This window comes from Adelges cooleyi, unplaced genomic scaffold (assembly GCF_023614345.1).
Source record: "Adelges cooleyi isolate 19-005CV unplaced genomic scaffold, UGA_ACOO_1.1 ACOO_flye_CR_arks_rails_tigmint_CR_PRNA_247, whole genome shotgun sequence".
NCBI classification, from domain to species: Eukaryota; Metazoa; Arthropoda; class Insecta; order Hemiptera; family Adelgidae; genus Adelges; species Adelges cooleyi.
The window spans coordinates 9427864-9572042 of NW_026095912.1; the positions used below are offsets into that span (position 1 = coordinate 9427864).

The window sequence follows — 144179 nt, forward strand, 5'->3', positions numbered from 1 at the left end:
TCTGCGTTTCGAACGCCTTAATAACTGTAATTATGGTCGTTTCTAAAAAATAATTTAAAAAAAAGAGTATGAATTTTATAAGAAAATGTATTATGATGCTTTAAGAATGTGAAAAAACAAAAAAGAGTGTGCACGGTGCACCTAACGTATAATTTGGATAACCGGATGGATATCTATTATTATTAAAGACTTACTATCTGTTAACGAATCGATATGACGTGTTTAATAATTATTTTCTATTAATTTTTTTTACCTATTAAAAAAAAAGTAGTGTTTTTTACAAGTTGTAAACAACATACATTTATTTTAGTTTCGATGCAAAGCTGAGAAAGTATTAATTTACGTTGAATGATTTTTATATAATTATAATATTTTTAAAGATTAAAATTTTAACATTTCAGCTAAAAATGCTATACTTTGGCTTAATAATATTTTAGTTTGGATTAGTTAATGATGATTTAGTCATGTTCAAATTTGTAGCTATTTCCAAGACAGTGACCTCTTTGACCCCAATTTGATAACTTCTCACGGCCGTATTCATAAATTTTTTTTTTATAATATCTCTTGGGAACTACTAACAACATAAGAATGACATTTAATGGTACTAAAAAGTAAAAATATTAAATTCAAAATGATTGTTTATTGATTTCGCTAATGAGTCAGGTTGTCAGGTCGGTGAACTACTTGCGTCAATGTTTGCTTTCAAAATTATTATTCATTACTTTGCCAATATTTGCAGTGACCAACTTTTATAACTAGTATCCACCGGTGTCCGTCAGTGATTTCATCTCCTTAACTGTCAGATACCGACTTTGTTGAATTATTCTACTTGTTTCGATCGTCTTCTTGTATTTGAATAAACATTGGAGTACATTGAGTGGGGTTAGCTGTGTGTCTAGACATAAAATTTCCAACTGTTTTACACGATTTATTACCCATAGGTGTTGAGCAATAGATACATCAAACATGAATATTTTGAAAAAATACTATTTACATTGTTACAAAACACACACTAATGTAATGCAATCAGCACGTTAGTAAATCTGTCAAAAAGCTCAAGTATTGCAATAAAGAAAATCAGACATTCGAAGGTGAATGAACAAAATTCAAGCTTATTATGGAAATAACGACGATGACAACTGTACATTGTATCTGGAATCGTTTACATCTCTAAGCCTGTAATACATTCTTAAAGTGAGATTAGTTTATGGTCTATGTGATGCGGTTATTTTTGTTAATGATACTAATCATTTTTTTTTAGTTGCCTTGACCTATGCATTTATGAATTCGTTAAAAAAAATGTATAATAGGTAGGTATTATATGTAGTCTGTACACAACGTGTCACGCTATTATTGCTATTAGAATAACGGGTTTTTGTTGCATAAAAGAATATTATATTTAACACAATCTTTGTTGGGATGATATTTAAAGGAAGACTACACAGAAAAATATTGTATTGTTTTGCCGTTAAAACGAAAACGTATTTATTAGCAATATCATTGTTTTAGCGAAATTATTTAAATTAAAACTAAAAAAAGTTTAACTCTTGTCCACAATCTCTGTACAAGAACCGTTTTTTTTCTTCAAACTAGGTGTTTAAATATTCATAAATATATATTTTTTGTTTGATCGTCTCAGTTTTCTATTTTCTGAAAATCAAAGCTGATATATTGTTTCTCCACTTTTTTTTATAAACGCTACCATCATCATTATTATCGACATGTGCCGGCGCACTCGTGGTAAGGCTGTCAAAAGTATTGATTTATTGATACTTATGTTTAGTATTTTGGAATTGATCATTACAGTCAATAGTGACTCCAAGAACAAAAAAACAAATTATGGAAATTACTTAGAACGATAAACCTGTTCGTGAATTCTTTTTTAGTCCCATACGCAACTAGGAGTGAATAAGCAAGCTAAATACAATTGTCTCACCGAATTTCGTAACTTGTCGACCATTATTTTTATCTTCTTAAGATTGTGATCCAACAATCTAACATTTATTCATAGGCATTATTTTCATAGTTCATCATTTAAAATTGACTTTAGCCTTTTGTAAAATAGCTAATTGTGTTAATGGTAGCATACATTTGTTTTTACAATAAGACGACCGTGCTATGCTTTTACTTTAAGTTAAACCAAAAAAGTTTGAGGATGTCTTAAATCTTAAATTTCCAATCTGTTAAAAATACTTCCCTAAATAGCCTCTTTGATACTCGGCGTTTCTTATATTTTTTAGCGCCTTAAGTTAGTCTAAAGCTAAGCAGATTTTACTTAATAAAATACATCAATAGTTAGTTAATAGTTCATTATTAACTAACTAACGCAGTTTCACTAAAAAAAATGGAGAGGCTTAAACACGTAAGCTTCTCGTTCATGTAACTTAATATAATGAATGAAAACAATTTTGTCCACGACAGCTAATAACTAAAACGGTGTTTTAAGGTAAATTTGAGAATTGTGTACAATTCAATTTTAGTTACTAAATATCTTGTATTATAGATTATAATTATACAAAAAAAAAGGACTTTTTCCAAGCATGTTGTCTTATAAATCTAGTATTCAACATACATATTTCGGTGTACCTTCCCTTTCATTTAGAAGGAATTAGTAAAGATGCAGTATGGAGGATCTGTTATTTTATGACTTGGTCGATTGTTCAATTTTTATCATTTTTCTTACGACCAAAATTAAAATATCATCATATTAATATTTCACATCAAGGTTTAAAAAAAATGATTTTTTTTATTCTGGTTTGTTTTTACTATACTATTTAGACGTAGTATTTATAAAATAAAAACAAAGTTTACTCGTGTGGGATTTTTTTTGAAATTTCACTATTCAACGATGACTGGCCGTGATTGTTATATTGATGAGAATAATAATAAATGGCCGTACTAAAAAAATTATGCTAAAGGGCAACGAATAAAGTCTTTTGCCACCCTCCGCCTCTTGTTGATCCGCACCTCGCCGTACCGCCCCAGATCCGGTCAGCGCGTATCTATGCGTTATGACTTATGAGTGCCAGCATAGGTATAGGAAGGTAGGTAATTAATAGGTGTACAATTTTGACGTTTAAGATTTAATACATTATAATAATGAGACAATATCTTCGGCGGTATCTCGATTTATTCGCACGTATCCGATATGGTACACATGCGTTAACGCATTACGACGGCGGATGTTTTAACAACAGGAAGAGGATCTTGGTGTAAAGTAGGCTAACGGTGGTGGAGGACAGGCGGGGCGTTGCGCGGGAAAGTAGGACAGCGGCTATGAACTCCCCTGGAATGTCGGACTACGGTTTAGTCGTACTCTTCGATCTCATCGTGGCAAACTCAGACCGTGTGCGCGTTAGTTTGAGCCTCGTCGCTTCTCCGTCAGGACATCCACTCGCATTCGGTAAGACAACAACATAATATTATAATATATCATAGAAAAAAAAAAATTAAACTAATAATAATATATTATTATAACAATCGTAGCACAAACTATATATGATGACGTTTTCGGTCTCACGGTGCTTAAATTTTTATTAGATATTTTCAAAACATTTTTCTCACACGGTATACTCATAGACATCGGTCGACTTCTTACAAAATATGTATTATTAATTGTACAGACGATGGATATTTTATTCACTTTAGTCTCAAAAAAAAAATGTAATATCATATTCTCATTTTAGGCAAGAATCGTTAAGCTTCAACGCAGTATAAATAATTTTAAGGAATCTGCTACAGTTAATTATTTTTTTTTATCCGTCAGAGAGCCAAAATAAATTTGAAATCATTTAATTAACAATATATTATTATATTTTGGGTATCATTATAGTTTGTTATTACATTTTTTTCATTTTGGCATAAGCTATAAATGCATACCAAAAGAGTACACTTTTTTTTTTAAATTTAACCGCGCGTTTGAACGTATTGACGTCGTTACTATGAAAATATACAGATAGGTGTACAGATAGGTATTTTTTTTTATTGGAAACAATTCTTCGATGAAGCCAGTATTTGGCTTTCTCCTAATGCGTTTAGAAAGTAACTCCCTTCTTCAATCACAAATAGACATAATGAAATAGATTATTGTTATTACAATTATTATTATTTGTAGTTATTATGATTACTATTTACTATTATGACTGTTATTATTATTATTGCTATTACCATCATCATCATCATCATCGTTATACCGTTGTTAATGTTTACTAACGCCGCGAAGCGATTGTTAATTTGTTGTATCTGCTTGTCAGAAAACGAATGAAAAAATAATTGGTATTTAGGCAAAAATGGGGACGAGAGAATGTAGTGCAGACAGAAACAGCGGTCCTTATGATATTATAGTAGGTACATTATGGGATCGTATTGGAGTTTCACCGAGTTTTCCACATTTATGCATTTATAGGCTCACGCATACAAAAAAAAAAAAAATCAAAAGTATTGTTGGATTTGATGTTTTAATTTGACGTCGTTCTCGAAAATTGGTTTGTAACACATTGGTCTCCGCCATGAGAGCCCAGCGGTGGTTCTATAAACGAACCGACAATTCGTTTAGGTCTTACAAGCAATACTCGGCTCTAGACGTGATATTACCTAAAGTTTCGTTGGTCATTATGGGAATGAGCTGATCAGTCGTACTGGGGCTAGTTGAAAATCCTGTTCAGTTAGGCTAAAGTACTTTTTTCCGGTGTATTTAGAGCTAACTGGTACCAATACAGGACGGTTTCTTGTATTGTATAATACTATATGTAGGGTTGCATAAAGAATTAATACATTTAATGATCCATTAAAATTTAATGGACCAATCACGGGCCACTAAATTATGTTTCAGGAACCACTAACATCTATTGGTTCATTAAACGTTTATGCAACCGGCATATGAGTTATTATGGGATCATTACACAAATATAATATTGTATAATATTCGAAAATTAAAATGTCTAATAAAATGTAAGTACAAATCAAACAAAACTGATATAGCAATATTATAAATGAATTACCTTAAATGTATAAAACTAAATTCAATCGACCGTGATATGACAATTTCGGCATACACGTGAAGTTCATTGCACTGAAATCTGTAAACAAATATTATATTTTCCCGCTAATACTTAACTTAACATTATTCTCAAACCGTTTTGACGCTTACAACGATATCAATTTAAAATTAAAAATATTACAGTGTTATTACTTTCTAATTTTTTTTGTGCATAACAATATTGTCCTTGATTGAAATCACGAACAATTTATTAATACCTCAGGCAGTCGGTACTTTTAATTTAGATACATGTCGTAGGTGTTTAACTAGGCTTATAGAATCGTTTGTGTTATTAATTTATTTATTAAACATTTTTATCGTCTTCGGGAAACTATCAAGCGGTAATTTCTAATTATTTTATTTATGGCTTTAAGGATGCTTAAAATAAAGTAGTAATATTTTAAAAATCGTTAAAAAATGTGCTGGAAGGCAATGGAGAAAATCAGCACGGCGCTTCTTTTTAATTTCTTTTCGCAAAATGTGTCCCCTATAAATTCTGTCGATTGGCTTATTCTTTATTGATCGTAGTAGGTATTGGTAGTTGTTTTTATGAAAGTTTTAATCAGTTTTTGCTCATTTTGGTAGTCTAGTGCGTATGGGATTAGTGTTGGTTGGCCAATGTCTGTTCTTGGTTTGGGTAACATCAAGTAATCAATTTAAAGCATAAATTATTCGAACTTTCGTCTCGCACGGGTTATTTAAGAGGGTCGGAGAACAATTTATTGAAAATTAAGGTAAACAATTGCTTCTAAATGCTCTGTATTCTGATGTGTTGTAGAATTTACAAAACAAGGTACTACAAATAACACTGTGATGGTTGATGCCAGTTAGCTATTAGCTTTTACGTGAACGGATATCTACTGTTGAGTCCTACACGATTTGGGCAATTTGTCTATTTTTTTTCTGACAACACAACTATCATAGTTTCCCTCGCAGAGTTGCAATTGGTCTATAACAAAGAGCTGACGACTCCATAATTCACTTATTAATGGCGTTATCTAATGCTTTAGCGGTCGTCAATAGGATGCTAACCGCATTCCGATAATCGATATTTTGCACCTATCAAACACAATAGACAGTTGTAACCGATAACGTGGCTCGCGGTAAGGATAGACACCCGGATGCACACATAACATATAAACAATAGTACGTGATCTACCATTGTTTTCTTTCGGACGAAGAAATCATATTATTGACTTTCCACTATATAAGATATATATAACGTGACCACTCGAAACAATCCATACAGCAATTAGCGTTCAACGTGACAGCCTAAGGTTAAACAAATTATAAAAATGTATACATAAAAAAAAAGAAGAAAATTGGTAACTCACAAAGAAGATGAATATACCCAACGAAACAAAAACACTCTTTGGGCAATTACACGGTTTGACGTTTTCCCAGGCACGTTTGGTTTTTTAGCGTTTATTTGTTTTTAACAGTTTGGCATAGTAAATATGCTTTGTCAGTTTCGGTTAGGCAATAGTGTGATTTCGAGTATTCTGGGGGCACGCATACTTTTGGCTTCATCCGTTTGTCCGGTGTTGGCTGGCAATATTTCAGCGAAATCGTCTAGCGTTTACGGTGTATAAAATAGGTATAAAAAAAACTATGCGTTACCAAAGTGTCCCAAACGAATTAACGGAAAATAACTCTACTAGTAAAAAAAAAAAAAATGTATTAAATTTCCCGTGCCAACATTTTTGACGTGATCAGTAACAAAAACGTCTTAGAAATTTAAGAGAAAATGATAGCGCTGAATAAATGTACGGTCGCGACGGTTTCTAGTTTTGAATCATAATCGCTGGACGACTTCGCAGAATACATATTCACCATACATCCATGTGTATTAAAATAATAATATTATTATGTTAGTTGATGATTTATAGAAGAAGTATAGGTATTGGTTCTCTGACACGGTGTGCCGTTAAACTCGGATCCGGATCAGCTGTTCTCGAGACCAGAAATAAATTAGTAGGAGTGAACGACGTTTAATTGTTGTAGAAAAGTGAAAGTGGCGGAATAAGTAAAAAAAAAAAAAGGATCGCGTGAAAAATAATTTGAAACTAATTGTTCTGGACCTATGAGATGCGATTTCGTAATGAACAATATGGATCTCAAATAAAAAAATTAAAAAAAACTGGTAAAATTCAAAGCGCAAACGGCCGAGTATTATTTATATGGACGAGACGTTTGAATAGAAACCCGCGTTGGCCTGCGGTGCGAAATAATTTAACCTACTATACAGTCTGGGTCAATCTGTCAGGTGTTCGCATGACCCACACTGACACGTTGACACGAGATGTCAACATTATTATTTACTTCTCTGTCATTGAAATGCATAACTGTTTCTTCCAAAATGAGAGTAAGAGAAAAAACAATAAGCATATAATAAATAATCAACTTAATCGATATCTGGCAATGTAATTTTCGAGTGTACATTTTTTCAAATTATTTCGATTAACGGGTTTTTGTCTAATTTGTTATAAACCTATTTGTATTATATTTTATCGAAATGATTTTGTACTAAGAATGGTTTTCTAATGTAAATCTACTATAACATAATTTTACAAGTGAAATGTTTTTTTTATTACAACAATGTGTATGTTTTTTTTAATTTTCAGTCCAACATGTTTCGAAAAATATGTTTGTTCCTTTTTGGAATGACAGTTGTGGCGGCACAGAGGAGATTAGCATTACCCGATCCTCGTAGCTGCTCTAGCAGTAAGTAATGACGCTTTTACATATTTTATTAACTTGCATTATTACCAGAAAAAAACAATTTGGATCATCTCGTCTAGACAGTTTTTGGGTTGTTCCGATTAAAGCTTTCTCCATTTATGTGATATCTTATTGTCGAATTACTAAACGGATTTTAAAATTACACAAAAAAATAGTTCATATTGTAGAAGTCCTTAAACGTTCGTTCCAGGAATCCGACACGCTACTTACCGCGATGCCCGTGGAGTCACACATTCATACTTCTTCAGCTGGGAGCACACGCCAACCAAGAGCTTGGAAGTGGACTGGTTAGACGCCAGAAACATTTGCCGCAGACATTGCATGGATGCTGTTAGTTTGGAAACTCCCCAGGAAAACGAATTCGTCAAACAAAGATTATCAAGAGGTAAACTGAATTTAATGACATCAGGCTCGTTTTAGATATACATTAGGGCAACAATTGTTAGAAACCGAAAAACTAACATTTTCGTAACAGTCCTAATTTAATGTACATATTAAAAAATCATCTACCAAAACGTTTATATTGCTAATAGAAAGTTAAATTTTTCTCGTTAAGCACTTTATGAACGGGAAGACATAATATTATACAACGTGTGCCATAGTTTATAAGTTACAACGATTTATATTAGTATTTTTTTTATATATTTTAGTATATTTAACTACGTTATATTGAACGCAAGCTATTTGCAATTTACTAAAGTCATAATGTTAAAAAAGTAAAACTGTAGTCTGTACGGGTCATATTAGTGAACATTTATGTATGTAAGTCATAGGAAAAGTAAATCATAAATAACACGAGGCTTCTTTGATAAACTCAACAAAATAAGCCAATGCTATAAAAAATCTACACCGTGTTTCAATTTAGACTATAAATGTTCTGCAGGTTATTGTAGGAATACACTAAAATTAAAATGTAATTTCTTTCATTATTCACTACTGAGTGACTTTTAGTTTTCAATAAAAAAAACAAATACAATATTTATCATTTAAAAATAAGTAACTTGCTTAAAAAAATATTTTGTAAGCCTATTAAGCAATTTTTGTTTTAAATATTCGGAATTTTCGCCCAAAGGAAATTGTTGGAGAATTAAACGCTTCGAAAGTCATTGTTAGGGCGTATTGCACAATGCTCTATTTAATAAGGTAATGCAGATTACATTCTGGATGATGATACTATCGCACGTGGGTTGCGCATCCTAAACCTACACGACATCTTAACGTGAGAGCATTCGTATTTTATAGTACCATTATCATTAGTAGTCTGTATTTACTATTTTCCATTTAAAAACTCAGTCGAATAAATTAGTTTAAATATTTCGAATGAAATTCCATTATGATCTCTATTTTTACATAGTACCCCAATGAGAGAGTTACAAAAAATAAATTACTTGAGGGGAGTGGGCTGGTAAAATGAATAATACACAGAGTCGTATGGTGCTTCCCCCTACATCCCCTCTGTATACTTTAAATATTTTTTAAATATATAAATAAACTTACACAGAATTCTAAATTATTTATCCTTTAAAATTATAAATATGATTGTTTAGTACAAAAAATATCTTACATTATGTATTTTTTATTTATAAAACCATAATTTGTAATTAAGGAGCCTCTATACTGGCATTTATTAAAGCACACTGTGTAGGCAATTTTAAAATAAAACATAACATTTAGCTACAATTTGTAAGCTCATACATTAATACATACTTCCTTGTTATTTACCATAGATTACAGTATTTTATTGTATAGATACAGTATTTTTGTATAGATTATTATGTATTTAAGGAGCCTTTACACTAGCAATTATGAAAACGCATTTTATAGAAAATTGTTCAATAAAACTTTGCATTAAGGTAATATTTGTAAACTCGTTAACACACAAAGTGGTATCTGTTTTGATAAATATATTTTTTTAAACTTTTAGAACGCATACAGGCTTTATTTTTGTACAAAAAACATGTTTCTTTCTATATTAAACAAAAATTTGAATTCTTTCTAACAGTTAACAAGGTGAATACCTTGTTAACTGTGGCACAATTTTCAATTATTTTATGCGTTACATACTTAATTCTTTATTAAAGTTAGATTCGTTTAAAACCCTTAGCTTATGATTATTACATTATTTTTTAATTATCCTAACTCTTTATAGACGTTACGGTGCAAACCTTACATATGACAATAAGTCTAGAAATAGTAATCGGCATACCCACTTTGTATTTAATAGTTTTTTTAAAATTTAACCTTGGACAGGAAACGTAAAGTACATTTGGACGTCCGGTAGAAAATGTAACTTCAACGGTTGCGACAGACCCGACTTGGTGCCTGCTAACGTTAACGGTTGGTTCTGGTCAGGATCCGGTGCCAAAATCGGACCGACTACTCAACGCAACTCAGGCGATTGGAGCAGTACCGGCGGTTTCGGACAAGCACAGCCCGACAACAGAGAAGCACCTCAAGTAAGTGTACAGGGGTAGTAAAATGTCTAAGTGTTGCCAAGTATACATTGCAAGTAATAACACGGCAACAAATCTAAATGGAATAAAATGACAAAAACGCCAATTTTATATCTATAAAAAGTACTTACCTACCTTATTATAAATGTATCATTAATCTTTATTACCTCTGATAATGAACATTGATCCGATATTTCTTATAGTATTATATAAAGATAATAATATTAGGTACACATTATAAAAAAAAAGGTTTTTTAAATGTTTAATTTTTAACCAAATATGAGCGATGTAAAACACCATACGTATTTCTTCCATAAATAATAAATACACTGGAAGGGATTTCACCTATAAGTGGCGTAATTGGAAGGAAGGGCTTATAGGTTGAGCGATTATAAAACCTTCCAAAAACGTTTTTTTATAGATATTATAGCCCACTTTTTACAACTTATATATTATAAAAAGGAGGTTGCAACTTTTGCAACTTTTTTGTCATTGGCTCCTATAATTATTATTTAATTAATATCCGGACTTCTCATTGAAATTTACTTTAAACTTATAATCAAACTTGATGGTCGATCAAATGTTTCATTTTTTTTTTTACTTTCCACTTGAAATAAAAAAACACAAAGTTAAAGTAAAAAGGTTTTTTTTAACGCAAACTTTAAGTACATATTTTGATCCCTTTGGTCATCCTTTGTGTTGGAAGATGTATGATATTTAATAGGCGAAAAAGATCTGATTTAATTTAAAATGTAGAGGTACGCTAAATTATCTGAACCCCCAGGACACTCAGTCCTGCCAAGCCAGATTTGTCTACTCTGGATTCCAAACTACACACATTTCGTGTTATTTCGTGGCTATTCTATTTGTATTGTTTTTTGCATAATGTGTAAGCACATCTTTATTTATCGTAACCCTTTGCCCGTAGGGTAATGACGAGTCTTGTCTGGCAGTATTGAACAACTTCTACCAGGACGGAGTAAAATGGCACGACGTCGCTTGTCATCATCTGAAACCGTTCGTTTGCGAGGACAGCGATGAGCTGTTGAACTTTGTCCGCTCCCGCAACCAAGGAATTCGCCTTTAAGGAGTACACATATTTTTTATTTTTGTTGTTTTTTTTTTTTACGAAATTGTCCACGTTATGTTTGTATAACGCGTCCGTCTATCTGGAGAGTTATTCAGTTCCCGCCAAACGAATATATACATATATATTTTATATAATACAATATAATATAGTATAATATTATACATATTATTATTATTATGAAATGAACGTACAATTTTTGTAAAATATGATATTTATAACCCGTATTTATTATGTATAAGTTTAGTTGACGATAAACATTTTTTTTATAAATATAAAAATCAACTGATTTATTTTATCTTATTAGGTACTGTATACTATTTGAGCCCATCAAGAGTAAAACGGTGTAAGTTATTAATTTTTGTTTTCAATTATTTTGTAGCAAGTGTACTACAGAAAAAAAAATACCTGTATCAATGTGTCTACTTTTGATGGGCTCATCTGTATCGATAAGAATAGGCGGTAATCGTAGTGAATGTATATTTTTCGAGAGGGAAATTAAGTTATCTATTAATTTAGAAGATAAATGTTGCCCAATTAAAGTCATTGGACGTCCACGAGATCCGTCATAAGCAGTACTCGTTAATTTATGGTTCTCATGACCTCCATCAATGAAGCGGTTTCTAGTAAAAATAATAAATAATACGCGCTTATCGCGTCTGTGTGCCTTTTACCATCAAATTATACCAAGACCCGTTATATATGGTTGTATTTGAAAGGTGGACTCGTTAAGTTTGCTGCGAATTTATTTTCACACATACACACAAACACGCTGAGTCATCGGATCGTGGCATGTAGTTTGGCTAACCTAACAGTAATCTTGTTCAGCGCCAAGTACGGGGCACTTCCTAGACGTATACGCCTTCGGGGCGAACTGCTAAAGTGGAGGCGTCACACAGACACACACACACAAATTCAAACGTATATAATAATATAACTTCAAGTGTACCAGTACAGCAGAGGGCAAGGCACCGGTTTGGCGAGTAGGCCCCAGTGCGGTGTTTTCTTATGGCCGAAAAACCAGTCGCCGTTGCCGCCGGCCAGACGACCGCGAATCCACAAGTCAAGAAAGTTTACACGCGAAGGCGATGACCCAACAGGCAATACCGTCAACCCACTCTCCAAACTGTTTTTACACTATACTCAATGTAGTCTACATTACCGCCAAGATCAATGTCGGACGCACAAGGTCTCGATGACGACGTGACACTCCCATCTAACATTCTTAATACGCTACCACAAAACGTAAAACGTTCATAACACCTTTGGTGTAAGGGGGAAAAACAAAACAATATTTTTTTAACAAAACGTAGAAAGATTGACAAAAACATAAAGCCCTTTTCAAAGGAGACAAGTAAAATAAGTAAAGACTACGTTTTCATTAATATAACTATTGACAATCGCAACGCATTAGGTCAGAGGGTCTATTAGAAACACCAATACTCGATCTTATTTGGCCTTCCGCTTGAAATATTGACCTTGCGAGTTTAAAGCAGCGTTACTTGTACTACAGTTAATATTTAAGTGTATGATGAATTAAATATAGATAAGGTAAGAGAAAGTCGATTGTTCAACTCCGTAGTGAGGCCAGCGATGATTAATATTAAATAAGAATTATAAAAAAAAAAGAGTACCTGAAATAAAAATATCTAAATGGAGAGTCATGCTGATAGAATATAAGATAATCGAGAATGGATTAAGATGGTTTGCGCGTTTTTAAAAAAGGGAATGAAATTAAGTAGAGTATTGAGTATGCCTCTAGGCATTAGAGACCTAGAGGGAATTAGGTGTAGACCTAAAACCAGCTGTTATTAGGATTAGACTATTTAAAACAAAACACAATATAAAGATAGAGTTGGCAAAAATAATCGATTTTAATCGATCAGACATAAATGTTGCACATAATTCTATTTACAGAAATGTTACTGACATAAGATTGGATAACTTATTATCTAATTGTTATCATAACATACTACAATATTAAATTTCTTTCTGTACTTGATTAACGACAATAAATTATTATTATTATATTTTTAATACTTAATTAACTATGTACCTATGTAAGTAATTATCAATAGTACCTATCTTTTTTTTAAAGATAAAATTTAAGTTTAAATTCGAATATTCCATTAATTATGTATAATAGATTACACAACATATCACGAATTTTTCTTTTAGTTATAAAAAAAAAATTGCGATTTTGTAGTTTTTATTTTTGGAAATAATATATGTAGTTTTTATTTTTAGTTCATATTATTTTATAACATTAGACAATATTTAAATTGTTATCTTTTTATTTTTTTTTCCAAAGCTTTATCGACTTATAAAACTTAAATGGTAAGGTATATATTCAATTAACCATTTAAATTAAGAATAATTTTCTGAAAATGTTGACTGGTCAAGGCCAGTTTTGGATAATTATTTTTAAAGTTATTAAAATTTAAATTTAGGACGGGAGGAAACGCGTGTGTATTATGCCCGCATTACTCTACACATTCCACCCCCGTCCTTAATTTCAACAGTCAACTTAAGTAATTTCAAAAGTAATTATCCAAAATTGGTTATCGACCAGTACAAAGTTTCAACAAATTATTTTTAATTATATATTATTATTTGAGTTTCAATTGTTAATAGAGCTGTGGAAAGTACTAAAAAAGGTAAATGTGTTAGTGTGTAGTTTCGATATTCTTTGGCTTTAAAATGAGAAAATATTTATCTGATGAATTATATACTTTTCTCTTGAGAGGCTGAGAGATAAAACATTGAATTGGTATTTTTCTGTTATTGCGACTACCTAACGATTATTTTGCTAGGACTACTAAGGCTGCACTTAATGGAACTAATAAGCAATAGGGAAAATATGTTTTGCTTAACTTTATACTCTTAGGGTCCCTCGATTTGACTTTGATTTTATTACATTACTTACGTAAATTAATGTTTGGCGGATGAGGTCAGATTATGTAGGTTAATACACTCGTTAGCAATTAAAAAGAGCTGTTCTCTTAATTTCATCGCTTTGGACCAGATTAGATTTCTTGTAGTATTTTAGAGACAATTTTAGTCTTAATATATTTGCATAGAAATCATATAACTTCTAAACGTTGAATAACTTATCTGACTAGTGTAATTTCTGTTAAAAATTACAATTAACGGTATTATAAAAATATTTTTAATATACCTCCTGGACTGTGGGTTCGTTCACACATAACAATGTGGATATTGAATACGGTCAAAGTGTAATTTCCCTCTTTGAACAAAATATGTTTGTTGTAAAAATTATTTTGTATCGAATCAGGGGTTTTCCAGGGTTTTAGCCCTACCTTCCTTCATTTAAAACGCAAATCATTAATTGCGCCCCCCTGTGTAATAGAATACCACCGGTTGTTTTCTTGGCCGAAAATATCGTAGCAACAGCATTTTTGATTTCATTTTCCATTATCGCGGTTGTCGTCAAACAACCGTCAACGGGTAGACATGTGGAAATATTAAAAATTTTGTTTTTAAATTTTAAGTATATTTTTAAAAGTAATTTATTAAAACTAAATTATGGAGCGTCGCAGAAATGTTTTATGTGTATTAGCGCTTTGGTCGGTGGTGGTTCTGGCCGTGTGCAGCATAGCGAGGCAATGCGTCGACCGGCTTTACCCTAACGGAGACGGCGCCGGCGGACACTCGTCGGGCGCGACGTCCTGCGAGGGCTCAGAAACGTCAAGGGCGGTTGGCGGCATAAACACGATGAACAACGGCGCCGTGTACAACTTGCACGGTTACTCGTACGCGGTGATGGTCACGCCTAGGGACATTGGTTACAAGAACGTGAAAAGCGCGTGCGCCGGGACAATGATAGCACCGCTGTTCGCGTTGACGGCCGCCCACTGTACGGTCTCGACAAGTACCGTCAACGACATCGTAGTCCGTTTGAAATCGAAATGGACCTTCTCGCGCGGTGGTGCCTAAAACTAGATTTTTGTATTTTTACCAACGTTTGAAATTCGCGACCTGAAATTATCGCTGAACTCTACGTATGGAACGCTTATTCAGATTGAAAAATCTGGTCCCGGAGGCAGCCATTTTGTGTACCGATTTTATGAAAAGTAAAAATGCTACGTTACTTTTTCATGATACGTATAAAAAAAATTAGGTTAGGGTGATGATAACTCCGTCATATATTTGATAAATCATAGAAAAATTAATATCATGGACCAAACGAAAACTGTTCACAAAATGGCAGTCTCCCACTAGTGAAGTCCTCACTTTCCGCATCACATGTACAAAATCCGGTTAATTCATTTTTTTTGAAAAATTTAGATTTCTGTCTCATTACTACAACCCATCATTTATTTGCAATTGTAAGCAGAATACTTGGTGGGGCTTCGCCTATCATATACTCAATTTCCTTGGCATTCACAGGCTTAAGATTAGTACCCTCGAAATAATCTACTTGTTTACCTTAAGTTATATGGGAGGGGGAGGGCTTTGCAATAGTGTATAAGTTCTAACACACCTACACTTTTTATTTACCAAAATTGTGTCTCTGTCGCCAATTCACTGGTTTTGTTTATTATTTTAAATTAAAATGAACTTTACTTAGTACGTAATCCGTTCAAAATTATCTTTTAAGAGGACGCCACATCGCCCATTTTTAAGGAGTAAAGTATAGGCAATTTTTCGAAAAATCTTACTTTAGAGTTTGAACTGAAATGTATACCTATTAATACAGTAATAAGGATACTTTGTTGATTGCCATTTTTTTGTCAGACTATCACACTCATTTCTATAGGATAAATTACAATTTTTTTCTCATCAAAACAGTTTTAGGCGGATTAATTTTTCTTAGGCTTCATATATAGTTAAGGAAAGAAATTCATACATATTATATATGACAAAATTATCTGTGCTCTAGCATCCGTATTTTTTCGATATACCTACAGTCGACGCTATATCATTTTTAAAAAAGTGAAAAAAGTCTTTTCTTAATTAATTAACTATTCATTACCTGGTTGAAATATTAAAAAAAGGCCATGGTAGAGCACAGACAATATTGTTGTCTATATTATGCGAAGATTTGGTTTCTTAGTTTTTATTACAGTCTTTGTAAAACTATTCCGCAAGGCCGGGTTTTTGAATAAAATAACGGCTGTGTGACGTCCTCTTAATATACAAACGAACTTTTTTAATATAATAGACTTTAAATAGAACTAAGTAGTATCAGTTTAGATCTCCATAAAAAGTTTTAAAGGTTCAATAAATCGCTATGATATATCTATAATTGTAGGCCTTTAAATACCAAAATTAACCGCGAACCCTTTCTACATAGTATGATATTTCAAGCATAAAATTTGTTTAATTAATACTTTTTAGTTGATAATGTATTTTGACATTCACTGGTTTACCTATTTATTAACAGTTTCAACTGTTTCAACGATGCCACTGTACTTGAATAACAAAAATCACTTTAAAACTGTATTTAAAAAAAACTTGACAATTTTTTAGATTTATACAACATGCATAAAATTATATTAACTCAAACGGGGCTATAAAGACACTATACTAAGGGTAAGGTGTTATATTTCTCTTTATTGCATATATTTCAAATTTTTGATAGTTATTAGATAGTATTAAATAAAGTAGATATTAGACAAAAATTAAATCGGATGTAAGAAGTAGTTCAGATAATAATTCTGCATCGGATGTCTTTATAAAACTTCACAAAGAATATTATTCGTTCTTAACCCTTCGTTAATGTGTGGTGCCTAGAAATATTTAGAAATCTCTTGTCACGTGGTTTCCCAACACACTAACAGAAACGTAATCTAAATACGAATCATAAATATATATAAGTATGTCTACTGTCTTGGTAAGACGAACAAGTTATGCTCACACAGGTTCTTAAAGTACTTGGCTGATATACCATTAGATGGCTCGTGTATTTATTTTTGCCTTTATCGACATCTTGCTTTATTTTCAATACATTTTACACTTTTCTATTGCCCACTGAATCAATCCACTAACATAGATATATTTTCCAATAGTAATCACACCAGAAGTGTAGTTTGGGCATCATTGCACTCGCATTATAACTTCATTGCCTTCTACTTGTGTTGTATTTTTCTTACAAACAGGTGATCCACGGTCACTGGACCATGTATAAGATAGACTCTAGAGTGTCGAGAAACGTCGTACAGATTTACCAGCACGCTGGTTACAACAAAACACCCGACGTGGCAGATCTGAGTGTGCTACAAGTATGATAATATCGCGAAGAATAGTATAATTTTAATACATTTTTGATTAATTGGTTATTTTAATCTACACTCACCTGTTTATTATACTTAATATAGAAAAACGGTTCCTGCGGTTGTATGCTACGATAGTAATTTCCGTTTTTGGGAGTCCTCGATGAGTTTACTACCTTTTTAAGTTTTCATCTAATAGATGATATGGGTTTCCTCGCTTCTATTACTATAATAACTATTAATATCCACGCGCTTACCGCAACAGGACAACTTTGATTGTCAGCTTACGATTAATTTACACTGAGGAATGATTTTAGTTCTGTTACTTGGATCTAAAAGGACCAATGTTATTTTTGGCATGAACTCTAACCAGCTAGACATGAAAATTAAAATATACTTGTAGAAAATAGCATTCTCGAGGCAAAAATTAAATAAGTTATGAAGCGTTATGTAAACAAATTAATACCGAGCCTCGTAGTAAATAAAAACTTAAATTTTCCGAAAGTTGCAAGAAGTGAGATTGGCCCTTTTAGACGCAAGATACAGAATTATATGAGTTAATAAGTTATGTTGTTTGCTCGCTGTTTCGCGTTTAGATCAGTTCGCCGTTTCGTGACGTAAGCCATTACATCAGTTTGGGGGGACAACCCTCAGATTTTTATTATAAAAAGCTCAACTGCGAGATCATTGGATTCGGTCGAGTAGATCGTGGAAAGTATCCGCAAGTCTATGGCTATAAGATTAATGTTTCCGTTAATCACGGACCTAATATGTGTATAAAACGAAATATCAAGTATGTAAACTATATAAATACACAATTAGTAAATAATGCATGTATACGGTATTAGTGACTCCAACACATGCGAGACATAAAAGACAGTTGAAAAATGATGCAGAAGCGATGAGAAATCATTGGAGAAGGAAAGTTATTTCTCTTGAGATTACTTAAGCGTAAAAGATGTGTCAGACTCAACCCGTTTACCGTTAGGATGAATAACGGTAAAGATAATACTGGGAGACTGTGTGATTATGAGGACGAGGATTTTAAAGAGTAATATGGTTTGGTGTGGCATAAGGTTTATACGAATAAGAAGTTTAGTAGTTAAATTACACAATGATTGTCAATGCTGTTTTTGTGCAGATATCATATGGATTACTCCAATTGGCAACACATTTTATGCGCAGAATCCAAAAACAGTAGTTTGACTTGTACCGATGAAAGTGGCGGTCCATTGATATGCCATGGAAAACAGTACGGTGTGATGAAAGACATGTACAACTTGTTAGGAGGTAACGAGACGACATGTGATGATCCAAACATGCGAACTAGGCACGTGTTTTTGTACATGTATACCGAGTGGATATCCGAGATCACCGGTGTCTATTATGACAACCTAGCCACATCGACGATAATCCGACGTCGCCACGACGATGTGATTGCTTTTGTGTTTTGCACAAGTTTATACTTCATATTTACGGCGTATAAAATTTAATCCAAATTAAATCGATAATTTAAAATTTCAACAGTTAAAGGTGTATACTTAGTTATGATTTTTCAAGAGCATCGGTCTTTAGGTTAAGAAGTCTAAGTGGTACACAAACACTCCATGTATTTTTATTTTGTTTAAATATTGGTCGGCCTAGGATTTATTATCAATAAGGATTAAACATATCATCTATTCATACAACTATGCATTATAGTCAAAGGAGAGCTGGATTTTAATTCTCCAAAACCAATTAGATTTAAATTCTCAGTCAAACTTTCGTCCATTGATACATCAAACGATTAACTTTGTTAAAACATATTATGAGTTGCTCCTAATTTGTTTCAGGTGTAGGTATATTTACTATTCGTATGTAATAATATATAAATATCGAATTATCAATTAATTATAATAAGTATTTTATAAGACTGAATGCACTATTTATAAATTGTAATATCACAATTATTTTAAATAAAACCAAACGCATATGGACCGAGTAAGCCAATAAGAAAGAGAATCATATACATTAGAGTATATTTGTACATGGGGACCTATCACAATTTCTCCCACTAAAACACGGAAGAAGACGCTTATAAAAATACCGTAAATCGTAATTTTGTTTTTGGGGGGATATTTGTAGTTTATTTAGGTTAAAGTATTTGCAGAGCTCCAAATTACTATTCCATAGGTCTATAGAGATTTAATTAAGAGTTAGTACAAAATTAGTTTTGTATGAAGTGATAGCTTTGATTTATAGTGTAGGAAACGTTTAAGTATTTGCAAGCGGCCGTTCTGTTTTAGTTTGATGAAAAGGATGGAATGAGTCCAAGTAATTTGTTGGTTTAAGTAAACTCCTAGATATCTGATAGTTTTGACTGGCGGTATTATTACTTTGTTAAGTAATGACATGTAGGCAGACACCTTGCTTGAGTGTGAAGATTATATGACAGGACTTGGATTTATTTAGTTTAAGCCGACATGCCAAACTCGATCGAATCCTTGATCATTCCAAGCATTGGACGAAAAGTTTTCAGGTGAGGCACATTTGTAAAGGGGATGATAGGACATTTGTAACTTAATTTTTTCAAACACCATTTTATAACTAAAGTAAAGATAACACACATATAACCATTAAAAAAAATAATTTTCATTACGGTAACAAGCACAACAATTAACATCTACTTAACCCCTTTGCCACCATATTTTATTACGTGGAAATATTTTCAAAATTTTCTCAACATTTAATAGTTGTCCTAAAAATACAGAAGTTTCTTAATTTCGGGTATATGTCATTACCTGAACAAAACAATATGCTTTCCTTTAAATTGCAAATACAAACTACCTAATAACAATTACACTGTTAGATAAGGACCGGGAACGCCTGTTATATTGAGTGATGAGTACACCAGTGTATTCAAGTAAAGACCTTGATTATATACCTATATATATATATATGTAAAAAAATGGGTTGAAATATATAAAGTATGAACTACCAAGCAGTTTCTAAACTTGATAAATTTGATAAATAAAAATGTTGTTTTGAGCGCAAAAAATTGATAAATTCTTATGTTATAATTAAATACAAACGATGGTACTTTTAAAATTTATAATTTTTTTTAAATTTTACAATCATTGTTTAATTACTTTTGGCTCGCTATTACTCATTCAGATCGAAAAAAATACAACTTGCCCGCTCAGTGATAGAATGGCGAAAAACGCAACTATGGTAAAATATTGTCGGTTGGTAGGTGCATTATCGAAGTAATCGTCGTAGTACTCGTTCTGCCCGTTTGTTATTTTATCGATCCATTCTCTGTGCCAATACAAGAATATATGCCTGGTCTGCACATTTGGGTCACCACATATTGTTTTGTTGAAATACTTGAAATTGTAACCGTCCTTGACTGTACCGTATAACTTGTCATTGCAGATCAAAGGTCCGCCGCTGTCACCTTGACACACACTTTTCTTATTGGGTTTTGCGCAAATATAGTTCTTCCAACCGCCTGCCATTAATACCAAAACACTTATATCCACGAGTTTGTTGATATAACTACGACAAATGTCGTTTTCAGTGTTTTGTAGACGAAAATAGTCTTTTATCGTCCGGATTATTCATATTATAAAGAGCAACAGGAAATGACTAGACTTTATTATTATCCGATAATGTAAAGAGGCTATAGCAATGAATTACAAGATTTAAATTCGTATTGCGAATTAAAGTCAAGTCGCTTAGTATACAAACGTTTTTATTTAAAAATAGAGGCTGTGGTAGGAATTAAAAGCCTTTTAGGTTTAAGAAGAAGATGATACGAACGACAACTTTTTTAAGTACCGGTTTTGTGCTGTTTATTGAAGGCAATTTTGATATTGAAAAAAAAATGTAGCTACCGGTACGATTAAGGGTCTGATATAGTCTGTGAAATATTATAATATTGTCTAGGTTAAAAGGAAATTAAATTTATTATAACTTTCATGGTTTTAAATAATATAAACTTTATAATCTTCGAATGTATCAATGTCTTTGATTTGTTGCTGACGTTTTGGACTCATTGCAGAGTATAGTCGCTGCAGTGGAACAGTAACTATCGCTTCGATGACAGACTCTACATGAGTCCAAAACGTCAGCAGCAAATTAAAGACAAGGATACATCCGAAAATTATCATACATAAAAGGAAAAATATTAAATAAAGCCGTCAATATTGGTATTTTACGAAATTATTTAGACAAAATTGAAGTAAGTGAAATCGGTTCGAAGATAAAATCGGTAAGCTTAGGGAGTTGTAAGAAAAAAACGTTGGCTGATTATGTATTACAGCTGTAGAATAGCCGCTTGAATAAAGTGATGCTGCAAAGGCAGATGATTGAGGTGTTATTCATCGCTCGCGTGGAATAAAAAGCTAATCGAATAGTTTTCAAGTACACTGAATTAATTGATTTAAGCTCACCTCCTGGGAGAGGCTTAGCGCATGCATTCGGCCCGTATCCAGCCACCACATCTGTTTGGAACCCATTCCATTTAGCAGCTTGCGGACCTTCTCGTTGACCGAATCCAATGACGACACAATTAACAGTTCTGCCATTTGCAAATTCTTCTGGTGTTCCGCCGATCACTGCGAAGGAGTCAAACCCTTTCCACTCGGATGTCATCTACGTGCAGTCCGTACAAAGCCAGGTGTTATATATAGCAGCCTTAATTAAAGAAAAATATCTAGAATACAATTTCCTATTAGCAAAAATATTCACCATTTTGACATTTTCATGTCTTAGCTTTGGCACATAACCGAAAAAAGCGTTTCTTACAAAAGCATATCTGATAAGAGATTAGAGATAAGTTATTAGAAATGAGAGAGGTGGTTGGGGTTAGGGGTGGGAATTAGCTTGGTGGTAGGGGATGGGAGGAAGGGATATAGGTAAGAGATAAGTGGTAGGAGATAGAGGGTAGGGGAGAGGGGGTATGAAATAGAGGTAAGACATGTAAATGCTTTTTCGTGGTTGCAGACTTAAGCTGAAAAATGATTTTTGACAAGAGGTGAGACTGATAAATATTGAAGTTATATACCTCAATTTTTTTTATAAAACTATTAGTTACAGCTTGCACTGTTGATTATATTATAATACAGATAAGCCAGAATTTTGGTGGCAGCGGCTAACGTGTTGGTAGATTAGTGCAAGTTAAGATGGCTATGTGTATATTATAAATACCAACTATATTTGGTTGGGAAAATCCGCCAGAGCAATTGTTTAATTAACTTTAAAAATACGTTATTTCAAAATGTATACTTTATATTACAATATTAATGAAACACGATATTTCCCTATATTTAATGTGATCTGTGTCTAAATTGAATGAATCTTTCAAGAATTCAGACCTTATTTGGATGTGATCTTTAAAATAACCCGGATACTTGGGGACTAATTCGGATGCAGCTGTGAAATATGCTTAGAGAAATGTGGAGATACCAAAGACATTATCCCATATCATCAATGTAGACAACAACCTAGATGAAGTAAACACTTTCAGAAACTCTAAAAAATTCTTCTAGTTTTCAATGATATATACCAGGACCCAATGACGTGAGTTAACCGTGACTCGCCCCCCCCCAGTTCTAGCGTACTACCCGTTTAGTTGTGATTCGTGTGTATACTTCTAACAGACATAAGTCCGACGTTGTGTGCGGCCGCTTATAATCCTCGTGCTGGTGGATGACCAGCACATCTCTCTTCAGATCTTTATTTCTCCATGATTTAGTGATATGGCCGCGGTACACCTGTTCTGGCAATTACGATCCGGAATGTATATAAATCACACAACTGCATTATTACTACCCGCTTTATGGGACTTACCTTTAAGTCTTTGGCGGCCATTCCCCACGAACAGTGGGCGGCAGTCAATACGAACAGCGGTTGGATTAGCGATCCAGTACATAAGGAAGAAGTGCCTCTCACGTATATTATGTAGGGATACTTCACGTCATCGTACACAGTGCCGTGGGATACCAAGTCATTTTCATTGTCGTTGCTTTGATTGGCGCTAACTCTGGGGACGTTAGCTGCAGTTGTCATGATCGTTACAAGGCAGAGCCAAAGCCACGTACGCATATACCCAAGCATCGTAATTAAAGGATTTAGCGGTAAATTTTTATATGTTTGGCGATCATTTTAAACGTACGATTTTCTATATTGGATTAATCACAACCGGTTGTTATTTACATAAAACCCTTTTTGAAAAAATAATTTTAATCAAAATAACACCAACAAATATAATATTTATAACAATAAAAGTTTTTATTTGGCCAACAGTTTTTTTCGTTTATACCTTGTAACAGCTGTGATGGACTGCATTATTCCGTTGTGTCGACCAGTGCATATTGAACAACAAAAATATTCCTAAATCGTGCTAACCTTTTTTAAATAGTGTATTTTATATGTAGACAGCAATAAGTTTGGTACAAAATATATTGTATTACCTAAAATGCTAAAATACACAATTTTATCTGTAATGAGGGATTATTATTATTGTCATCCCTATATTTTCATCAAAAATACTTAATAATTTTATTTGTTCTTTGGATTTTGGATGCAATTGGTATTGAGTAAAAATTGAAGTAGTTTTTGTCTTCCGGCTTGGACTTTTCTCTGTTGTCGTGTACATAACTGAAGTAATTAATCTGCAGTAATATATTATTTTTTACTGTCTTGGTACGAGACGAATGTATACTATATTTTACTTGTTTTATTATTATTCGGTATAAACGACTAAAAATATTAAGTTGGTACACGATTTATGTTTCGAACAATAAATATTTGGATAAATTATGTTACGTATTCTTAACAGTTTATTGTATACTTTAACATATTGTTTATTAACCATTTACCTAGAACACTTAGGAAAACCAAATTCACAATTGAAATAAGGTTAACTTATGTTTTGGCAAAATATTCAAGAAAAAATGAGTTTTAATCAATGTTTCTAATCAATTTCTGAAATGTTTCTAAACATAAAAATGTTGTTTTAAACACAAAAAACTGATCAATTCTTATTTCGTAATTAAATACCAACGATGGTAATTTTAAAATTTATAATTTTTTTTAAATTTTACAATCATTGTTTAATTACTGTTGGTTTGCTATTATTCATTCAGATCGAATAAAATACAACTTGCCCGCTCAGCGATAGAATGGCGAAAAACGCAACTATGGTAAAATATTGTCGGTTGGTTGGTGTATTATCGTAGTAATCGTCGTAGCTATCACCGTTTATTTGATTATCGATCCATTCTCTGTAGTAATACAAGAATATATGTCTGGTCTGCACATCTGGATCGCCACATACTGTATCGTTGTTATACTTATAATTATAACCGTCCTTGACTGATCCGTATAACTTATCATTGCAGATCATAGGTCCGCCGCTGTCACCTTGACACACCATTTGTTTATTGGGTTGTGCGCACAAAAACTTCTGCCAACCGTCTGCCATTAATAACCAGAACATTAATATCCACGAGTTTAAATACGATGAATGTCGTTTTCAATGTTTTGTAGACGATATCGGACCTCGTTCATGCAAAACACATAAGTCCAAAATCGTATTTTTTCGTCCAGATTATTCATATTATAAAGAGCAACAGAAAATTACTTTACTTTATACTTATAATTACCCGATAATGTCAAAGAGGCTATAGCAATGATTTACAAGACTTTAATTCTTGTTACGAATTAAGTCAAGTAGCTTAGTATACAAACGTTTTTATTTAAAAGTAGAGGGTGTGGACTGTGGGAGGAATTAAAAGTCTGTTAGGTTTGAAGAGAGCATGATAAGAAACGACAACTTTTAGAAGTATCGGTTTTGTGTTGTTTATCGAAGGTAATTGTGATATTGAAATAAAAATGTAGCTGGCGGTACGATTATGGGTCTGAGATATTCTGTAAAATAAAATAAACACGGATACATCCATAAATTTATCAAATTGATAAAAGGGAAAATATTGAAAAAGCCGTCAATATTGGGATTTAACGAAATTATATACACAAAATTGGAGTAAGTGGAATCGGTTCGAATATAAAATCGGGTAGCTTAGGGAGTTGCACGAAAAGAACGTACGGTGATTATGTATTATAGCTGTAGAATTTCAGCTTGAATAAAGTGATGATGCCAAAGCAGATGATTGAGATTTTTTTTTACCACTCATGTGGAATTAACAGCTAATCGAATAGTTTTCAAGTACACCGAATCAATTAATTAAGGCTCACCGATTGCCCAAGGCTGAGCGCATGCATTCGGCCCGTGTCCAGTCACCACTTCTGTTTGGTACCCATCCGATTTAGCAACTTGCTGCAATTCTCTTTGACCAAATCCAATGACGACACAATTAATAGTTCTGTCATTTGCAAATTCTTCTGGTGTTCCGCCGATCACTGCGAAGGAGTCAAACCCTTTCCACTCGGATGTCATCTACGTGCGGTCCGTACAAAGCCAGGTGTTATATATAACGGCCTTAATTAAAGAAAAATATCTAGAATACAACTTCCTAATAGCAAAACTTTTCACCATTTTTGACAAGGGGTGAGAACGATAAATATTGGAGTTAGTTGTAAATATATACCCCAGTTATTACAAATAAGCCAGAATTTTGTTAAAAGTTGTAGCGGCTAACGTGCATCTAAGGTGGTAAATTAGTGCAAGTTAAGATGGCTATGTGTATATTATAAATACCAACTATATTTAGTTAGGAAAATCCGCCAGAGCAATTGTTTAAGTAACTTTAAAAATAAGTTATTTCAAAAATTTATACTTTATATTTCAATATTAATGTAGTAAAATACGACATTTCCCAATATTTAATGTGATCTGTGTCTAAATTGAATGAATCTTTCAAGAATTCAGACCCTATTTGGATGTGATCTTTAAAATAACCAGGATACATAGGGACTAATTTGGATGCAGCTATGAACTATGCCTAAAGAAATGTGAAGAGATCGAGAAATAATAAGATCTAAGTCATTATCCCATATCACTAATGTAAACAACCTAGGTGAGGTAAACACTTTTAGAAACTCTACAAATTCCCCTAGTTTTCAGTATTCGATGATGTATACCAAGATTCAGTGTCGTGAGTTCACCGTTACTCGCCCCCCCAGTTCTAGCATACTACCCGTTTAGTTGTTATTCGTGAGTATACTTCTAACAGACTTATGTCCGGCGTTTGGGTTGATGGCGTATAACCTTCGTGCTGGTGGATGACCTGCACATCTCTCTTCAGATCTGGGTTTCTCCAAGATTTGGAGACATGGCCGCGGTACACCTGTTTTGTCAATCACGATCCGGAATGTATACAAATCACACAACTGCACCATCACCAACTATATGGGACTTACCTTCATGTCTTTGGCGGCCATTTGCCACGAACAGTGGGCGGCGGTCAACACGAACAGCGGTTGGATTAGCGACCCAGTACACGTGTGAGCAATGCCTCTCACCATTATTACATATGGATACTTAACGTCATCGTACACAGTTCCGTGGGCTACCAAGTCATTCCTATCGTCGATGCTTTGATTGACACTAACTCTGGGGACGTTAGCTGTAGATGTCATGATCGTTACAAGGCAGAGCCATGGCCACGTACGCATATACCCAAGCATCGTAATTAAAGGGTTTAGCGGTAATTTTTTTCATGTTTGGTGATCATTTTTAAACGTACGATTTTCTATATTGGATTCAATCACAACCGGTTTTTATTTACATAAAACCCTTTTTGAAAAAATAATTTTAAGCAAAATAACACCAACAAAAATAATATTTATAACAATAAAAATGTTATTCGGCCAACAGTTATGTTCGTTTATACCTTGTAACAGCTGTGTTGGACTGCATTATTCCGTTGTGTCGAACAGTGCATATTAAACAACAAAAAAATTCCTAAATCGAGAAAACCTTTTTTAAAATATGCTTTTTTTATGTAGACAGCTATAAGTTTGGTACAAAATATATTGTATTACCTAAAAAGTAAAAATACACAATTTTATCTCTAAAAAGGAATTATTATTATCATCCTTTTTATTTCTCAGAATTGCTCAAATGTTTATGTTCTGGCAAAACATTCAAGAAAAAATGAATTTAAAATTAATGTTACACTATAATAAATCATATTTCAAAATGTTTGTCCCAAGTCATCTTCAAGCTATCAAAATTTACAACATAGTTTTTTTATACGATAATATAGTATCAATAATACAGAGGGGCCCATATTTAGACTTTAGTCATAAGTGGAATTTTAATGGGAACATCTGGTTATGTAATATCCCAACTTACAGATTAAAATTGTTATTTGTTTACCTAACTTACATGATGATAATAATAATGATGCTAATTATTGATCCACAATATCATGCAAAATTCTCTTACCAATCGGTATACCACTCAACATTTAAAAAACGTCAACTATAGAGAAAAGTCCAATCATTTTTTTGGAAAATTAAATTTTGAGTGATAAATAATTTTTTAGAGAATTTACAAACATTTTAAGACAGATAATGTGTATATATAAAAAAATAAATATGAATTCAAATTTTTTATAGTCAGTTTTTTCTAAGATAACTATAGTCTTCTACAGTTTAAATTAAAGCCTTGTAATGAGTGGTATTTTATTATTATTTATTAATATTTTAATATAATGTATTCATTTCTACAGATTAATTAGGTTTTGAACACTACAACTGCTAATATTATTTAGTTATTATTGAAGAGCCCAATTTAAAAAGAATAATACTTTAATTAATAACTAGAAGTGTATATTGGAGAAATAGTTATTAGGTTATAATTGTTTTGATGTTAGGTAGAAATATTACATTAGGTAGTTATTGCTATATTTCATTCACCGTTAAAACAATACCATACAACAAATTTACTTTAATGTTTAACTGTCATTTGCCTAAAATTCACTTGAAAGTTATTTAGTATATAAAAATTGTTGTTTTTAATTATCATTTTGCACAGTTTTAGATTCAACCCCCTATAAAATATTAACTTATAATAAATTGAAGACCGATACAAAAAAAAAAAGAGTACATTGATTTTCTTAATTAATCGATTAAAACATTAAGATATTAGAAATATGAGATACTATAGTTATAAATAATATCTTTTAAAAGTTGTAACACTTTTTTTGTATTTTTCACACTATTAATCATACCAACACTATGTGTTAAAATTGTATTTTAAAAAAATTAAAAAATGAATATTTAACAAAATTATGATTGGACACAATTTTTGAAATACGGATAAACATTTTGAAACGATTGATTTTGATGTTAATGGAATAGAATTAGTTTTAATTAACATGAAATAATTCAAAACAACAGTGTTGTTTAAATGGTACGTTAGTTTATATTTTACTTAGTATTTAATAAATAATTTGTATATTTAGATAGTGGTTTATATGAAAAATAAAATAGAATGTTGATAATAATTTAAATCGCTTATTAAGAACAATTTTACGTAAATTTTCATATACATCAAAATATATTTATATAAAAATTAAATTGAAACACTTGATACAAGCAAAACCATATAAATTAAAATTATTATATTTTAAAGGCACATTTTAAACATGTTTTCTTACAAACAAATTACGATTTCCAAAAATTTGGATTTAAATTTAATTTTCGTTCAAAATTTTCATACCACTTTTGTATTGTTACTAATGGTACCATAGGACATTGTTGAGGACCAGCGTCGATTGCATAACTACTTACAAAGTTAAACAAGTTCTGTACCATTTTTTGCGTGAACTCAACGAATAAGGACACATTTTGTATGTTTTCAGTATGGGCCACCTGCGCTTCAATATCCATCAGAGGTTCAATGGAGATACCAATTTGAGCATTTATTGTTACAGATGGAAATTGACTAAAAGCATTTGATGGTTGATTTGTTAAATCTATGTGTTGTTTAAGGTTTGAAAGTTTGTATATAGCAGATGGTTTTTGATTTGACAATGTGCCCAACAACTGCCAGTTTGGCCGTGCGTGTTCATCAGGCCAACTAAAGTAAACTGAAAAAATAAATTAAACTAAATAAATAATTAATAAAATTAATAAATAATACATTTTAAAATAAAAACCTGACAAAAAGAAAATAGTAATTTTGGTAATAAAAATAGTCGTCATTTCAAAATTCTAAAACATTTGAAATGATTAGAAAAAAGAGGTTGTATTGGGCCGACTAAGCGTGATGGATTGAAAATATTATTCTATAGGTGGTAATAGAGAAAAAAAATCGGGAGGAAAGAACGCTTAGAAGACCAAAATTAAAATGAGTGGATCATGGATGTATTTAAGAAGGACAAGGAGGAGGTCTGAATTGAAAAGAACGAGAAACACATAGAGTAGAAAGAAGGATATAGTGAGAGATAAGATGTCTCTAATGTCTATAACCTAAAGAATAAGCAGAAATAATTCAGCTAGGCACTCAATCGGTTGATTACAAAAAGGTTAACAAAATGTATAGTCTTTCAATTTTTATTCTGATCATAGTTTAAGAAAAACTGTTTATCAGTTTTATAAATGTTTGATTAAATTAATATGCCAACCGTGCATAACAGTAAAGTATAATTTTATAAATGTAATAACTAATAATATCATTTAGCTCAGTTCAGTGGACACATTATAGCTGACCAGTTATTAGAGTTTAACTGCATTGATCACTGTTTATACCCAGTTGAGTGACTACCATGCTGTCAAACAACTAATTAAGCAATATTTTATTAATATATACCTATCTGTTCTTATAAAGTATATAAATTTCAAGAATAAATGAAAAATTCAAATAAAACATGCATACCAAATCCGGCGGTTCCTTCAGGAAACGGAATGAGCCCAGTCAAAAAGACACAAATATAATTGACAGATTCAGCCGATTGAATATTAATCATAAATTTAGTTTCTTCAAGTCGTTCAAAATCCGTACGAACCTAAAATTGTTTTAAATATTGTAATAGTATAGATAAAATTGATGTAATATAATAATTTAAGGGGATTCGATATCGGCCGTTTTTTTCAGTCAATACTCATCATTTTTTGTCCATTGCTCAGGCCGAACCAGTAATCCGATAAGTAATTTGAAAACATATTTGAATTTGTCATGAAGTTTACTTGAGATCATACGAGGCACTTTTTTCAAATAAACCCTTTACAAATATGATTTTAAAATTTGAAATTTTATAAAATGTTTAAACGTTTCTTATTCATAGTAAGAAAAATATATTAAAAAAGTACATCATAGAATCCAAAATAAACTTCATAAAGAAATCAAATTTGTTTTCAGATTACTAATCGGATCACTGCTTCGGCCTGTGTGATGGACAAAAAATGTACTATTATATTAACTAAAATGGCTTTTACTCATAGACAATATGATTTAAATTAAAAATAATACGATAAAGCTTATACAAATTAACTGGTAAATTAATTGATATGGTCGCATTTTATTTAAACCACTTTTTTCTTATATACTGCCTATACAAAACTCCTTACAAATGGTCGGTATCGAATTCCCTTAATATTAAAATATTATATACATTTACAATTTAAGCCATTTGTTAGTAATTACTGTCACTTTAATGATAGCAATTCTTTTACTATTTGAATGCATAATTAATAGAATTATAATGCTAGAAATGCTAAATGTATATAAAGATGCACAATAGATAAACCATAAAATAGGAATACTAACACCATGCCACATATAGTCTTTTGATAACATATGAACGTAACAATTGTATGGTTAGTATAGGATTAGGTCTAAAATATTATACATTTTTTTTTATTAAAAACATTTACTACATTTACATGCAAAGTTAAACACTGCTTAAAGTGGTTTAATCATGTATTACATAGGCATCTAAAATCCACCTAAAGAAAATAAAACCAATTCAATTATATTATAACTATTATTTTGTTCCCCGGGAATATTATAAAATTGAGTTTTGTTCGTTTGATTTACCTAGTTAAATAAATCAGTAATATATACTTCAACTAATTAAATAAAACTACTTTATATCAAAAAAAGGTTTATGTACTTTCATGTTCATAAGTTATTCACATATTTGTTTTTGAATACACTTACCAGTCGTCCACTTACTAGTAAGCCGAACATACTTTGAGTTGCATCTCCCATGTTTGTTATGCTATGCGTATGTGATCGAAATGCAGTATTGGAAAAAATCACTTAATTATTGAAAAAAACTTACAAAAAAAGTTTTACAAAATAAAATTAAATTGAAAACTTTTCAAGAATTGAAATATTAGAAAAAAAATGCTAATTAAGTTTGGCATAGAACACAATTCTTGAGCGGTACAGCTTATAAATGTTTTGCTAGAATTTAAAAAAATAACAGCTTACTTATAACGTTTCAAAAATCAAACGGTTTAGGAATTCATTTAACAAGTCGTGGTTTTCCTTCAGGACTAGTAAAAAATAATCGGTGTAATACATCATAACTATGATAAGTGATAACAATCGGTTGTGAATCGTGATAAGAACACAGGACGCAAGACGGATTGTCGACAACGCCGTTATCATTGACCAAAACGGCGCCAAATTAATAATTTAAAAAAAATCAATTAAAAAAATTTCTAGAAACTTTAAATTTAAATAATACTCAAGAACTGTTAAAAAAAATGCATATTGCTGGGATGCACAAAAGGTAGATAATAGGTAATGGTGGTTCATAAAAATGTTTATATCTTCCAAAAAGTATTTTGCTGGTTACGTCTTTAAAAGTGTTTTTGCTACCAATTATTATTTTGAAAAAAATTTTTTTTTATAAAACATTATTTGTAGTAATAGATAACTAGATGAACATTGACGATAATTTATTCAAATTTCAGTGGGATGGTAACATATTTAACTTTAATGTAAGCTGTACAGGCTTCGACCACATCCCATCCACACGAGTAATCAACAGTCTACATTATAGTATACCGTAGAACACGTTTTTAAAAATTATGATTCCAATAAAAATATAATAACCTAATTTAGATGCATTATATAGTTTCAAACAATATTTTATAATTAAATTAAATTGCATTTATCTTCATACTATTATTCTGTTTCTTTCAGCAAATGTATTAATAATTTCTAAGCTGTCAACATTTTTCCATCTATAATTATGATCTATAATTATTACATTTTTGGACGTTTAAAAAAATAGTATTTTTTTATTTGAATAAATTATATATTAAATTTAATGAAAAAGTATGATATCGTGTTAATAAATGTATAAGATTAATGGACAGTACGTTCGTCTAAAAACCATCATCTCACGATAGCACCGTCGGGCCTTCAAGGCCTGTGAAATTTGCATGATGATGATATCATAATAAATATAATATAAGCAAAATCATTAAACATTTAAACTTTAACATTACTTAAATATTATAAATCTATAATACAATATCAAAAGTATGTGTTGAAAGAAAAACCAGTAAACCCCAATTGCTCATTAAACCCCATTAATACCCATTTGAAACCCATTAAAACTCATTAAACCCCGACCTGGCTGTTTTTTTTAAGTTCGTAGATGTTTTGAACCTTGCTATTATACCTACATGTTAAAATATTTACGTGTCTGGTGTCACCGTTAAATAAGATTTCTGAGGATAATTATCGCTGGATATTATGTTATACCAATATAGTTTAATCTGTGTAAAAACAGTGCATAATATTATAATAAATAACTTGTATATAGTTGCAATATTTCCCTTCGGTATTGAGTGCGAAACAGCGTAGCATATTCAAGACATTAAGCTATTTGCATATTTAATGGTAGATTGAATATTTTGCAACATTTTAGTTCTGGTAAAAAAAACAGTAACAGTAGAAGGACGAAATTTTCTGGGCACACACTCGTGCTTCGTGCGGAAGGTGAAGGTCTTGAAAATGTGAAATCTGTGGTTCGATTATGTTATTTATGATAAGTTATATTTTTAACTATTGATGAATCAAATAAAACAATACAATATTGTATCTGTGTATTTTATATCTGCCTATACGTTTTCCTTTTCTTCTTCGCCTTCATCTTAACTATTTGGGGTCAACCATTCTTGTAAAAGTTTAGGGCCTCCCCTCGACATGATCCCCCACATCAGCAAATACCAGCAGTCCTTGTATAATTTTCGATCGTATCCAACTGCCTTTTTTCGACCTTCCTTTTCCATTTTTTCTTCTTACGTTTCTTTCCCATAGGATTACCATTCTTTCTGCTTCCTATTATTTTCTCCTCTCCTCTTGTATGTGTACATTAATTTTTGAAATTTTATTTCGTCCTATATTAAGCTCTCGAGGCTATATGGTTGTTGCCGGCATGTTTTGTCACCCTTAACTATCCCTAATTCAAGTATAATGTACACTGGCCTTTGAGTCCCAGCTGTGGCGTAGCTAATTTTCAAAAGTCCTAGATTAATTAATTAATAAAGAATAAACATTTTTAAAAAACCTTAGCCACAAAAAATAATACACTTTAGCGTTAACTCGTATTTCGATAGCAATGCCATTATCATCACCGCTCACAATAACAGCCTGAGTCGCACTCACCTCATCAAAATATGATAAATGGTTCACTCAGTAAACCAGCGCTTAATATTTAAACGATGATACCCACCACCAGTCATATTATTTATACTTTTATGTGCGAGTAAAGACATGACGATGGCCAAAAGGAGGTGGTATGCGGTTGAGTAAGCGCGCAGATAAAAATAATAATATACTAGGTACCATTAAGTTTCAAATGTAGATAGAGCTCTGGAAAATACTAAAAAAAAAATTGAATACTGTGTCTACTATTGTGAAACGACATAAACTAAAGTGTCTCCAAAAAGAAGAAACCAGTTATAAGATTTTTTGACGTTTTCCCAAAACACAAAAAAAACAAATAAGAAGTTTAGATATACTCTACCCTTTTATAATCAATATCAAATAAAAGCTTAGGAGTCCATTAAAATAGTGTGTAAAAATGTATTATATAAAATAATTATTTCAAAAATTATTTTGTTAATGCTGAATTTTTAATCAAATTTTAATATACTGTTGGTTATACATGTCATAATTATTACGGTATTTAAATAAGAAATTTAATTTACTGTTTAAGTGGTTTTGAAACAAACATTGAAATTAAAATTACGGAAAATACAAATTTCAGACCTTTGACCTTTCGCGAATGTGATAAAAGTGCATTTATTAAGGCGATTGTATAGGAAATTATTAAATACAATTTAACATTAACCCAACTTTGTTAACATATAATATATTAACACAGGTAAGAGGGACGTCCTATTTTTATGTTTCATTTTTTTTCAACTTCTATAATGCATACAGGCTTTATTTTTGTACAAAAACATATGTTTCTATTTTCAACAATCCAAATTCCCTTTTTATTCAATTTAAATTCTGAAAAAAGTTTGCTAATAGCCGAACAACCCTAATCTTACGATCACTAAGTTTCACTTAGTATCACCCCGATACTAAAACTATAATTGCAAGTGTTAGTTTTATGCTTACACACAATCCTCAGCTTCGACAATTTACCACGTATTACAAATTGAATCAACATTTTTTAACACATTTGTAGGAACTATAATAGTTTTAACTTCAACACTAAAACCTAATTGTGATAAATTAAACAAAGATTTTATTTGTAATTTAGCTGACAGTTTTTTATTTTTGAAAAATTGTATGTTGAATAATTATTGATTACCATGTATCGTAGGGTTCTCATAAGATTAGGTTGGTTTTTTTAAAAAGAGTGTGGACCGTTAAAGAGCTGTGGTCCGGTCTACTCAGCTAACGTGAAATCCGGGTTTACACGATTCACTTTAAATAATCAGTAGTCTTTTATAGACTACTTAATCATTTCGGGTAAATTCGTTTTTTTATTAATAACGTATACATCTAAATCATCCAAATCGATCAATCAAACTGAATCGAGTAAACCTGATTTTAACTACGACTCCAAATGACTTTCAATGTTGTCACTTGTCTACCTTGTAAGTATTGCGATCTTTGTTTTGTTTTCCTTGTAGCATGCACACATAAAATATAAACAACACAAAAATGGATTACAGGAAAATTATGTTTAATTAAATACATATATATATATATACATATTAATATTACGTGTGTGTAATGGACTTAGATACATAAGAAAATCGCATTTTGGCGGGTTTTTAAACCGTCACCAATCGATTGTCACCACACGAATCTAGACCCGCGGTTTTGTTTAGTGTTCCGGGAGTGGACGCAATGTCTGATTTTAGTACACAGAATCGCTGTGATTGACATCTTTACTCATTAAAACACACCGTTCTTGACCAAAGGTTTTAGGGTCTGCGTTGGTCTAATTTCAGAATGTTGTGTGCAAGCTGACTATTATAGAAGAATTAAAAAAATAAAACAAAAGATAATTATTATTGTAAGGTTCGAAGAAGGTCGTAGTTTGTTCTTATAGTAGCCGTAGGCAATGCAACTGATAAGTATATTGGTGTAAGTAAAATGTAAATAGTTCCTTGACACAGTATACCGTACATATGGATAGATCTTGAGTAAAATATTATAAAGACAGGAAACATTTGTTACTGCATGTTGTTGTTTGTACAGTGTAAGATACGGAAATTAAGAAATAATCCTAGTCAGGCATTGTGTTGGTTGTGTCATTCGACGACTGTAGGATAGGCGCGGCAGTTTCTCACTGAAATTACCCGTCGGATGATTTGGTAATAAATAAAAAATATATAATTAAAAAATATATATAAAAATAATATAATTATAACACACACATAATACGTTGCTCGAATTTGAAACGGTGCAATTAACTAACATAATACCATTCGGATAGGTAATACATATTGTCATTGACAGAAAACACTGAAAGTTTAAATTAATGTAAATTTGTTATTTTCTATATATTTTTTGGCAAAAAATTAAATCTAAAAATTCAGCTATTTAAACAACACTGACTTCAAGTTTTATGGATTTAGTATCCTAAATCTCCTAAATTTTCACCAATGCTGTCAACTCCAATTTCTTCAAAAATAACATCCACACATTTATTTTTGGTCTAGTTCTATACCTCTTTTTTTTTAAGCAAAAAACCTCTAGTCTTGCTAATAATTCTCATTACTGAAATCCCTCTTGCGCGTTATACCAATAAACTAAAAAAATGTTCAACACTTCCAAACCATTTCAATATATTCTCTTTCAACTTACTTATGGTAATTGCTATCAATGAAACTCCCAAACAACCTCGTTCATACCTTCATATTTGTATAGGCGACTGCAGTCCGCCGAAATATTAAATAAATCTATTACTAAAAGAGGGCTTTAAAATATTTTCTTTCAAGTAAAGCTCTGCGCATAGAGTTGGTAACGAACCCAATGACAAAAAGCTTAGCTCCGACTATTTATAGAAATCTTTTCACCTTATTACATGGATCTTGTAACATATCTTTTTAGAGTCCTCTACATCTGCGTGTTTTTGGTTAAACACATATGATTCTTATTTTAACTGTACACTGAAACGCGTTATTCGACAATAGTTTTGAAAACGGGTACAGATATTTTAATACTTACTTCATGAATCGATTGAAGTACAATTTTAGTTCTCATTTATAATATTATTGTAAAATAATTAAAATATTTAAGAAAATGCTATTTTTCAAATAGAAATAGTTAATTAACTAAAAATAATTTTATAAGTATGCCACATTGTATATGTTATGAAGAATTCAAATGTTTGTTCAATATGTAAATCGGAGTATAAATTAGGAATGTGCTGTTCAAAGTAGAGAAATATTATGTTTTTGAAGAAAAATAGATACTTATTTGTGTGTCATGTTAATTGTACATATTGATATATAAGTTTACAAATTTGCCTATACAATGCGCCTTAATAAATGCTAGTGTAGAAGTCTCTTTAATACGTAATAAATTATGTATAAAAACAGTAGTATCTATAAATAAAAACTCATATTTAATTTCTTATTATTTGGGCAGTAATATTACAAACGATCAAAGTCTACAAAATAAGACAAACGAAGAAAATTTTCCTCACATAGATAAAAACAATGACGGTAGAAAATATGGACACAAATATCAAAAAGAGGCTATTTAAAACTTGTATCTGGAGTGTGGCTTTGTATGTTTGTGAGATTTGGATTATAAATAAAAGAGAAAAGGTCAAAGGATATGCTGGCAACTGGAGGTCTAGTACTAAGCTCAAAGACATGGCACACAGTAGGGAAGTATAGAGAAATCATTCGTTATAAACCAATCCCCGAATTGGAAAATGGATGTAACCATGGATCTAAAACGGCCAGATTCACTTTTTGACAAACATGAGTTTGACCACTAAAAATGTAAATTTTTAGTAAGCCAATATTTATAGTGTTAAAATAAAACCACCCTCATTGTTTTTAGAATTGTTGTCCAAGAATTCTAAAAGTTACGAATGGTTTTGTAAAACAATTCACACAGCGCCACAAAGCTGCAAAATTGAGATTGACCTTTTTAGACCCAAGACACACATTATTTAATTATTAGGTATCTCATCAAATTTGAAATGTCATGATTTTTATAGTTAAAACCCTTGTTAGAGATGACTAGGACTCAAATTTCGTAGGTACCTTAAATTTGTATTGCTTGGGCATAAAACAATTCGGTACTAGTTTTATGTCTACGCCTTTGGAATTTAGGAGGTGGTTTTTGGTTTGGTCTCTTTTCTTTGCGAAACGACAAATGAATAATTAAGTTCATTTAACTTTTTGGACACGGATTAGGTTGTCCATAAAGGTGTCGGATTGGCGGCGTTCCATCAGAGCGTAATGTTATAATAACGGGGGAAAAAAGTTAACATTTTCGTTTTATAGTTTCTACTAGTAAGAGGAAAATCATAATCAAATAACTCTTTTGTACATAATTACACGCGTGTCAGTCGGACGATTATCGCTCACTGCTGTGGCAGTCATTCCGAATCGAGTATGGGCGCTGACTCATAATATTATGGCGTGTGTGTGTTTTTTTCAACGCATTTCTCGTGTTTTCACCGTCAAACTGTCTGATCGTACCGGGAAAATGGCTGGCGGTGGCGTACGTGTGTGTGTGTGTGAGTGGATATAACAAATCAGTGTACCTGTACAACATAATATATATTATATTTATACATTATCATAATAATATAATAACAACAACTAATAATAATATACACTTGTACACACATTCGGAAAACGTTTATAAGACAATGCGCGGCTGGTGGTGGTGATTTCACGCCCGGAGCAACGTGCGATATGCTGGATTATTAATGGTCGGGTGATTTCTCTGGACTGACTGCCGGCTATAGGTTAGGTATAGGTATGGGTAGGTAAGTAGGTAGGTGGCTGGGTAGGTGGGTATAGGCAACATTTTCTCGCGTGCATTTTGCTCCTGGTCAACGTGCAATTTTGTCAGTTTTTTCGCTATCGCGGACGACATGGATACCAAGTGTAGTGCTCATATCATCGGCCTGATTGCTCTGTGCCACGTGCTCGACATCGCGCACGCTGGATCTTATCTAACTCTGGGGATCAACGGTGAGTCGATCGTACCCGGGTACAAAATATTATATAGTAGTAGTCGGGGTAAATTTTAACAATAACAGTTTTTGGGGTTGATTTCGGTTTTTTTTTTCTGATAATTTAGCTTTGTTATTTTTTTTCACAATTCACACAGGCTTATCTTGTATAGTGTACACAATGTGTATACAACGTTTTGCCAAACATCGGGTATTAACTATTTCTCCAAACCCCTATAAGTTTCTATTTAATTATAGGTATTTTTTACATTAAAGAAAATTTGTTTTTTTTTAACCGCCAAAATATCATTTTTATTTGATAAACGACCCCTTTTTCTAAACATAAAAGGCATGAAAGTTTAAAAGTATTAGGACTAGATCTGGAAATTACAATGTAAGAAGATTAAATAGCAGCACGCATAAAAGGGTTCAGCGTTTAGGTTGTCAATTTACATTCCTGTCGTATTTATAGTTTGGTTTCAGTAAATTAAAATTTTTGATGGGCCTCAATAAAATTAATTAGGAACTAGAAAAAACGTATGGTTATAGTAAAGAATAGTAAAGAAATTAATACTTTAACTATTAACCATAAAAATAATAAACTCTTTGCGTATTTCGGAAACAATGTTGTCATCATCAGCACTAACATTTATAGTTAGTAGATAATAGTTTTAAATATTCAAAATTCAGACATAATAAGTACTTCATTCTAGTTGGCACTACCCGAACCTCACTTGCTTGTAGGTAAAACCTAAAAAAGGACTAGAAGTTGTAACTTGTAAGTTATAACAAATCACTTTATTATTTGCATTTTGATTATATTTTGCAAAGTGCCTCGGATATCTGTGTTTGAATACATTTTTGTATTCAAATCTATAGTCAGTCAACAAGTGATAAGCACTAAGTTGAAAAAATTATAATTTTGGCGTTTAAAAGAATTGGATACGTGAGGCTTGAAAGAAATAAATACCCATAAGAAAGTATAAAATTATTAAAATTTTATGTTTAATTTAAAACTATGTTACGTAGGTGGTGCCCGTAAATAAATAGTTGTCATATGTCAATATTAATTAGTAAATGTAACCTTTACGAGCATTATCACTTCTTATACAAAAGGTCACCAAAATGTATTTAATGATTTGCGTATCAATCAATTGTTTGTAAAATTATGTTAATTTTCAGGTACAAACAAAAAAAAAATAAAAAACACAGTTTATTTTAAATTTTAGGAAAAATTAAATTACAAAAATGTTATTATTTTATTTTAAGTTATTCCAATATAACTTTTTTATTATAATTTTTACTCTTAACGCAACCTTGCGATTTATTGTAAAATGTATAATATGCTAATATATTACGTTAAAAAAACAATTGTTTCAGTAATTTTATAGTTTTGTATTTTATTTATAATATGGATAATACAGGGTAATCATTTTATCGTGAACCACTCAATATCTCATAGGATTTAGTATGAATTGTTTTCATATTGTTTTTATACAATGTGATCTCAATTTTTTTTGTTTTTAACTCCTCCCAACTTTTTTTTGAAAGCAACTTTTGAAACTTAAACGGTAACGCATACATTTCATTAACTTTTCAAATTAAGAATAATATACTTAAAATGTTGACTGGTTGATAACCAGTTTCGGACAACTATTTTTAAAGTTATAAGACTTTAAAGGTTAGGATGGAGGGGATGTACGGCTGGTAAGTGCGCGCAGATAAAAATAACACTACACTCACTTTTGCTCCTGTCCTAAACTTGAAACTTCAATAGCTTCAAAAGTACATATCCAAAACTAGTTATCGACCAGTCAACATTTTTAGTATATTATTCTCAATTTGAAAGTTAATAAAATAAATGCTTTACCATTTAAGTTTCAAAAGAACTAAATTGGGATGGAGGTAAAACAAATAAAAATTGGGATTACATTGTTTAAAAACATTATGAAAAAAATTTAATTTCTTTTTACATCCAATGATATATTGAGTGGTTCATGATAAAATGATAAACCTGTATATTACATCTCTAGAAAAATGTATTGGTGTCGGGTTTCAAAAAATTGGTAATGCTAACGGTTTAATGTTGTCCAAACTGAATTATAAATTCTCTGTCTTTATTTCCATCAAATCATAATTTAATTAACAATTTGAAAATTTTTATTAAATATCCATAATGACTGAGAGGAATGTTCTGTAATATTAAAAACTGTGTATTGTGTGATGTTATAAGTTGAGTTTAGAGCGTTAAAGTTCAAAAATGTTTTAATTGAAATAAAGGGTTCACATGTGCGCTTAAGGGGTAAAATATCTGCAATCTTTTACAACTAAATGTACAAATTTAGTTTGACCTAGTAATTTTAACCATGCCATTTTCATTTTAACATTTTCCTCAGGTCACATAGGACACGAGTCCAGGGACCCCAGCCTGATGTGGGCCCCTAATAATACATTTTACATTTTTTGGGTTTCTTAAAGGGCCCGTGTATAGCCCAAAACGACCCTAAAAATTATTTTTAATTACAAAATTTGATGAAACGGAAAAAGCGTTCCGATGTAAATTTGATAAAATAAGTCTTCTTTTTTAATATCAAAACTCTACTTGTACCCAAATTCTTGTAAACCTTTTTATTCGTTTTGATATGGTTTTCATAGTTTGACATAATAATTATCTAATTCAAAATGTTCGCAAATCCAGAAAAAAAAAGAAGAACTTGCTAGTTAGGTCATGCTAGATAGAGACCAAAAATCATAGCAGTAAACTTTACTGATAACAATACTAAGAGTAAATTTATTTTTAGATAACTCGAAATTCACTTTGGTCATGACCATGATTGTCGTTGTTTTTTTTCCATAAATTAGTTCTGAATGTGAATTTTAAAAGAATTTGGCCTCATAATTTATTTTACGGTTATCTATAGGTAAAAGAAAATATGTAAAGTCTGATTTCAACTATAAAATACACACGTCATAGTGGTAAAATTTGTAGAAATAATACAAAATGAATATGTTCTTTGTGTAAGTTAAAAAAAAAGATAAGTAATGTACATAGAAATAACTATTTGGTAATTTGCACGATTTCTTCAATTTTTAGTACTTTAACATAATATGTATAATCATAATTTCTCATAGTTGAAATAATAACGCAACATATTTTAAAGCGCCAACACGTTGTAAATAGTACTTCAGCATTGACTTTAAAACTTCAATAACAGGGTACAAAAATAACTAGACGTGCTAATAAAAAAAATCTTAGACCATGGTCAGATTCAACAAGAAAAGTGAACGTATTTTGGTTCTTGTTTAGAAGTAATTTAGAAACAGCTTATTAAACTTGTAGTGAGGCCAACAATGATTCATGGAATCGATTATTGAGCGTTGAATCTTCTACTTCCTAATTCTATTAAGCTTAGTCACTCCACACACCCAACACAACATTCTTAATTCTGCTAGTTCCACTTTCCTTTCATTGTGGGTCATTTTTCTTGTTTAATTGCATTTGCTAGTTTAGGAGTAACGCCGATAGCAGGAAGATAAGATGAAGTGAATTGGCGAGTTGGAAGAAAAAACAAAAATTAAATAGTAGACCGAAAAATAAATAAATGGGTTTTATAATAAAAGTCATGGATACTTGTGGAGTGAATAAAGTAGATGGTAAAAAATACAAATATGTAAGTAGAGGTTTAGGGTGGTTGACACCGCTTGTTTGGTATATGTAAAGGAAGAAGAAGAGAATATATAGTATAAAACTTTCTCTAACCTAACCTACTCAAACAATATTTGTTACCGGACGCATTTCGGAAAGCCACTATTATGTGGATTTTATTTGGATTAGGAACTTGTCAGTTCTACTTTAGCTCAATCTGGTCAACAACTAAGCTAAGCTATTTCGAAAAAAAAAAAATTTACATTGAAACTAATTATTATCTGACCGCGTCGGTAAACAATTATAATGTCACAACTCGAGTCGAACGAACAATTCAATTGGTTTCCATAATAAATGTAGTCTAAATAAAAAAATAAAAAACTATGTAAAAGAAAAAAAAACTACTAAACGAGTAGGTAGTTTTTTTATTGTCTATTTTACAGTACCACGTGATTGTTCGTGCATTTTTTATACATTCCAAGGTCGAGTTTTGGCAATCCTATCGTCTACAAGATATAAAATAATCCCCCTGTGATTACCAAACCGTAGGTCCGAGACACTGCTAGTCGCCGCATTCTTTCCATGCATAATTGAACTATTAATTTCTCAACCCGTGGCCGCCGCCAGAACCACCGCCGCCGTTGATTGTAGTTTTCCGGATTTCAGCTGTCATCCGACAATTTATATAAAAAAAAAACATAAATACCTTAAAATATACATCTAGGTATATTATGTTTAGAGGTCTTAAAAACACTAAAGTCTTAGTAATAACGTCTTGATACACTGCTGATGATGATACGGTCAAAAGAGATCCGTGTCCGCTCCTTAATTTTCCTACGACGACCTCCAATATAATAATATTGTGTTTATGCCGGAAACACGGGTTTGTGTACCTATGTATAGTATTTGTGTTTATTCATATTTTTTTAAATACACAAAACAAAACGCTGCCTTCGATGAGAACAGGACCTTCTTGATTTTCGACGCTTTTTCCATAAAGTAGAGAAAAAAAAATACAATTAATAGGTTGCACGATTATGCTTTAAATATCATAATCATTACCGACGTTTACGGTTCTCAAGCTTGACATACACAATTAACCGTGTGTCGCTCATCCTGAATTCCGCACGCGATTCGCGATATCATTGTTTTTTTTTTTTGCAACACAACACAAAATAAAATAATAATACACTGTTTTTTGTCTGTATCAGTCTGTCTTTTCTTGACAATTACTTCCGGATGTAAATCGCCAATCAAATAATATATAATATTTTCTAGGAATTTGCACCATAAACATGTTGGCAGAAATGATTTAGATTCTTTGCCATTCATATTTGATAGATCGAGTGGTAATGTGCGACGTCCGTGGAAACAGGGAGTGACAAAAAGACAGGGTGGTTAAAATTTATATACACAAATATTTTAAATTAAATAAATTCATAAATTTTATGAGTATAATATTTGTTTTTGAAACAATAACTTCAGCTGTAGAGGTCTTAAATAAAATAAAAATATATATTTAATTGAAGTTTAAAAATCATTTATAATATATAGTATTTTAATTTGTGAAATTTAGGAAATAATAATGAAATACTTCATAAACAGTAAAGTAATATTAAAAATGTATATTTGAAAAATATTTGAGAAAGTGTTTTAAACATTTGATGTCTCAGTCATAGAGAGTTAAATATTTTTATAATAATTGAATTTATTTTGAAAACGTATATTTTTATGTTGTATGGATTAGGTTCTCAATATTTGATTTCCCGATAAAAAAAATGATGTAAGCATGTCAAAATATTGATAGCAAGAAAACGGGCTATCGACGTACGATAGTATAACTTGACCGTCATTAATTGTTGATTTGCGCGTTATTTTACAATATCACGGTCTATTAACTGACATAATTCTTGTTGTTTACTGTATAATATACGGTTAAACATGCTTACATATGATAAAAAAAATTAAATTACATAAAATTGGGTTTAAAAAAAATGGAATAATTTCGTAGAATGAATAAAATAAAATATTTTTTCTAACTACTGTCACAGCCTTAGATTTAGCGTCTGCAAAAACGGATGACATGCCACTACGACCTTGTTGGGCTACCTTGTATTTTCTTCGATAAGAAACTATCAATCTGTGCCTTGACGAATTCGCTTGCTAAACGGATGTATTCCAATAACATTAATGTTCCGAATGAATTGTTCTTCCGATGAACATATTCGGAAATCGTTTATACAATTACCGTGTTAGCTGGTTATCGAGATTCGAGTGCATTTGTTCATGTATACTAAACTATAATTGTTTGTTGCGCCTTCTCAAATGCTTGTAAAGGAAGGTTGACTAATAACGCTAAACGTATCAATAATATTAAGCTCAAATTGATTTAAGGGAATTTTCCAAAACAACAAAGTTCAAATGAATTTTATTGTGGGTCTAAAAGGTGGTATTGACAAAAGAAAAACTTAATAAAACTAAAGTAGTAAACACAGAAAGTATAAATTACAGTGAGTTTTGGGCATTCAAACTTAAGTTAATTATTTTCGGCTGAATGAATAACTTCAAACAACTTGATTGCAATTTTAGCTCATATCCTTTTGAGCTGAACTATATATTGAGCAACATATACTGTTCCTTTCACTTGCGCAACATGTAAACGGTCTCGTTTGTTTAACATAAGTAACATATTATATGTGAGTTCATACAGCGAGTAATACGTATAAAGTGTTATTTGGTTTACATTTAATGTACACGAATACATTATTGTACAACAAAAAATTATCGACACAAGAAGTACAATAATATTATGACAAGAGTGGACAGAGATTATTTACACAACAAAACATACATCAGTTATTGTACCAAGCATAATATTATGTACATTGTACAATGCTCGCTCTAAATGCAAATTGTAATTGATTGTTGTTTTTTGTTTGCAGAATGTTTCGAGAGGGTGTCGATCGGTAAGCGTCTCAACGAATCTGACGTGACCAAGACTGTAAGTACCAGTAACCTGGTACAATGCAGTATAGAATGCGAACGGAATCTATGCAACGCTTACAGCTTTGGGTGAGTACGAACCACAGTCAGCACTGATAATTGTGTACACATTATTATAAATAGAAACAAACCAAATCAGTGAAACCAATCTTAGACCTAACCAGGCTAATGGCCTTAGAAGTCAAAGTCATTTGTTTAATCATAAAAAACATGTTTGTCATTCTGTGTGTACCTAGATTAACCATAAACGGCAATGGTACATGTTTATTGGCAGCGGACTTACCGAAATCAGGACTGTACGATGACCCGGAATATGATCTATTCATGAAAATACTACAATGTCGAGACAGAACAAGTGAGTGTTAATCCAAGTTTAAAGTACAAAACTAGTAAGAATTATTAATAATTAAACGTTATCCTTACTTCCGTGGTTAATATCTATTTCATGATCCTATTTAAAACCTATTAAACTACTTTAAACCGAGTTAATTAAACCACTTTAAACGTTTAGCAACTTGAATAATATATTTTAATATAGGAATGGAGGGTTATGGAAATAATAATAGCAAATTAATAAAAAAAACAACTTTTTTTTTGTGAAAAATATTGCTGAGGGAAATTCAAAAGATTAGTTGACTTTGCTTATCATCCTGGCTATTAAGTGAAAAGTAAAAAAAATTAACAGAAAATGTTGGTGAAGTATAATATATGATTGGTATACAATATTATTGTATAAACGTGGTATTGGCATTATAATATTGTACTAATGATACTTCGCAAAGTAAAAAATCCTTTAATATTAAAATATATAATATAAGATACATTTAAAATTAATAGCAAAGTTTCAAATTGTCATGAAACTAAACAAATGTATACAAAACGTTGTTTAAAAACGGTTTTTGATAACTATTGCATTGGTTCTACGCTGTCTCCCAAAAATTATTTTATAATTAAATCTGAAAAATCGATAAACAAAAAAATTACAAAATAAAATATTTAAAAAAATCTTTGAGTTTTGAGAGAACTATTGGTAACACTAAAATTAGTGGTCTAACAATTGTCTTTGCAATTGCCTATAAATGTCTAACGGTTAAATATCTAAAGTGGTAAAAGTCATTATACACACTTGCTTACGGCTATCCTAGGATTCGTATAATGTTACTCTACTCTAGCGTATATGTTAGAAATTTTAATAAGTTTTCCAAGTTAGAATCTGCAGTCCCCCTGCGAAAATTACTGTCGTAGCCTGATCTGTTTGCTTATTTCAAATACATATTAGAAATAATTTTCTTAAATGCGTCTGACATAGTATTTACAGATAATAGACAATTTTGCTTTGGTACTTATGTGTATTTTTAAATTTTGAATAATAGTGTGTTTCACAAAACTCGTGGGTGGACGTCGTTTGACCGACAAATACGTTCAGAGAACTTTGCCAGTCGAATCGAAACGCGATTGCGAGATGTTTTGTGAATATGAAAAGGAATTTCGTTGCGAGGGATTCAACTACAGGTAAACCAAGCAGTTGCCTAACCCTAAGAAAACTTCTGAGATAACTTTCTTGGATTCCTCCGTTTGTTGAACAGATACGACACAAAGCTGAGCTCGTACAGTAGTTGCCAGTTGACAGCGGTGCCTACGGCAAAGTTAGACTTGTCTTTGGACTTCTTTTCGGACGTGGACTACGACTTTTACGAAAAAAATGTCAACGTCTCGCCAATCTGCCGGTACTTGGACTTGGCCGGACCGGTCAGCTACGGCCAGAACCGTAAATGGGGTTTTGGTGGTAACGACCAGGAATTGACCTTGTGGCGAGATCCCAATCCCACGTGGATTCAGAGAAACGATGTAGGCGGAGGATATGGAAACGATCCAGTGTACTATGACCGTGGATCTGTTTCCCCCACACTTGGTGGTCCTAATATAAACCCCTTCAATAACTTTAACCCGACCATGTCGCCTGGACCGGACCGACAGCCAACGTCTCCTTTTGGTTAGTGTTTGCACCCAAAATTACATTATTTTCATATTAAATAAACTTACGTTGCTCTAGTTTGTGTTATGTGTTTCTAATCCAAATTTTAGAGTGTTTTATCAAAGCCAGGACTGGACATCATTTGCAGAGGAACAATATAATAAAATCGTTAAACGCGCAATCGCTTTACAACTGTGAAACCATTTGTGCCAGTGAACAAACATTCGTTTGTAATCTTTTTAGCTACAGGTAAAAACAAAAATCGGAAAAGACTTTTATTGAAACCTTCTCTCATTACTCCGCTAACGTTTTTAGGTACAGCTTTACTTCTTCTATGGACAACTGTCACTTGGGAGACAAGTTCATAAGACAACTAGATATTTACCAAGACTTGGTGCCGGACAGAGATAGCGATGTGTTCGTTAGGAACGAGCTTAGTCAACCCGGATGTCAACCGAGGAGAAATTGGGACACTGGTAAGTCTATTCAATAATCTCATGAAAGAACCTAATGTAATCGCTTAATATAACTATTATAACTTTGCGTGGAAGAAATGCCATGCACCATTTGGTGACCAAACTAGGCCTCAATAGGGCCTACTTCCGGTCAAATGTTCCATGCGCTAAATAAATAAATAAATCTGACTATTATGCAGTATACCTAAAAAGTATAAATTCTTATATTTTTTTAGACTGTTTTGAACGCATTCGCAGCGGTCTCACCATTCAAATTGCCATCATCAAATTTTCAGTACAAGCGGAAAACTTACACGAATGTGAGCTGATGTGTCTTCACATAAAGCATTTCACGTGCAGAGTGTTTAGCTTTCGGTAGGTTACTCAAAAAAAAAAAGAGGAGCTTGTATCGAAAAGGGTATACTTACAGAGTTTCTATTTTATTTTAATGTTAGACGAACGTCTGCTGTTATCGGCAAGTGGGCCGACAATTGTTTCTTGACAGACTACCCTGTAATGGACATGGATCCGACCAAACACTTCATCGAGGATGCCGGATGCGATATATATAACCGAGGTAGCTTCGGAAGGGGTTGCGAACTGGACAAGACACTGCCGGGCTTGTGGCCTACATCTTCACCGCCTATACTTACAACGTACAGGCCGACTTACGGCCAACTGCCTCCACAGGGTCCACCGCAGTTTGTTCCAGGTTACGGTCCTCCCCTAGATTCTGGTTACGGTCCGCCAAATTTCCCCATTGGACCGACCGTACCACCTCCTTTTAGCCCGACTACTCCTACAATGTTCACGCCGACTAAGCCGACCGGTACTTACGTTCCTTCACAACCACCCACTACGTTCTTCCAGATGCCAAATGAGTACACACCTGTGTCCGGTCGGCCCCAAGACAGACAGCCCTATCCAGACATATCCATTGGCGGCAGTGGCGGTGGTGGCGGTGGTGGTAACCCTTACGGACAAAACCCTCAGGTCCCACAATTCTACGGACCTGTGACAAAACGTGAGTATTCATCTGCACATTGATTAAGGTTCACCCACGTAGCACTTATGTGAAGAAAAAACCGATTTATCGCTTTTCTAAGTATGTACTATTTGTAGGTAATATTTGGATTGAATATCATTAAAACTTGTATGATTTTTAGTTTATGTATGTGAATAGGGTTGTAAGGTAGTTTATGTGTTTTGTGTGTTCTAATTGAACGTGTATGTTTTCTGTTTGGCTTTAGTGTGCTATATTAGTTTTGGTGGTACGGCAAGACTGTTGCCACCGGCTATTAGAAAATCCATGACGGTCGATTCGGAAATGCAATGCAAAATGGAATGCAACAACGCCCGAGAAAAATCGTATTTCCGGTGTTCTACGCTCAGCTACTTGTAGGTACATATTTTTTTTATAATAATAATTTTAACGATACAGCCTACGAACAGACGTGGGTACTTGGTATCGCGTGTGTACTAAATTGAGGTTGATTTAGTGGTGGTTATTGCGATATGAGCGACATCGAAATGAGAGACCTGAGGCCTAATCAGGACTTCAGCGAAGACCAGCGGTTCTTGTTGTTCACGTGGGACTTCAACGAAATTCAATGTTACGTTTCTCCAGTTGGCAAGCTCCCACGGCCCGGTGCTCGTAAGTCCATAACAAAAAAACAAATACCACCGAATTGCGTAATTGTTTTTTTTTATAACTTTGTAGAGCCTGGTGTGAATGAATGGACTTGGATGAGGTTCACAGTCAACGGGCAGCCGTGCAAATCTGGTTCCTACTGTACTCAAAACGCAGTAATGGGCATATGGTCGTGTCCGGTCGATCAAGGAGGATGGGATTACTGCTGCAGACCCGATCACCGGTGCGGTTATTCCGAAGGAATCAGCTATCCTTGGTCAGTACATTTAATACTTTATCATTTTGTTTAGTTCCAACTGGAATTTTATCTCGTCTTATACCTCACAAAATTGTACACACTGACAAGCCAGTTAACTAGATTTCGCATCAACTGTACTAGCAAATCGCACATCACGTCACATCTCTTTCGATCAAATGTGTTTTCCTTAAGTTAATTTTTTTTCTTCTAACTACAAATTTTATGGTTCTTCATACATCAGTTAAGCTTTAACGCATGATATGGTCAGACTACAAACAACAGCTATCGGGTTTCAACCGTGTTACTTTTAAATGGATAATCTAAATACGTTAAATTTGCATGAAAATTCATGAAAGTACATTTTTTTTTACGGACAAAAATATGTACTTTCATGAATTTTCATAAGATTTAATTTAAACTGAATATTCATCTATAATTGGTGTATGGAAAAAAAAGAAAACAAGTCATTTTGCGAAATTTCCAAGGTATTCGTAGACTTAATAAGTAAAATAATATACAATTTATTAAATTAAATTCTGGAAACAAAACGTCTCTATTTTAGCCCCTATTTCTTCAAATAACATCTTCCGTCTAGCCTAATCTTAGTATTCTTCTGTTCCTAATATGAAATCTGACTTTCTACGTTCAAATACTAGTATGAGATCACTTCCACGCACACATGACGATATTTGATAAGGTGTTGCTTACTGTAGGTGTTACGTGGGCAAAACTACCGAACAGTGGCGACCCTGCAGCGACCAGTATTACCCGTCGGCGGACCATCCGGTGAGTTGGCCGGTGAATTACATACACAACACGGGCCCTCCGATCGGTAACGATGCGTCTTTGGCCAGGTCAAACGACACAACACTGCCGGCCGCTTCTAAGTCGATAGTCGATCAGTTCCTGTCGATATTCACGTCAGATGATGGCAAGACCACTAACTTGACGGAACAAGCTAACAGCAGCATCACAGCCGACAAGACTTCAGCCTCTTTGACAGCGGCCAGCGACGTGCCCGCGTTTCAGGTTGTCGATGTAACCGACAGCAAAGCTACCAAGTCGGAGACGATCAGACTGTATTCGTACGGTGACCGCAATAGCGCCAGTGGACTACTCAAAAGAAGGCCGTACGTCTGAGTCGGATACGACCCTTAGAACAGTGTTGTACATATAGACAAACAAAAAATAATACCATTTACGATTAAGTATTTCCTCTTAGAATATTATTAGCACGGTATTGACAACATGGCAATATGTTTAATACTATATTATTATTATTATTATTATTGTGTCGACGTTGTCGTCGGTGGCGTAACGAATTGTACCTGGGGAGAGTGACGGGTTCAATGTGGTACCCTATAGATCACCCGCCATATGCCTCGTGTACTGTCGTCAGACGTTTATAAGTGTTCACGACCGTCGAAAAGTTTACAAAGAACCTTAAACGGTTTTCAAAAATGTAGTTAGATTTTTATGTTCGCACCGGAAAAGTATGATCGTCTGCCCTGAACAGATCAACTATATCTAATGGTGTGACAGCCATCGTAGACAAAACATATATATATATATATATATGTATATTTATATAAATAGTAGACTCGGTATATAGAAAACCATAGCATTATCTTTATTGTGAATTTGATTTCATCGGGAATTTTGATCCTGATAAACGTGCATACTCATTTTGTTACGCCATTTCGGTCGAAAGTTATACCTATCACTTGTCCTTAACTTTGCTAACACAAACTGTTTGTAGATTGTGGACTTAGCGACATTGTCGGAAAACACTATTTATGTATTATTATTATTCACTATTTAAAATTAGCAAATCGATAAACACTATTTCTCAATTAAAAATAAATTGATATTAGTCCCAAAATCAATATGTTGATTAAGAAACGGATCCCAATAGAATGTAATGAACCCGCCAACAATATATTATGCTACCTACCTATGTTGTAAATGTAAAAATATGTTTAGTTTTAATGATTATTATTATACTATATATTTAAAAATGTTTTACTTTTTCTATTATTTTATTATCTAATAATTTTAAAACTATTTTAGTTAAGCACAATGCGGTAATTAATAATCGACATTACTAAAGAGTCCATAATCATAATATTAAATACAGTAAATAGTAGGTATTATAAGACATATCACTATATGGTATTTAGATTGTAAATAATAACACGGCTAGTGGCGTTTTTATTTTTCAGTCAAACCTCACACGATTCATCCCGAAATTCTTACTTAAACTGTTAGGTTACATCAATATAGTTGTGTTTTTGAATTTAATTTAAATTGTCTTTACATGGAAAAAAATTAAACACTATTAATATATAGTTGTTTTGTTTAGAAGAACACAAAATAAAACGCCAGGTATTAAAAACAAATAGGCCTATAAGGTTTGCAGTTAAATTCTCGTCAAACTCAGTGTTTGGTAAAATGTAAAATATCACGTGATCTATCTATTTAGGTGAGATCTTTAGGATTAATGGCAAAGAATAATAATAATTTTTTATTGTCTGCATTAAGTATGGGTAGGTAGTCAATAACAGTAAAGTAAATCAATATATAAGTTTATATCAATGACCTTTAAGATACACGATGTATATAATGTATATACATATTATATTGTATTAAAGTATACGATTAGACGTTAAGTATATAATAGTTTTCATGGAAATCATTAATTGTAAGTGTAAATGAACTATATAAGTTAGAATTATAATATATATGATAATAATATAATACATATTTTATATATCACACAGAACACACATATTAGTTTTAATAAACATAAATTAAATATAAATATATATTATAAGTATGGTGGATACATGAAAATGTATCACGAATTATAACTACTCATTTGTACACTCTTTGTTGTACCAAGGTATTTAAGCTGTTTGTCTATTGTCATAACTGCTTAAAATTCTTTGCAATATTACTAAAATGGCGTATAAAATTGAGTAAAATAATTATGAAATGTTTACATCAATTGACAGCCGAGAAATTTTTTCATGAATTAGATGACATTTAATTAACAATTTCGGTATGCGCATTTCCATTTCAGAAAAGTACATAAGGCTTACCGTAAAAGTTGGATTAATTCAAAAGAAAAATTATAATGTAAGCTTTCAATTGTTATGCACCTTGATACCTTGGTGAGCTACTTATTGTTCAGTAAATGTTTAAACATTAACAACGTAATGAAAGCAGGATGAGCTTAAGTGGTTAGATAAATCATTTGCCTAATTACAATTTGGTACGTATTTTGTCGATCTAAAATTTAGATTTGATAGTTCATTTTAGGGAAATATATTTTTAGTCATTAAGTATCTGCGACACTTTTTTTTTATTATTCTTAGCCTAAGTGACTTTGAGTGTGTCATTTCAACAATCTTAGAAAAGGTTAAAGTGTAATTTATGTTTAATAAAAATGTTCGTTTAAAATTATCAGAAATTCAGTGTAATTAGTACTTTGCTAGGTTGAAAATTGAGAAATTCTAACTCTTAAGACAGTAAGACGTGTACTAGGCAGAAATTGTAGTAAGTAAAAATCAGTAATAATAATGGATTCTTCAATACTATTTTTAGCATACTATAAATTGGTGTAAACATTTTTTAAAGTAATTCCAGTTTTTTAAAGGCATCTTTATTATTGTCCTAATGTAAAGATGTGTAAATAGTATATCAAAGAACTAATATAAAATTAACATTTGTCCATACGCTAAGTAACATAAAAGTTATGACAATTTGTCTTGCATTTGTTTATATGATTTAAAAAATTCTTTCTTAAAAGCTTTCTAGTGTCTACACTTAAAGCCAGCTAAAGAGTTTTATTTTGGGAAAAGCTCAGTAAAATAACTCAAATGGTTTAGCTCGGTTTTGTCTTTTTTACTGCAATTTATTTTATTTTCACTTATAAAATAATATGTAAAATTGTATCAACGGTAAAAACTCTGCATTACGCTTCATAGTTTCGGTATTATTTAGTAAAATTGTTTTTATTAAAAATGCTTATAATTAAAATTATACTATAAACTTACAAATAGACATAAACTAAATAAAACAACAAATAATTATAATAATAATAAATCAATGTTAATATTATTATCCTAAGTACTCGTATCGTGTTAAAAAACAATTGGTAGAAAACAACAATGTACAAAAACGTATAGAATATAGAATAAAATACAAACAAAAATAAACATATATATATAAATTAAATAAATAAATTTAAAAAATAATTTACAAAAATTAATAAATTATGGCGAAATCTTAATTCTGATTACCTAGATTTTTGGATATCACATCGAGTTGGAAAAAATAATAAAACAAATTATTTTGTCAATAGTGCGGTTTCGTTCGCATAGAAAACATACATAGTGTATTATATAATAATAATAATAATATAATTATTAATTATCTATATTGAACATGTCATAAGAAAGTTAAAATATACAAACGAGATGATGTTAAAACAATTTTTTTTTTAGAGGAAGGAGAGGTATCTTAAATTATAATAAACAAAATTATAGTTAAGAAGTGTGATGTTTTTATTATTATAAATAAGAATAACTGTCATGTACTTATTGTACTCCGGTAATAGTCTGTAGCCAAGGTTTGTAGTATGTGGTCCTCATGTAAACTCCGGGTAAGTACGGGGCTGCGCACTTGATACCGTGTGACACTGTTCCGATCAATGTCCACCGACCATTGTCTTTTTCGATCATCAACGGTCCACCACTGTCTCCCTGCATACACACACACACACATACAATTAAAAATCCGTTAAAAATAAAGGAAAGCTAAAATGTTACCGAAAGTAATATTTTCTAGAATTTTGTTAATTATTTCTCAATAAAAAAAAAGTTTGGTAAAGGTTTTTTTATTTCTTGAACATTATACACACTACAGATTTAGATAATAACTATTTTGACCTTAAAAGGTCTAACCCCATTCACTATCCATCCGTACTATTTGGAGTGTGAAAATAAGGTTTGTGCGAATGAAAACTGTAGTTGCGATGATACTAAATTCATTAAGTTTTCATACAAAAACAAAGGAAAATATTATGTATGTTTCTTAGCGTGGTAACTTTTTATTAGATAAAAAAAAATGTTTCTATACATTTATAAAATTTATTGTGTAGCGTGTATTAATAAAAAGTGGATAGAGTTATTAAAATTTAAAATCGTTTAAAATCTCCTCCATCTACTGTGAATATTTAGTGGTTTTATAAAAATTACAAGACACTTTAGTTTTGATTAGCTTAAAACTATTTGAATGTAAATAAATTGCAATTGTCTTATAGAAGTGACTTTTATGTCTAAGAGTTTCACGGAAAATAATAGAGGTTAGGCCAACTCCGCTTAGGATTTTAGATTTTTTTTAGGACTTCTTCAACACTTTTTGTATAGCTGTATAAATATATTTCTAATACTCTTTTAACTTTAGAACCTATTTATTTATTAAGTAAGTTATATTCACACTATGTGTATTTATAGTGCCATATTTTTCAATAATAATAATAACTTGTAGGAAAAAGCTGTCATAACTGTCAATAGTCGATCAGTTTCGAAAAGTGAAACCGATCTGAAATCTGACAGAAAAAAAAATGATATTGTGTGACAAATGATCCATGTACTATCTGGATAAAAATAGTGTACGCGAAAGGCATAACAGTTTTTATCTGTTCATTGTGGTAGATTGCCCGAGTTTAAAAATAAAACCTTTAGGCTTTAGAAAACGTATAATTTTTTTTTTAGCTAGTGATATCAATCAAAACCAGTGGATTAGAATAATCAAATACTGGGATTTTTTTTACACGAAAGGTCACACTTGTATGTTTTGTTTATATTATTTGACAACGAATTAAGAGGGCATTGACAGAGACCCATATTCAACGGCGTGTGACTGTGGTCAGAGCGATTAAATCAGATCGCAGATGAAACGTTATGATGTTACATGCCGTCTCTAACGAGAGCACGTCGACTGCAACGGGTTGAAGTAAAAACGAAAATACTTATCAATTCGAAAAAATTATTAATATTGTCGTTGATTCAATTACCTCACAAGAATCCCTCTGTCCGTTGGCGTAGCCGGCGCACAGGAAACTGCTCAGTATGCTTTTCGAATGACCCGCCGTCTCGAACATGTCTTGACAAACTTGGTTTTCTATTATAGGAACTTGGACTTCTTGCAAAACGCTCGGAACTCCTCCTCCTGCAACAAAGGCGACATATTAAAATTAAGGTACCGCATATTAGTAGGAGTAAGGGATTTGTTTCGTCTCGTGAATGGTGTGGCTTACACTCCACTTCTGACTTCTCTCCCTTCGCCAAGTCCGCTCGAATCTTTAACTTTCACAGCCTCGTAATCGACCTTTACTCCTAACCGTCTGCCTTAGGGTTGGCACCGATTAACGTGCACTATCCAGAGTAGGGCAATATCCGGATTTTCAACCGGATCCCAAACTTTGTCAATAACTTAAGTCTCACCGTATTTTAACCTTCCCCATCCGGTGACCACCGCCATGCGACCCGTGAAGTCATCTTCGTCGTCGGGCATGCAAATGGGAACTATGTGCTGGTCGTAAGACACCGGTGACTCCAATTCGAGCAGAGCTATGTCGTTTTCGAAGGTGGCCGCGTCGTATTGCCTGTGCACTATGACTCGTTTCACGTTTTTACTAATGCTACGCTTCGACTCTACTTCGCCGCTGATGTCGTACTCGCCGAAGACAGCCACCAGATTGGCCAAGAACCTAAAATAAACGTTTAACCGACTTAATTAATTAAAGATAGACTTGAACGTTATAACGCGAACGCTATATTTTGGTAACCCAAGTACAAACGTCACGTCAGACATTATTCAAACGACTTTTGCACTTGTTTGCCTTTGTAGCATGCACGGAAACCGTATGTCCTAAGGATGTCATTTCAGTTCTCCAATAAAGATGGAAGCCCAACCCTTTCACCGCCCTTGTCCTTCTTTATAATGCTTTAAACTTTCTTACCCGGGTTGGCAATGGGCCGCTGTGATGACGTGCTTTTGCGTGATCAACACTCCACCGCATTTGTTCTTGGTGAACAGTCCAAGCCAAGTTGCCTCTTTCACCAACACTTGCCACGGCCATTCGCCAAATGTCGATCCGGTGCCGCCGACGATGCGACCGTTCTTTCTGACCAAAGGCCGAACACCGCACACTAAATACAATAACATTCGGTTAAATGTAGATTTACGAAAGAGTACCAAATTTGTTTGTAATAACGGTATGGAAATGATCAAGTAACCGGTAATGAATTAAGGCATTAAGACCGGAACGACAAATTATTTTACTATATCGTTATCATGATTACGAGGAGCTCCCGAGTGTCTCAGCGGTAACGTATCATATGCGAATTTGCGAGCATTACCGTCTCAGGCCAATTATCATAAGATGTTTTAAGTAATTAGTCTGCATATCCGGAGTTCTTCGAGCGTGAACTACTCCCGTTGGTTTGTGCCAAATTTACCAATTACCAGTATATGTTTACCAGCGTGATGTTTATTTAAGCAACTGGGAAATACATTTCTTACTAATAAGAATTAAAAATCCAAATAGTCAAAACTAGTAATAACCCAAAAGACAAAAATATGTTTTATATTTAAATTTAATATTTTATAATAACTGTTATAATATTCGTTTATATTGTAAAAATATTTTTTAATTAAAATTTGTAGGAAAATAAATATTTTAATACAAATTTCTAAATGTATTTAAACTGTTTTATAATGTTAAGAATATTTGTGTTTTTAAATTTTATTTCCTGCCAAAAGGCGAATCAAGAATATATTACAGAAAATATTATAACAGTTACTATATTTTAGTACTTCAGCTTAGTATTTCAGTTACTTATATGTTAAGTGTATATTTTTGCTCTATGGGAATAACAAATTTCTAAATTAGTTTAATTACTTAAAAAAATGTCATTATTTACACAATGTCAACATTTGTTTGTGTATATTGTCAACATTATATATTAGTTTCATATTTATTTATACGTCAATATTAATGCATATTTCATTTCATTACAGATATTAGTTGTTAAACAAAAACACTAGCTAAAGGAATAGGACGTACGCTCTATTTCAAATTTGTAATGGCATAAAATATACTCTTTATTATTATTGTTTTTATTTATAACCATTAACCATCAATTGATGCAGAAAGAAAAAAGTATTACTGGTAATATGGTAAATAGTTTGGAAAATCAAAAACTATTGATTAGTTATTAATTGAATGATTTTGTTGCCAATCTGTTAAAGTATACTCGCTATTATTTTTATAATACTTAAGTAAGTGGCGTTTACCTTTTCTATAATCCGGTTCAGCAGTGGTATAACCGTTTTCCACGCTTAACGTGTCCAGAACTACGGTGGTGGACGGTGCTTTTGTAGGCTTCGGGCGCTTGACTGGGCTTTCGGTGGACCAAGTGGGCTGAAACAGTTGGACGGGCGTGAGCAGCGTCGGCAATTTGGTGGGCTTGACCGTTGTGGACGGTTCCAGGTACGGCGCGTCCGGCAACGGTACGGGGGTCGGTTTGTACGTGGACGTGCCCACTTTGGGCGGTTTGGACGGTTTGGCTTTGGTCGGTTTCTTGGTAGTGGTTGTCAATGGTTTTTTGGTAGGCGTGCTAGGCTGCGGGTCGTTGCTGATAGTCACGTTAGAAGTTTGTTCACCGGACATAAGCACCTTTTCCAAGTCTTCGAAATTACCCTGTAACGACTGAACAACCTTTTCGACGAATAGGTGCACCTTGTCGTCAAGGTTCTCGTCGACGGCGAGTTGCGGAATCGTATCCGGGTCGGCATCGTAGTCGCCGCCAAATTGCGTGGTGTCCGTCAGCGTTGGCTTTTCTTGTTGGGTGGCCGTCAGGTTGACGTTGGGATCGCGAACGGGCGGAAACGCGAAAGAGTCGGTCGAGTTAAACGCGGCAGGGTTGGACAGGTTGCTGGTGTACGGGTACGGGTTTTGATGCAAGTCAACTGAGTCTGAGGTGATGAACACCTGGCTGGGTGTTACGGGTGACGGGTAGTCGGCGTCGTCGGCGAGTGTCGGCGTATGGGTGACAGTGGGTGGTTTGTAAGAAGAGGTGGCGATCACCGCCATGGAGTCGTGGTTCAATACGGGCTTGGCTGTCGAGTATGTGTTGCCCCCCGGCCCATGATATTTGTTGTTGTTATTGACCGCCGTGAACACAGTCGTATATCCGTTGTCCGAGTGAATGGTGCTGCTCAACGTGCTGGGTTTACTGGTCGAGCTGGCCGCATACACCACGGGTTTGGAAACCAACGGTTTGGCGGACGTGTGAATACTAGATTGGCCGTAAGTCTGGACTTCGCCCACCGGCACGAACGTCGTGTGCTGATAAGTGGGCGTGTAAGCGGCACTCACCGACGGTTTGCCGGTGACAATAATGCTCTGCGACGGTTTCACTTGCGGGCGGTAATATGACGACGACTGAGGCGTTTGCGAGGTTGTCGCGCTATACGAGTAAATGGACGTCGAGGACGATGAGTATTTGTTGGGGTTCTTGGCGTCGTTCAACGAGCTGAGGACGATCACGGTGGGCGCGGCCGCGTCGGGGTTGGTCACGGGTTTGGCGGTGGACGTGGGTTTTACATGAAAATGAGGTCCGGGCAGGTGGTGCGTGGACGTCGTGAGGCCGCCGTAATGAGACGTAGTCGGCTTGTACTCATTGTGTAGATATGAGCTGGAGGGCTTAGTGGAATGGTACGACTGTGACGACCCATAACTCGGTGACTTGGAGTCGGCGTCTATGGAGCCCCAGGTATACAGGGCTGGTGAGGAGGTGGACGAGTGGACGTAAGTCTCGGCGACCATCGGTTCGGGGTCGGCGACTGGCGCCGTTTGGTTCAGTATAGACAATATGTGATGTATCGAGTTGGACTCCTCCTCAGACGACTTATTCGGGTCGGGATGGGCCGTTAGTGTGGGCACAAGCACCATATTGTCGTAGTCGTCGTGGCCGTACTGAGCTGGGTGCTGGGACGGTGTGCCCTGGTAGGACACCGTTGTCGTCTTCCGGATGTTGGGCACCGAGTCAGTCGACTTGGACACCGGCGACGTTTGCCCCGAACTGGGGTTTTTAAATTTGTTGCCGAACAGCTGTTGAAAACCGTTGGCTGGAGTGGTGTGCAACACGTCCGTCATGTTGTGCGTCATGTAATAGTGGCCGTTCGGGTTGAGCGTAAAGTTCTTGAACAGGTCCGCGATGTCGTCGGGTCTGTACATGTTCTGTACGGCTGTGCCGTTACGATGTAACAGTATGGTGTCGGCCACCGGTTGTAAGTTCAGCTCGGGCCTTTTGAACATGCCGCCAGAATTGGGAGACGCACTGGACGTACTCTCCACTGTGCTGGCCGACGGATTGGCCGAATTGTGTTCGAGAGTGGGCACTTTGATGCCCGGCGGTAACCGGCAGCAGGCACCGAACAGGAACACGTCTACGCAGGAGCCCACCACGGAGCCGCCCAGCTGGGTGCATTCGTAATTGAACATGCACACGCCCCCCTGGGCCGAATTCTTATGCGAACTTCCGTTGTCCTTGCAAGCCCGCGGGACGATCCGATATCCACCGAATCTCCTACCTGAAACCGATAAGTATACAACATTGTTCGTCAACAGCTTAAGGCAAGTTTAACTAAGGAAAACAATAATTTAACACCAGAATGAACTACAAGATGTACCTAAGTAGTGATATTGGGGTTTTACAAATATTATTACTTATTTTAATAATTTTGGGGAAGACATTTTATTTTACAAAAAATCAATAAGACAATGAGGTACCAATTAGAACCATAAAATTGACCATTAAATTCAAATTTTCTCAAATTTTTTTTTACCATCAAATCAGTGATTAATAACCAAATGGTATATTCCGTTCAAAAATCGTGTAATCTAATTTCTATGAGTGTTTCACAAGAAATAAGGTGAATGGACCATTTTAGATTTTGATAAATATTTAAAAAGTTAAATCCTTAAATGTTCGATAAAAAATTTAATTACAGTTTTTACACTATTTAATAACATAAAATATTATAATTTTTAATTTGAAAAATAACATAAAATGTAATAGTACAGACTTTTTTAGGTCTGCTATTAATCTATATTTAAATAAATTAATGATGAAAAATTGAAAATAAAAAGTTAGCAGAGAAAACATGTAACAATAATCTGAGATTTGCTAAGCACTCTTTAACTCAAGCCTTCCTTCACGTATCGTTTATAAATACAATCGAATTAACATAATTAAAAATAAAACTAGACCTTTATATTATAACGTGAGCGTGCAATGAAAAAAACATGTCTTGTACATAAATCGTTTATTTTGGTTCACCTGTCCGTAATACCGGTTTATGGTGTTTTGGTATAATTATCTAGTGTATTTTGTATGTGTTTAAACGTTTTTATTAGCTTTAATTTGTGCTATCGAACCTTGTGAAATGGACGATTCCTGGTGCAGTGGATTGTTCTTGTAGAGAACGTCATACGCTGACAGGTTGGGTGGCATGATAATGGTCAACCAGTAGTACGACAGCAGCCGAAGAGCGGTCAAGCGATCCTGGGACATATTGAGGTCGCATCCTGTAAAACGATTACACAACATTTGATTAGGTCTTTGGTCGAGCGATTAAAGCATATTATTGTTGAGTTTATAGTAATGGCGAAATAATTAACTTATGCGTCAAAAATAATATTAGTAGAAACGATAATTTTCAGGCGCACTAGGAACGAAAATAATAATATTTTTTATAAATATATATTGTGTCTGTTTTATTTACTTATGTAGTTGGCGTTGTCTATTTAGATGCAAGTTTAGCAATATCGATCAAATGTCGCCACCACAAATTCATGGCGTTTGGCAGCCACGTTATGTCAATAATGTTATTAAACCTACCCGTCGCCAATCAGTTGGTTGGGATGTGTTATATGAAATGTACGGAATCGATTTGGCACACCGATGAATCATTAGGTGATCTCGCCTGGGGAGCTACCAAGATAACGTTGTATCATTATATTATAATTAGCGTACTGTTATAACGTGAAGTTTGGGTCTTCATATCAATTATGCACGAGCGAGAAATTCGATTAGAATCTGAACGTTTACTACAGGGTAAACACAGTATTGCGCTATTTGAATTCAATAATATATCAGTGCCGAGATGATTTAAGTTGGTAGAGTAATATATTTGATAAATCTAATAATATACAAGCACTTGTGCAATTTAAGCAAAATATATATTATACGCTTTAAATTAAAGTGTTATTGTGGATCGATGAACGATTTTCATTAATTTTGGCAAGACCTTGAGTAAATATTGTACGGTGCAATGTATTGACTATTTGAATAAGTATTTCAAATGAGTTTGGCAATAAAATTAAGAAACTAAAAAGTATAAAGCGAAAAATATATAGTGTGAGAGAAAAAAAAGCCACTTGGTGCTTATTGGCGAATTCCTTAAGAACCGCTTAATACAACGGCGTTTTTCTTAGATTAGTTTAAGGGAAATGCCTCTGGACTCTTTTTAATTTAATTTCTTTCGGTTCATTTATCATGTACAATTTTTTTTTTGTTTCCTCGTGTCCAAACAACGTGAGGTCTACTGTGGGAGATGCTCGAGGTTATAATTATGTCTAATTGCATCTATTATAGCTTACTATACAGTAGCGTACACGTTAATACATCCCCGTCGCCAAGTTTGCTCTTTAAAATTTGTATAATTGCAAGGAAACCAGTCGCATAGATGTTAAATTAAGTCGGTATAAAAGCATTTTCCATTCACTTTGTCGAATGCCTGGGAAAATTCAAACGATAATGAACCATTTCGGTCATTATCGCACCGTCGTTTATTTGGTCCGACGGTTCGTTAACGACAAATTCCAATTACTTTAGTGGACAACTGTCGTACCGGCCATTCGAGTATTCAAATTATTTACTATTTCATTTGGAATCGTTAAGTCCAAATTATTCAAGTAGTCCCAGCGTAATAAAATCGTGTTTTGGACCGGACCACATTTTCCCTGACCGCTTTTCAAAATATGTCAACAACGCCAAGAGGAGGTCGATCGCATTACGCGTCTTGTGGTAGTCTCACATTCGCTTTTGTTTTAATTATGATTGTGAATCTCGGACGAAGCAGAACTTTTTGCAAAATAACTAATTCGTGCAACGCGTTTAACGTTTTTACAAAAAAATCGACCCTATAGGTCATCGTTACGGTCCAACGGTTTTGGAATGGTAAGGATAATGGTAAAAAACTAAATAATCGGTAATAATCATAATTGGAATCGTCGTGGTGGCGCTATCCAGTTTTCCTAGCCGTTTAAACGTTGTAATTTCTAAATCGATGATACCTGTCTATGATGTTATGTATTATATTCTCATCAGTTCCCGTCTAATTGTGTACGACTACCGTGTCGTCGAGTCCACTCCACATATAAATTACCTAGACACTATAATATGATCAGTCTGTCGGTGTACCAGTGTAGAGATAACCTAATACACGTATGAAGACAAATGTCTTCTACACAAACTCAACGGCACGTCGCAGGAATTAGGACGGCGATGAGTCAGTTTATTTTTGAAATAATATATTATTTTTTATTTAATACCGACATCACGTTGAGCGCCACTGTCATCTTTAAATTAACTATACGAGATTTACGACCATTTTTAGCTGAGAAGTGAAAATCCTCAATAGGGTTTCGGTTTAGAACCGATAGTCGCCAATAAGTCTGCAATGACAGAGACAATATTGATAAGTGATAAATGAAAAATGAAAAAATCAGCTTATGGTATTTATTTAATATCTTTCTAAATGACAATAGTAATTTAATCTAATCTTTAAAAATAATTACAATCAACTTCATGATACTATAGAATTCCCAATTGATTAAATATCACTTCTCTATGAAATTGGAACCAAATATGATTTTAGAGAGCTTTTAGTTCCAAGTATACACGAAAAACATCAACATAATACTTCGTCATCGGAAGGACATCATAAGTATAAATAAACAAAGGGAAATTGTATAAAAGCACGAACATTAGACATTGAATGAGTGAAGTTCAAACAAGGTTATTATTTGTATGAGTGATTATTTGGAATATATTTTAACCTAATCATAATTAAGAACTAATTCTTCGGAAGCTGTCATAGTTAGTCAAGTTTAATTTTAGCCAAATTGAGGTTTAACTGTTTTAGGTAAGATTTTTCTTCCTTAACCCGAAACAGTTAATTATCATTTTTGCTCAACTAGAGTATGACCGTTCACCGAAGTTTTTTTTTTAAATTTTAAATTTAATTTTTATCACTTTTTTTAAAATCATATACGTTTTTAGATTGTCTGTTTCATATACGGTATACTTTGTGGAACATTTCATAAAATTAGATTATTTTCTTATGTTAAAGTACAGTTTCCGATGGTTTTCAAATGTTAAGTATTTTTAGTCACTAACCAATATAACCCCTCTGAATCAGACACTAATAAACACTAAGGCTAACTAACCATTAACGTTCGATTGGTGATTTCAAAAGATGGCAGCATAAATGAACCAAGTGACAGAACCGATCTCTCTTGTGAAAGACTTCACAGTTTTCAGTTTGGAAAAAATTACAGTGTTAGTCAAATGATATCAACTGCATGTGTTATTGAACCGTGGTAATCGTTACAATGTCAACTTTCATTTTTCTCATCGTCGCGGCCCACATATTATTATTATTACTGCTAACATAATGATAACAGTAGTAGGTATGGATCCGACAATGACCGTTACAATATGTTAGAGGATTTCACGTCGATACATTGATACGTTTTAGATCCGTTTGACCTTAAGCGGTGGGTAAAAGCGAGACGAGCGTTAGGTACATACAAAATAAAACATATTGGGCCGTCAGTGACGTTTAAGTTTCAGTGTAAATTGTCAATTTCAACTATGAAAACCATCGCAGTATGTGTTAGCTAGTAAGTATGTGTTAACAGTGCCACTGTTATCTTCTTAATCAGTTTGTTAACATCCGAGTCCGATTTGAAGGATCCGACTGGTCTTTGATCGGTAAGTTGTCGTCACCAAATGGATTCCAATCCGAGTGTTTCGTTTTGGGTAATCAAAATATAATCGAAAAACAATCTGTCAGCTACCGCATGCATTCTCTTTTGCTTTTGTTTATTTTTTTTTAGGTAAGGCATATCGTTACAGGCGGCAATCAAGTGAATACACTTCTTGTACAGCTTCTGGCTTGAACGCGCCATCATTGTTTTCAAACAATCGATCAACAAAGCGTTGCAGTGTGAACATCTTTGAGTGGTAAATACAATTTATGACGGAAGGATACGCCGGGTACTTTATAATTTTTTTTTTTTATTTAAAGAAAATTAATTAATTTGACGTTTCGGCATGCATGTACGCCCTGATTGGTTGCAAATCGGCACAGGAACTATATCAGTTAGGTAGTATAGTATTATTATTAATATTGTTAATGGCGTAAACAGCAATTTGCACTACATAACAATATGGTCGATAGAGAAACTACCGTTTTGATTTCTGAACGGGTAAACACTTCACAAGTCATTATTATTATCTTGACAAGTAAAAAAAAATCCAAATTAATGTCCATCATAATATTTGATTATAAATTGTATTCATAAAAAACTGACGGCTATGAAGTTATAATAATTTTGGCCGTCTAGATGCGACAAAGCGCAAGTATACCGGCGGCCGGTTGGGAATAAAATATAATTATTATTTTAAAAACTTGTCGTGTATGCGCGACGCAGATATCCGTCGACCTAAATCGTTTGTTGTTATTCAAGCTAGTGGAACGGCGCATAGAAACTAAGAGTTTTGTGAAGAGCGCATTGTTTCTTGGCTCTACCGACTGTGGTACCGTCATACACAGTCAGAACAATATTTTTACTATACGGTCCAAGCCTGGATAAATCAACGGTTTTTAATACGAAAGCAGAATACCTAAATCATTGTTTTTGTTCGAATATTAAACTAAGAATTTTAATAGTTTTGTATTTAATGTAATAATATAGCTTTGGAGCGGGTACATGGAAAATTCGCAACGACACCTTAGAGATATTTCGTCTGAACATTTAGACGGATTCGAGTAAAGAAATTAATATTTAAAAACCCTTACCATAAAAATAATACACTCTCTGCTTATACGTATGTCGACTTATGCGTGTACGACTTATATATTTCATACCACTGTCAAACTAAACGCCAAAATAGTTTTTCGCAGACATCAAACCGTATTTATATAAATTATTTTTAAAAAAATTGGATAGTTCTTCATTTGATCTAAAATTGGTAAAGTTATATTCGAGATTTAGTTGATATAAAAAAAATAAAGTAGCCAAGTTCAAATAATTCTAACTACCTATAACTTTATTAACGCGTTAGCGCCCATACTTTCTGCTTTCATTATAATAATTGTTTATTGTATTGATGGTTACAAGGCAAATGGGCCCTAAGCGATTTTCCTCCACGTGCTTCGTCCAAAATATGAATTTTATGACTGTGGTAAAAATAACACTTTATTTTTTTTTTGCTCAAAATATAGGGTCTAAATGATAATATTAGGATTTTTTGATTATATAATATGCAATATTTGGTTTTATTCAGGTTATTGCTATTTGAAACATATATTTTGGCTATTTTTCACATCAATAACACAGAAGTACTATATTACATTACATAATAGTTTTTCGTTACATCTATTTAGCGTAGAACCGGAACAGCCAAATAATTTATGCATTTTCAAACTTCACATGGTAATTCAGTGTCGAATTTTGATGTGTACATACTGTTTCCAAAATGCATTGACATTATCGTACATCGGGATATTACACCATGATATTTCAAATGTGTACATTTAGTCATAATATGTTATAAACCTATATAAATTAACTTTGATTTATTTAGTTTTAATTTAATCTATTGACTTTATAATAATTTGTATTGCTTGTGTGCAGCACTTTATTATTATTACATATTCTTTAGTTGTTCACATTCTAATAACTTGTCGTTTGTACAACGTATTGCAATATGTGCAGATCTTCATCGTCATCAACCAATGTACGTTTTTTCTTGTAATTTTGTTAATTAAAAAAATTAACGCGTTTTGCAATGGCAATAACCGTTAGCTAAAATGCCAGTGACATAATGTCATCTTTATATAAGTTTGGTCCAGTGTGGGACACACGAAAAGTTATTCGAATTCTGATTTTACGACTCAATTAAGCAAAGAGTAAGGACTAATTAGTTTGTATTTTCTTTAACACCAATAAAATTTAAAACACCTTTAAACTGACTACTTTACACTATTTTAAACCTGTTAATTTTCGAAAATCAATGTGCTGGTTTTGCTAGTTAGTACCCTAACATTACCACACGAAAGCGACATTACCAAGCTACAGCCAACGGCTTGATTTGCATTCTAATGGTAGACTAACTCAAACAAGCAACCTACAAATGCGATTATCTTGACTTCATTAAGTTGTACAGACGATAAAAAATAAAGCGGCTCGGTTTTAACGATTTGCCTTCTAACACACTTCCAGCCTGTCATCGATAAATAATAAGGTTTTATGGCTTATGCTAAATTATAGATATTTCAATGCTAATCGAACATTTGACTTGTTCCTTTATTTATAGTTTATTAGAAGACATTGACGTAGGTATATCTGAGAAAACATGATAAGTTTAATTTAATTCAGGAGTAGATTTTGATAGAGGGATTTAAATTAGGGACTCGGGAATCCAATGGGAGCTTGCAATGTTCTTGTACTGTTGAGGTCAAGGCGCATGATTTATTACCACGGCCAAGTATACTAATAAAACATAAGTCTATCTGATTTTTTTTACCAAAAGTCGACAATGAGGATTTCGTGTGTAGTCCGGTTGTACTTTCTACATCTGCTGTTGGGGCGAACGGGCGTCGAGGACGACTTGAACCAATGATGTGCTGGTGGTTTCCCTAGCGTTAACCTTAACAACCACGACGGTAATACTGCGCTCACACGCAATCAGCTGGCAGCGATGTTGGCACTTAAATACTTATACTTACATTATAATAATATTATTATTATTATATTTGTACGGTCGCGGACTCGAGCGGGCGGGCGAGCGAAGTTTCACTTTGCGTTGGTAATTATTATTCAGTGGACCGTTTAGCCTACATGCACTCAATGCAAATGAATGTTCATCCAGGTCAGTACAGTTCCGGCAGTGAATGTGTTTCTGGTCTTTATGTATATTTACTATATTATTATTGTCATCAACGTCGTAATCGTTATCATTGTCGCTATTTATTAAGGCGTATACACCTTGTACACGATATGTTTTTTATTCGGTTCGTTCGCACAACTTATGCCCAGGCAATCACTACACTTTGTCGCGACCGTCTGCCAGCCATTAAATATTATCATGGTACATATTATAAAGATGAATTTCTACTGCGATCACGCGGTGTTGGTCACGTGAAACAGAAAGGACTTCAACGCCCTTTGCGGTAGTCCCACTTGTATAACGCAATCAATGTCCTTTGTAAACTGCTCGAATCAGTCGGTTAAATATATAGTATTACGTTTTAACGAGATATTCCTCCTACACCACCATCATAAACGGATTAGAAATTACCGTTCACGTTGGATTTCTGTGAAACCGGTTTGGTTATTTTTTTGGTTTTGGGAAAAATGGTATGTTCGCGGCTTGGCGTAAATTGAAACCGGAAGCGTTTCTAAGAGTATTCCGGTTCAAGGGCTTCGCGACCTAGACCATCTCATAAGGCGGGAACCGACACAAAGCCCAGCCGACTTTCCACTTAAATAACATCACTGGTTGTATATGTAGACGTATGCATACATATTATGATCTCATTTTCACGCCGGCTTTCGTTGTTGCAAGCGCCCGACCACTTTTACTGGCTGATAATACACGCTGAGTATTTTTAGAGTAATATATAATATATATTTTTCATTTCTATGACCTACAGCTTAGGCCAAAAATAAAAAAAACAACAATATAACCTTTGTGGTCGTCTAAACACTTGCACTTCGAACATAAATAAACTTATGCAACATAACACTATAAGTATGATAACTATTACGAAGTTACATCGAACACATACAGAAGTAATTCGCATACATTATGTACTTAAATTAAATGAAGTTCAGCTTAAATGAAAGTTTAAATATTACAATAAAATGAACGCTAATAAATCGACTTCGAGCATTGTCTAAAAAATTGATTTAGAAGTTAGAAAAGGTCAACGGACAAGGTCTCAATGAAAACTGGTTAATTGAGTTGATTTGTATATTATGTATTTATTTTATTAACGTGCCAGTTCTTCGTAAACATTTATTGAATGACGTATTAGATAATATCGAACGACTATTAAGTCTCTTGAAATGAATACTTACTTACCAATATAAAAAGAGGGTTTAAGAGCTTTTCAGAGCACATTTTTTTCAAAAACTTTAAGTACACATTTTAGCTTTAATACATATTTTCTTTTAGAATAAAGTTAATGTAGTTAGGTAAGGTTTATTGGTTAAACCCGAATTAAAAATAATTAATCAAAGTAACTTAAAGATTTCAACACTTAGAGTACGACGACGATAACGAAAATTCCCATTGAGTTTCCGGGATGGTCGAGATAGATTTTAAATGAAGGCGCTTTATAGAATTTTGAATATCTGAACTCTGGCCATACATGAATCGCCAAAAAGTTAAAATTTAAAATGTTTTCCGACACTTTTTTGTAGTAGTCTAAAATAGATAAGTAACAATATGTATAGAAACCTTAAAATCAAAATTTCCATCTAAAAGAAATGTTACATACATTTCAAGGTTAATTCAGAATTAAAAAAATAAATATATTTGATTAAAATTTGGATTTCTCGAGCCTAGATTCTGAGAGATTGCTTAGACCGTAAATCTTGCCTTGTGGCGGTTTAATTGCGGATTTTCGTGACGATATTATTATTAATTTTTTTTTTTATAATTAACTCAACATTTTTTCGATTAGAAATCGTTTAACGTGACATCAGTTTCAATATTTTCCTGTCTTGTTATTGCAAGTTGAATCATTAGGCGTTAAGGTAATGATTATTATTATTATTATTAAAATAATAATATTATAATACCGTGATTGACTTTCTGAAATGGAAACTTTTCGCTGTACTCAATTCGCTAACTGCCGTAGTAGGCGGCGCGTGCACTCTTCGTGCAGGTAGGATAACTTTTCCACGTTCAATTGTTTTCCAACTGCAGACAGTTCTTCGGGTAAGTGAGTATATACGCATCTGAAAAACGTGACTTTCATATTTTTTCCTTTCGATCGTGCATTCTGCTTTTTCCCCTTTGCCCTTGACGATTTCTAGCTTTGAAACACAATATAATATTGTACAGGTTGTACATAAATGAATCTATATCTCAAGTCATAAACAACGGCAAAACTATCATACCGGTTTTCTCGCTCCATATCGTTTTCGAACGCGGAATTGCACTTAACAGCCATAAACAATCGATCCACCAATCGTCCACTGTATACGTATTTCAATGGTAATCAAACTAATCATATTATAATGTGTCGTCGATATCCTAGTTAAAAAAAAAACAACGTGAAGCATCTTACTCCTGGTTCGACGCAGTTATCTTAGAGTATCGACCTTTTGGCTCGCACAGCTACAATAACAGGTCGACGGGTGGTCGGCCGACAGAAACAATTACTTCAAAAAGAAAACGGTGAGCGTTATTGTGTTAGGCGTGTACCTCTATGTTGTATGTATGTATTATGAGTAAATCCAATAGCTATTTACATCATGATATACAGCATAGGAAACCCGAAGCGACGGTTTCGACGTTGCAAATAATGTGTTGGCGATGATATGTGTTGTTTGCAAATATTTTTTTAATCAAATTGAACTTGCGTCAAACTCAAAAAAGACATCAGGAAACATAGCAAATCAACCACATAGTTACTTGTTTCCCTCTGACCTCTTGTAAGCTTCGTCCATAAAAAACAACATCTGATAAAGAAAACAGCGGTCTACATTTTAAAGGCTTTAAAATCGAATTGAAGCGTCTTCCGATTTTGTCGACTGTCTTAAAGTATCTGTAAATTAGTAAATCTTTTTATCTTCGACGCGGTAGCTGAGAAGTTGTTGGTTTTATAATCACGTGTGTCTGAAGTCACGATGACTTTTTTTCCTGTGGACCGATTTACTCGTGTAGCAATTCTCTGCAAAGACTGGCTGGGGTATGTATAATTTATATTATATATGGAACAAACATTACATTATTGCCATCAACCATTACTGGGCCGGACAGAGTCATTTTTTATTACATTTTTTTTAGAAAATATCAAGTTTCTATAACCTACATATAGTTAAATTAATTTCAATTCACGAACATAAAAATGTGTTTGTTTTCAGTTGAAAATGTACAAAATGATTTAAACATGGATCAAACACAGCTATTGTAAAAATAACAATAATAAATGGTTGCATGAGAGTGAGGTTAAAAGTAAAAACTGTTTTTGTTTAGCGTTTCTCAAATAGTTTTAAAATAATTAAATCAAGCAAGTTTTAAAACGTTCTATTCTGTGTACAACTTACTTTAAACATTTTTTTATTTCGAGCATTTATTGTAACTTGTAAGTAGTCTCAAATGTGTTATTATAAAATCTAAAAAAAAAACGAGTTTATTTCTTATTGCTTTAACAAAAAAAAAATACTGAATGTTTTCAGATGAAGTTATTTTTAAAGCGGATTTGAGATGATCAATATCAAAATAGTTGACGTCATGCGATGAGTTCATATTCTACTCACAAACGCGATTTCCTACACATTTTTTTTTATTGTGTCAAAGTGAAATTTTCTTGGACATTCATTTTTGATGGTATTTTTTCACTTTCCTTATTGTGCCGGTACAATATTGGTGGTCGCGTGCTGCTCGTGGGACGTTTAAATACAAGAAATTAATTTTAAAAAAAAATACAATAATAATAACAATAATGATACAAATATTTTTTTCGTATAATTTAATTTTTCTATTAATAGCCTATATTGAAAATTGTCCGGAAAATCGGTTTCAGTTAGTGTTATTTTTAAATAACTATTTTTTAATACCTAATAAAATTATTTTTATACTAACTCAGGGGTTCGGCACCTAGTACACACGGATGATTGCTCTCAAGGTAGTTCATAGACCATGTCTTGATGTTAAAAAAAAATCATTAATCGGGTCACGCGGTATTTGATTTGTATCGATTGATCACTTTTCCGCCTTTGAGAAAATTGTAATGTAATTTGCGTTCGAAATATTGGCGAAATGTGAATTTCTTTTAATTATGAAGGCAGAAAAAAAAAACAATAGAAAACCGAAGGAGGTTTCCCATAGAAAACAAAACGAGACGTTGCCAAATAATGCGATAAATGAACGCTAACTATATTATGAATAGATTTTCACTTACCAACTGCTTTACATTTCCGATTTGATGACAAACCGTGTTGGAATTTAAAAAAAAAAATTCGGCATATTTTCCTTTATTACAATTTGCACATCACTAAACTTATATTGAAACAAAGTGGTCAATATAATAGACTCGAATACGGTACAGAGTATTTTTCAATAGTCATATTATATTATGCTATACACCTACCTCATATTATAGTACAATATTATGATGTATAATAGGTTCAAAAAAAAATATAGGTATGTTTCAACTTACACCATGACGGTAGCCGTACACAAATGATACACTGTATAATAATTGTTGAAGTAAAATGGTCGTCAAAAAGGGGTCTCACTAACTCAATTTAAATTGAGAAACCGAATAGGTACTTTCATTATGTTTCTGCGACACGACCGGCTGTTATCTCTGGCGATGATCTCATGGCCTAGTATGACCTTTTATTTTTTTTCCCATAGTCGTCGTTAGTATAATAATTATATTTCAAAAAAAGAGAAAATAGAAGGTTAGTGCGGGTGGTTTTAACCTACTTTCTGTCTCCTCGCGAATTTAATTATGCGGACTTGTGAACAAAACGAATGCTAATAAAAAAAAAATAGGTATCCAAGTGCTAAAACAAGTCACTCGGATATTATGATGTGCTATTGCTGTTTATGGCGTGCTCTCGACATCATATTATTGTAACACGGCTATCGGCTGTAAACTTTTTACTTAGACAAGCTGAAGCATACGGCCGAAAAAATATCCAATATCTATACTATAATATCAATGGCAAATTCAATTGTTTACTTTTAATAAGATTGTACTAAAAAGTTTTCATTATAAGATATGTAAATATTACAACCAATATAAATTTGAGATTTAAAGAACTTTTATAAAAAAATAAAGCGCATTCAATTTTCCTATTTATTGGTATCCAAAAGGGTATTTTGGAAAAAAGTGGACTTATGGGTAATTAGGTTAGCGTTAAAGTGTGGCGATATCATTATTATTATCAAGATGGTTTATTGGCGATAACAAAATCATAATAATATAGCGGTCGGTTGTCAGTGAAAGTAAAACGAATAGATCACGAAGAAAATACTATAAATTAATAACTATTTGAAATATGTATATACCTACACGATAGTTGGATACAATAATATGTAGCTTGTGTATATAATTTCCAGCCAATCGTAGGCTGCGGTCGAACATATTATCATCATTATTATACTATAATATAATAGTAATTCTATTATAAGCGGATATAGTGCGTAAGCGAAAGTGAAAAACGTTAAAGAAATATTATTATATCAGTTGATGTTCGGTTAACATCTTCGGTTCGGTTAACGGTCTTGCATGTGTGTAAAGCGTACCAAAAAAAAAAACGCTAAAATTGTCATACCTAGTCCATTTTCGACCGATATGGTAGGTAAGTTGATTTTACATGCATTACGTGGTTTTTTTATTTATCTCTCTCTCTCTCTCTCTCTCTCTCTCTCTCTCTCTTCAATAAGAAATCTCGACTGTGTAATTATTATTTTTGTTTTTTTTTATCCGCATCGGATACTTTGGGTATTGGATCGCGTTCGATGGTTTTTAATTTGTCGGCAGAGTGCAACAGTAATGATAATAATGCTGCTATATAACTGCTGTATCCATGAAAAAAATAATAATATAGTAATGCTAATGATAATAATAATTGGACGACGGCGCGGTTTTTAATGGAAAGACAATCCGCCGATCGATTCACCATGGCGCGTTTTAGTCGCTTTTACTTTTTCCTATTTGCGCGCTTGCCCGTGCATAATTTTCAGCTGCCTCGAGAAATGTGTAATAATTAAAAAATAAAAGAAGGAAAGAAAAAAAAAATGAAAGAAAAAAAAAAGTAAAATAATTGCACATTGCGTCCGATGGCCCGTTAATTGAATTTCCGTTATAGGTTATCCTTAGAGATTTCTCGGCCGCCGTAACATTGGTCATCATTTGATCAGATTTTGTTTTCACTGTAGAAAACTCGGAATGCGGATAACAATGCCAGATTTTGTTTGAAAAAACGGGAGATGGTAAACTGCGCCAAAAATTACACTTTTTCTATAAGCTGATATGTAAACTGCGGCAAAAAAAACTTGAAACATTATACAAACTGCGACAATTTATTTTATATACCTACTTCGTAGTATATAATATACTTATATTAGTTATATACAATAATACATACCGATACGGTAACATATACTCGTGTAGGTACGGAAATCATAGTATATACTAACGTGTTATTATACACGTTTATCGTTTAATTAATAATGTTATTGCGTACAAAAAAAAAAGATAAAGACATTTAAACCTATGAATTTTTTAAATTGGTATGTTTTAAAAATATAAATAGTAATAATAATATTTTTTTATTTTCTTAGACAGTATTATATTAAATGTACAAATTCATTTTAGTTAAATAATAATATTTTTCAACTTCATATGTATTTTAAAATTGTTTTTTAATTTGTATTATTACTCCTTTACTCCTACTATGTGCACACCATAGACCTATAATAATATATCGTACTAGATATCATTCTTATCGGTATTCGGTATGTATATATAATAGTAGTAATAATATATAATAATAATGTATAATAATAGTATATTATATGCTATATAGTAGGTATATAAAATAAATTGTCGCAGTTTGTATAATGTTAAAAAAATTTTTGCCGCAGTTTACATATCAGCTTATAGAAAAAGGGTCATTTTTGGCGCAGTTTACATACAGCCGAAAAATCCAAGTGTAATTTGTTTTCAAACAAATTTGAAAATGAAAATCCCGCATTTTTTACTCATAGTTTACAACATGACAGATATTCGAAACGACTTATCGGTTCAATTAAAAAAATGTTAATAACACAACTTGGTACCATTTGGAATTTGTATTTATAGTTTTTTATTTATCATTATTCAGCCTCGATCGTCTCTTTCTATAGATCACTGACATCATTCGACTGCCCCAACAGCAAAATAACAGTGTTGATATTATATATGTATTATATTATTATGACATTTTAAATAACATTTTGATTTATTTTCACAGTTAATTATTTTCACATTACAGTTCCATAAGTCATAACTTATAACTGTTAATTTATAATCCTGGGTAATACAGGGGGAGTTTTCAGGGATAACCGGTAAGCATCTTAGTAGTTCCAGAGAATCTTATAAGAATTCGATTAGAATACTTAACGGACGACGAACATCCATAGTTGAGGAATACCGGAATAAGAAACGATCTGCATCCCTTTTAATGTTTTTAAAAATGTTACATGTTGTTTGCTTTTAAACAAAACTGAAAAAGAGAGAGGTAGTCTTCATATAACTAATAAATTAGTGCGAAGAAGATTATAGCTTCTTTGAATCAACCGCATGGGAAATTATCTATTACACATTATAATGAACATTTTATAACACTATAAAATCAATATACTCGTAAATGGAACATCAGCCAGTGTGTCACAACGCAATATGATTCTATTCTTGTTTTTGTATCCAAACGCCGCAAAATAGTTTTTTTTAAACGTTTAATGGGAAGAAAAAAAATTGAGTATTATCAATAGCAAGAATTCAGCGAAACCGTGCATCTTTTGTACGCGGATATTATTATAACAATTATTATTATTTAACAGCGATTTCCAACAATACAACGACGTACAATCTATTGTATAAAAAATACATTACACCGGTTTGGCTTTAACGGAATTTGGCAATCGATTATCGCGTATAGGTAATATTATTCGTCATACATGTGTGTGTGTAGTTATCGTGTAGGGCGATTAATGCCTGTAACAATATAATAATAATATAATTATAATAGTGTATTACAACAGACAACATCCACTTGTCAGTTGTCCGAGACGTTAACCGGCGCCTATGTGCGCATTACCTTTAACGAAGATCATTTCACAGTGTTTTTCCACAAAGTAATCTCAATTTTTCACAATTTGTTTTTACCTTCCTCCCAACTGAATTTTTTTTATACCAACTTTTGAAACTCGAATGGTTATATATATATTAACTTTTAAAATTAAGAATACTTTACTAAACATTTTGACTGGTTAATAACCAGTTTTGAACTACTATTTTTAAAGTTACAAAAGTTTAAATTTTAGGACGGGAGGCGAAGTGCGCGCAGACAAAAATAATACTACACTCCACATTTCCTCCTGCTCTAAACTTGAAACTTCAATAACTTCAAAAATAGTTATCCAAAACTAGTTATCGACCAGACAAAATTTGTAGTACACTATTCTCAATTTAAAATGTTAATTAAATATATTATACGTTTGTATTAAGTTTCAAAAGTTGATATAGAAATAATTAGTTTGGGCGGGGAGTAGGAAAATATCAATTTGTGGAAAATGATATCAAATTATATAAAAAAATATGAGATATTAAGCGGTTGACGATAAAATGATCACCTTGTAGTGGTGGGATCCAAGTCCAGCAGTTAATTTTTGCTCGCAATCATTCTATTTAAATTTCATACGGTCATTAAATCGTTGTATATACGCGGTCAAAGCGGGTCACCACAGTCCAATAAAATAATAATATGTAATCTCCACATAAACGGTGGATAGTTATGATTATTGTACCGTATGGGTAAACGCAGGCGGCGATACAATTTACTGTGGTTTACTATATTAGACTTTCCATTGACTGAACATGTTATTATGTACTTGGAACATGGCAAATTGAAGAATAAACATAGATATTACAAGTGTATATTGTGTATGTATATTATCTAGGTAATATACGTACACGTATCGGAGAACCTACAATAGATTTTACTTTTCAAATGCGTTTCTTTGAATAACGAAAGTGTGTGTATATGCCATTGGAAAATTAGCAAATAAAACAATTTACATGGACGAGTCGGTTATTCTTTTTTTATCATTATTATTATTATTCTTTCTCTCTTTATACCACGTACCTATTTGTTTTTAACATTAATAATAAGTAAAACCATTGAGTATATATATACTCAATGGTAAAACGTACAATACATTATACCGTTTTGGTTGATTCGCCCGCATAACAGTAATTTCTCTTTTTTTCCCTTCTTATTTGTATAAAACTATTGTTATTCCGGTATACACTATCGGTTTTCTCTAATTTATACAAAATAAATCTAATCGCATATTATATACCTGTATTATAATATATACACATATATTAGTATAGGATGAACCGATATACATACGTTTTAGTTTCACTGCTAAAGATTACCTAACCTACTTTGCGCGATTGGTTTTCTACACAACAAAAAAAAAGGGTTTTAGTATGCATTTCTAGTGCGCTGGCGTTGACTTGTGTCCAACAACGGGTAATTAAACGTCACTGTTATATTATAATATATTTAAATAGAAAAAATCACGTGATGTGTTGTGTATATAGACAAAATCTTACAAGATACCCTATCAAGATTTTACAAAAAATAATATTTTAATAAATAAAACAACAGTTTTTTTTACTGATTATTATTATTAATAATATTAAAAATATATTTGAAAGGATAATAAATGAGAAACTTGAGTTAACGTAAAAAAAAATAAAGAATATTTTTTCAGGGTCTAAAATAAAAATCAATTCGTTCCGTACTTAAACATTAATATGTTACGAATTGATCTATATATTTAATTATTGTTATTTATTCGTTGAGTTAAAAAAAATCAGTTATAAATACTAATTATTCAGAGACGTCGCATACTTGGGAGGCCACTCCTATACGTGGTTTTGCATTACAGATAAAATATGTACACAGAGACGATACCGAAACACCCACTTAAAACGTTTTTTATTTACAACTCGGGTCCTAAGATAATGACGGTGGTGTACCTGAGTATGAGGCGCATTCGGGTGGGCTAGGTCGGTCTTATGACCAACGGTATATGAGATCATCAACGCGACTGTCTCCCGGAGTGTACTATATTTAAGTAGGTTCATGACTGTCTCCGAAAACGTCTTCGGATCTAATATTGCGCACAACTCATTTGCACCTATACCTTACGTTTTATCATATTTGATTGGATCAAGTGAAATCAGTGTAGTACGAGTGTTAAGCATGCCAGCAAGATGTGTTTAATAAGAAACGCGAAGAAGCCACGCGGCACGTCATCGTGGTCGTTTTTGACGTGCCATAGTACCGTCCACTATATATATAGCTTACCTATTATGTCCGCACACCGTGCACCGGTATTTATACGAGGACACAATATGTGTGTGCGTGTGAATGATATACTCACAGTTAGGTGTATATTATACGGTTAAAGAGTTGGGTAGGTAGGTAATCACGGAAAAACGTGGCACTTTTACACGAATACGGTACATCAACACCAACAATAATAATAATATCCATGTCGGTAGCAAATTTTCTTCTACGACCCGCAATTAAACGTGTATTTTGTAAGACTTGTTGAGCCGCCAAAGTTTGGTGTACATATCAACAGACGTTAAACGCCCGGCGGATGTCACACAGAGCATTGCGGCCATTGAAGAAAATCAATCACTTGCAGACTTAAAAATATGTACTTTTCAATTAAATATGATTAACTGAAAAGTTGTAAAAATCGAGTTACGTCCTTCTACGATGTTCTCATATAAATAGCTGTATTTAAAATATATATATATATATATATATATATCCTCTTACGCTTCCAAAAATACTCGACCGTTTCATTTTATTATGCTACACAGCATATCCATCTGTTGGTCGATTAGGCCATACATCTCGATACATCTCAGAATTGTTGCACGATTATATATTTTGTCGTTGTTGCTGTTGTTGTACTATTTACAAGTGGAATTATATTATATCGAATTCCGGACGGAAGAAGTTCAATATGAAAAAAGAAACGTTAGATGACGGATAAATGGCAACCTTAACGACGAGACGAAATCGCTTATAACCGATAGACTATAGTGCCTGCATGTCGTCATACGATAAACCAGTATGGAGCAATGCAAATAATATAACTGTTTAACAACGGCGGCTTTCAGTGTATGTATGAAAATATTTTATATACAGTTCTTCGTAAAAATTATTACTTATTGTAAGTATGCTATTAAAAAAAAATATATATATATATATATATATATATATTATAATATACTTATAATTATTGTATCTTCTACTTTTGCTCAATGACACTTGTTAGGTGCTATGATTTACCAAAAGGCCATCTCTAGTTGGGAGTACAGTGTACAAGACGGTGTACAGTTCGATTTGATGTTAATGTGTATGTGTACGTTATTTATGTTATGTAAGATCATTATAGACCAATGAAGAATATAAAGTCCACGGTTCCTAAGCTAAACCAGTATTGGCCATTAATCGTCGAAACGGTTAGATTAGTTTAAAAAAAACGTTATTTATAATTAATACAAATATAATATGAAACAAAAAAACATAGCAGAACTTCGCCTCTTAACTCTGTTGTACCTATACATCTTTCAGCTGTGTCGACTCATTGGTTTTTGTTACGTTTATTATATATATATATTTTTTTTATTGTCTTTTTTGTCTACACCTACATCCTTATAACTGGGTCAACGAATCCACCGTGGCGTCCGCCAAAAAAGTACCCGAGATATATTAATAATATGTATTAATTAAACGAAATGACTGTGTGAATCGAACGGAATACAAATTCCACGATGAAATACAGCTAACCGATATCCTATGTAAAATGTATATGCAATAGCCAATAAGATAATACGGAAAATGGGAGTATCTCAGGTAGAAATAAATAATTCTATAACGCATAGTTCTATTGAAAAAACTTGTTTGAGTTACTATGATTTTTTGTGTTCGGTCGGATGTAAAATATGACCTCGCCCGTTATTACTATACAAAATGTGTATAAATATTAATTATTAAAAAATGTAAAAGACCGTGTTTTGATGTTTCATTTTAAGTGTTTGGAAATATGATATTGATTGTACACGCGGTTCTTAGGTCATCGCCGTTCTCTCGGTAAAAAACGGACTAGAGAAAAATAATTGTATTTTGCATTTAAGTTAGGCGCCTATTCGAACGAATTACCAAAGAGCTAATAATTTGAAATAATGTTGTATGCAAAATATACTTGCAAAATTTGGTCGAATACAAAAGAAATAATTTTTTATTAAGAGAAAATTATTTGTTTTAAAAATGTAATTTTTTATTATCTATCTATAAAAACAAACGAAAAATTCAAAATCAAATAAAATTATCAATATAAGTTATAATTACATTATGGTTTTGATACAATTGTAACCAGAACTCTAATCGAATAAATGGTAGTTACTACATTTTTTATTGGTTCCTACTTATTTTTTACTCATATACCTAATTGATTTAATATTGTTTATTATCAACAATAAATTAATAATTTATTATTATTCGTTAATATTTTATTACATTTATGTTATTTTTTACTTTTATACCGATGGATACTTTTACAAGTCTATCATTATCAAAGCCGATGTATAATTTAGCCGAGGCGGTTATGTTGTAGGATGCGATTGGTAATTAAGTTTGCTCGTAGACTTGGAATGTTGTCAATTGAAATTGAAAACGAACGCCGTAGATTATATATTATTGTTATTTGACGTTGATAAATTTATGATAGTAAATAACAATAATTATAAACGTTTTTTTGCAATGACGAACATAATATAGTTTTGTCGTATATATACCGATCGGACCAAAACTGGAAACGCGAATTCCAGTATACAAAAAAAAAAATAGGTTAAGTGCAGATTTGTCGGTGGACATTTGTCGGGTAAACGTATTTTCGAATACATAAAATTAGAGAAAACGATGTCGCGTTTGTCGACGATGGTCATCATATTTGGCACCGGACGAGAAATGGTATTGTATGTAGGCCAACGCAGTGTAAGAGGAAGTCGGTCTTTCGGTCTGTTTCGTCATAACTAACACCTAATGCGACAATGACCGCTTAAAGTTTTGCTTTTCAAACTTTCGCTATTCCGATTTTTTTTTTTACAATAATTATACATACTCAATATATAAGGCGAACCGACTGTGTATAAAGAAACGGCATATTGAGTAGGTACCCGTGCCGGGACTTCATGTGATAATATAAAATATAATAATAATACAACAAGTCAAACATGTCGGCATCGACGAGTTGGTAACATCTTATTTTTTCTTCTAGGTACTAACGGTTTAAACTTGTTGATTTTTATTAATATTATATAAACGTTAAAAAAAATTATCCACGTAATACGATACATCATGATTAATATTCTAGTTAACTTACAATTGTTATTAAAAAAGTTATTATGTTATTATGTATTCGTTTTTAAAACCAATATTTGTATAGAATTGAATTAATGTTAAAAATTGCAATGATGTTGAAGTGTTTCTGTACAACTCTGATTTGTAAAGATAATTGGGTTTTCAATACAAATTTTATAAACGATATTCATTTTTTTTTTTTAATTAAAATATTAGAACATTTACAATATGTCACTGTACGATCGAATCTCATGACATTCAATTATTGATGATATTAACTATTGTCCAAAGAATAGTCATTATATATTATATAACATTATTATTGTTTTTAGTAGATATAAAAACACTTTTATTTTTTTTAATTTAGACGAGTTTTTTTTTCATTTAGTCATTAGTTTTGGGTTAATAAACTCCATTTTTACGCATTAGTGTATGTTAAGCTATAGTATTAAATTATGTATCCTCGACAAGTAGTCGAAACCGGTAACAACATGAAAATGTTTGTGTATTTTATAAATTATACGTACTTAATGCTACATTTTTAATTAGGATAAACTTCAATAATTTAAAAATGTACCCGTTTCCTTACACATTACTTTTATTTTAATTATTTTTTGTATAAATATTCTACTACTTTATACTACCTAAATAATGCTTCAAACGATAATTATTATTTATTTGCTAATAAGTTGCTACTTTTTAAATGATATAAAAACGACCAATTTTTAAAAAATTCTATTAAATTCCATTATTTTACCTACTTGTCGGCCAGGTTTGAACGCTCCAATCTACTCGAAGTTAATAGCACGAAGCGTTTAAAGCGTTTTTCTATTATTATATTGAGTATATTTTTTTTAACTGCATTTGACCAATAAAATCAACATGAACAGTAAATTCAGTTATTTTGTCTAATGGCCTTTTGCGCGCTCAACTGTACCCCGATGTTGGCTAAAAATCTTAACAAAATCATATTTTCAGATTAAACGTTTTTGGCCTAGTACCTACGCGTTGGTGGACACACCAGCAACGCCAATACACAGATAACACTACCTATTAAAAAATATAGGGCCGGTGTCGACGCATTCGTGTAATGTTATATATCATTACGATTTATATATTTTGTACACAGCTGGTGGAAAATAACGAGCGGTTGTGTATAATAGTATTCTTACCAGTCACCGTGTTCCAATTTGTCGCAATTCGATCTACGAAGGACCGTACGCGGACCACGGGCCTGTGGTGGCGATTCTCGTCGAATTCCACCGGGTCGGCTTCACGTTATTTTGTACATTGTCCGATGAAGTTGAAATAATAGTTTAATAGAAAATATATATATTTATATATAATATAATTTAAAAAATATATAATAGGTAAATTTGCAAAAAAAAATTAGTTTTTTTTTTTTTTTGTTATTCGACACACTGATTTGACCGACGGTCGGTACGAAGGGTAGGCGAAAATTAAGGTTGTTTTTTTTTTTTTTTTAATTAAATCTTTACGGGGTAAAAAATTGGAAAACTAATTGCAGGACGAACGACCGGCGACGGCGGTGCGATGACCGACGACGAGGAGACCGAACGAAAGACGTGCACCGTGTGTGTGTGTGTGCCTTGAACTCTCCGCCGAAATGGGAAACCTTGAACTGAACCGAGTAACCGGTCTGTCGATTGTCCTACTGACTCAGTCATCGAAATCCAAACGGAATTTACGGTGTGACTGCCGTCGTATCCGCCGATGTGGCCGAGAGGGGGCACACGCGGTCGGTAGGGAGGCCGAAGAATTCTCTGCACGCCGTCGGTCCTACAGGTATATAGTATAATATACATGTATAATATTATACACTCGTGGACTAGGTACTGTAATATAGGTACGGGCTACAGATGTACACTGTAAATAATACTATAAATTGCTCTGCGCTATCACTCCAGATAGGTACAGCCAATAATGGCACACTGTGAAATTATTGTGGTCCATCTCTTTCTCTCTTCGCCCCCGGCACGGCAGAGCGTAGTTCCCTGCCCCGGCGCTGGCAGCTTTGCGGTTCTCGTCGACACCGAATACCCCGCAAAAGTATTAACCAAAAAACGATGCGCTTTTCTTTTTTACACATTTTTAATTTAGCAACAGTCTTCTGTTGTGTGTGTGTTTGTTGAAAAGATAAATGTTGTACACGTTAATGTCATTTCATTAAAATTAGTTCTTAAAAAACGTCATTGAAACATTTTCATATAAGTAGTTGGCAATGTTTTCATTTCATTTCAAATAAAATTTGTAAACACATTTTTTACGTTTAACATTGAATTTCTGGCCGAAAAATAATTTTAAATGTTAAAAATAGGGTTGATTACATTTTGAATATTTTCTCAAAATCATTTAAAAGATTAAACAATAATAAGGAACAAAGGGACAAAGAAACAGTGAAACAAAGTAATAATTTAGTAGACCATTTGAAAAATGATAATAATTTTAAAAAAACAAACATAAAATATTTTATACATTACCAAGTGACAACACTCATTGTTTTTTAATAAAAATCATCAAATATCGTATAACAAATATCACTGTCTGTAAAGTCTAACGTCTCAAATTTTCTTTTTATCAGCCTGGAAATTCTATTGAATCCTACAATTTTATCAATAGTAATAATTATACTCAGGTAACTGCAGTAACTCTTAACCCCAGTTAAGAATGTGGAAAAGAAAGAAGTACTAGCTAGTCCTAGTCTTAGATGGTCCACCATAATTTAGAACCTATTTATTAAGCCACTAATTTTAATTGTTTCTAACATAAACTAAAACGAGTAAGTAATAATTGATCAAAAATGAATTCATATTTAATTCGATGTTTGAAAAGTGCCTATCAAATAACCAAACTCCAAAGATAAATATAGCAAGGAAGCAGCAAAATAGCTAGTTAGCTTATATTTAAATATTAAATATATAATTGTTTTATAATATGTTTGGTATAGAGGACACCAAAAGTATATAATTAAAATAATTTTTCGTTACGAGACTGAACTAAAATAAAATGTGCTAGGGTATTTTTACAATTAATTTTTTGAATATATTTTCTATATTTAATAAACCTTCTTCTCATTGTGAACAGTAAAGTGATATTATGAAATATATTTTTTCCATTGAAAAATGTTGCCCTAGTTTAAAATAAAAGTTTTAAATAAATGTAAAACTCGGCGTTCGGCTGTGATTATGTACTGCCAATGAGATTTTTTTATAGGAATGTTTACAACGGGTACGTTTCGACGCGTTCCCGTTAGTTCGGAATTACCCTGTACATACATGGTGCGAGCACTTGACATGATAATAATTAATAATATTGTATATTTTTCCATACTACACACCCATCTTGTACGGGATACCGGTAACGGGAACTATATAATAATATACCAGTTTGGGAGGGCACGCTCACGTGTGACACTTTGACACGTTGACCATTCCGCCGGTGGTTGAAGAATGCGCTTGACTTAAAAGCTGGATTGTTTGTCCATAGGAAAATAGATTATGTTAAATTACTTGTGGCGCTATCTATCGGGCCTGACCTAGTCTTAGGATTTGTCATCGACTTTGCAATTTGTTTTAAATAAAAACCTAGAAAATTCGAGAGATTAAAATTGCATATAAGTTGTTCTTTTTCACACTGGCTTAAGCGAGGCGGTAAAAATGTTATCACGCGACATATCGAGCCTTCATCTTAGTGACAATAGTAGGACAAGTCGGATTATTGTAGCTGTTGTTATTGTTAATCCATAGGTATCTGTGTAATGACGGAGCTTTTTTTTGTCGTCGGACAAAGACATATTCTCGATTTTAATGACTAAGCCCGAATCTATACGGAAGCATCCTCTGTCTTGGCGAAATTATTTCTAACGCGTATTCAATTGCTTTTGCAGTGTTCTTATGTTAAACTGTACACACGAGTGCATACAGAGTGATTCCATTAAGAATAAGACAATCATTTTCTTTTAAAATAATCGCAAATTTGTAGTTTTTTTCTTTTTGGATAAACTATTGTGTTATGTTATTTTACAATATTGGGCTAAATTAAAATCTGTATCTTTGTTTTTTTTTTCCAGGGCTCTATCAATTTTTAAAACTTAAATGGCATATGGTCGTTAAGAAGTTTTGCATATTTAATTTTATGGTATTCAAATTTAAAATGTAGGATGGTAGGGAGGGTGAAACGTTGTATTATTTTTATATGCCCGCATGACTCTACTGAACTTCACCTGTCGTCCAAAATTTTAAACATTAGTAACTCCAAAAATTACCTAAAACCGGTTATCGACCAGGCAACATTTTTAGTAAATTTTAAGTTTCAAGAATAAGCTGAAGAGCTGCGGAAAATATTTAGTAGTTTTATTATATTGTAAAATAAAATAAAGGAAAAAGTTTTCAAAAACTACAGAATTGCTATTAATTTATTAAAAAATGAATGTCTTTTCTTGAACCACCCTGTACATGTTTACCAAAACAGATGGACTGTGTTCATTGTTTTATCTTCTTATTATTTTCTTCAAACTCTGACAAGCCGTTGAACTTTCATTATATTCTAAGTATGAATCTTTATACTATAATTTTTGTTTACAGAAGCGAAAGTACCTCGTGAAGAAAAACACTGCAGGCGAGGAATGACTGGACTTTTTTTTTAACAGTAAAAACAAAATATTAGTTTAAAAAATATTTTAAATTGCAAAAACTATTAAAAATGTTTTGAATTACTTACCATTAATTACTATACTTATAATATACAAATGTTTATACTTGAAATTATAATTTAATTGTTACTTGTAAATCTAAATCTTGTTTAAACTGCACAACATTTGTTCCATTGCACATCAAATTTGATAAGTCGATGCAGTCCCGTATTTTTCTTTTATTTACTTACGTTTATTTTTAATTTATTTAAAATAAGTTTGATTTTAGAGACCTATTTTTATTTTACAGCAGCTACCTCCTAAGCATGACCAACATTTTTCTTTTGTTAATAATAACCAAGCGATATTTTACTATATTTTCTCTATAATTTCATAGCCCTTTGAAAACAGTCCAAGATTGATAATTATATTCTATTAATTTTTCACTACTGAATAAATTTTCTCACAGGATATTAATCAAACGTGACCAATTTCGATTTACTCTTGTGCGTCTGCTTTAATAAATTATTTTCCCCGCTCCCAAGCACATGCCAGTAATGATAGTACGCGCATTTAAGGACGGTAACATCAAGTATGATTGCGACTTCGGTATTATAAGTTTAGACAAATAAGTAATATCACTTGACCGAAAAGGAAAACCGTGTATGAATCAACTTAAAACTAAAATGATGTATATTTTTTATTAGGAGATATACGACGGTCGTTGAGAAATTTCGGTCAAATCAATGGAAGCTACAACAAGCTATAAGAACCAACATCCAAAAAAATTATTATTATGTATCGTATTAACCAGATCAGAACGAATGCGAAGGTCAAAAACAAAACGGGAAGTCACGACTGTACACATCTGCAAAGTACACTTGACCCCAAAATACTTACAAGAGGTAACGCGAAGAATATTAAACCGGACTTTCGAAAATTCAGAGTAGTTATATGATTTTAACTGATGGGTAAATATTTTAAATATTTCTCAACCGAATTGGTTTTTAAGATGAAAACTCGCTAACGTATAAATAAAATGTGTAACATTTTGATTAAATGTAATAATTATACAAATAATGTATTACATTATTTTTCAAGGCAATTCATTAAACGACTTAGATGAGATAACAATAATACACGTGTGTTTGTTTTGGAAACTTCAGAACTCGGTAGCACTTTTGTCTGACACCTGCTTTAGCTTTCAAGTCAGGACAGTTGCTTTGAAAACTTAGGGCCAATCAATAAATGCTTTTAAAGGATCCAACCCGGATGGATGTTTCAAAGGCGTCAACCCGAAAGGATTGTGTGCTCACTGCTCGTAAGTGCTTTACGTCTGATTAAAACTACATGATAAATTCTTGTTGGAACATTATAATTAACAACGTTTTTTTTTTACTGTTCGTTTTAGTTTGAAAATAGTACCTACACAAGGAATTATGGCATTTTCGCGAAATGCGTTTTCTATTTGCTAACCGTGCAGTGTCCGGTACATGGCGACAGAAGCTAACATTGACAAAAGGAAACAAAATACAAACAAAACTACCACTTTCTCGCGTTTCGGCGTCCTGGAGAGAACATAATGTTATATTGCACATACCTACTTGCTTAATGGGCTTACCACGACTACACAAAACCGATATCACGCCTCATCTTCAAACGGGTATGTCGTTTATGTTCGAAGACCGCCACTTTTATAAGGATATTTTATATTTTAGTATCCGAGTTTCTAGAAGTCCATTATGAACGCTTACAATGTAATATGTTACACTTTTATCACGGTTTATAGTTATTGTGCGGGCAAAAAATTTGAAAACTTAATTTCCAAGTTACTCCGATGATATATAGTTGGATAGTTCTAAACATGATATGTACTCACTAATTGTAATTTACACTGTAAGTAGCACACTGCATAGCAAATGGCAAATTATTTGTTTATTATTGTTGTTCGAGTTAAACAGCTATAACAAGTTTTGTATTATATAAAATAATAAAATATTTTTAAACAAACCCTTAACCACAAAAATATCCCTCTACAGCGTATACGTAGATATTTCAGCAGCAACGTTACCATCATTAGCGCTACGACAGACATACAAAATGTTAGTTTTTTTCTTAGATCATATTTTACCTGTCGTAAAGTGTGTCCGGTATAAACCTCGACTTTTCACTACTTTGTCCATAGATTTTTCAAGAAAAAAATGTCTAGTTCGCGTGCTTGAAAACGATTCGCCAATCGTAGTCGGTCATGCGCCAGTAAGGCATGCGCAGTTATGCGTTGTTACTTGAAATTTAACGGTATTGAGGGTTATATTGAACACGGTCCGGCATACGTATCGCTACATCCATTGTAAATGATCTGAGATTATTCTTATACCAGTCTACCGGCTAAGCAAGCCCTACCAAACACCCAAAGCCCTCTTAAATACCTCTAATATTTTTTTGACTCGACCGGTTTTCAATGAAGAATTCGCTCGGTGTACGGTCGATACACGGTCGACTATAACAATAACATTAAAAATATGGACTCTGCCATCAATGAGTAATCACGCATATACACATACTATGGCGTTGTTCACATGTCTGGTTTTAATGCCTCTGACCCATTTCTAATATCAAGGTCGACCGATTTTATTTTTAAGTTTCTTACGATCATTTCGGACCTTACCCGACTTAATTAGTTGTTTTCAAATCTCCATAACTCGTGTACAATAATTATTGACTATACAACACTATCATTGAGTGTACTTTTTTTATTGTTACAATATTAGTATACCTACTGTCAATTTTACCATGCAGTTACTGTTGTTGTTATTGTTATAATTGTATAACCGTGCCTAGGTGGGGGGTACTCTGGTATAAGGTTCGAATATAGAAACACTTGCAGACGATATTAGGCATGAAGTCAGCGTACTTAAACAAGCCATTCATCCGTACACCATGCATTAAGACCCATGGCAATGTTGTTATAACCGTGGACGATGAGCCCGTATGATATGTGGTCTTCGCTTTCGCTTTAATCTCTAGGCCACATTAACGCCGGTGGGTTAACTGAAAAACTATCTCATATTATTAAGGTGTTTTAGCGTTAAACTTGAAAATGTTGTTTACTTTCATGGTTTCTATAATAATTATTACAGTACATGACTAAGAAGTTAATGCATTTTGAACATTTTTAAAAGTGTGGCAGCAATCTATTTACCGTTTTTCAACTATCAATTAATTCATCTGGTAGAAGTCTTCTGACAATAACGCTATACAGACAATGAATGTATAAAATAATTTTAATTAGCTCGGGTATTTAATACGGTTTTTGTTTGTAATAAGGTTAAAATATAGCGTATTAAAGTTTTTGCCACACACATACACCATTTGTTCAGACCACGTTAGTAGTGAATGATAGTTATTATTGTTTGTATGTGGATGAATGAATAATTTATAAATATATAAATATCATATTGTTTTACTTTTTTTGTACCTAGTGAAACTACAGTGTAGTGGATCTTATATGTGCACGAGGATCTGAATAAACAAATTTTCCGAATTAATCAGATCGAAAATCGAGAAAGTATCCATGTAGGTAATCGTCAAGGAACGCCAGGAGAAAAAAACAGTTGCTTCTTAACTGACCGCTTCTACTGACTTTCTCGATTTTCTGATCTATTCGGATTCCCATATTGTAATGATATATTGTGTATACATGAGTATAAAAACGGTATAGATCCAATGATACACTTCTATAATAACTCTAAACCTACCGCGATACCAATGCATTAGGCGAGTATAAGTGTTTGAAAAAATGTTATAAAAACGGTACCTATATTACAAATATCAATTGTAATAGCTATTGGAAAAAAACGCAGAACTTTTGTATTTGATTGCATATTATAATATAAACTCGACCACAATGTCTACTACCGCATTAGTTCTGTTGACTGTAAAACCGATTTGTGTGGACTGCGGTATACTCGTTAATAATAATTTAACCAAAACACAATACAAAGTAACTAATGATATTTTTTTTTTAAAGAAAACGGTTAGAGAGTGTACTTGGTGGTTTTAACACTTGCTTTTTAATCGCTTAATTTGTTTTGAGTGTCTGGCCTAATCTAATCTATCACTTGCTTATTATTTTATATAAGACTCGCAAAACCTCAGAATATGCGGCCAGACTTACCCGGAAAGTGTGTATAGATTGGCAAAATTCTACAATCTGCCTCAAATTCAGAAAAAATTATTAATTCATGTTTTTGTAATAGTTTTTTGGCTTAATTTTTTTCACATTTATTTGATTTCATTAAAAAACGTATGCCGTGAAGAAAATTACTGGCTTTCTTTGGCATTCGAAAATTTAATGTGGAGAGACGTGTCGGAAACCCTATATGTAGACGTATATCATATTAAATACAAATAAATCACCCGAACGTTATGACAGCGAATCGAGTACAACTCATTATAACCGAGACACGTACTCTTTGTTTAGTTGAGTATAATAAAAAAAAAACCAAATTTTACATTATAACGAAATGTTTCTGATTACATGTGCCACCGACCAAATGAAACAAAGTGCGCTCATTGTTAACTTAGTTTTTTTGTATACATTATTTATTTTGTTATAGTGTTGTACAACATTATACTATATAAAAATATAAAGAAAACAAAAAAAACTATACTTTTATATTAATAACTAATTTAAATAAAAACGATAGTAATAAAGACTATATATAGAAAATTATATTATTGAAATTAAAAATAACTGTTTTTTGTATATGTAGTAGCAGTATACAGGTACTATAATATAACACCAAGACATTTCCAAAGTGTAATATGCATTATTATCATTCTCACTAAAAAAATTGCAATTAGAATACAAGTACAAATTTTTAAAAAAGTCATTTGGAAAGCATATAGGTCTTTAATAAAGTGCTTCATGATTATTTTAATCCTAAAACCTCTGTACAACATAATGTTTTTACGAAATTAACTTCACCGATTAAAAAAAAAACGTGTAAAAAGCTGTAATATTTTACCGAGATTAATTTTTTGAATTTAATTAATTTATGTGACAGTTTTATAGACAACTAAATTATTTTTGTTATATCGTTTTGCTAAAAAACAAAATAATAAATAATAGTAGCTGTTGGTGATGAAGATCTTAAATATTACAAACCTTTATTATCATTATGAATAAATATGGTGATTTAGCAGAAATTAGATTGCACGGCGAAAGGACGTTGAACAATACTTGCGTTAATGCACACAAATTACATACCATGAGCGCCGCTTATAAAATCGATTTTTTTTTCACTTCGTAAAACGATAAAAAACAGTGGCATGATTTATTAGAGTTACACTTATGAAAACAAGGTAAAGCATATTTTACATAGAAATATTTTAAAAAAACGTTACTGAGTTGCAAAAAATTATTATTTTTGTTATTGAGAATTATTAGACTTATATAATAATAACAATCTGTCGGAGACGATATAAGTCAGCTTGATGACTGTGCGAAAGCTGAGAAGCTAGCTAAAAAAACTACCATGAGACAACGCTTGTCACGTTCGTGTACACACTAAATGAAGTGTGGAAATTTGATTAACTCAAATTGAATTGTCATCATAGCATGTATAAAACAACACATTTTATTGTTTATAACAATATATAGAGTGACCGCTACTACACCTGAGACGGTAACCAATAGACGTTTGTTGATCATAAAATTAAAGGTTTAAAAAAAATAATAAAAATGATTATTAGTATTGATATAATCACATTTATTTTATAATGAAGCTGTACCACATACATGTTTTGGCGATTATTATGAACTGGCCGAACATTGGCTTGTTGGTTCTGTGGACTGTTATACTGAACGTTAATGCGTTAAATCGTTCCCTCAAGTAATGTAGTCTTAGCGATAATTCTAACGTACATTGCATTCTTGTAATTAGAAAAAATAATAATTTTCTTTCTTATACCAATTTTGGATTTCAAAACAAACAATAAGTCTTGAGCGTCTTTGAGATTGCTTATCTACTTTACAGCATTGGTACTATAGTGTTTGGAAACGGTAATATTGTTTTAGGAGTAATTTGAGGGCACGGCTTAAAATCAAACCTGATGAGCAAAACGGTAATTTGTCTTATCACAAGAAGCGAAGTTTAACAGCTAACATGTACACGCAGCATAACCGACAGGTGACAACTAGTCGAAACTATTGAAGTTGATCAATTTTTTGTTTGTTTATAAAACGGTTAATAGTAATTGAATAAAAAATAAAAAAATGCGTAATATGATTGTTTAGCCGCAGCTATATTTCAAAGCCACGGTAAAAGCCGATAAATTGGAATTGCTAAAAAACCATTCTTGGATAGTAGCAACTATCGCTAGACGGGCCATCATCCACATACAAGAAGCCATGGATACTGGCTGTAAGAATCCCACAGAGTGTGCTAAACATTTCAAGTTTAAATTCCGATGTGTTGAGTCACTTGACGACATTTGTTTTCCAGATGAACCACTTAAAGGTTTGGTGTTTACAAAAAGTAGCCATTCAGTTAAGTCATCTACTTTATTTTGTGTAATTCTAGTTGGAGTACAGCACGAGTTAGATTTCTACAGATACAATCTTCCTGATGATGTTTACCCGTGGTACTTGGCCATGGACACAGACAAAGAATACCAAAAACTATTCGGATACAAGCCGAAACCCTATGTTTTATACATGAACTTTGAATTAACACGAAAAACCGGATGCTGGGCCACGCCGAGATCCGGTGGAACGGCTAGTCTTGATCTTTTCAATATCGATTGTGACAGCATTTTTCCTAATAGTGCTTATTTTGAGTACTATCTCCCTAACAGTGATGACATTATACCCAAATCAGTAAAAGGAGGTCAATTGACTTGCGAAACGTATGGCATCGCTTGTAAAGGCGTGCTCTTCCATCACGGGCCAGATCCCATTGTAGACATCGTTTTGCCATTTTTAAGAAAATTTATTGTTTTAATACTTCGCAAAGACGGCTGGCCATTAGCCACCTCCGTCGCGGAAATGAAAGTAAACTAATGCAGTACATTCATGTTAATAACATCTGCACATATAAAGCTGAGCACATTTTCCTAATTGCATTAGTACGTTCGAAAATGCGATCATCCGACATGTCTAAACAAGATGTTGCAATATTTGAAATCCAGTCTGTGGCAGCACGACACGTCGAGTTACTGCTAAAGCTTTCTTTGTACAAGAATAAATTATAATTTAACTGTTAATATAGGAACGGTGACCACGATTGTGACCTTAAGTGATATGTTTTACGAGACCAAAACGACTGACAGTTTTATACAACTATTTCTATCTATAAATCAAGTAAATATTTAAGTACAATGAATTTAGGTATACATATTTTAATATTTTTTAATTATATAAATCCAATGGTGATTTCGGTTGTGACATATAGAATGCGATTTATTCTCCTAATAACTCTATGTTATCATTCATTCGTTATGTATTCATGTAGGTATTTTGGTGATCTTTACACTTTTTCAGTTAAGCATCGAAAACTGTTTGTCATGCGTCCACCAATCGGCGTTGATACTGCGGAGAGTAATCAACGATTACAGTACAACTACTGATGGAATGATGGGATCGGGTAGCTGTGTGGAAATTTCCAAACAGCTGCTAATGATTGCCAAGTCCATGTATGGAATAGTTAAATCGACGAATGAACAGGACCGTCCGTCGGTGACTACACATATCAATATGATTAAAATGTGCAATTCCATAGCTCAAATTCACTGTATTAGACCATTAACATTCCATGGTAAAAAATAAAAAAACAACTTTATAAATTACTTTCAGAATATTTCTAGAATGCGTGAAAGCGTTACTTAAGAACATTCGACCGGAACCAGCCGGAACTCAAAGGCGACACTCCTGGACGAGTTTTAACGATGTACATTTATAGTATTTTGAATTACGGTATGGAATTACGGTTGATATCAAATTATTCCTGTAATAGGTCCTTGAAGAAATGGAAAATATGGATAAAGCGTTATTGTACTTTGGTATGTTGGCAGCTACTGATAACAAAGACGAAGAAGGAAATCACACAATTGGCGATGAAGAATTTTATCTTAACTTGCATGTGAGATGTTGGTACATTTTGAGACGTTACACCACACTCTCCTGGATATATTTTGAAATCTTTACATTTTTTTGAAAGGGTTTTACTTATAACTTTACTACGTGGCCTTTTTCTGAAAATTACATTTACTATTTTACTACTCTTTTTCAAATTTTCTATCAATTATCTTACTGTAACACAATCTGACAATTTCTTGCAACCTCTCTCCTATAATGTTTTTACATTTTGATTATTTCCTCTCACACTTCAGATTAGATACGTAGGTACGTAAAATGTTTTCATAGTTCAGGTTTATGTTCTTAGGAATTTAGTCTTATAATAACTCTCTGGTAACAAAATCATTGATTACAGCAAAATAAAAATCAAAAGCAGTTTCAAAATTTAATATTTTCATAAAACATAACTTTCATGAATGAAAATCTTAATAAAAAAAATTATATATATTTATACATACTAGATATTGAAATTAAAATCCACTGACGCCCCCGATGAAAGAGGAACGAGTAAACACTTGTCTGACGGTGTTTCATTGAGCTCGGCACTGAGGAATGAACTATCAATACAAGGAGATGCGTGGGCAATATATGTTTGTACTTAATTTTTATATTACTGTGAATTGTGGTCTTATTTCCATTTTAACTCTCAGGTGTATAAAATAGAAAATGAAAGGTGGCAAGAATCCGAGAAATTCACTAGCGTAAATTTTAAATCAAATATTTTGTCGTTAAATTTGGTAAACATGAAATTTGAGACCGAAGTTTTTATGAAAAAAACTTTTCATTTAAACAACCCTATCGACATCCAAATAAAGCTGAACGATACCGGTGAGGTACCGACCGTGAAATACACTATTCACATGCCAAGAAATAGCAGCGACAAAAAGACATTAGATATGTCAGTGTTGGTGCTCAAAATAGATATGAAAAATATCAACACTGTGTTTGTCACCATTACCGACATGACTGACAATTTGCTTGTAAATAGCTAAAAAGTAACACAATTCAATGCAACGGTTTATTTTAAATAGATTACTTTTTTAAGTTTGCATGGGTGCGAGATACGAGGCCAGATATTGAACTAATGATGAACGAAACGTATACGACTGAGCTGACTCTCAGAAATAAATATAAATTTCGATTAAAGCGGTTAAGCGGATACCAAGATGATATACATTATTTAGGATTTTATGCCAAAACGGTAATCATATAAACTAACGAATTACTTTATAAAATATCAGAAAAAAAGTAAAAAAACAGTACTCACCTGAAAAGTGTTGTCTGCTGAACTATTATGTTATTGCTTATCGACAAAATATCTACTCAATACTCCACCTTATTTATATCCTTAAATTTTAACTAAGCAAAATCTTCATGAAATATAAAATCCTTGCAACGCCATGACAGTGAAAGGTACGCCTTTAATTGTCTCCACGTAGTATTTATATCATACTTCAAGAGCTAATTATTTTAATAGAATGGATCAACGTCAGTCAATAAATCAAGTATTCAATTCACCATGAGCATATACACTCCGCAGTGTCTTCATTGGGATGGTGTGGAATGGGCCTCTGACAACGAAGTATTTTGTGATTAATAGTATGTTAGTTTTTTTTGTATTATTTATTGCATCCGTTTCATTAAAGGTTGGATCCAACACGACAACCAAAGAAGTACACTGCCAGGCGAAACACCTGTCAATGTTTGCCGGTTCCGTTCTGCCGGTACCAGATCCGGTCGATCGGTTCGGTGAAATCCTTCATCCTCAGACGTTAGAAGAAAACTTGTTTTGTATAATCCTGCTAGTTGTCCTATTTTTGTTATATTTTGTTTTCACGTTGTGGGGATACTACCAAGATAAACTCGATTTCGTAAGGGTGAGTGGAATCGATCAACGCTATAAGCGTTGAATTAATTTTGTTTTCTCATATGTCGGGCCTAGTTCGGTCGTCAGGCATTTTGAGGTGGGGAGTGTCAAATTCTTCTTCTAGACAGGTTGCTCTGCTCAGAGAGAGAGAACCAGCGATGGTGCGCGCCTCAGATCGTCCTCAATGAAGTGATTGTATGTCATCTTTTAGGGCGGGATTCACGTGTTAGACGACAACTATCCCGGCGAAGACGAAGTGTACCTGTTAAAAGTGTACACAGGTAACGTGATGGGAGCAGGGACATCTGCTAATGTATGTATCCAAATACACGGCGCAATGGCTTCTAGTCGAGTAAGTCAATAAGTCTTCCCAAAAAAAAAAACTTGCATTGAATTTAAACAAAATAATTTCAACCATTCAGACGCATAGACTATACAGTGCCGATTGCAACTTACTACAGCGATTCAACGACGATTGGTTCATTTTTTTCTGCCACCAACCCTTGGGGGAAATACGATCCATTCACTTATGGCATGACAACACAGGAAATCACCCAGACTGGTATTGCAAACGCGTTGAGGTGACCGATGTGAGACGAGATGTCGTATCAAACTTTTACGTTGAACGTTGGTTTTCGCTATTGCGGGAAGAGAAGAGGGTCGATCACGAAATCAAAGTCGGTGAACTGTTAAGTTGGCAGAACCAAGCAAAAGATAACGTGGAGTTGTCTTTGCGTGAAGAACATCTCTGGGCCAGTATATTTACACGGTAAGCGTACATGTGTATGTCTATGTAAACAGATACTTGAAACAAATTCCGTTTCTTCTTCTTGTGACCTCCTAGTCATCCGCGGTCATGGTGTACGCGTTGCCAGCGATTAGCCAAATTGATGTGCCTCATCTTGAGTGTAATGGTGATCAGCTTCTTGTACTATGAAATTTTAGAAAGTAAATCATGTGATAGATTACGCAGTAGTCGTTATCATGCAAAGCATTTTAACAATTTGATCACAGGTGACGAAGAAAATTTTTTGGAATTCCAACTAACGTTAAAACAAGTATGGATTGGAGTTCAGTGCGGCATAATACAAGTGTTAATGACTTTTTTTGCTTCCTACTGTTTTACGTAAGAATAACAGCTATAATTTCAATTCTACCGACTTCTTTTTTTACATAACTGCTATCAACTTGAAATTCTTACACATATGTATGCATCGTTTAACAATGTTGCGTGATTTTGTTTAAGGGGAACGACGCAACATCGCATCGTTCGAGATAAAGAAGAACAACGTATGAAAAAAAGTTAGTATGTTGTCCACATATAAATATTCCATAGGGGTTTCAAATGACTAAAAAATGTGCACATACATTCAAAATATTATGTACTTACTTATTTTATAAATTTTAGCTTAGGTACGTAACTGACAAGTTATTGTTTTTTCAATAATGAGTTTTTATTTTTTTTTTTGTCTAGACCCGCGATATCTTATAAACCACTAAATCAGTTCCTTCGTTGATCAACTCTATAGTTCAGAAATCGTACCTTAAAAGAAATATATTTGGGTCAAAAATTTAAAAAAATTAGTTCCAAATTTGGATGGAATATTTTTTAGTCTTAGCACTACTAATAAACGTTGACAAACCAACAAAATACTATAAACCCTTTCCCCTAGTAGGGGTGGAAACTTTTTCTTTATTTCACTTTTTTAGGGTTTAAGGTCTGAAAATTAGACCGAATGTTGATCCAGATAAGGTCTATAACATATACAACTTTTTTAAAAATCTGTAGTCAAGCTCTTTTTTATTAAAGAATAAACCCCCCCCCCCCAAAAAAAAAGAAAATTAAACATTAACCGTAGTCAATTTTTCGTTCGCTATGTGTGAGTGAAGTCAAAGAGTATTTGAAAATATTTTTATTATATTGTTAATTACGATGTATGGGTAACTACAGTAATTAATTATTAAACCTAGATAATTCAATTGTGTCCACCCTAATACTAAAAATGAACTTTTAAGCACATTATTGTCATTAGGTACAATGTTTTTTATCGATATTTGTATTTCTACAATTACAAATTCGCATCGAAAAGTTTATTTCAAAGTGATTTTATAACTTTCAGTTGATAATAATTTACATAGATCAGCGACCTTCCCGCCCCATTATGTTCCGTCACTACTATGCCTAGGTTCCACAATATTTTATGGTAAAATGTATCAAGTTCGTGTAGAAAAATCTAATATCATCAAATATATATTAATATATAAATGTTTGGTTACGATAACTCCATATTTACGCCAAAAACATGTTATAAACGTTTTTATTTTTATAATAACTACAACTAATTGTGTATTTTCTGTTTCAAAAAAATGTCTAGTGCCTTTCAGAAAAAAATTGTTAAAAATAGTGCTAAAAATAGTTGTTCCACAAAGTCCTTACATGCCGGCTCAAGTTGTGAAGAAACAAAATAGTTCTCCACGTATGAGCTATTGGGTTTTATGTGGATGGTATGTTTAAGCATGGAAAACTAGTTGCTTATATATTATTTCTTGCTTGCTTAATATAACCTCCCACAGGTTATTTTGCATTATAATCTACATAGTATCGAGCGTGATCATCGTTGTTTATGGTTTAACATTGGGACTTGTGAAATCGTTGAACTGGATGATGACAGTAGTGTTTACATTACTCCAGAGTACTATTATATCGCAGCCGATCAAAATAGTCATAGTCAACATTTTGACGTACAAATATCTCCAAGTATGAATACAATTAAATCTCACTAAGAAATAGAGAGTAGATACAGATAATATGTTAGCGTTTAAAATTATTTAGACCTGGGAATCAAAGTATTAATAAGAGACCTGTGAGATAATAGGATATGATATTTAACGCAAATAAAATTAATTTAATATAAGGGAAGCTAGGGTAAGGTTTACCGAAATAAAAAAAGTTGAGATTGTTGACCATTCCCTGGCAAATGCAGAGAATAGTTGATTGAATGATGGTGTGGTTTAGATAATTGGTAACTAAATGGATGGATGAGAAAATATGGTGATGAATACTAATAAATCTGAATGGGTCATTAGCATTTACGGACTTACCATAACTCGTTAAACACGTACGAAATCATGTTGAATTTCTACCGGAGAAGAAATCAAGAAGTTCTAAACCATAGCCCATCTTACGTCTCGATTATTCGTCACATTCGAACAATGAGAACTCGTGTTTTGTACTCTCCTTTGGAGAACGCTCTAAAAGTGCAGGTTTGTTTGTATTTATAATATTGTAAACAATGAATATTATTGATATACATACTGAAGTGGACACAACGTGTTTTGTAGGCTTCAGCAGAAAAACAAAAAATGAATTTCGAACATGGAAAATTTCAAGAGAATGCTACTTTTTGTTTATTGTTAATATGTATTCCGGTTGTTTGCATAGTCGCTTTGAATTCATTCTCATCTCCTTCTCACGCTCAAAATGCCGACAGTAGACATAGGACATTTTTGCGGAATATTCTAAAGTCGAAAACCATAGATCTAGAAGAGTATTGTTACGAACATGAGTAATTCTTTGGTGATAAAATTTAAACGTGTAAAACAAATTACAGATTGAAATTAATTGTATCTGGAAGCTTGTTGGAACTTTTACAAATCAAGGAATACTACAACGGAATACCATTGGATTCTGAGTGGTACAATCACACATTGGGTTAAGTTTCAACAAAGTCACCTACTAATGTCCATACCGACAAACGTTATTATATTCCTCTACTCGATGCTACAACCGTATATTATTATTATTTTAGTTGGCAACAAAGGATGGCACCAAATCTACGAATGCAAGTTAGTAAACGGAGGTATAAAATTGAGTCAAGAACGTACCACTCCAATGAAAGAAGAATGGACAAATAAATTAGACGAGGGATCTTACGGTCCAGGATGGGTAAGAACAAATGATACAAAACTACATTCATCGTGGCGCTACAGGTCGTTACGGTCAAATACGACTTTTCTGGACGTGGACCATTCGGGTTATGTATTGGAACTGACTGGTGGACTCCATTTGTGGAAACAGAAATTGCGTCAACACCTCGACAGCAACTGGTTAGACAGCAGGACACACACATTAATCGTCGAGTTTCAAATGTACACGCCTAACACCGACTGCATAACTATGTTTAAGATACATTTTAGAACAAATGCTGGGCTGTTGTACACTCCATCAGTAACGGTACTAATCAAGCGTCATAAATCTATTTCCTCAACCTTAGTGTTACATCAAAGCTACCTTATATGTACAAATTTATTTCGTCTTTTGGATTTTTTCTTCACACCATTGCAGAAATAAATTGTGCAGTCAAGACTGACCTGACCCTAACCACTGTGACCTAACCTAACCTAATCTATTCGGAGTTGATTGTTATGATTACCACACAGGTGTTGACGGTACCCATGGATTCAGTGTTTATCTGGTGGGCTACATATCTGATCACGTTGGCCTTCATGATGCTGTACATGTACCTGTGTATGCGGCTGGGTAACTCCGTTATGGACGACGTGACGCACTACGGTATGGCCGCGTTCACCCATTTCTGGACGCTGTACGAGATTTGCTTGATGACGGCCACCATCGTTATTGTGTTCATGTTGGGGCTGCGTTGGAGGCTGATGGAGGCCGCCACGGAGCAGTACATGGAAATGATGGAGAAGGCGTTTGTTATCAATCTGATTGAAGTGTTTTGGATGCACTGGTACCTGATCCACGTGGTGTCAATCATGCTGGCCATGTCGGTGCTCCGGATGTTTCGGTTGACAATGTACACGGAAACCGCGGCCACCGTCGGTGACATGTTGTCCGTTACAAGTGGCCGGCACGTTGTGGTTGCCGTATACTTTGTATTGTTGGGAATAGGCGCGTGGGCGTACTCAGCGGAAACCAGTGTTATCGGCAGCCACGAATTTTTCAACGTTTTCGTGGTCGGCCGCAAAGTTTTTGAGAACCATCCATTTCTCACCGTGGTCGTATCGCTGTTAACTCTGTGGGTTTTCAACGTGGCTATAATATCCATAATGGTTAAGTACTTTACCATATTGGCAAGGAAAACACCCCGTTAAATCCTTTTACGTTCAATGTACGCATACATAACAGTGCTTAAATTTCAGTATATTATATTTACATTGTACAAAAAAAGACTACTCTTATTCTGTATGTACATATATGACATTGAAAGTGTAGTCAAGAACAACGGAGTTTTACCTAATCGTTTTAATAATATTTGATTAAACATATTAATTAAAGTTAAAAATGTATCACGTTTTAGAAAAATAAATATTTTACACATTTAAAAACTAAGCGGGTAAATTAAATGTTAAATTATCTTATATATATATATATATATATATATATATATATATATGTTTAAAAAAAACGATACATATCAATAATTCTAATGCACATTATTATAAGTAGTGTATTATGTCTTAAATAGTTATGACTTATAACCATAATATTAAATTTACTCTTCAAATGTTACATACAAATATATATTTAATTTAGTGATAAATAGTTTTATCGGTTAAAACTAATGAAGCAATTATAATCACATAGTTTGAATTGTTTGCATTGAAATAGAATAATTAAATAGCGTTAATTTAAAAATGTAAATTCTTATCATGTCAGTCAGTAGAGTAATATTAATTTTTTTCTCTAAGACATGTGTTTCCAAAATTTTCACCGCCTATTCAATACAGGTCTATAATAAAATACAAAAAGTATTACAATTTGTTGTAAATTTAATTTTAATAACAATAATGTTCCTGCTGGTATTCATGATACGAGAATGTACAACTACAATAGGTTTTGTTAATTAGTGTCGGCCAACAGAAAGCAGAGGCACCGCAGCTGAATTTGACCCAAAAAAGGCCACTGCCGGCTAAAAAATTTAGGAGCCCCTGGTCTAAGATTTACTTAAATAACTTACAAACCTGTTATCTAGGTACATTAGGTAAAAATAGGTACAACTCATGTCTAAATTAACTTATCTAGATAATTCTCACCCTCGCCGTGGGACATGTATTCCTCATAGGTATTTGTATCCGTTGTAATCGTACATACAATATATGAATAGGTTCAACTGATGAATTTAATAAATCTGTTCCCAATGTCGACTCGGTTGTACCTTTTGTTGTTGTTGCAGAGTGTTTATTGAGAGTTCTACGTTCACCTTTCAGTACTGTCTCTCTTCTTATGTAAAAAATATATAATTAAAATCCAATTCTTATTAATGGATAATTATTGTAGGAATCCTCTGTGCGCTGACTACTACTTATTTATTTTACAAATAAATATGTTCTTCTCAATTAAATTAAAGTACACACTTTATATTTCTCATCGAATTATAATAATTTTCTATTAACTCCTTAACTTAAAACTTTCTCTTTTTAGGTCATACGTTTGTATATAACACAGTAATTGTGTGTTATTTTATGTTTATTATTTTTCTTATATGTTCTGATCATATTTTGTAAGGACTTGTCGAAGAATCTCTCCCCTTCTACCACGTCCATTTCTGAAGAACTCTGATTTTTAATCCTAAACGTTTACTTTTTACATGCTACAACTGTAATCTGATATTATAATGTCTAAAATCACATAATTGTATGATAAAAGATATTAAACAAAAATTCGAACTATACATGTTAAATGTAAAATAGTAGATAAATCAAAATATTATATATCAAGTATTATTCTTCGCAATGATGCTTATTTGTAAATACAACACCCCAATTTAATACTTTCTAACTTTGGTGGTTTACACTGTGCTTGGTTTGGAGTTTGGACTATACTGGCTTGAAAATACTAACTACTGATTTGCATCGAAGCATTTATTCGAAAGTGATTTTATCACTTTCAGATTTATAAATTTCTGTAAACCTGTGACCTCCCCGTCCCCTCTATACCTTGACCCCACTGTACTGGTTTTTTTATGGGGCTAATAGAAAATCATGTATTAAATACTCTATTATTTGTTAAATAACATATTATATGTTTTGTATAATTTTGGTTTTTTTTTACAATTCACCATACTGCTTATAGTTTTTTTGTTTTTGGTTTTTATTACCAAAACTGTATATTATGGCTGGTATTTTTGTAAATTAAAACCATTTGCAATAAAAAATATAAACAGATATTTTATCGACGCGTACGTTTCAATTTAAACAAATTTTAATATAGGTAATAAAATATGTCAGTGACAACTGTTTTTATTTGAATACTTATAAATATGTTAATATCATTTTAGAAACCAGAATTAATTAAAAGAACTAAACGAATCCGGAATCGCATGTTAGGTAAAGAACCAGTGGAGGATTATCTCAGTGGTAAGAAATAAGTTTTAACACTAATTTAAAAAAAAACTACTATATTTATATTGATTTGTGGTACCTAATACAATTGAAAATATGAATATGAAAAACTGCACTAAAATGCAACGAATGATACAAGATTTTATTGTATTCATTAAATTGTTTCAGAAAAAGAGTATGCGAAGATAAGAGAGGAAGATGATGCGTACATAAAAATAGTAATCCATGTTTAGCATTTTATCGCTAACAGATGTAAAACTAGCACAACTCACACAATAAAGTATTGTTTTAACCCAACCATGCAAATCGATGCACATTTTCCACAAAAATTAAATGAAAAATCCTATTTTCTCTTTAGAAGTGATTTAGACACACAAACACAAAAACTTAAAAAAAAAAACCTATTTCACAAAATAAAAACACACACACACACTGTTGACACAAACCTTTATAGTAACGGGAAAACTGGGTGGTCGGGTAGGTTAGAGTCAATATATTGTTCAAGTTGAAATTAGCGACTGTATCTATGATTAAAATTGGATTAGTGACTTGATCTGTAATATTGAACCTTGGGGGTTACGGACTATATCCAATGTTAATTACTTATAGTTGACCCAATTTAGAAGTGATCTGCTAGATGAATTAATTTAGCAAGTGATAAGGTGATGTTGTCGTATAAACACACGAAAATAATTAATAATTTAAAAGCAATTATAATGACACTCTAAATGTACGTTTCATAGAACACAATCAATGAAAAATTTAACACGAAGACTTTCTTTCAGTCAAGACTGAGAGAATCTTCTCTCAATGTCGACTGAGTATCTTGGTAATATTTTTCATATGCCTTAATTAGTAAGTACAGCATTATTGTTTTGCTTATGCTAGGTACATAAAAGTAATGTTTGTCATTTGTATATATTGTTAAATTAGTGCTATGTGCAGGTCAAAATATTATACAATTTTAATGTCTAATTTTTTCTTATTTTCTACTCTATATTGCAAGTAAGCAATACGTTTTAAAGTAGATCATCTTTAAATAATGAGCAAAAAAAACTGGCAAAGCTGACTGTAGAAAAAAACTATATATACTATTAGTTGGATTATAATATATTAATTAGTATTATCATTGAGATATACTCAATATATACTAATGGTATTATTATCAAATAGTGTATAATTCTTAAAACTTAAAATACTACTATGGTGATAAAATATATCATAAGAAAACTGTTTTTATTTAAATAGGTACTTATAAATATTTTATTATCATTTTAGGTTGTGGAAAAGGCTAATAACATATTGCAAAAATACAATCCCGGATTACGTCCCGAACATCGTATTATATGTAAGTAATAAGTTACGTTTAAGTATTGATCATTTTTATTAAAAATTGTTTTTAATTGGTTGAAAAACCAAAAAGTTTTCGTTTTCGAGGCTATTTCATTCCTACAATAAGGAGTGATCGGACACAAGCATAAAAAACTAATTTTTGTATTAAATAAATATACACATATCTGATTGTTATTATATAATTATTAAAATATTATATCTTACTCCTTTACATATTTATCTTTTATGTTTACATGGGTCTGAGTTACATTATGTATGTTTAAAAAAGACATACTTTTCTTTCAAGCAATATTTTTATTGTATCATATATTTAATTTCCTTAATATTACTACTGTTATTATATAATTGTTTAAATATTATATCTTACTCTTTTACATATTTATCTTTTATGTTTACATGGGTCTGAGTTACATTATTTATGTTTACTATTATATAATGTAGATTTAATAGTATTAAAGCTAGCCTTTTGACATTTTCATGTCTTAGCTCTGGCACATAACCGAAAAAAGCGTTATCAAAAAAGCGTTCGTTACAAAAGCGTTACAAGGGTAGGAGATAGGGGGTGGGAGATAATAAATATGTTGTACGTTCAACGTTCAAATTAGAACTAAATAATAAATTCAAAATGGTTTAATTCTCTATGTTAAGTTACTTTTGGCCAGATAATAAACACTACAATTTTAGCCAGTAACTTGATTGTACATAATTTTTTTATCTCCTAGGTTTATGCTGTAACTGGAAGCTCCATGTAATTTTTTTTTTTTAATTATAATTCTACAACTAATCTAAATTTATTCGGTACTTTAACGAGACATGAAAATGCTCTTTCGTGGTTGCAGACTCGGCTGAAAAATGGCTGTTTTAAAAATATTTCCATTCAAGATAAAACATTCTAGAGTAAATAAACTGTTAATATTTACATAACGAAATCGGTTCATCGATCAAAGTAATAACACCGGCATAACGTATAAAATTAGTTGTATTTCTTTAATTTTATGGAGTGGCTACTATACTCATCTGGTTAACAGGTGACAACTATTGGCCATTGTTAATGTTTACGAATAAGTTTTTTCAATATTTTTTTCCTAATATAATATTATATCCATCATACACGAGTTCGAGTGCATGCAATGAAAGTGTCAAACGTTATGTTTCTTATATGGACTGTCACATTTGATGTCAACTCAATAAAAATAAATCATAAGTATTATAGTGTACTTTTAAGCTTTGTCGTAATGCCCTCCGAAAGTGAAGATCATTATTTACAAAAAAGTAAATTTCAAAATTTTCTGATTTTTAATTTTTTAAATAATGTAAATTGATCTTTAATAATTTACTTCGAACATATTTCTGGATATTTTTTTTCTAAATAAATTTTTGAAATAAAATGCATTAAAATAAAGTATATACTGCAATTCTAATAACCAAAATACATTACAATTATAGTTAAAAAGACAGTATCTACCAATAATATATATTCAATGACGGAAATCTGTATGAAATTATAAATGTTTATCCACGGATATCTTACCGTGTGCTGTACCAAAAACAAAATGAATATTATGTAGCTACTAATTATACCTGGTGGGTATAGCATATAGTACATTATACTTAAGGTCACTTTGTAAATAGGCAGTGTATATTTCGTGAAATAAGATCAAAACGTTTATGCAGTAAGTAACTAAAAAGTTTGTACTGCGTTTTCTTCCAGTTAACGGTTAACCATATATTTGCTTTTTGTTTTCTACTATCGAGTAGTTATTTAGTAGAAAACTCATATTGAAAATGCATTTTAAAGATCTAAATTATGTTTATTGTATTTTAACTTCAAAAAAATATTGTAAAACAGTTTAATAAAAAATAATCTACGATAATCTTATTTTTTTTAAATGTTCAGTTACTACACTTCACTTTAGGATGCCAGCGTACCTATTGGAAATTAATAATATTTAAAAATGGTTTTGACCTAGGAATAATTTGGGTTCACTGCTAAAATTCAAAACAAGTGGGCAAAATGGTTTTTTGTCCTACTACACGAAGCGAAATTCAAGTAACATGTACGGGCATGATGACGGACACATAATAGTAATCAATAATTTTTTTTATTATATCAATAATAATTAAGATGGTCAGTCTTTAGGAGTTTTCTAAAACTATTTAGTCAAAAGAGATACCTAAGATTTGAAATTGGATAAAATATTTATACCAAATTTTTTATTTTTTATATACATAATAATACAGTATTTACAATATATCAATATATACATATTATACTATTTCATTTATAATAGTATCATTTCTACTCTTTACTAACCGTTCGGATTGTATGTGATTATGTTATAATTGCAGGCATATCCATTGTTCTTAGAAGCCATAACAAATGTGAACGGGCATTCTGAATTAATAAAAAACAATTCGTGGATAAAAGTTCGTCATAAATTAGCAAGCGTCAAAATAATTAAATCAATCGATCCTCTCTGCACAAATCCCGTAGAGTGTGATAAACATTTTACTTATACATTGAAATGTGTTAAAGATATCGACCAAATCTGTTTTAGAAAACCGCTTAAAGGTTTGGTGTTTACAGAAAGTTGTGGTTCAATTAAGTCGCCAGCTTTATTTTCTGTCCTATTCTAGTTGGGGTAGAAGAGGTTTTACAATACTCGGTGTATTCATCATACTTGTGGTGTTTGACTATGGACACAGACAATGAATACGAATCGAAATACGGGTACAAGCCTATTGGTTTCAATTTATATTTTACGATGGAAGTTATCGGATGCAGGTCCTATCCGAGATTTAGTGTAGTTTTCGGATTAATGGTGTTCACCATCGACTGTACCCACTTGAATAAAACGCGCGAGAATAACGCCCATTATGAGTACTACATACAAGAGAGGAACAACGATTATCCCGTCCAACCAACGATAACTGACAAAAAGTCTTGTGAATATCATGAGTTCGTTTGCAGAGGCGTACTCTTGCATTACGGAAAAGAGCCAAAAGTCAATCTCATACTGCCCTTTGTAACGAATGTAATCGTTATGGTAGTTGACAAAAATGGCTCAGTAGAAACCTTCAACGTGGAAGTGGAAGTAAATATCCACAATGCTATCGTTAATACGTCTATATATTAATAATTCAAGCACATTTATGTTCATATTGATTATTGTCAGTGGGGCATTTGGGAAACCCATCTTCTGATAAGTCCGAAAAAGCTGTTCCAGTATTTGAAATCCTGTTTGTGGCATCGCGATACATCAAGTTACTTTTGAAGTGTAGTCTCCACAAGAATGTATTATAATTAAGTTGTTGTCATAGGGTCGGTGGCAACAATTGCAACCATAAGTGAAATCTTTTACGAACATCAAATAACAGACGGTTTTGATTTTCTGTTCGTTGCCGTAAATCAAGTAATATATATATTTTTAAGGTTTTTAAATATTTCCCAAATTATTTACAATATTCACAAATGTAAGCTAAGTGTTCATTTTCACACCCAAGTTTCGGATTGGCTGCTATAACTAAACTAAATGTGTGGCTCGTTTTTTTTTCACTGATTATAATATTAACAATATAACGACAGATCTACAACAATGAGAAACAATTAACTCAACAATTTTCCGAAATGTCAGCGTGAAAATGATCACAAATTTTCATTTGTAAACGTTGTTAATAAGCAAAAAAAAAAATTAAAATTGTCTTCATTGGTTGCGAACGGTTTTAACTAGAACTACTAGATCTATAGTTTAAAGTTGACGCGGTTAATTTTTTTTCAGTTATTCGTCGAAGATTGTCTACCATGCATGCACCAATCGGCGTTAATTCTACAGAGAGTGATGAATGATTATTGGGTTATGACAAGGAAAAGAATGGAATCTGGTATTTGCGAGGAAATTTCTAAGCAATTGCTAATGATTTCAACTTCATTGTATAACATGTTTACTACAGCGGAAGAAAAAAACCGTGCTGTGGTGACAGAATACATCTATATAATTAAAATGTGCAATTTCAAAACTCACATAACTGTATTAAAACTAATACTTTGAAAATTATGAATAAAAACATTATAAAATACTTTCAGAATATTTCAGGATTGTGCGAAAAAGTTGGTATATAATAATCCAGATGGAACGTCACTACGGTTTTCCTGGTCAAATTTTGTCAATGTAAGCCTATACGGATTGATTATCAATAAGAAATGATGATTTTTTAAAGCTATTTTTATAGGTCCAAAAAGAAATAGACAACTTTTGTAACGCGTTAATGTACTTCGAAAAATTAAAATATTTTTATATCGATCGTAACAACAGTGATTTCCGCGGATTGCATGTAAGTATAATTATTACTAGTTATTTATTAATGAATAACAGATACTAAGAAAGATGATAATGTAAACTGTAAATACAATATGTATCTAGATTGTAAGGTTAGGTTAGTTATGGGATTATCGAAGAAAATCTATATCATTGTTATGTTTTCCATATTCTTACTATACATTTCAAGTATCTCCTACACTCCATACATTTTGTCGTATGGAAAATCCTATAAATGCAACAAGCGATTTCCTATTATAGTTTACCATATCTATTAATTTTTGTTATTGATTGTTAAAAACTGTTTTGTTTTGCACGAGAATTTAGATAACCGATTGGGTCGTAAGGGATAGTTACAGATCCCAGTTCAACGATGTTCTAACAGACAAAAAACTGAAGAAACAACTCGCGGATAAAGCAGAAATGATGTTTTTTTATGTTTGTGCCGCATACTTGGTATTTCATTGGTAGAATCTCATTTTAGTTTTGACACTTAGATTATTAAAGTTCGAAATCAAATATGGCGAATACCCGACGAAATCGACACTGTAAAATTATACTCGCCGATTTTCATACTGGGTTTAATAGTCAGGGAAAATAAAGAAATTGTAGAAGCTAAAATATTCGAGAACCCCATTGACTTGCAATTGACATTGGTCGATAGTTCTGAGGTACCGAAGAAGGATTACGTGATTGAGGTGCCAAAAAACCGCACAGACCGTAAAGCGCACGATTTGTCGGTGTTGGTGCTCAAAATTGACATTAGAGACGCCGATGCGCTGTTCGTGTCCATTAGCAATATGACAGACAGTTTACTTGTAAATGGTTAAAGAATGTACAAACCTATATAAAAATGTATTATAAATTGTATATTCGTGTTAAGTTTGCATGGATGCGAAACACGAGACCGGATATGGAACTGATGACGAATGCAACTTATGCAACCGAATTGCTCGTTAATAAGGAATATAAATTTAGGTTAAAGACCCTCGGCGGATACAACGATGATATACATTACTTAGGGTTTTACGCCAAAACGGTAATACCATCAAATACGTTTTTATTTTTATCATAGATTAAAAATGTATGTTTAATCAATGGTATAAATACGTTAAAGTTTGTTTGTAATATTAACATGGTTTACAGCTACACCTCTATTTAGAAATTGGCTTTTCCAATGTTTCGGAAGTCTTTTATATTCCACTTTTAGTTCTGCCACTGCCGCCAGCTTCTGAAGTCCCGTCGTTCACCCCTCTCTTCTTCATTAACTCTCTTCTCCCCGACATCCCTTCCCCCAGTGTGCCTTTGCTGGAGGTAGATCACGCATCAGCATAAATAACTGCGGAAACGATTGCTTCAGTTTACAGGAAGCAGTAGAGAGATTCACGTAACCAACACGCTACACAGCTATGATGATGGAAAATAAAAGGCTTTCGAAACGTTGACAAATTCAATTTGTAAATGTTGATGTAACTGATCAATAATTTTTTACATTAATAAATCAACACACAATTGGTTCAGCTTAATTATGATAAGACCATTAAACGATAAACTTCGTTAAATAAAATATAAATAAAAACAGACAGGGTCAACTAACAGCAGTATGGCAAACAGTAGTTTCACGCCCAGTGTTCGGTTCAGAATGAGCATATTTAGGCCACAGTGTCTTTATTGGAATGGCGTAGAATGGGACTCTGACATCGAGGTATAACGCGGTTGGTTTGATTTACATTGGGTGCATAAGATACACTTATATCATCAGGTCGGACCAATGACGTCAGTAAAACATATTCACTGTCGGACAAAGCACCTGTCAATGTTTTCAAGCACCGTGTTGCCAAGTCAAGATGTGATCACTTCGTTCGATGTAATCGTACACCCAGACAAATTGAGAAAAAATTACCTCTGTCTACTCGTGCTAGTGCTTGTATTCACGGTTTACATTATAATGACGTTTTGGGCGATCTATCAGGACAAACTAGATTTCTTAAGGGTAAGACAAATTATTCAGTCTGGCTGTGTGACGGTCGGGCTGATTGTTGTCATATCATGTTACTGGCTACTCCAGGGCCGCATTCACGTATTACCCGACAACTATCCCGGTGAAGACGAAGCATACTTGCTAAAGGTCTACACGGGTATCAGGACAGGCGCGGGAACAACTGCAAATGTATACATCCAAATCCACGGCTCCCTCGATTCCAGTCGCGTGAGTTACTCATTTTTAACGACATAACTCAACCCGGCCGTAAGGGTTACTATTAAATCACTAAATAGGTTCACAAGCTGTACAGTGACGACTGCAACTTACTGCAGCGTTTCAGCGACGATTGGTTTATCATTTTTTGCCATCAACCCTTGGGAGAAATGCAATCCATACACATGTGGCATGACAACACGGGCAGAGATCCAGCGTGGTATTGCAAGCGCGTAGAGGTGACTGATGTACGACGAGATATCAAATCAAATTTTTACGTTGAACGTTGGTTTTCGATTTTGCACGACGACAAGCGGGTCGGCCACATCATAAACGTTGGTGAGCCTTACAGTTGGACGCATCAAACAAGGGACAACGTCGAGTTGTCTGCGCGCGAAGAACACCTCTGGGCCAGCATATGCACACGGTAATCAAATTAGAGTTTCAATTTTGATTTATAAGAAACAACTAGTTTTTATTGAAATTACATTTCTCTGTGCTGTGACATCAGTCATCCGCGATCTTGTTGTACGCGTTGTCAAAGATTGGCGAAAATTATGTGCTTCATCCTGAGCGTTATGGTAATAAGCTTCTTGTACTACGATAATATGGAAGGTAATTGATTATTTTCTTATTATTAACTAATTTATTGGCCATTTATGAATTTTCTATGCCTATAGATGACATTGAAAATTTCTCACAGTTTCAAGTTACGATTCAGCAAATTTGGATTAGTATTCAGTGCAGTGCATTACAAATGATAATGACGTACTTTGCCTCGTACTGTTTCAAGTACACCTTAAAATATTTATTTATTCATACGATTTGTCATAGTTTTTGTTTTATATCAACTACGACGTCTTGTAGGATGGTGGGGGTGACTAAGAGATAAGTGACAAGTGACGCCCATGCATGCATACAACATAAAATAAATTAACAAAATGGTATTGTGTAACTACTTTTTTCAGAAAAACTAGATCACATTTAACTGTTGAAGACCCTGAAGATATTTTTATGGAAAAAGGTATGTATACAAAGTAACTGAGCTGTTTAGGTTTGATTCAATTTGTACTTATTAGAACAATAAAAATATTATGACCACCCGTGTCTCAGCAGTGATTATAAACTTATAATACAATCAATATATAAATTGTATTATTTTTGTGTAACTCTTTGACTAAAATATTTTACATAAATAATAATTTTCTTATTATATGAAATAAATCAATAATTATAATCAACATATTTTTTTAACATAATTTAATTATTTTAGTCCCGTCTGATCTATTAACCAAAACCTTATACTAGACAATATAATGCCTAGGCTACCTAATGTACCTAGTCTTTTAAAAATACTCTATTCAGAGTCTATGAAACCTACACATTAACATCATTGACTAAAATATTTTATATAATTTAATTATTGGTTGTTGAAACTAAATAAATACATTTTTAAAAATATGTCTAGGACCTTTGCGAAAACGAGTGTTAAAAAACGTGATAAATTTGTTCATTTCGGAATATCCTTACATGCCGGCTCAAGTTGTAAAAGAAAAAATTAGTTCAACCATTGTAAATCATTGGCTTATAATCGGATGGTATGGTTAAAAAAAAAATTAACCAAATATTATACAAATAACTTATTTGTTCTTACATCTTTATTATGCAGGATGTTTTGTTTTTTAATTTACACTATATCAAGTGTAATAATTATTGCTTATGGTGTGTATTTGGGAGTAGAGAAATCGTTGCACTGGATGATGACAGTAGTGTTTACAATAGTTCAAAGCACTATGATTATTCAACCAATCAAAATATTAATGATCAATATACTAACGTACAAATTTACCCAAGTATGAAAAAAATATATGACAAATAATAAGGGGAGTATTCTATTTATGCAAATGAAAAATATATACCTATTAAGGAATACTATAAGATTAGGAAAAACTGTGTATAAAATTAAGTTGGTTAGAAAAAGTGATTAGGTAAGAATATTTTAGACATAGTAATAGAAGAAAATATAACTATATGGGTTAACACTAATGGTTTAAGTTAAGAGTTTAGAGATTAAAAAATGGTAGCGAAAGCATACAAAAGATTGATTGTAAGTTAGAGGCAACAAAAACTATTTAAAAAAAATAAGACCAAATAGAAGAAGTGCGTTATAATAAAGAAGAAATGAATTTTCATAAATAATATGTATACATGTATAGTCAAATAGATTCTTAGAGGGAGGAGAGAACGGTGTTTGTCAGATAGGTATAAAAAGAATGACAACCAAAGTGATTTGAACATTGTGTTACTAAGACGTTTACATTTGCAGCCTTACCAACAAGCGCTTAATACGTATGAAATCAACTTAGATAATCATCGTCAGAAAGACCAAGAAATCTTAAGTGATAGCGATTCCTACGTTACGGTTGTTAGTCAAATACGAAACACTAGAACTTGTATTTTATATTCGTCATCCGGAAACAATCAAGAAGTACAGGTTCGCTACTCTACTAAGGTGACCAACGTTAATTTTGCACATATCTGAATTCCGTAAACCTTTATAGGTGTCATCGAGCAGACAAATAGTTAACTTCCAACGAGCAAAATTTCAAACAAATGCAAATTTTTGTTTGTTGATAATATTTATTTCAATTGCTTGCATATTCACTTTAAATTCATTCGCCTACCCTTTAAAAGCTCAATACGCTATTAACACTCATAAAACGTTTATAGAGAATCGTCTTAAAACGGAAACTTTAGATTTAGAAAGGTATTTCTGTCAATACATTACTATAATAATAATATAAAAGATTCAAATTAAAACTGTGGTGTATATTAAATTTGTTTATAGATTAAAACTACTCCTAACTGAACAGTTAATGGAAGCATTACAAGTCAAAGAATATTACAATGGACTTCCATTAGATTATTACTTGAAGAGAAAAATATCAAGTTAAGTACAAACCGCAATTCTACAGTCGTCTTGCTTCCATTAATACCGGATGATCATTTTAACGACCTACACCGGTTTCTCTTAAAATTATTGAGATTTTATAGTTTTTTTTTAAAACATTTTTGTTGATACACATTAGAATATTAAATAATATTCAAATTATTATCATCTTTACTATTTTCTAAAGTTTTTAAAACTTAAATGGTAACGTATATATTTTATTGATTTAATTTAACAGTAATTTGCTGAAATTGTTGACTAGTCGATAACTAGCTTTGAATAAATAGTGTTAAGTTATTAAAGTTTAAAATTTAGGATCGGAGGAAGGGTGAAGTGTGAAGTTTTTTTTAACTACGTCCGTTTCTTAACTGCACTTCCTCTCCCATCTTAGATTTCAACCTTAAATTAATTAAAAAATAATTATTTAAACCTGGTTATCGACCATTCAAATTTTTCAGTAAATTATTTTTAGTGTAAACATTTCTATTAAATATATATGTTACCATTTTCAGTTTTAAAAGTTTATAAAGCTTTAGAAATTACTAAAAAAGGTAAGCATTTGAATTTTGTCTATTAATGTCTATTATAACATAAACAAAAATGTTTCCAAAAATAAAAACTACAAAATCGCAATTATTTTAACGGTACAGTGTTGGGCGTTAAAAGAATCACCCGGTATACTAAAATTAAGCTGAGAAATGCATAATATTGAGACAGAAAATATACTAATTTATAAAGAACATGATTACTAAATGATAGTTAAATTTCTATGTACCCAATGACAATTTACACTGAGAGTTACATTATGCCTAAGGTCGACGAGATAATGTTACTCAGTTCTTTAAATAATATAAACTTTTGTAAAATAAAATAATTTAATATAAAATGTCTATAGAATATTAAACTATTTTCTTTAGCTAGCGAAAGAGGATGGTACTCACTCTACGATAGCAAAGTAATCAACGGAGGGTTGAAATTGAAACAACAACGTTTCAGGTACCTCGATGGAGAATTTGCAGATAATGTAGATACGGAGTCTTATAAAAATAGATGGGTAAAAACAAATCCTACGAAAATGAAGTCAGCGTGGAATTACTGGTCACAACGGTCTCAATTGACGATTCTGAATTTAGACCATTCGGGTTATGTGTTGGAACTGACCGGTAAACTCGATATGTGGAAAAAGAAACTGAAAGAACATCTAGACGACAATTGGCTTGACAATAGGACCAAAAGTTTAGATGTCGACTTTCACATTTACACGCCCAACAACGACTGCATAACTATGTTTACCGTAACCTTTCAGACTACCATGAGTCTGTTATACAATATGTCCACGAAGGTACGCACTATCATCATCATCATGTAGCTTAACGAGCCATGATAAATATAATATATTTGCAATTTATTATATTGAGATAGCCGAGTCAATAGTCGTTTGTCCTTAAGACTCTATTTGAGGCTTTACATTTTTACAGTAAATTGGTATTAATCTTTAATTCAGTTAGACTGAGTTCAACTTGAAATGTCCGATTATTGTCGTTATTAATATGTATGCAAAGTAATATCTTCGATAGCTGAAAGATGATTTTTTTTAAATCTAAAATAATTCTTTAAGTAATGAAAAGCGATTGTATGCCATTCACGATTTAAGATAATATGGTCGACCGACCGCTTGTGATAAAGTGACCTCCAAAGTTAATCCTATTCAAATTACAAACTCTCGAGTAGCAACTAGCAAGAATATTATGTTAAACCGTGATGCCGACCCAACCACGATTAACCGTTTCTTCGTCGTCAGTCGATTATTGCTGATAATGGTTTGCACACACAGATACTGACGGTACCCATGGGTTCGATTTTTCTCCAGTGGACTGTTTACGTGTTCACGTTGATTTTCTTGATACTATACGTGTACGTTACCATGCAACTGGGAAATTTCATAATGGAAGACTTGACGCACTGCGGTATGACCGCGATCACCCACTTCTGGACGTTATACGACATGCTGTTGATGGTGTCTGTCATCGGCATGGTGCTGGTGTTGACGTTGCGCTGGAACCTGATCGTGGCGGCCACGGATCAGTACGCGGAGCTGATGGAGGAAGAGTTCGCGGTGCTGTTAACCGAAGTGGGTTGGATACACTGGTACATGCTGCACTTGGCCGCGATCACGCTGGTCATGGGGTTGATCCGAATGTTCAGGCTGACCACCCTGACGGATAACACGGTCACCGTCGGCGAAGTTGTGTCCACTACCAGCGGCCGCATCGCCGAAATCTCCGTGTACTTTCTTCTGTTGGGCATTGGCGCGTGGGCGTACTCGGCGGCGACGTCTCAGGCTAACGGCAGTCGCAAGTTCTTCAACGTGTTCGTGGTCGGTCGCCAAGTGTTCGAGAACCAACCTGTGCTCGCTGCGTCCGTGTCTCTGTTCATCATGTGTTTTTCCACCGTGGTTGTTGTTTCCATTATGATCAAGTATTACTCCATATTGAGTATGAATGAATGGTACTACGACACGAGCTAAAGTCATAAATACGGTTATATTTTAAATTTTCAAACAATATATTATTATGTGTAATTATAAACAGCCGTTCTTAGCGCTCTCCCATCTCCAAAAAAACATAATTCACTTCATAAATAATCTGAGGAAATAATACACGTTTCGTGTTACGACTTTCGGTAAGCTTATCAAAACGATTCATTTCTCACACACCTTCTATTAATGGGCTTAGTAAGATTTGTGTACCAAATTGGAAAAAATAAGGTAATTAAATCACACTACAATAAACGCTTCGACGAGAATTCTGTACATGGTACAAAATATACAAATATCGATAAAAGCATTGTAATGACGATGGTATACAAATTGGTGTATTAATTGTGTTTTTAATATTAGGGTGGTTACGACTAGGGTTGATCGTCTGTCTATAATAATTCGTTGCCGCTGTTTAACATATTTAGTAATTATTAATAACATAATGAAACTATTTTACAGATACCTGTTGCATTCATTCTCACGTAGCAGAGTAGAAATTAACTACGGCCAAAGTGAAAATTCCCCTTTTTTTTTCTTTTTCCTTCTAGTCTAACTACTGATTTCTGTGAAAGTTGTACATTTTTTGGGTTTTCAACATTTATTGATAGTACTTTATTTAAAGAATATTGATAATACTATGTCTAGAAAATATTTCATACAAATTTGTAATCAATTTAACTATTTAAAACTAAGTTGTAGCCAACAATAAATATCGGTTTAATTAATTTATGATGATTGGCTACTATAAAAACCCTTGTTGTCAGATGGCAACTAGTAGCGGATTGTTTATAATGTTTTTACGGTGGATTTTGTTTCAATGGAGTTTTTACTGTAAGAAAATTGTTTTATACGTTAATTTAAACGATGATAATGAAATGGCTCAAAGTAGTTATGCTAGCTCTGGCGACGGCAGCACTGACCATTGACGCATTAAAAAGGCATCGCAGGTAATAAATCCTTTAAGCATATCAGTTGCATTTTTAACGCTAAAAAGAACCTAAAATTGTTAAAACGTAACTTGTAAATTAGATATGGTTTATATTAATAAATCATATTTGAAACTGATCAGTTTTTTATATCAATAAAGAATTAGGTTTGTTTTAGGAATTATTCGAAAACACGTCTAAAAACTAACACTGGCTCTGAACAAAACAATTATTTGTCTCCAACTTTGTTAGATGAAAAGGTAATAACTTTCGTAACATTAACGTGAAGGGCACAGGGGAAGAACGGTAGTCCATTTATAACATTTTTTTTTCTAATCGTTTTTTTCAATATGTCATTAATTTGTTTTATTTATGTCAATAGATTGTTTAAGTAAATACATTTTTTATTAGAATAGTATTTAATGTGTTTTTTTTTGTTCTTATGTAAGAGGGAGAGGAATTCACGAACTTTGTTTTTGCTATATTCTAAAATTGTCAAAAATGGACTACCGTTCTTCCCCTGTGCCCTTCATGTATAATTCATATTTAAGCATAAGTCAATACATGTCATACGGATCTCTACATATTTATATAATATCAGAACAAAAAAACCCTTACTTTGTTCTGTGTAAAAAAGTCCAAGTAAAAAAAAAATTCTTTTAGAACTATAAAGTTGTGATAGCATATGTTGAGCTAAGTTAAATAAACCGAAAATATTACTCAATATTATTATTATTTACTTGGCGGGAACATTTTTAGATAGAGTTGTTAGATTTTTAGATAGATATTAACTAATAAATATTTAAATTACAACCTTTTTTTTTATAGCTGCAACCTTATAGTTTTAAATTTGAATCAATCTAACGTATACCTATAATATTTCCAATTATTTTTATCCTACAGTCCATGTAAATAGACCCTACTACAGCGGTTGCATTTTATTCAGGCAAACGATACTTATGTGTGTTAACAGGAACCATGTTATACCACACCTGACAAAGGAATAGCCGGGTTGACATTATTCACTATCAACTGTGCCCAACTGAAATCGACAAACAGTGACATTGTCCAATATGAGTATTACCTAGCTCAAGGAGCTCCTGTACAAGCCACTAATGGATCAACGAACGTCAAAAGATCTTGCAAAGACTATCCGATATTTTGTCATGGCGTGTTCTTGCATCGGGGAACGGAAATTTTTGAGAACTTCATATTACCCAGGACATCACATTTGGTCGTCTTCGCCTTTAACGAGATAGACATATCGAGAGTCGTCATTGTAAAAGTTAAAGTAAATAATTCAAAATACTGTCAGTCTATATAAGGTAATAAGCGCCAAATTGAAAATGGGTTTAGGTGACAAGAATCAATATTGTAAACGGAGTAAACAGTATGTTCACATATTTGAAAAACAGCCTGTGGGCCAACGACATGTCGAGTTATTACTAAAGCATTGTTTGTACAAGAATGTATTTATAATTTAGCTGTTCATATAGGATCGGTGGCCGTGATTGCAGTCATAAGTGAAATTAACGCCTTTGATAGGATCCCGGATAGTTATCCAGAACTATTCGTTGCCATAAACCATGTAAACTATTTAATACATGTTTAATTGTGTGCTTATATACACCGTAAATTTGTTCAGTTTTCTACCGAAGGCTGTTTGTCGTGCACGCACCAATCAGCGTTAATTCTAAGCAAAGTGATGAGCAACTATGCATCCGTCAATAACTACAGCATGGAGTCGAAAAGCTGCTTAGAAATTTCGAAACAGTTATTAACGATTGCCAAGTCCATGTACAACTTCGCTAGATCATTGGAAGGAAACGACCGCCCGGTGGTGACTGAACACATCAATATCATTAAAACGTGCAATTTCATAGCCTAAATTGTTTTGTACCAAATTTAAATACATAATAATTTTAATAACAATAATAATAATTCTTACAATAGTGATAATTATAGATTAGTTGTTGAATGCTTTCAGAGTATTTCGCAAATGCATAAAACGGCTATCAAAACAATTTCACAAGGACGAACTAGAAGGAAATACACAGCGTCACCGCTTGTCTCATACTTCTAACGTACATCCATTTGAATATTAAATATTCACAACGTTTAATATCAAATGTGTAAACATTGTTTTTTTTAGGTACAAGATGAACTGCGAAACGTTGATAACGCATTGATGTATTATGCGACACTATCTATTTTAATTCCCGAATTTGTTCTCAACGATTCTGAATTCAAATTCAACACACATGTAAGTATTATGATTTATGTTTCACTCACAAAATATATTACCCTGTATGTAAAATGGCATTGACATTGTCTAATCGATTTCAAATAAAACTATGAATGCGGATAAATATTCATAAATAAAAAACTTGAGTTCCTTTGTGGAAAATATTATAATTTTTAATGAAAACCAAACCACAAAAATTACTCAATTACTCAAATAACTTATTGCATATACGTATTTCGACAATTATGTTGTCATCTTCAGTGCTGATCGTCGACGATGACAACATAGTTGCTTTGGGGTTTATCAAAAACTATGATAAATATTCCATTACTCATTAACAGCTTATAATATGATCAGCAGTTTATTATCTTAGTTTTGTAATACAACCATTGTTTTTAAAATGAATACTTCTTACGCTATTCCGGACACGTTTTACGATGACACCCGTGTCCCAATATTTTCCAAAAGAGGTATCCCGGTGCCTCGCAACTTATCCCCTTACCATCCCCGTCCCACCCACCATCACTCAACCTATTCCTGACGTCACACACCCAAACACATTTTTTTTTATGTTTGCATGCTTACAAAGATTTTAAAATATAATCCTTCGGTGAACACGAGCACAGACTTGTCAAACGGTGTATCGGTGGCCGCGCCGCTGATGAAAGAACTTGGCTCAAAAGGAGACGTGTGGGCGATTTCTGTGTGTACCGCACTGAGGGTCTGTATGCTGAGACTGTAATTTTTATGTATCTATTTCTTTAGATACACCAACTCCAAAAACGAATGTGGCAAATGCCCAATGAATACGAAAGAGTAAAACTCAATTCTCCGATTTTATCATTGACTATGATGAACATGAACAGAACACGGCGAAAGAAAATTAAAACCTATAATTATTTCAATAACCCCATTGACTTGAAATTCAAATTGAACGTTATCACTAAGGAAACTACGATGGACTACACGATTCAGATACCGACAAACAGTAGTGACAAAAACATACTCGACAGGGCAGTTTTGGTGCTCAAAATGGACATGAAAGACATCTCGACGTTGTTTGTGACAATTAGCAACATGACCGACAGTTTGCTTGTAAATGGTTAAAGAGTTTACCGATTTATACTTATAGATTGATTTTAAATGATGAAATGATTTTCAAGTTTGTGTGGTTGCGAGACACGAGACCAGATATTGAGCTGATGATGAATGAAACGTTTACCACCGAGTTGCCCATCAAAAAGGAATATAAATTTAAATTAAATTCACTCAACGAAAATAATGATGGCATGCATTACTTGGGCTTTTACGCCAAACCGGTAAGCTTAATAATTTTTTTTTTGAATTTTTAAATTTTTCCAAAAAATTGTTTGGGGTCAAAAAGTTAAAAATTAAAACCAAATATTTTGTTTATATAAAATTTAAGTTATGTTCTTATGATCCATATCATCTTTGAACCAATTAATTTTTTTTTTTTGCTATTAATTTACGGCTTCAAACATGGGTATTTTTCTGACAATTACCTATTTTAATGACCCACAACACAAATGTGACTGAACGAAAATTTTCCAAATTCATGCAATAATTACTTATAAGTGAGTAAAACATCTGGTAAAAGTTTGGTGATGGAGAAATTATCCTAACATCAGTGGTAAAGGTTCAAAATGTAAATGTAAATTGTGTATATTTCCACAGTATAGTCGCACACCCATTAGGTGATTTCACGTGGAATGACCCACACACTAACTACAAGAATCTTAAAAAGTTTAATCACAATAAAATAATTCTTAATTGGTTATTCACATTATTAGATTAATATCTGTGTATTGTATTTTGTATTTTATATTCTATTTTTATATTCATGTATGCATACTAATAATCTTATTATCAAAAATTGTGTTTATATTTTTTGGTCTGTTAATTTAATCAGTTAATTTAAGTGATATAAATTGTAACTCTCTACCACCAACACAAGCTTAGCTTAAGAGTGGTAGATTCATATATATTGTAATTTTTGTTTTTCAAATTTATAATAAATATTTATTTATTAAAATAAATAATATAAAAAAAATATATGCATTAAACCTACTCGAAATCAACTATAGCTTGAGTAATGTCTAAGTAGTAAAAAAATCTATTTGACATAAAGCCTGCTCTCTAAGTACATTTTTACATGCAAATCACGGAACTAGAAAGAATCGACATCAACAAACGACAGTGCTACAAGTAACAATGGCACATCGAGTGTTCGGTTCAGAATAAGCATATTCAGTCCACAGTGCCTTTATTGGGACGGTATTAAATGGATTCCTGATAATATTGAGGTAATATGAGATACTGAGATGACATGATAAACATATTTTTATCGAAATTCATCGTAGATCGGCAATGCAACGACCAATAAAGAAATACACTGTCGGCCGAAACACCTGACTATGTTCAGTACCACCGTGCTAGTGGTGCCGGATCCAGTCGATCCATTCAGCGAGATCTCTCACCCGGAGGGCTTGCATAGAAACGTGTTCTGCTTGATCATGCTAGGTATCCTATACATGGTTTACTTTTTGTTAACGTTGTGGGCGTACTACCAGGATAAAATCGATTACCTAAGGGTACGCTTAGAGGGTATGGCATGGTAATAAAATGACAGTTATTGTACATCCGTGATTCCAGGGTGGCATTCACGTGTTACACGACAACTATCCCGGCGAAGACGAAGTGTACCTGATAAAGGTTTACACGGGCAACGTCGTCGGAGCGGGAACCACTGCAAACGTGTGCATCCAAATAAACGGTAGTCTGGCTTCGAGTCGAGTGAGAAACAACGACTAATACATGTGTCGTTCATTGTAAAAATGAATCATCTACAATGGTATTCATTCAGTGTTTTCTACATTTAGCATTTATTAGAGTTGTTCCTCTTTTATAATGAAAGCTACGAATAAATGTGTTAAGCAAAAATATCTATATATTAAACAATTGGAGTTACACCGCTTTTACATTGAACGACCCAAATATCGGCCTTATATTATAACGTACAAACGAGACTGTGTTATTGAATACCAAACAGGCGCACAAACTGCACAGCCCCGACTGTAGCTTACTGCAGCGTTTCAGCGACGACTGGTTCGTCGTGTTCTACCATGAACCCTTGGGCGAAGTCCAGTCCATACACTTGTGGCACGACAACACAGGCCACGACCCAGAATGGTATTGTAAGCACGTCGAGGTAACGGAAGTCCGGCGGAACATCACTTGGAGTATTACCGTGGAACGGTGGTTTTCGCTTTTTCGGGAAGGCGAAAAAGTCGACCACATCATCAAGGTCGGCGGCGAATACAGTTGGGCTAATCAAACGAGAGACAACGTGGAATTGTCTTTGCGCGAAGAACATCTCTGGACTAGCATATTCACACGGTAATCGAATGGATTTTTACCCGTTCTTGGTTTATTCCTTACATAATAATGATATTTACAACATTGTTAGCCATCCGCGGTCGTGGACCACGCGTTGTCAAAGACTGGCCAAGACAATGTGCCTTATTCTAACCGTTATGGTGATCAGTTTTTTGTATTACGAACTCTTAGAACGTAAGTATTCATCAATTGTTTTCTTATATACTCCGAATGTGTTTGACTAATTGGATTTGATTGTAGTCGATGAAGAAAAATTTTTAAATTTCGAACTAACGCTACGTCAACTCGGCATTGCCTTTCAAACCAGTATAATACAAATGTTAATGACCTACGCCGTCTCATTTAGTTTCAAGTATAATCAAAATTCTGTGGTAGGTTAACAAAAATTGATATGTCGCATTTTTTTTGAACTTTCCAAAAAAATAAAAGTTCATTGATACTGAAATTCTAAAATTGTTTTGTTATTTCTATAAATATTACAAATATACTAGCTAGTAGCTATAAACTATCAAAAATGACGGCTAGCACATAGTTAAAGAAATGAATATCGTATATCAGGTAAATGTTAAATAATTATATACCTATATGTAGAGACAGCTGATGCCAGCTGACTGCAGATCTCTTCGTGCCGTAGATTTGGGCATCGTAGACAAAAATACATACATATGAAGCGAGTTATGTTATGTAGATTTTTTTTTTATGATACCAGTAATATAAAACAACCAAAAAGACGATTTTTTTTTTGAAAAATCGAAAAAGACTTGAAAGAAAAATCCATGGAAAGCGACATATCAATTTTTGCCATCCTACTATAGCTATGTTATATAAGCAATTATTATTCTCGGTCTGTGTGTTTTGACAAATATACCTAAATGTATTTTCAATATAAATAATATAAGTTCATTTTTTTTTAGGAAAACACAAGTTAATATTGACGAAGACCCTTCGACTACAGCAACTGAGAAAGGTTATTTTGTAATATAAACTACGAAAATCGTTCATATTTGTTGGAACAAAGTCTCTTTAGTTTACCTGTCGATCGCTATTCAAATGTTTTTTTTTATTAACTTCATCTTTAGAACGGCTTGAGTATTATACAAAACGCATGTTATAATAATTATAATTGTTTTTATTGCTTACAGTTGTCGGGTAATAAATTAATGTTTGATGTCGTTCATGTTTTAGCACCTTTGAAAAAAAAATTGATGAGAAATGTTGTTAGGTTGTTAACTCCAAAACATCCGTACATGCCAGCGGAAATCGTTAATCGGAAAACTAAAAAATTCAAATTCAATTTTTGGCTCATTATTGGATGGTAAATAACATTATTTATACCATACAACTAATGACATACATTATTTGCTTGTTTTTTTAACTCGCTTGCGCAGGTCGATATGCATTTTAATTTACATAGTATCGAGCACTATTATCGTGGCTTATGGATTAAAATTAGGGCTAGTGAAATCATTGCACTGGCTGATGACGGTGGTGTTTACAATAATCCAAAGCACAATCATTTCTCAGCCGCTCAAAATAATTATAATCAACTTTCTTACGTATAAGTTCAGACAAGTATGATAAAACGGTCATCGACTAGGGAAGTGACTATTTGCTCTTTAATAATAAGCGTTTACAATTACAGCCGTACCAAAACTATCTCAAATCGTACGAAATAACGTTAGATGACTATCGTGAAAAAAATAATGAAATTTTAATGAAAACCTATAGTTACGTGACAGTGATTCATAATATAAGAAATACTAGAACTAGTATTTTGTATTCGCCGTTGGCAAATCAGATAGAAGTCCAGGTAATGTTGTCTCTTAGTAATGAAAACTTTTGTCTGTTATGTACATTTTCATGAATAACCCAAACATTCTTGCAGGCTTTTAAAGAGAAGCAAAAATTAAATTCACAACGTGCAAAATTTCAAATTGGCGCTAGTTTTTGCCTATTGTTAATACTCATTCCACTTTGTTGTATATTTGCTTTAAAGTCGTTTACCATTCCTTCTCGTGCTCAATATGCCAATACTAGTCATAGAGCGTTTATACGGAACTACTTGAAGACGCCTAATCTTGATCTCCAAACGTAATGATATCAAAATAGGATTTTTTTCAAATGGGCGTCTCCATTTTCCGTCAAAATGACCCTTAACCGTTATCACAATAACCGTTTTCCGCCAAAATAAATTAAAATTGGCCAGCTAATATTTTTTAAGAACCCTTTTATTGTTTTAAAGCATTGAATTTAAAACATTTATTTTTTAAAAAACATACTGAATGTACATTTATTTTGTTATAATCTAAAACTTAAGCCAGATATATCATGTAACAAATTTTATTTTTTTTTTTTTTTGGCGGAAAACGAATATAGTAATAACGACCGAAGGTTATTTTGGGAGGAAAACGGAAACCTCCTTCCTACTAAAAAATAAATAATTACAGGTTGAAAGTGATTTTATCTGGAAAGTTGATAGAACTGTTACAAATCAAGGAATACTACAATGGAATACCGTTAGATCACAACATAACCATGAATAGTTTAGGTTAAGTATAAATAGAAATTTTTTTAGTCTTTTTTTAAGGTTTAGGGATACCTATAAAAAAAAATTAAATTCCAAGTACGTAGAGGAATGTATATTTAGCTTTACTCATAGCAGATTTTTTAAATCTGTTTAAATACAACCAGTATGTAATGAGTTAGAATTTCAATGACTCCATTTCATTATTTTGTAAATTAATTTTATTGTAGAATCATGTCAAACACTACATTAAACAATTAAAATGTTATAATTATTATAGCCTTATTGCGCTTAGTCTAATTATATCTTTGTCTTATCTAATTTCATTACAATATTGACTAGCTGCAGTAAAATCATGTGAATGTATTCCTTAGATTACGAAAGGGGATGGCACGGGCTTTACGATTGTAAAATAATAAACGCAGGCATCCGACTGAGACAACACCGTGTCAAGGTGACCAGAGACGAATGGGAAAACTACATGGATACAGACATTTACGAAGAAGGATGGGTGAGAACGACTTACAAACGACCGGAATCGGCCTGGCAATTCAGGTCGCTGAAGTCCCATCTTACTTTTTTAAACGTTGACCATTCGGGATACGTTTTGGAATTAACCGGCGGACTTAGTTCGTGGAAAAAGAAACTGGACGAACATCTAGGCAACAATTGGCTGGACGACAGAACTCAAAGTATAGACATCGAGTTTCAAGTTTACACGCCTAATGCCGACTTCATAACTATGTTTATCTTATCGTTTCAAACCTCTGCGGAATTGTTGTTCAAAACATCCTTAACGGTTTGCATAATATCTATACGTCATATAGCATAAGTTACAACATACTGATATAAATCGAACCTCACGTGGTAATAAGCGTAGGAATACTTTAAAGTGTACAAAATTGTTGTTTGTAAAGATTCTAGGGATATGTGTAAATTATCAGGTCAGTTCATTTGTGTGTCTTCTCTGATTTCGGTCATGAGATCAAAGATTGTACAACAAGCTTTGATAAGGTGACCCAAGATAAAAATTTTAAATAATTTATCGTATACCGAGCATCAATTAGCTCTAATTTTATTGTGCAACCTGTTGATCTGAAATCTATGTCTAATCCACTACAAAACCACACTATTTTTGAATTTGAGATATAAGTTACAACTAAGTTAACACACCTATTACTGTACTCGGAAAAAAATTCACGTGTGAACTTGATGATATCTCACTGTTCCAACACAGGTATTGACGGTGCCACTGACCTCTGTGTTCGTCTACTGGAATACTTACGTGTTTACGTTGGTGTTCATGCTATGTTTCATGTACCTTACGATGCGTCTGCTGAATTCCGTTACCGAAGATCTCACGCACAACGGCACCGCTGCGTTAAGCGACTTCTGGACGATATACGATATTGTATTAACCACGTTCACCATCATCATGGTGTTCGCTTTGGCGTTGCGCTGGAGTCTGATGGAAGTGTCCACGAAAGAATACGGGAAATTGACAGAGACCGCGTTCGAGAACAAGATGGTCGAAGTGTGTTGGATGCACTTCTACGTGCTACACTTGGCGTCGGTCACGTTGGCAATGGCGCTGCTCCGGGTGTTCCGGTTGTCAGTTTACACGGGCAGCGCGTCCACCGTCGGCGACATGTTGACCGTTCTCGGAGGCCGTATCGTGGTGGTTCCCGTGTACTTTGCACTGTTGGGAATAGGCGCATGGATGTACTCGGCCGAGGTGAGAATCACCGGAAGCCACGAGTTCTTCAATGTGTTCGTACTTGGCAGGAACGTGTTTAACGGACATCCGGTACTTACCGTGATTATGTCACTGTTCACTGTACTGTTCTTTAACGCGACCGTCATTGCCTACATGATAAAGTACTATTCTGTATTGCGAATGGACGGCTCGTTACAACATGTTCGTATTAAAAATTAAATAAATATATACAGTGTTATTTATAGAAAACAATAGTATAACAATCATGATTTGTCCTACGGGTCGAAATTGATTTACCTGCGCATTATACAGCATATTAATACAATTTGTATTATAGTATCACTATACTTATACTAAACGATTTAAATTGTGCTGCTTGTTCCCAGATAAATTACCACCATATACATTAATATATATATACTTACACAATATGTTCTATTAATAATTAATGTACCATTATTTTTAGACATAAGGTAGTAAGTAGTTATTTACTTGATAATACATATTTTAACCATTCAAATTTAAACCTAACCGCTAAATTATTAAAATGTATTATTCCTTGTCCTTTCAATTTGTATTCCATGGGATTCCCAGCCTTTCTCTCTGTCTCTTTCCATCGATGTGGACTCTGCGGCGGTGATGGCGCAGTGACAGCCGTGTGGGAGGCTCTGTCCATTTCCTTATAGGTATAGACCTATAAAGACCATAGGGTAATGTTATGTCTTTAGTTAAGGTGCCTATAAAAAGCATAATTTGCCCGGTCCGACTTAAGTCCTCTTGATCCTTTTGCCATATTAGTCGTCCGTATGGACAGTACAGATTACAGAGCTTACCTTACTATACACATGGGCAGTACTAGTTTTTTGAAAACGTGCAGAGTTTTTGCCATCGTTTCGACTGTATTGAGTCATTTGCAAGTCCGTTCGCAGACACGACGGGGCCATGCGGTCTCGCGACAAAAGGCGTTTCAGACCCGATCTAGGCCAAAATGCTACCAGGGTCCAATAAGTCTGATCGCAGTTACCGCCGTCGTTGGCGACCTTTGAGCGGGAAGCACGATGGGCCGCTCGGTGCACATAAATTCCTGGTAATTATTTTGCTTGTTTAACGGCTCGGCGTCGCTCCAGAGAAACAGCGTCGCCGAATAAGTTTTGAACGAGCATCAGTTTTCGAAGGCGCTAACCGAAAGCGGTGGAAATGCGACCAGGAGCCCATGCGAAATCGTCGGTGCCGGCTTGGTTGTATCGTGTCGTTACGGGAACGCCGCGCCGCCGAATGAGCTCCTGATACCGCCTTTGCTGTTTTTAGACCGTTTGCCGCACGTAGTGGATGCGATTTAGGGCCTAGGGCCATTGTTTCAAAAAGTTTCACATGAGGTTTTGTCGCATGTGTTAAGTACAAAACAGCTATTCACAAGTGTTATTATTTGTGTTTTCGTCAAAATTATATACTTTGTCCGGCGAGAGAACATAATATTATTGCGCAATAATTTAGTTTTCCCTAGATCGTATGGATTGAAGGATTTATGTAGTAAAATTCCATCACAATTTCATTTCTTCAATACATTTGCACATTTGTATTGACTCTATATTATTGTACGCGAAGCCCGCGACTACCATTTCGGTTTTAGCGAACACTAGTTTTTCCTAAGTAGAAGTAAACTCTTTTTGCTACCAATTCGAAATAATTATATATTGACTTATTTAGACGGCATGTGGCACAGAGACCGGGGATGGTATGGACATAGGGGTTACAATTGACACGTTTGAATTTCGCTGTTACGGTGCATCATAGCGTCGATTCCTCTATCCCGTCAGCTGTTTACAGTGATACCACAGAATAACCAGAAGGGAAACTTTAAAAAAATTACATTGGTTCTTATGAGCAGCCGAAAAAGGCTGACTGACATATTGTTTTCGCGGCCGAGAGTTAGACTGTAATAGATGAACTATAGGTAATTCCAGAAAAAAAAGTGATTATTGTACATAATCCGCAAAAATAAAAAGTCAAACACTTATCAAGTACCGGCGTAAATTTCTGCGGCGGTTTGTATTCTTGTTTATGCTACCAACATACTAATCGACGCTATGATAGGATCGAAACAGCGAAGTTCAAACGTGCCAATTGTATTGTATCCGCATGTCCATACCATTCACGGTTTTTCCTATAGTAACAGTAAGGGTGAAAGAAGTAAATCAATATTTGATAAATTGACATCTACATTTGTCTGTATAATTTTTGGTGTATTATTAATCGATATATAACCTTTGAGATTATGATATTAGTAAAATTGGACGTACAAAAAAATATTGTACAAATAAATAATACATTAGGTGGGTACAAATTAAAGTCTAAATAGTACCGTTTTACATATAACAATACAATTTTTACTGTTAGCATACTGTTTGTATGCTAATTCGAATGGGTTTGTACTTTGTAGCTTGCAGTGGTATAAGCATAGACCTATAAAGAAATGGACTGATAGTAGAGAGAGAGGTCCGAATCTTTATAGGTCTATGGGTATAAGACATGGTTAATTAGCCATGTTTTTAAGCAAATCTAGATTCAAGGCTTATCATGAAGGTTGAAGAATGTCATGTCAATGCAGCTGATAAAAAATTACCTCCATACGGTCAATACCTCCACCGCGTCACACAATATTAACAAACAAGCGATACGATGTTATCGCCCACAATGGACATTTTACTGATAACAATTACAAAAACAAATGGTTTACTCGAGACCGTCGACGTACACGTGCCGAATTTCTGTTACTATTTATTGTTTTGAAACCTTATTGCTGATATAAAATTTTCAATTTGTTCGTGCTACTTCAACGCAATTAAAATTTGTCGTTTTCAACGCGACAGACGAGGCAAACTGCCCCGGTACAATACGGTTGCTTGAATAAGCCATAAGACTGGAATTGTCTTTTTGCGCAAACTTACCGGACAAACAAGCACAATGAAAAGTCGATATTCTACTTTGGACGTCATGTGCGTAGTCAACGAGTTGCAAAAGTGAGTATCGTCAACTGTGTGTTAACTGTTACGTTAATACAACCGACCGGTCTTATTGTCAGAGTCTTAATTTTTAAAATATGTTAAACCCATTAAAAGCATCGTAAATATTGTTATTAAAAATACAAGTGTATTATATGATTTACGTTAACGTGATTTACACATGTTATGATCCAACATTTTTACGTATTTCATGCTTATTTTATTAAAATAACATATATAATGCAACTTTCCAAAAAGTGTAGGTAGTAGTTTTTATAGGATAAACTAATATATTAAATTATACATACGTAATTTAAATTTAGTTAGTATATATTATACTCAAACAAAATGTTTCATTGCGTTATATTAAAAGTGTACATATTGATGGGTACAGTTATAAATTAAAATTCTATAATATCTTCTTTAACGATATTTCTATATTAATAAAAGAAAAAAAAAACATTATCAATGTAAAAATTGTCTGTATATTTTGAATCTGAACTCTGAAAATTACGGACTCCATACATTCAAGAGTTTAACTACTTTGTCTCTTCTAATGAATATATTATTTTGATTATGAATAGTAATAAAGTAATACAAAATTGTATTTTAAAAATGCCTGTACAGTGTGATCGGGGATATATTAGGGCAGGGAGGTTCGTATGTCTACAGGAATTATTTTAACTGAAAGTAATGAAAACACTTTACAATAAACGCTCTCCTGCATATCTGGATATTGTAGAAATATAATTATTTTTATTTTGCTTTCAGATATAAAGGAATGAGACTCCAAAGAGTTTATGACATTGACCACAAAACATATTTATTTAAATTTCAACTTAACAACGAAAAGTGTGTTTTGTTATTGGAATCGGGAATTCGCTTGCATGCTACTAACTATGATTGGACTAAAAACGATGCTCCGAGCAGTTTTAGTATGAAGGTATTGCATTATATTTGTTGTATCTTATACTAATCTCTAAGCAATATTTAACTGAGTGTAAATTACCTACAATTTCTTTTACCATAAATAAAATTACATTACTTCCTAAATGATAGTATTAATTTCTTTAGATACTTATTACTGTAGCCAAACTAACTATTATATTATTTGTAGACCAATATTATAGAATAGATATGTTCAGAGTATTTTTTAACAATTTTTAACATACCTTATGCTAATTTCAGTTAAGGAAGCATCTAACGAATAAGCGTCTTGAAAATTTGTCCCAATTGGGATTTGATAGAATTATTGATCTTCAGTTTGGTGTCGGAGAAGCTGCTTATCATGTTATTCTAGAATTATACGACAAAGGAAATATAATTTTAGCAGATAAAGATTACATTATGATTAATATATTACGACCACATAATGAAGACGAAAAGCAAAAGTACAACTTAATAATGTCATTAAACAAGGTAAAACGTGTATATATATATACATATTATTTATTAATTTTAGGTTTTTCGTCAAAGAAGTTTATCCAAATGATAGGCCTAAAAGTCGACTTGACCCGCCAACTGAATCCGATATTGTTGATGTTTTCAAAACTGCCAAGAATGGTACAAATTTAAAGAAATTCATTTTTTCGAATTTCCCAAACTGCTTAGGTTTGTAAACAAATAACAACAATATTGACTCTACTTTTTAATGAATTTAATACATTTTTTCAGATTACGGCAATTGTTTGGTTGAACATATGTTGATTCAGGGTGGGTTTCCGTCTAATGCCAAAATTGGTGTTGATTTCAATATTGACACGGATATTAAAAAATTATTGAAGTGCTTTGCTTTAGCTGAAACGTTTCTAGATGAAGTAGCTTTATTGAAAGGAGTAAGTTGAAACCTATTGTAAAAATACAATACTTTCAAAATCTTACTTACAATAATACAACTAGAGTTAATAACTTTTTTTTTTTTTTTAAATCAAATAGAAATGGTAGGGTTAGATTAATTTGAACGTGTGTATTTTATGTTAAGGGTTTTATCATACAAAAAATTGATCAACAAGAATTACCAGACGGTACCAAAAAAGAACTGTGTACGAATCAAGAATACCATCCATTTTTATTTGCTCAATACCAAAATGTACCATCCAAAACCTATGAGAGTTTCAATGAATCTGTGGACGAATTTTACTCAAATATGGAAAGTCAGAAGTACGACGTGAGATGCATGCAACAAGTTAGTAGATTTTGTAAACAATTTGTTAGAAAAACAGACAAAAAAAAAGTTGTTGTTTTTATTTATATTAAAACAGTTGTAAATGTTAGTTTATTTGTTGGTTTTTTTTTTCAGGAAAAAGGAGCTGTGAAAAAATTACAAAACATAGTCAAAGACCACGAAGAACGACTAAAAAGCTTCAAGAAGCTCAAAACGAAGATAAAATTAAAGCTGAATTGATTACCAACAATTTAGACATTGTTGATAATACTATTATGTTTGTGAGACAAGCTTTAGCAAAACAGCTGCAATGGGATGAGATTTGGGAAATGTTACAACAAATCAATTTTGAAGATGGTGGCAAGACTTACGCGATAGTTAAACAGCTAAAATTAAATGTCAACCACATAACACTTGAACTTATGTAAGTAATTAAATAGTAATTTCGAGTCGACAATTTGTTTTTAAAAAAAAGTTTGCTCAGGGGTGTCTATTGAAATTAGCTTAATATACAAACATTATAATTTCATTATTATTTTTAGCGATCCTTACGATGAAGATGGCGACACAAATTCAAAATTGATGGATATAGATTTAGGACAATCTGCTTATGGAAATGCTCAAAGGTGATTTCTTAACTAAAATTAAAAACGCTCGTAATTAATGTTGATGTGTTTAAATGATTAACAAATTTTGTGTTTTACATTCATAGATACTATGGATCTAAAAAACAATCTGCTTCCAAAGAAAAGAAAACTATCGATTCGTCTAGTACAGTTCTGAAGATGGCCGAACGCAAGACAAAGCAAACTTTAAAAGACATGCAAGTCGTAGCGTCCATAAACAAAGTTCGTAAGACGTATTGGTTTGAAAAATTCTACTGGTTTATATCTTCTGAGAACTATTTAGGTAAAAAAAAAAAAAGTATTAATTTGATTTTATCTACTTCGATAAAATCAAATTAATACTTTTTTTTAGACAAATAATAAAATGTAGTTAAAATTTTTTTGTTTTTTTTTTAACTATTAATTTGAGTTTATTGTTATAAAAGTTGTGGCTCTTGTCAAGTTAAATAAATAATAAAAAACAAAGTAATTTACTTTATAACTAATACTAATAATATTTTTATTCCAGTCATCGCGGGTCGTGATTCACATCAAAATGAAGTTATAGTGAAAAGATATATGAAGGCTTCTGATGTGTACGTCCACGCTGGCTTTAGTGGTGCTACAACAGTTGTTATCAAGAACCCCACTAGCCAGCCTGTTCCTCCTGCAACGCTCAATGAAGCTGCTATAATGGCCATATCTTACAGGTAATTTGTAATATATTTTTTTGTTTATCTAAAAGTGTATCAAATTGTTCAATTAAAAGATATTTTACAAATCGGTTTATAATAATAATTGTCAAATTATAATGATTTTCAGTGTTTCTTGGTCGATGAAAATAAACATTCAAAATGCATATTGGGTAAAACCAGAACAAGTAACTAAAACTGCTCCTACGGGAGAGTACTTAACTACGGGTAGTTTTATGGTTCGAGGAAAAAAGAATTACCTGCCAGCGACTCAACTCATATTGGGATTGAGTTTTCTTTTCAAATTAGAAGACAGTTCTGTGTCTAGGTATATTATTTTCTGTTCAATCAAGACGAATATCATCGTTACTTTTCATTTTAATTAGGCACGCCAACGAACGTAAAGTCAAAGGCCAAGATTTTGACAGCTTAAATACAATTGAAGAAAATACAGAAGAACTTGAAAATGTATCGAGCGATGAAGAATGTGAAAAAAGTAATGTTAATATGCATCACTCTTATTGATGTACTACTGATGTTTTATTTTCTGTATTTTAGATGTAGAAAAAAGCATAGAAATACTAAACGAGAATAATTCCAGTGCTGTTCAAGGGGACGATGAAGATGAACTGTCGGATAACATAACGTAAAGTTAAACTATTGGAATAATTTGAATTTACTCTTAAATGTCGTAGCACGTTTATGTAATCATTCCCATATTCATTTTTTTTTTTTAGGGTTCCAAGTATTGGAAACGTTGATGCTTCAAACTGTATTGAAGAAAATAATGAGTCTGAAAGCGAGTCGGATGAAAAACCCGATGATACTGCAGAATCCGAAACCAATGATGAGCCTGTTGCAACAAATCAATCGGATATTAATGAAAGTGTGTATATTAATTTTCTTATCCTTTGTGGAATAAAGTTACTTAGTATCGTCATTGACAACATTAATTGAAAACGAACAACGGAACGGCAGTCAATTTCTTTGTTGTTTGTTTAAGATTCTAAGAACAAAATTGAAAAAACTATTCCACAAGTACTCAAACGTGGACAACGAGGAAAACTAAAAAAAATTAAAGAAAAATACAAGGACCAAGATGAGGACGAAAGGGAACTCAGAATTAAACTGTTGCATGTAAATAGAATCATGTTATTATGTTATATTATTGTTTATTATATTTCACATATAAAATGTAACAAATCGTAGTGATAATGGGAATTTGATTAAGAGGATTGAAAGCGGTCCGTTCTTTTGACGTTTTAAACCAAAAAACCTGACAAAATGTCGACTACTTAGGATAGTCCTATTTTAATTCTGTAGACACATACGAGTTTTTTGGCTATTTTACTAGGTTATGTAGGAAACGGATTTTTGAATTTTTGCTTTTTTAATGTAAAACATTGTTTTTTGATAATGAAAAATGTTCAAATTTAATTTATTTTATTACAAGAATCTGAATTCTTTAAATGACAATCAGTTTCCTACATAACCTAGTAAAGTAGCCTATGAAGTATACATTTTTTACAAAATTGAGATCAGACTAACCTAAGTAGGCGTAATTTTGTCAGGTTTTTAGATCTAAAATACCACCAAAAAGGCGTTTACTGGTTGAAACAATTATATAGGTTTAAAAAAATACCTTGAAGCATGTACAAATAAATTGACATGGTCGAAATTGATTAAAAACCCTTCTTTTTCTTAAATATTGCCTATATAAAACTACGTAAATCCCATCCGCTTTCAAACCCCTTAGTTGTGTTTTAGCTTCAATGTAAAGCTAAGATGATATTTTTTTTTGTTGTATTTTTTACTCTGCAATGGTTGTTTTTTAGTCAACTATGAATGAAGACAAAAAACTGAAACGCACCAAAAAAAAGGACAAGAAAATAAAAAAATCCAACAATTTGAAGAACAAAGCTGCTGGTATTAAATCGATAAAAGTACAGCCCATTTTCAATCCTGTATTAGCAGAACCTGCCAAGATACAAACGCAAGAAAAACCTCCAAAAGAAACCGATTGCAATGACAACTCGGAAGATGATGAAGACAATAAATTGACCGATCCAGCAGAAACACAGATGTTGGATTCGTTAACCGGCATTCCTTTACCAGAGGACGAGTTACTCTTTGCCGTACCCGTTGTAGCTCCTTACAGCGCTCTCACAAATTATAAGTAAATATACTTTTTATTGTTTATTGTTGATCATTTAATGTCAAACAATTTATTGTTATTTGCTGAAAAACAGGTACAAGTTAAAATTGACCCCGGGCAACACTAAACGTGGCAAAGCATCGAAAACCTGTGTCAATCTGTTTCTGAAAGACAAATCGGCGACGACTCGTGAAAAGAACCTAATGAAAAGCGTGAACTTGCAAGACATCGCTAGGAATATACCAAATGGTGTTAAGCTTTCTGCTCCTTTGCTCAGTAAAGTCCTAAATAAGTAGATTGAAAATCATTAATTATTATTGTTTTGTTTACCTGTCGTTGTTGTTTTTTGTCAACGCCGATGTTGGCGTATAACAAAGCGACTATAAAGAAGAGTGAATTTATAATTTTATTGTCATTACTTATGAACGAGTAACTACAATTTTTGTGTAAAAATCAGTTTGGTATATAAATAACAATAATAATAATATTATGATTATTGTTAATCATTTTTGTTATTTTAAAACCAATTTACTAGAGAAATTGCATGTTTCTTTAACAAGGCGCTATATTTTAATAATTTTGTTTGTACTTATAGTTAATATTTTTGTTAGTTATAAACTAAATGTTATTAAGATTATTTAGTAATAAAAATCGGCATTGTTATCTTTTAAATTTTTTACTTAGCCTGTATTTGTTGTAATTGTAATTTTATTAGTCACGTTAAATTAACATGATTCTGATTCTAGTGTATTCGGTCGCTCTCTCTCTCTCTCTATCAACAACCTCTGCAGTAAATCATAGCCTGGTTAAAGTGAGGTACACATACAATAAAATAATAACTACAATTGTTGTTTTTTTCAAAAAACGTACTAGTGCTGTGGTTAAAATAAACTGTAGTCGCAATACGGTTTAGTAGTAATAATAACAATTATAACACTTGGGCTGGTGGCTCTGTTGTCTTCAGTTCTCGCTGCCTATGATTAGTCTTCTCTGTCATCCAAGTAATGCCCAGCTGACAATAATATCTTATATTGTTATTTTAGCTTATACAAGTTTTGATTTTAATACAAAAAAATGGTGTCAATGATCCAAATGTCAGATGATTTTAGAAGACATTTGTAGCTGAGTGTTTAGTATAGACATTTTGTTTATTTAACTCTCATAGCACAGAACATTTTTAAATATGCAATCTCAGTCCTCACAGTACTGTATTATTGATAACACCGGAATTAATCTGATTTCAACAACATAGTAACATTTAAAAACACTTAATTACTCGAGAACTAAATTTAGTAAATAATACATTTTTTTTAAATACAATTTTTTAAAAATTGTATTTTACCGAAAATGTATTTTTATACAATTTATGTCATAAATGTTCTCTGGAATAATCGTGCAATTTTTTGCTTAATAATCTTGAAAATCTGTAATAGGGTGTTCAAAAAACAATTCTAAGGAAAATAAAATGTCGATTACCTATTGCTTTTTTTCCTGTCCATGTATGGAAAAATAAAAATGTTGAGGAAAATGTCAATGGCTTCAGTAAAAATGGTATACAATGACTACAATGATTGTTTAAGCATTGCAAAATACAAATTTCACTCAACAGGCCTTGTTAATTCCAGGTTAGGTTTCTTACTCAGTTGACCTCTGGCCCACGTACCTAATACAAAGGGATTTATTAGAAAATTGTAATCTTTGTCGAAAGCAAAGAGGGGAAACCGGGGTTAATGGTTATGATTATTTAAGGGTTGGACGAAACGAGGAAAAATATAAGAGAACGGGATAGTGCATGATAATGTAGGTATTATTATGTCAAAACCAATGATTTAATTACTTTGAAATTAACTAATAGGTACCTCCTACCGGGTGCGACGCGGCGGTCGGTTTGGCCCCATCGCGCTAACTGCTTATTTACATGTTGCACTGCGTTGACTTGTAAAAGGATTGTATGTGTTTTTTTTTTCTAGACGGACCCAACCGAACGCCTTGTATTAGACTAGACTCTCTTTATATGTCCGGTTATTCCTTTTAATCGGCGCTGTCTCTGCAGTTTCCTGGGTCGAATACACACACTCGGCATGAGTTAGTGCACGCGGGCAACAGCAGGGGGAGGATGCTTGTGGAACATCGGTTGCAGCACAGGGTTCGATAAAGCCGAGGTATAATTATCGTGTGTGGGTATATATAATGTAGTGTAAGCGCGCTTGTTTTTCGGTAAACCTTTTCTTTTTCAAATGTGACTGCTTGTGTGCGTGTGTGCATGTGAATTCGACGTACACACAGCCGGTTTCCGTCCGCGGCCAGTTCTCTTTACATATACCTACAGGTAGAGGTATACCGCGGTACGCCGCACGATAGTGTAGGATAGAGTTCTTCTTCTTTTCTTTTTTTTTTTTTTTGTATCTCCTCCTTCTCCTCCCCTTCGACGCCGGTCTTCGCGCGCGCAGTTATATCACCTAGACCGCAAGTACCTAATGTATGTAATATATGATGTACATATATATATATATATATATATATATATATATGTAGGTACAAGTATAGCCGCTCACGAAGGAGAAAAGGCGTGTTTGGCCCTAAGGCGTTTTCTCTGCGAGCACACACCGTCTCACGTATACCGTACCCGGTCGTGTACATATATACCTTAATCCGTGTATATACATATATACATATATATATATGTATATGTATGTATAGTAAATCCATACATATACACTTATGTATACCTTGTGTTTGGTACACCGCCGTCGCCACCGCCCAAACCGAGATCGTTCCACCTACCAAACGGCGTCGAACGACCGTCTGACCGTCGCCACAGTCTCCTCATACTCTGCTGACTGCTATACACGGTCGCCGCCTCTGGTTCGTATAGTAGTCTCGGCACACACACACAGACCGTTGTTTTTTTATTTATTTTTTTATCCGAATCGGCCGTGGCGACGTTCGTGTACAAAGTTAGCCCGCAGCCGCCGCCGCCGCCAGCGCTAACCTATAATCACGCAGGGACTCGGCTTGCGCTATGTTATTGTAAAAAAGAAAAATAATAATAATAATAAAAATATAGTAAAGAATAAGAAAGAAAGAAAAATAATATACACACACACACACATATGTTCATATAGATATACCTATATATATATGTGTGAGCGTGCGTGCGTGTCTAAACCTTACGCTAAGGTATATATAGCTGGCGTACGCATCAAATATGTATGTGTGTAAGTCTTTTAGATAAAAAAAAAACATATATACATATATATTTATATATATATATAAATTTTAACGATTTAATGCGCAACGCGTAAACCGGACAAAACGTCAATTTAGAAATAATACGTGGAAAACGAAAAAAATATATATATATATACGTACTATATACGTATATATATAGTATATACATAAGTATAATATGTATTTTTTTATTGATCGACGCCCGCGTCAGTCTTGGTCGGTGTCTGTAGTCTGTTAAATTGCTAAAATAATTGACTATACGCCGTAAGTAACGGCTTGTCATATCACACTACATTACATCGGTTGACCACGGCTTCTTAATTATTGACAAACTTCAAAAAATGGGTTTTACAGACGCTTTTTTGTCCTGGTTCCGTAGTTGTTTGTCTGGTCGTACTCAAATAATTGTAAAAAATTGGTACTATCACATCAGAAAGTTTTTCGCATAACTAGTTATAGAGTTAAAGTTACTTACAGTTTTCTCTCGGCCGATGATTTAAAAGTCTATTCATCTGCTTTATCTAAAAAAAAATTACAACAGAGCGTTAACTTTCAGATTTCCAAGATTTCTAAATATTTTTACACTGATTTCCAAGAGTAGTTTACCCTCTGGATGGCATCATTAAAATACAATTTGATTCGTCTGTATTAAGCACAACTTAGTTGACTCTAATTAAAAATTACCTATAAAATAAACGATGAATAGGTGCCTGAAACTGATGAGACTAGAGACTTGGGTGTGCTCTTTTCAAAGGACTTGAGTTTTAATATTCACATAACTTCTATATTATAACAAAGCTTTGAGAATGTTAGGATTTTTGAAGAGAACTTAAGCGAGTTTAATGATTCTAAATGTCTTGTAGCATTTTATTGTACAACAGTCGAAGTGTAAGATCGAAGGTTAGAGTTTAGGTCCGTGATTCAGTCAAACTGATTAATAAGTTGGCTAAAATACAAAAACACTTTATTCATACATTCAGATATAAAATGGATATGGTTAATGCTTTTTTTTCCCCCAAGTAATCGCTAACCTAACAGACAGCATCGTTTATTAGCATCTTCTACAAACAATTGCGGAGTTATAAAAATCCCGTTTGTCTCTACGCGAGACGGACTCATAATTTTACTTAATTCTAGTTGCGATTTGTATATTTTCTTGAACATTTACATTTATATACAAGACATGGTTAATACTTAATTTGTCTACTAACGAAATTGCTGGTCGCCTTAGTCTAGCCCCTATTACTGTGAGTTGGTTAAAGTGGTTAATTAATAAGTCAAAAGACTATATTTTAAACGAATACCAACATGATGTAAGGGTTGTATTTTGTTGGTTAAAGAACATATTTTGTTAAACGTTATCAGTAACTTTCAAACTACTACTTGTGATTTCGCTCTGGAAATTAAAAATAGTTATATTAAGTTTTGCAACAATGCACTTTGGGTTGTCCTCTTAACGAGTGAAGAGAACTGTTGTTACTTGTTTGTCACCGTGATTGTCCTACTCATTCGCCAGATACCGCCTCTAATAAAACGATTACCTAATGACAGTGTACACTTGTCATTTAGAAAAAAAAAATGAAAACATAAATTTAAAAAGCAACGACAAGTCCATTAGCAGCGCAAAACAATAAGATGACGAAGTGCGAGTCACGACTTATTCGATATTTTTGCGCGTTTTCATAAGAAATAAATTAAATGTGTTCATACTTATTACAAAAATCGTGCATTCCCAGAAAAAAAAAACAATAGTTCACAGTGATTGTTCGACTTTTACTAAACTGACTACTGTAATGTATTGTCTAAATCTATGTGTAAATCGAGGCAGTTTAGTAGATTAAATGAGCCAAATGTTTTTGATCTTACAAGTTATATTACGAGTTGAGTATATTTAATTAAATTTACTAATTAGATAATATCCAATTTCTAATAGATAATATTATTTAAAAAGTCTGTGAATTCTACCTACGTATAACTAAAAAGTAACTTCAACGTGTTCGCACTTGATCCATTTCTATTTTTATTAATGTTTTGGCCTGCTCAAAATTAGATAATCATTTCTACCTTATAGTAAATATTTCATACTAATTATAGTTAAGGTAAATAAAATGTAAATAATCAAGTAACATTAAAGTAAAAATTAACTTATTATTTTATTAATTTATTCTATCTTGCTTCAAGTCTAGTTATTCAAATGTAAAGATTTCCAACTCAATTTTCTCATCTCCGTAAGTTTAGGTATTTTTCCATAACTTAATTGAACATCAAATAATCAAATTAAAAATATATTAACTACCAGAGTATTTTTTTTTTTTTAATTCGATGCGAAGCTGAGAAGTTTTTTTTACAATGATGCGTTTTTATTTATTTTGCTTCCTCGGATATGTATGTATTGTTATCGAAAAATATAAAACTACTTGGCATTCTGTCCGTGCGTCTGCTCGTGTGTGCTAGGAATCTAATCCATGTACTAGTATCGGATCTATAAAATCAGGCCAAGTCATAATCGAAAACATAGCGGAAAAATTATATTTTGATGATAATAAATGCGCTTACGGCATAGTGATTGGACTTGAATACATGAAAAGTGTTTGACGATCGACCGTCAAATAATATCCACTGGATGGACTAATTGCCCGTTTGATAACATTGTTGAAGATTTGGAGACGGACGTTCAGGTCATAAAAAAAAAAGACTATGGGCGGTTAACACAACAAGAGAGAGACTTGTGCAAGGAGAACGGCCAAGAGATGAGAGAGAGACAGGAGCCGGACGAGTGACGACGTGGCGCCGGGTGAAAAGCACCGACGGCGGCAGATGTGGAGCGCAAGATAATAATAAAAAAAAGGATATTTTAATTTTTATATAACATAATATATTATTATAACAACATACATGGTAGCTTGACGTGAACGTGGACCTATGACAGACAGCAGTTTGACAGCAGTTGATGTTTTTCTTCTTTTTTTTTTCTACTCTAAGGTGAGATGACACAATATTATACATCATATATTACGGTTAATTACAGGGTTTCGTTGTTAATATATTTTCATTTAAAATGCATTAAGCAGAGGGTACACGTCGGTTAGGTATAGTAGCCACGTTTATGCGATGGAGTCATATTATGCTGTAGAAGTCCAACAGAACAGAACACCCGACTGTCTTAGATGATAGTGTTGACCCTAATTAGCATTAAAAACTCTAAATTCCTCTTACGGTTCCTACTTGCTGATCTAATAATTTCGACACAAGGATTCTTATAATATTAAGTATAGCAACTTTTTTAATTGTTGAGCCGTCATATTTAATAAAGACTAATAAAAAATAAAAAATGTATATCAACTCCTGAACCGATGGGGTTCCAGAATTTTTTTGTTTAGTACAACGAATTAGATGTGTTATTTTTTTTACCCTGATGAGAACTTTCAAGCAAGAAGCCGTTTACATAATTCGTCAATTTGTCTCCACTTAATAGCGGCCGTACATATAATGATCTTATAACGTTTACCGCATTGGACTGGGACCAAATAATAATAATAATATAATATATCATGATGTAACAATTATGTCAGCGCCGCCGAAGGGAAGGCGTGGGAGATCCCGTAATTAATTATATTGTTGTGGACAACACCAAAGAGTGTAATCAATTAGATTTTTAACAAGTAGGCACATTTGTTGAATACAATCTTCTGTTTAGCGCAGCTGTATGCCCGTATGACGTCACACGTGAAGCATAAACCATTTTTTTATAATTTCTTGTGCACACTACAAATAGTATGAAAATCGCCATTTTTTAATTCTTACTTAGGTGTCCAAACCCATGACATTTTTTATTTGTCCTATGTTTACATTGCGAGTCTCACATACAATTTAACTAAAAATAAATTTGGATTAATATTTATTACTTTTTATAACACAAGACTTCAATGCCAAAGTCTAGTTTTATTTCTTCAGAGTTACGTGGGTCAGGTCAGCCATCAGGTAATGTAAATAATATGGTTATCAAAAAATTATTTGATTTAATTGCAATTTTGAAATAATACGGTTTTACACGTTTTCTGGCGGAACGAACATAATTTTTAAAGTACGTTTTTACTATCGTTTTGGAAAATTAGCGTTAAAGTTGATTTTCATTATTAGCGCATGCATTTAAATTTTCTATTAAT

At 32.8% G+C, this 144179-nt stretch overlaps 7 protein-coding genes across 7 annotated transcripts; 3 read left to right on the forward strand and 4 right to left on the reverse strand.

Annotated features, from left to right (window-relative positions):
- The first annotated feature begins 3295 nt into the window (after positions 1 to 3295).
- LOC126836623 (uncharacterized) lies at positions 3296 to 12948 on the forward strand. The gene is made up of 5 exons (XM_050570190.1): positions 3296 to 3403; positions 7663 to 7762; positions 7971 to 8165; positions 10031 to 10236; positions 11162 to 12948. Exons 2-5 carry the CDS (start codon positions 7669 to 7671, stop codon positions 11318 to 11320), a joined length of 654 nt encoding a protein of 217 aa, XP_050426147.1. The 5' UTR covers positions 3296 to 3403; positions 7663 to 7668; the 3' UTR covers positions 11321 to 12948.
- A 7757-nt stretch (positions 12949 to 20705) lies between these two features.
- On the reverse strand, positions 20706 to 23607 carry LOC126837034 (kallikrein-6-like). The gene is made up of 3 exons (XM_050570754.1): positions 23389 to 23607; positions 21990 to 22191; positions 20706 to 21046 (listed from the first exon to the last, which is right to left on the reverse strand). The coding sequence occupies exons 1-3, from the start codon at positions 23605 to 23607 to the stop codon at positions 20706 to 20708; spliced, it is 762 nt and encodes a 253-aa protein (XP_050426711.1).
- Positions 23608 to 24682: 1075 nt separating this feature from the next.
- On the reverse strand, positions 24683 to 27141 carry LOC126837035 (trypsin epsilon-like). The gene is made up of 4 exons (XM_050570756.1): positions 26923 to 27141; positions 26700 to 26849; positions 25798 to 25999; positions 24683 to 25017 (listed from the first exon to the last, which is right to left on the reverse strand). Exons 1-4 carry the CDS (start codon positions 27139 to 27141, stop codon positions 24683 to 24685), a joined length of 906 nt encoding a protein of 301 aa, XP_050426713.1.
- A 1976-nt stretch (positions 27142 to 29117) lies between these two features.
- LOC126837104 (protein OPI10 homolog) lies at positions 29118 to 32033 on the reverse strand. Its single transcript, XM_050570903.1, has 3 exons — positions 31673 to 32033; positions 30389 to 30518; positions 29118 to 29600 (listed from the first exon to the last, which is right to left on the reverse strand). The coding sequence occupies exons 1-3, from the start codon at positions 31721 to 31723 to the stop codon at positions 29176 to 29178; spliced, it is 606 nt and encodes a 201-aa protein (XP_050426860.1). The 5' UTR covers positions 31724 to 32033; the 3' UTR covers positions 29118 to 29175.
- Positions 32034 to 39037: 7004 nt separating this feature from the next.
- Positions 39038 to 51451, forward strand: LOC126837103 (uncharacterized). Its single transcript, XM_050570902.1, has 13 exons — positions 39038 to 39165; positions 45735 to 45864; positions 46032 to 46150; positions 47169 to 47307; positions 47382 to 47788; positions 47881 to 48019; positions 48086 to 48246; positions 48462 to 48600; positions 48681 to 49249; positions 49476 to 49623; positions 49725 to 49879; positions 49946 to 50132; positions 50828 to 51451. The coding sequence occupies exons 1-13, from the start codon at positions 39066 to 39068 to the stop codon at positions 51252 to 51254; spliced, it is 2820 nt and encodes a 939-aa protein (XP_050426859.1). The 5' UTR covers positions 39038 to 39065; the 3' UTR covers positions 51255 to 51451.
- Positions 51452 to 54396: 2945 nt separating this feature from the next.
- On the reverse strand, positions 54397 to 83614 carry LOC126837102 (serine protease filzig-like). The gene is made up of 7 exons (XM_050570901.1): positions 83127 to 83614; positions 61630 to 61779; positions 58482 to 60782; positions 57145 to 57334; positions 56627 to 56892; positions 56197 to 56351; positions 54397 to 54880 (listed from the first exon to the last, which is right to left on the reverse strand). The coding sequence occupies exons 2-7, from the start codon at positions 61763 to 61765 to the stop codon at positions 54716 to 54718; spliced, it is 3213 nt and encodes a 1070-aa protein (XP_050426858.1). The 5' UTR covers positions 61766 to 61779; positions 83127 to 83614; the 3' UTR covers positions 54397 to 54715.
- Positions 83615 to 130874: 47260 nt separating this feature from the next.
- Positions 130875 to 137365, forward strand: LOC126836417 (ribosome quality control complex subunit NEMF homolog). Its single transcript, XM_050569776.1, is given in 18 exon segments — positions 130875 to 131184; positions 131938 to 132109; positions 132355 to 132557; positions 132629 to 132777; positions 132841 to 133001; positions 133148 to 133351; positions 133466 to 133517; positions 133520 to 133754; positions 133873 to 133956; positions 134043 to 134239; positions 134465 to 134645; positions 134758 to 134955; positions 135014 to 135123; positions 135186 to 135273; positions 135365 to 135513; positions 135631 to 135764; positions 136463 to 136803; positions 136877 to 137365. Coding segments are annotated over 18 exon segments (2916 nt in total). The 5' UTR covers positions 130875 to 131128; the 3' UTR covers positions 137079 to 137365.
- Positions 137366 to 144179: the final 6814 nt, after the last annotated feature.

What these genes read in the sequence shown, in the direction of transcription:
- LOC126837103 (XM_050570902.1), top strand. Translation starts at nt 39,066, where the DNA reads ATGGATACCAAGTGTAGTGCTCATATCATCGGCCTGATTGCTCTGTGC. An exon ending in ACAATGTCGAGACAGAACAA is followed by an intron (nt 46,151 to 47,168) that starts GTGAGTGTTAAT and finishes TTTGAATAATAG; the next exon opens with TGTGTTTCACAAAACTCGTG. An exon ending in ACAGCCAACGTCTCCTTTTG is followed by an intron (nt 47,789 to 47,880) that starts GTTAGTGTTTGC and finishes TCCAAATTTTAG; the next exon opens with AGTGTTTTATCAAAGCCAGG.
- LOC126837104 (XM_050570903.1), bottom strand. Translation starts at nt 31,723, where the DNA reads ATGGGAGATGCAACTCAAAGTATGTTCGGCTTACTAGTAAGTGGACGA. An exon ending in TACTAGTAAGTGGACGACTG is followed by an intron (nt 30,519 to 31,672) that starts GTAAGTGTATTC and finishes AAACAATTTTAG; the next exon opens with GTTCGTACGGATTTTGAACG. An exon ending in TGAAGGAACCGCCGGATTTG is followed by an intron (nt 29,601 to 30,388) that starts GTATGCATGTTT and finishes TTATTTTTTCAG; the next exon opens with TTTACTTTAGTTGGCCTGAT.
- LOC126837034 (XM_050570754.1), bottom strand. Translation starts at nt 23,607, where the DNA reads ATGACAACTGCAGCTAACGTCCCCAGAGTTAGCGCCAATCAAAGCAAC. An exon ending in TGGCCGCCAAAGACTTAAAG is followed by an intron (nt 22,192 to 23,388) that starts GTAAGTCCCATA and finishes GACTGCACGTAG; the next exon opens with ATGACATCCGAGTGGAAAGG. An exon ending in CGCTAAGCCTCTCCCAGGAG is followed by an intron (nt 21,047 to 21,989) that starts GTGAGCTTAAAT and finishes TATTAATGGCAG; the next exon opens with GCGGTTGGAAGAACTATATT.
- LOC126836623 (XM_050570190.1), top strand. Translation starts at nt 7,669, where the DNA reads ATGTTTCGAAAAATATGTTTGTTCCTTTTTGGAATGACAGTTGTGGCG. An exon ending in TCCTCGTAGCTGCTCTAGCA is followed by an intron (nt 7,763 to 7,970) that starts GTAAGTAATGAC and finishes CGTTCGTTCCAG; the next exon opens with GAATCCGACACGCTACTTAC. An exon ending in ACAACAGAGAAGCACCTCAA is followed by an intron (nt 10,237 to 11,161) that starts GTAAGTGTACAG and finishes CTTTGCCCGTAG; the next exon opens with GGTAATGACGAGTCTTGTCT.
- LOC126837102 (XM_050570901.1), bottom strand. Translation starts at nt 61,765, where the DNA reads ATGTCCCAGGATCGCTTGACCGCTCTTCGGCTGCTGTCGTACTACTGG. An exon ending in GGAATCGTCCATTTCACAAG is followed by an intron (nt 60,783 to 61,629) that starts GTTCGATAGCAC and finishes TATCGGTTTCAG; the next exon opens with GTAGGAGATTCGGTGGATAT. An exon ending in ATGGGGAAGGTTAAAATACG is followed by an intron (nt 56,352 to 56,626) that starts GTGAGACTTAAG and finishes CCTTTGTTGCAG; the next exon opens with GAGGAGGAGTTCCGAGCGTT.
- LOC126837035 (XM_050570756.1), bottom strand. Translation starts at nt 27,141, where the DNA reads ATGACATCTACAGCTAACGTCCCCAGAGTTAGTGTCAATCAAAGCATC. An exon ending in CACGAATAACAACTAAACGG is followed by an intron (nt 26,000 to 26,699) that starts GTAGTATGCTAG and finishes GACCGCACGTAG; the next exon opens with ATGACATCCGAGTGGAAAGG. An exon ending in CGCTCAGCCTTGGGCAATCG is followed by an intron (nt 25,018 to 25,797) that starts GTGAGCCTTAAT and finishes TATTAATGGCAG; the next exon opens with ACGGTTGGCAGAAGTTTTTG.